We start from the raw sequence: 111,095 nt of genomic DNA, 5'->3' as shown, positions 1-111,095 counted from the left end.
CATTATATTAGGAGTAATGGTTCATAATAGACGGTTGGCACAGTGGCTCAGTAGTTAATGCTCTTGCCTAACAGCCAGAAGGTCTTGGATTTTAATCCAACAGCTCTTTGAGGCCTGTTCTGTTGTCTATTGTCTGCTGGCATAGGCTCCATCCCCCGTCACCCTAAGCAGGAATAGAAAATTGATGGATGTATAGATTCATACGGAGCACACGCATACTGTACGTAGAAAAAACTCAAGGCTCTACAGCTGGAACAGTTTTGTGCAGCACAGAATTTCCTCACCTTGATGCTGCATGCTGTTGAGTCTTATTGCACATTTATACGAGCCTGCTTTTGGTTTATGTGAGAGCTGTGTGTATTTGGTTATGGGAATTTAGGAGAGACAGACAGAGTGCAATGGAAAAAAAGAATAAGTGGAGGGGAGTCTGAGAGAAGCGGTTATATAACAGTTGGGTCAGGTTTGCAGGGCATTAACCCTCTTAAGCTGTAAATTGATCCTTGGCAAAGCTAAATATGTTCATTGTGACTGTGAAAGTGATTTTGCTAGTGCTTTTTAAAATAGCACTTTTTCTTACTAAAAAGATCTGTTCCTAAGTGCTAATTAGTCTAAAATTAATTAGTTTGAAATGCTGTTTCTTCTTTTTTTTTCAGTTTTTTTCAGATTTTTATTGAAACAAGCTGTCAAATATCACTTTTATCTTAAAGAAAAGCTGCAATTTGTTATGTATATGTGCATGTGGGTGTGTGTGCGATCAGTGATTTGTGCCTCTAAGCAGAGAGTTAAAATCTGTGTTAGTAGGTTACACTCTCAGCAAAGGCCAACCACTAGAGACCTGTCTGAAGTGTGTGTGTGCATCTACAGGCTAACATTCACACTGATGTGCTTGAGATCATATGAACCCGTGTTTAACCACATTTTACATAAACTCAGCGCGTGTGTGTGTGTGTGTGTGTTTGTGCGTGTTCAACATTTCGATTAATTTGTTCATGTATGTTGTACAGTTGTGTGTTTCTATGTCAGAGGAAGCGTGAGAACCGGGTCAGTTCTCCTTAGGAGAGGAGTGAGATGAAGAAGCAATGAATAAATGAGAGCAGGGGTGATGAGAAAAAGAAGAAGAAGAAGAAGAAGAAAGAGGTGAAGAAATGCTGATGCAGAGAGATCAGTGGTAGTGGCTCTCTAAGCTAATTACGGGGGGCTAAAACCAAACTTTAACATTATACTGTGTACAGTTGCAGCCAATTAAGAAGCATTGTAAAGTGGGGCAGATGGTTGGGGATGTGGGACAGTCTATGATACATTTTTGGGAGCATTGGGAAAAAAAAGGAAAATCACTTCTCTTGTTTGGAACTCTTCTTCTATGGTGGTTACACATGTGCTACTTCCTAATCTTTGTTGCATAATTTCAGGCCTAATGTACTTCTTAAATGTGTCGATTCATTATATGTACACACCCACACCCACACAAATACATATTCTCAAAAATTGCTCGCAATGTGTGTCATGTTCAATAGTAACCTAGTTATCCCAGAATGTCATAATCTTTGTTCCATCATTACTCTTGCTTTTTTAAGGTAAATTAGTTGAGTGGGCGACAAATTTCCTATTGTGATCTTCCAGCTAAACTCCGCCAGGCCCAGTGCTTTGGTTGTATGTGTTTTCATGGGTACGTGTTAATTAGGAGCAAAGCTTTCACGGCTCGATTAAATGAAGAGAATCTTTGATCCTTCATGCTTTGGCCTCTCATGGGCACAAACACCAGAACACCCCTGAGACAGAGAGAGTGAGACTGAATGTGAGAGAGAAGGCGCGGGAGAAAAGTAAAAAACTGAGGAAGAGTAGAAAGTGAGCGAGTGAGAGATGGATGGAAAGGACAAAACAAAGTTAAATAACGCTCAGGCTCATTATTTTTTGTTTTGAGTTTTGAAAAATGACTTTATAGGTTAGTTTTGAAGGTTAAAAACAGTGCTAATTGTCTGTAAAAACACAATTATAACAAAAATCTGTGTGAAAACCAGATGTTAAATATAAAATGCAACTCATTCATGTTTTTCCCACAATTTTTCTCTTTATTTTGTGCAGTATAACTAAGCGGGTAGTTCTGGTTCTGGAAAGTGAAGCCAATGTGGAAGTGACTTAAACCTGCATTCTCTCTAATGGCCAACAGGGGGCCACTCCATTGACTCTAAAAAGAGTTATTACCTCACCAAACAGTTTCCTAATGAATTTATGGTCTCAATCGCTAGTTTCAAGTCTTCTTCAATACAGCATGATGTTCATTTTGTAAGTTATGGCCCCGTTTAGCTTAAAATAGATGTTATAAAGCAGGGTATGCTTTAGGGAGTGGCTATGCTGTAATTGACAAGTCCCTACCGTGGCGACAACGTTGGTTAGGTAACATAACCATGGCAACCCCAGTTTGACAGAGTGGGCATAGCTGTTGCCGTCGCTATGTCAGTGTGTTTTCACTTCATGAAAGTTACTTGTAACATTATGGTCGCCTAAAAATGTCTTGTTGAGCAACATTACATAAAACATTTTGTTTTAATGGTTTTAACCCTGTATCTCGCTAGCAAAAATTAGCATTGGCATTATCACAGTTAATCATAGACTGTAAGTACACTGTGCTAACCAAGCTAACAGCTAGCATTAGGGTCAGCTCCACCCTTTCGTCCAAATATGGTCACTTCTGGCTCCAAAAGTCCAAGATAGCAACGGTCAAAATGCAAACTCGAGGCTTAAAAATGGGAGTTGACAAACCAATGGGTGATGTCACAGTGGCTACGTCCATTATTTTTTTTACAGTCTATGAGTATAACTGAGGGCGTGTTCCCACCGTCAACATTTCAGGACAAACTTGTTTACTGTAAACTACTGTAATGAGTGTCTTCCTGCAATACGCAATCAGTATGAAACAAAATAACATTCTTGGATGTGTGAAGATGTAAAATCCAGGAAAAAACCCAGTTAATCCTATCTTAATCTCTCTCCTTTTAGATAGTATTTTTCAGTCAAAAACTAGGTGAAAACTTAAAATGATGAACCTTTAATAAAGCCCCAAAAATGCTTTGGAGGTCTTTTAATGTACTGAGGGACTAATGGGGGTTGATTATTAGTAGTTAGTTCAGTTAATCATGACTCTGACTGATCACCTCAGACAAATACACACTCAAGATACAAACACCCACAACCAAATCACTTGTTATTTAGCCTTTATTAAATAATAATAATAACATTAAAAAAGAAATTCTTCTGTACAAAGTCTACAAACAACAGTTTGAGTTATCTGGCCAGTGCCGTAGGTGTGTGTGTGTGTATGTCTTAGTGTAATGTGCATATGTGTGTGTCTGTATCCATCGAGATAGAAGAGGTAATACTATCTGGACTTCCAGAAAGAAAGAGTTAGCAAAGTCAAGCAGAAGAGAGAGAGACATATATATGTGTGTGTGTGCGTGTTCTCACAATGTACATTTTCAGTCATCAGTGCTTACTGTTGTTATATGTGTGTGTGTGTGAGAGAGAGAGAAAGAGAGTCAGAGGAAAGTGGAAGTAAAGAGAGAGAAAAGAGTGAGAGAGAGAGAGATCAAGAGAAATAATAAGAGAGCTCCAAGGCACTTGGAAAACAGTCCAATGAAAACACAGTCAGATGGACAGAAAACCCTCCATCTCTCTCTCTCTCTCCGTTGTTCCCTCTTTCCATCTTTCAACACCTTTTCACAATCCCCTTATTTCCTTTGTTTACTTCATCAAAAAAGTCCTCCTGGCTATATGCCCTTTAAAGGGGAGAAATAAGAGAGAAAGACAAAAAAAGCAACTTTAAGTTCCAGACAAAGATGCAACAAGCGTGACATGTTTGACTCTTGTTTCCCTTTTCTTCCTCTTTTTTTTCTCTTTCAATTTACCCCCAGAGGACGACAACTTGACCTGGATATTTTTCACAGATTCAGAAAACCAAGAAAAAAACTTTCTGGGATTGACCTTCATCTGCTGCAGCAGAGCAGAGTGAAAAAGACAAATATAAAGAGGACAGGGAGAGGTCAGTGACTTGTTCTTCAATGTCATTTTTAAAAAAGATTTCTGTCTGGGTCACTGACCTCCCCTCACTGTATGTCTTTTGTTTTGTTGTCTCTTTGTTTGTCGTTGATTATGTGTCTCTCTCTCTCTCTCATCCTCCACCTGCCTGGCTGACGGTCTCGTTTAATTTTCTCGTTTTAATTTTTGTTGATCTTTTTGTCTGTCTGTCTTCATCTTATTGGATATGTTTACATGCACAGAATCACTTGGTTATTAGCCATACCCTAATTGTTTAGAGTCACTTTTACATATGAACCTTTAATAGACTTTGTTTGAAAAAGAAAGTAACTTTTTTTAACTGCAGTTTACTTACAATGCAGGGAAAATAAATATGCATTACTGCTTGCTGCCATGTTTTAATGTTATGCTATTAAATGTACCCATAATCCAACAAAAAAATGCAATAGTTATTATCTTCATCTTCTTGCAATCAGGTGGTAAAGTACTGTAGTGTATGGTGGTCAGACTGGATGCCAAGTGTACAAAGTACAAGAGGCACAATCTCAAACTTCAAGTCAGTGTTGACTTTTTCATTTTTTTTAACCAGGAAAATATGAAAAATGTGCCGATATGTTCAACATAAGCCTTTCATTGATATGTTAATTTAAAAAAGGTATTGTGGGAGGCATTAACGGTACCCTGTGGAGTTTTCTTGTAAACAAAGTTGTATTAACAGTCAGTGTTTCTCACCAAAACTCATCACATCGTTGATTGAATTTCCTTTAAAACATTTGCAAAGCCTTTTTTTTTTTTTTTATAAAACCAATTTTAAATTGCTCATTGTTTATATCTACATTTGTTTGCTTGCGGTCTTTGTCGCCCTTGCCTTTGCTGCAACATTACTATATTTCTTGGCCCGTTACTGCAGCTAAGTGTCGATCAATGGAGCGGCGTTAAACCATGTTTGCCACACGCTCATGCAAGTGCACGAGATACAAACAAAATGGGGACCCATTCTTAAAGAAACGTCTCAATACTGAAGGCTACTAGTGGCCAAGAACTCCACAGGGTACCTTTAATTTGCCACCAAAATGTATTTAGCTAAGGCCAAATAGTGTATAGCATATGAAATGTAATTCTTTGGAGAAATAGTTGCATAACGTTAGCCAAAAATGTTCATGCATAACCTGATAATTTGAGTAGGTCCAATATCCTCACCAGGGACCGAGTTACTTGAATAACTGGAGTCATAATGGGACTTCTCCTGCATGTAAACATAACCATCATCTCTCTCTCTCCTTCTCCCCTGTCTGTCTATCTTTCTTTATGTGTACAGTATATGTGTGTGTCCCCCTGTTCATCAGTCTCTTCAGCAGCACTGGCCCTCCTCGATGGCTGTCCTCCGATACGGCGTATACTGTAGTTAGCTTAAGGCTCGATTGTGTGTCCAAGAAAGTCGACGGTACGATTTCCATTCTCCTCTTTAGTCATTCCTTCTCCTTCCATTTCTGAGCGTCCTTCATTCAGGGGGGAGGGGGGCGAAGTTAAGAGTGGTGGATAAAAGGCAGGTTGATTCATCATTCTCAGTCTGTTTTCCACCCAAACTCTTTTAACACTTGTTCAGACCCCCCCTGTGCACAGACACAGCTCTTTGGCAATCCATAGGTTGCAATAAAACAATCATTGACATTTTGTTCACACAGTGTCTGTCCATCATTTGGGCATCATACAGTCTGAAAAGCAAAAATATATATATATATACCAAAGACAAACTCTAGAATACTGAATCTAAAGCACGACTCCATAACAGCATGTTAGATTTAGATAAACCTCTGATTTTCTGTCTTCCATCTTCCTTTACCTTTCTTCTACTCTTTTTAAAGACTGATAATCTGTAATGGAAAATGTGCCAAAATAGAAAAGGACTGAAGTAACAGTTAAGACCATGGAGTCCAACACAATGCTAAAGAAAGTCTAAAAATGGCGTTAAGAGCTCTACAGGGCGTCTACAAACTGAAGCTGGCTTTTCTTTACCTTTTTTTTTTTTCCCAACAGACACAAGTCTAAAACAGAACAAAAACAGTCACCGTTACTCTTCTATGCCACTGGTTTCACAAAGCGCAGACCGAGGGCGGACAAAGGAGCGCGCGAGCGCCATATGGCAGGCGTTGGACATTTGAAACTCACAGAACTCATATTGAAAACTCTCAGAAACAAACAAAAAAAGAAAATGTCCTTTTTCATCCTCTTTTCCTTCTTTGCCTTTAGAAATCTAGATTCATTTGAGTTGCGTGGTTTGATATCTTTTAAACTTCTTTAGGGGGGGGGGGGGGTAGGCATTCGCTTGATATGTGTTGATTTCAGTCAGAAGTACCCACTTTAAATGGTCCACTGGTGTTGAAGTCTTCACAACATGTCTGCATGCCGTCTCTATTGGCCACATTCAAATTCAAGCTGAGGTCAAATTTGACATTGTCCTTCTGCAAAGTACCAGTCATGGGTACGTGTTAATGAAATTCTCGTCTTCATGAAGAATCCCATCACCAACATTTTAACCAAACATCCCTGACAGCGCTGTCATTTGTGGTCCAAATGTCCAGATTGTCACGGGTGCTCTAGTCCATCTCCTTCCTAGCTTCATTCCAGTGGCTGGTGGGTTATATTCTATGGTAGATCTGTCATTCATATTCATTTATTCATTCCTTCATTCATTCACAGGCTTTTATAATCAAGCAGGTTCTCTCCTGCAGGCGGAGGAGATATGGTACTGTAGGTACAGGGGAGACTAGGATCAGGTGTTCCCCCAGTTTAGGCCTCATAGCATGTAGGGTAGATCAAGGTCACAAGTTCCCACTGGCACATGAATAGGCGGGGAACTCTGGGTTGAATGTTACCCCTTTAGACATCAGAGCAAGGGAGTAGCAGGATATTAGGTAGGGGATACTGGGCATTGAACAACAGATAGTGCTTCTTTTTCCTGTTTTCTTTGTCCAAAGGGAGAACAAAATTACTTTTGAAGGGGATCACAGGACATGTCTTTCCCCCACGGTTCTCCCTCTCCTCCTCTTCATGCCTCTGAGCAGCACCTCTGTTGGTTTATCTTCACTTTATGCTTGATCCCGTCGTACAACTCAAAGTTGTAGTTCTCCAGCGTCGTAGAGGAGCGCGAGGAGAGCCCGCTGTAAGAGCACGTGCAGTAGAGGAGCAGTCCGGCGCAAACCGCACCCAGCAGGACGCCGAGGGAGCTCATCACGATGATGGTGAGAAGGATGGGGTCCAGGGAGTACAGCCAGGCGTTGTCCTTGTCTTTCTCTGACACTAAGGTGACGGAGGGAGGGTCCACATCAGAGGAGGAGGGGGTGGAGAAGGAGGACGGCCACCCCGGGAAAACATACTCTGGAGAGAAAAGAGGATGATTAAAATAAAATCCAAATGCAATGTGCTGTCAATGAACATTTCACTCATGCTGTACATTCAGCATCACATTTTTTTCAACTTGCCAGATATAATAATTGCCAACATTTTCTCATTATGTTGACAGGAAATGTAACTTGGCCGGAATTTCTTTTTCCTGCAAAACGTGTTTACTGTCGCAAGTGAGTGGAATATAAACACAATTCCTAGGAAACAGGGTTGGTCTTGCCCCACATCATGGCTGACATACTCCAGAACAGCTAATTCTTTTACCCACAACCCCTGTTGTTACTGACATCAATAAACGGGGAAACATAATGAAATTAATTACTGTAGAGGTGTTCTGTTGTATGTCTTGTGTGTTGAAGGGTGCGCATCTACTCGGTATAAGCAGTCGTGCTAATCCACTTAATGAATGTATACACATGAACAAGCCGATCCGCAATTAAGTACTGCATTTAGAGTGTTTTATAGAGGAACACAGTGAAACAGATACGCAAACACACACACACACAGACACAGAGAAGCAGTAAACAGACTTGTTTAGTGAGGTAAGATGCTGAGTACTCTTCTTGTATCTGCCAAGGGGCTGGAAGAAACAAGGGATTGTAATAGTAACGCATGTGGGCACACACACACACACACACACACACACACATGGGGAAGTAAACCATGATTGTTACAGACAGATGTTGTTCTGGGTGCCCAGGAGGAAGCTGTCTGTCTCACTTTGCCTGCCACAGAACATGAAAGAGGAGGAGAGGAAATACACACCAACATGCCTGCATGTACACACAGAAACACACTTCTTAATGCTCTCTCACACTCTTACACGCTCACACGTACACCAGAGGTTGTCAGTCACTGTTGCCACAGGCTTTTTCCTTGAAATCACAAGTAAAAAGAAGAGCCATGGGCATGTCTGTGCTTGTAATTTCACCATTCTGTGACGGAAACTTGTAAAACAGCCAGTATTGCCTCAGGTGGGAGAGGAGGAAGAGAGGATGAGGAGAGGAGAGAAGAGGAGAGGAGAGAAGAGACGATTTAAACCTCACCTTCATTGAGAGAGGGTTTGTTGAAAACATGATCTTTTCCAAAATCCATAGGTCTGGGATCTGTTTAAAAGAAAGACAGAAAGAATAACAGTATTAATCTCAATCGTACAGTCAAACCAGAGCTGTTCTAGAGTCCACATCATGTTGTGATAACGTCCCTCCATCTCTTATGTTGTCAGCACGCAAGCTACATTTGCGGACAGGAATCTAACTACACAAACAGCTCAAACGATGAGTGATCTTGTTTAAACTTTCTGAAGAGATCAGGCAAGAGATCACCTATAAATCGTTCTGTTCTGTGCTCTGTCTGTCAAGGGAAAACAACATCCAGGGTTGCTTAACATTTCCCAGAGACTACCTGCATGAAGCCAGAAAGTTTCATAATGTGATAAACACCATTACTCTTTTTTTTTATTTGTTTAGAAATGAAAACAGGAGATTTAGAGAATGACCAGAACGATATAAAAGAGAGAGAGAGAGAGAGAGAGACTGGGAGGCTGAACTCTGAAAAAAAAAAGACACACAAAACTGTCTCATAGAAAAATATTACTTTTATTACCGTTACATTCCCCGCAATATATTTTCTTTTTATTCCAAGACCATGAAATTCAACAAGCTAAAATACCACTTCATATTTCTGAGGCAGACCGAAGTGCAAGGCTTTGAATGGTTTGGAAAGCTCAATTCTGCTTCAATTCAGTTTTATTCAAGGAAATTGATATTACAAATCCTAAGAAAAAAAAAAAAATAGAGCAATATCTGTGCAGCTGATAATCATTTATTGCTGGGGCAAGGGAACCAAAAAACACATTATGAAGTGAAACCGTAAAAGGTTTTCAAAAGATAAGAGGTGAAAACTTATGTTAGATATGAAAAAAAGATAGAGAGCCTCATTTCCTCAGTAAGATGAAGTCATTTTTCAATAAGACAATTTTAACATGAGACATCCCCAGATTAAACCTTGTATTTTACAAACTTCCAATACTCATTACTATATCAATCTCTAAATAACAGTAAGAATACCTTCAATTGAGACCTGCTATATGTTAAATAAACATAAAGATATTTGCTCAAGGATTAAATATGAGGTAATTTCCTTGAAATCAAAGAAGTGAAAAAAATCACATCTTTAATTGTTTGAATTGACCCAAAATTGACTTCCGAACCCAATTAGAGCATAAACAAAAGACTCAAAAGTTTCATTTCAATTCAAATATTACCACAAACAACAAATCCTATGCTAATTGAAGTGTATTCATTTTCAGGAGTTTTGGGTGTTGAGAATTTCTTCATTTAATTCTTTGTATTGTGAGCCTTTATCGGCTTAATCTTTCTTGGTATAGTTCAATATTTGATTTGCTTGAAGTGCAAAACAGTGACATCGAGCGCTGCTAAACAAGAATTCAAAAAGACAATCATAAAGTTCAGGTGTTTCCTTCACAGAGGCAGAGAAAGTGCACAAGAGTAAATGTAACAGTGCTGTGCCTAAAGCCAGGGATGATCCCGAGGTTGGTTTTATTCAGTCTGGGCGAGTCCAAAGCTAATTATAGTTTCAATGAGAGCTAATTTTATATTCATCCCTTGCTGAGGCCACGTTTCAGAATGATCAGTCTTTTCTGCTTCCAACAGTTCAAGAAAAACCTCTTTGATTAATAAAAAACTCTTATATTAAAACAATAAATCAAAGAACAATAACAACATCACCTATTTGATAAAAATGACATCATCAAGGTAGATTTTCTCAACATATATTTGTACTTTTACCCCTAAAATCTGTGATTTCACATCACGGAAATCGAAGGTGAAAACAACAAAAAAAGAAAGAAGGAGAACAAAGGAGTGAAATACAGGTGATCAAAAAATATCTGGCCAACCAAGACAGACATCTCCAAGTAGGGGTGTGCGATATGACGATAGTAGATCGTGAACAACTAAAATGTCTCCACAATCTGCCTTTACAGGGAGATCATTAGTATCATGCTACGGCGCACATGGTATCGGTTCAGCTCCGTGACGTCTGCTAGCAGGAGGCTAACGGGTAACAGCATTGACACGGCGAGCACCTCGTACCGCATCTCCAATCTGCTGGAGAAAATGACCCCCAGCAACAAGGACTTGGGGTAAAAACGAGATAACAGCAGAGCAAATTATCTGCACAGTTCACATCAGGAGCCCAAACTCGCATCGTCACGTTGCCAGCTCACCAGTTAGCTCACAGATTTGATGCTTGGTAGCGTGTTTGTGAAATCTACGGCAGTGTCGGTGTCCTGCGAAGAGGCTCACCTGCTGCACATCATGTTAAAGTAACAGCTGGGCTAACAGTTGGACTGGACTAACAGTTATCTGAAAACGACGCACTAATGCTTTTACACTGCAATATCCATTTTAAACAAGGCCAAATAGACTCTCACTACTTTTTTAATGTAGCTTTGCACAATTTTATGTGAGTCTTTCATGGGTGTATGTTTTTATGTTGTTTGTGAGCCCCTAACCTAACCCAGACAAAGACATCATGTGATAGACAATAAAGTTTTTGAATCTTAAAAACCAATGTGAAAAAGAATCGTGATAAGATCGTGTATCGAGATCCTGCTTGAAAAAAATCATGATATATTTTTGCCATATCACCCACCCCTATCTCCAAGCACACTCAGAAAACTCAAAGTGGCCTGGAGATTATGAACATGACTTCAAATAACGTTGGCAGTCGTCTTAACCATCCCACTAAATAAAATAATATGTTCATGTTATTCAGTGCAAAAAAAAAAGAAAAAAAAAAGAAATAAACATGATTATTCTGCATTTTGACAGTTTGCCCAGAGTAAACAGTTACCTCCTAGGCTAAACATGGTTGATTTCATCTCACTGAAATCTACTGTTAATGTAATACTCAACTTAGTACATGACCATGAAAGCATCCAATCAGTCTTCTGATAATGTAAATGAAGTTTCACAACAGACCCTCCAGGCTCTAAATTCTCCTTTCTCACAGTCAACTGAAATCACTGCAGGCCTTGACAAAACATTAAATCACTAACGGAGAGATACTAAAAGAAGCAGGATAAAAAAGAAAGATGCCCAGACACTCTTTTGACGACTGTTGAACACTTTCTAATGATCCTGGCTTAAAGCCCTTAGGCTAGGAGCCTGAGAAGAATCATCACGTGGATCTGAGGGGAGATTAAAACTCCCTGTAGCCCCATTTTATCTCTACTCTCCAATTAGTAAAGAGAAGAATAAAAAGGCAGCTTTTTTTATTCAGGCAAAGCCATGGATGGCTCTTTGGCACCATACACTGTTCCAGTGGGGGCCCGAGGACCTGTTAGAGTGCTTTCACCCGTAATATTTCTCCAGGAAACGGAGGAAGAGAAGGAGGAGGAGGAAGAGAGAGAGAAAAATAGAGATGGCCTGAGGGCTAGAAATGCTTACCGCATGGTTTTATGAATGCAATCAGCTCCATTAACTAATTAGAAATATTAAAGGGCTTCAAAGTAGTCTGTGATGGAGACAGGAGAGGAAAGTGAAGGAAGGTTGATTTAAAAGCACTGAAAAGACGCCAACACATTTTCCAAATCTTGCAGAAAGTTTGATAGAGAGAGGGAGAGAGAGAGAGATGTTGGAGAAAACTGCATGGGTAGCACAACATAAATACAATCATATATCATTTCTCTGTTTGATTTTTGAACCTACATTGATTGGGTTATGGCACAGGGCTGCTAGAATGAGTCATATAATGTGTAAATCATACACGAGTCGATTGAAACGGAAGGGAGAAAGGGGCTAGCAAGGTAGAAAATGGATATGCAAGCACAAAATAACTAAAATATGTGTTGACTACAGCACAAAACAGCATTTTATGAGACACAACATGATGAAATTGGTCAATATGGGGATCTGCAGAGTGAATAGACAATTTGAAAATGCATGAAACAGTGATTTAACTGACCGAATTTAATAGCTTAGTGGAAATCTGGATTATTTGCTAACACAGGTCTGTGTTTGTTAGATGGTGTGTGTGTGTATGTGTGCAGTACGAATAATGTGTGCCTCCATCATGCTGTCTATTCTGCCAAAAGACTTCTTTCATCTGCTTTTGTGTTTGAAACAACCTGCCCTCCTCCTTCAATTCTCTCCCTCTTTCAATCCAAACCCCAACCTGCCTCCCTGTTAGCCTTCCTCTCAGAGTAAAAGAAGAAATCTATCTTTAGAAAGTATAGAGAGCAGTTTTTTTTTCTTCTTTTACTTCTTTCATCTCCCTCCATCTCTGGGCGCATTCTTTGGAGGAAAAAGGGGCTCGCTTAATGGGCTCTTCTCCTCTGAGAGATTTTGCTCTCCTCCTTTTCTGCCTCTCATTTTCCTCTCCTGTGTTTTTTTTTTACTGGAAGGATTTGCGATGAAGGGAAGGAGTAGAATAGGAACAAGCCGGTTTTGATAAAAGGGCTGGGGGATTTGCGCATGAACAAAATGATGTAGGGGGCGCACACCACACAAGATGGTGAGCAGCTGAAAAGTTCAGAAAACAAGTACGCCCAATTTCACAGGTTGTAGATAAGAATAGAGATTAATAGTGGGCTTCTCGATCTAAAGTAAAGATGCCAGAATACTCATCAGTCTTTACACATAACATAAAGATTTGCCTCAGTTTTGCGTCACTATCTGGAAAAAAAACTGGATGCTTTCAATGAGGGACAAACATTCGCTATTTTCATGTCAAAGTCAAGAAAAGTTAAGTATTTTTTTTTTGTTAAGATCATCTCAGTGAGCACAATAAACATAACTGTTACTTTGAAACAAAACTCAGTCAGTATAAAAAATAAACATTGTATAACTATTATACAGCATAGGCACACTCTAACACGTAATTACAAAGAAAACAAAAAGGCATTTGATTATTATAAACAGTATTGATACCCAACCCAAAGTTTGATTTTCATTTCTATCTTAAGATTCACAGTAAAAGTAAGAAATTATCATAAATCATCAGAACCTTCAATAAAATGATTATTAATGAGCAAAAAAGTGCTGAGGTTACTATAACTTGTAACAGAAAGGATCAGAAATGCATCGTGTAACACTTGTCGAGTACTATACTCTGTCAACTCAGGGAAAAAATGTGATAATAAATGCCGACATATCCACTGTTTAACAGTTGATTCAATAAAAATACATCCAAAAAAAACCAAACTTGTGTGAGGTGTGTAACAGTAGTGCTGCACTGGAATCAGTCATACTTGATAGATTATGGTGAATGAAATGACTTAAAGAACTGACCACTGGTCCTGGATCAGTGCTTTACTTAAAGGCTTCATAAGTAAAAAAAGCTTCTTTTTGTTTTTTGTCACAGCATATGCTTGGTCTCACCTGATGAATGGAAGCAAAACAGACAATTTTTGTAGCCACATTTTCAGGTTACCAGGCCAATATGATATATAAGATTTTGAATCTCAACAATTCAGAATTTGTCATCTAGGATTACACACAAAGACGTAAAGATTTTGACTTGCACAGACGACGAAGAAAAATGTAAATGCAGGTTCAGATCCTTGATACATATATGATTTTGGTTTTTCTGTTTTGTTTCATTCACTCAGTCTAATGTGTGTAGAACATACAATGATGCTTAGTTTGAACATTAACAGACACAGGCATTAAGTTATCCATGAGATCCAGGCAAAAAAAAACTGTATAGAGTCCATTAATCTCTAATTTGACACTGAGGCACTGTACCTCGTTCAGGAGGTGATTAAAAAAAAAAAGGCATATCCAGAATGTATTTAGTCGTGTACTGTAAATGACAAGTGCACTCAGGGCAAATGCAAACATGAGACTCAATCACAAGCCGGTAAAAAGTCTTGATGTGTCCGTGCATATGTATGTGTTTGTGTATTTTGATGGCAAACATTTGTTTCTAGGTGTGCAGGATGAGACATAAGCTGTCTCATCCTATGTTTCCCTTGTGTAAACCAGGCAGAAAACAGCACAACAATGATTCCTCGTTCACAGACCAAAGGAGCAACACACACGGTGGATGTGTAGCTGTCTATCTTTCACGGCTGGACAGGCAGCACTAATTCCTCCTATACCTCTCCCTTTTCTTTATCTGTCTCTTTCACTCACTCTCAGTCTCTCAAAAGCTAGCGGACAAATAAATACCAGCTTCACTCAGTCCAAAAGAAATAGCCTTCTATCTTTCTGTAGTACATGAACACATGTGTGGGTTGCGTAAATTCCCTCTCTGTCGGAGGCAGGCAGTGTCCAAACTGCAGACCAGAGTAGGGAAGACAGACAGATCCTGCTCTGACATTTAGTGAAGAAGAAAATATGCTGTTACAACACAGGTGTCTCATTTGTTTGACAGTTGCAGTCTGTCTACCTGTGATCTTCTTGTTATTCTGATCATAATCCAATCCATCAAATTTTCAGGTTGTGGTGCAGCTGTTGAAGCCAGTATGCTCTTAAGAGCATCCAAAAAGTTGTTATCAGCCGTCTCATCGACTGTCAAAATTGGCAAACTGAAGTTCTGACATCTACTCTCATCAGAGAGGGATGTTGGTAAAGTTTAACACCAGGAATTGTATTTCTCTCATTAATCTGCCAGTTCCAGCCAACAAGGAAGTTGAGTGAAGGTGCATCCTGATCAGTCAATTAGATCATTCATCAGCAACAGGAACTGCAGTGTCTTGCTCATGTAGATTCTCATCAGTGAAGAGTGGTGATTATGCTGAATACTGCTCCTTCATTTCAAGGTGTTTTCACACCCTTTGATCACTGTATCTGAACAAAGTATTCAAATGAAATTGTATAATTCACATGTAGTCCAGGTTTCAACACTGGGAATCATAGTCATCTTTCTCCAGTCTGATGGTAAGCATGGGCTCAGGGCTTGGCCTGCTGCCTTGGCACAGGGGGTTTTGGTTGGGGCTGTGGATCAGATTATAGCTGGCGTTTTGGTTGTGGCAGGAGTTTTGGTGACCTTGCTGATTTGGTTGTTGGCTGTTGTGATACATCACTGAATGATGATGGCTAACGCTCGTCTTCTTGGTCGCGCCGTGGTAACGATGGCAGCACAGTATCACCACCACAGTTACAGTAACCAGCAGCAAGAGGGCACCTCCTCCTGCCAACAGATAGTACCAATAGGCAGGGACATCCTTCACTGCCACTGTGTCTACTGTGGGCTCGATCACAGGCATGGCGCTCCCTGGAGGGCAGGAGGACACATTACTGGTTGGCTCAGTGGACGAGGGAGGCAGGCATGCAGACTCCACTGGAGAGTTAAAAGCTATTAATTATCAAATTGACTGTTTGCTAAGCCCTTCTCAATTGTCATATCATAGTTTAGGAACCATAACTCGGCTGTCAAGCTTTGGATTTCTCAACATGTTGAAGCTGTGTGCATAGGGCTATAGTAAGAGCGATGATTGGCATTCAAAGTGTGGAGGGTAATGCTTTTTTTTGTTTTTCCAAAACTAAAAGAACAAAAGCAAAAGTGTAAGGAGTGTATTAAACTGTGCTTATCTGTGCTAACATTAGCTGTAATTGGTAGCATATCCGGCTTACTAACCTAGCATACTACCTACAGTAGTAACAAAAGTTATTTCCAAGGCTAAGGACACATCATTAACTATATACAATGTGAGGTCAGAGCTTAGCCTACATTAAGCTCATCCACAGTGTAGTAATCTTGCACTGTGTGGTATTCCATCTCGGATGCTATGATATGCAAATGTTACCCGAGATAGCATTACATTCACCAAACACATTGGTTTGTTCTCATCCTAAAAGCCTTTTCTCGTGTCACGTTAAAAGTGAAAACAAAGCCTGCTGTCTGAAAATATGAATTATGTAAAGTAAAAGCCTCATCTTAAATTTGGTCATATCATACTTATAATAGGCTACTAGCACTTCTGCATGGATCATCAGATGGTGAGGATCCTGACCTTTTGCCATGGGCGTGCTGCTTTAGCCTCAGTTTTTCAGCACAAAATCATGTACGTAGCCATCACATGTATATTTAAGTTTTAAATTGTGTCAGCAGGAAACATTAAAATGTCAGTGTTTTGAACCAACTCATCGAGTTAACATTAGCTTATCTAGCTAGCTCGCTAAAGCTGATAAAATCTGTCAGCTGGAAAAATCAACGGTAGCCAACTGAGAAGCCAGCCCATTATTTCACAAATTACTAAGATTTTTGAGTGGTAAATCGACCTGTTATTATTGGAAACTTCATGTTGCATGCTAAAGTGGAGAGCTTGACAGACGTAGCAACAGTAATTAAGGTAGGCGGGGCTTAGCAAACGGTCAATTACTGGAGCAGTGAGTTGAAATTATTGCGCATTGCTGGTATTCAACTAAACATAATATCAAAGATCCACAGCACGCAAGCTCACTGTCTCAATATATAAACAACCATATGCATGTGCATATGCCAAATCACTTAAAGTCTTCATTCCATAAAAAATTATGTTGATACATATATTGTTTTGATTATGCTGATTTTACTCATCAAAGTATTTTTGATTGATGCAAACATCACAAGCAGTAGCTGCACATTGACACGCGAAGGCTCATGCCATGCGTTCAGATTCGATCACAGAATGCAAAGCCTTGATTATGCAGTGATTCGCTGATTTGGACAAAAGGTGGGGAGTGTTAAGTGGTTGTATTTGAAAGGACGCAGCTTTTATCAGGGGCAAGATCACATTGAAGGGAGACGAGGAGGGAAAGAGAGAGAGAGAGAGAGAGAGAGAGATGGAGAGGGGAAAGAGGGAGGAATTACAGGAGTAGAGAGAGGATAAGAGAGAAGGCATTATTAGAAGAAAGAATGAAGTGAAATAGAGAGAGGTGGTAGAAAGTGAGAGGGGAGAGGGTGGGAGGGAGGGGAAGGGACGGGAGAGAGTTAATCCTGCCATGATATCTTTAATCCTGCATTAAAGGGTTTGTCTGAAACTTCAATACTCTGTCAACTCACTGTGAAAGAAGAGGTTGTAGAAGAGGGAGGGAGGGAGGGAGGGAGGGAGGGGGGGAAGAAAGGGAAAAAAAGAAAAGTAGAAAGAAAGACCGAACTTGAGCAAGAAAGAAAGAGGAAATAGAGCCAAATGCAGGCAAGAACTGGATGGACACGAGAGAGAAGAGAAAAAAATAATGAAAGGACACAGGAGGGGGAGATGTGCAGTGAGAGAGAGAGAAATACAGAACCTCAAGGAAACTAGTGAGCTTAATATTTTCTTTTTTTAAGTTCAGACGTACTCTTTAAGGGTTTAAAATTGGCTTTGATTGTAAAGCTGCTCTCTATGCAGCCTGCACAGAGAGCCTTCCCACCAGTGGATTAAGAGACAGATGATTTCCAGGGCTGCAAAAATTGACGTTACTTTGCTTTTTTTGGGGGGGATCTAAAGGGAAGAAAAACGAAAAAGTTTCTCAAGAGCACCATTCCTGAAATGAGCTAATGAGTATGGCTTTCAAGGAGCCGGTTACTAGTTTCTGAATTAGCTCAACTATCTTTCTCACTCTCATTCCCTCAAATCACACGTCAACCACCTTCTCTATAGTAAAATTAAAAGCAGAAGTTTGCCTGTGCGTGTGTGTGTGTGTGTGTGTGTGTGTGTGTGTGTAGCATGATCGGCCAGTGTGCAGCCAGTCATCTCTTGCCAAAAGCCAAATGCCTCCTTGGTTGCCATGGATACAAAAACCCAACAGTGTGGCACACTGGTTCACGTCACAATGAGTCTGCCCTTGTAATGTTTCCTAAGGATCAGATTATCAGGTTCTAATTAAGGAGAGACATTCTACATTTTATCTTCAACTGTCATCAAACCTATTCAGTATATTTTTTTATTAGTTTTTCTTCACCATGCTATGATAGAAGAAGGTATTAAGTAGGCTATAATTAAAATTAAAAATGGAAAGGGATCAGCTGAGACATTATTCACTCTGTCATGTCCAATTCAGCTACTGTACTTCCTCACACTTCCCTATTAGAGATGTCAGTTCCATTTATTATATCCAAATAGTATTTAGTTGATCTTTTAATTAATTTCAAGTTTACGTTGTTATCTCTGAAAATCCAGTTCAAAAATCCCTTTTCAGTTAAATAACCAGTGATGAAGTGCTAATTCTTCATTTCTTAATCATAGACCATGCTGGATTTTTAACATTTTCAAGAAAACTTGCTCTCCACAACCACAAATTATCTCAACACCCTCCCACACACACTCGTTCTCCAATTCTCTGCATCAAGACACTGACAAAACATTTAATAAAAAGCAGAGGAGCAACAACATCCACTTATCCTAAGAGAAAGACTTTGGTTCTTTTCCATTTTCATATCTAATCCTTTATCCCGGGGGCTCAGTCTCATGAAAACGAGCCGAATGTTAGAATTGACACTGTTGTCTTTCTGGGAGTCACATGATACCTGTTTAAGACCCTGAGCTGCAGTCAGATCAGCATTGGGTCAAATACTTGAAGTAATTTAGAGTGTGAGTCAGGTGACATGAGTTTTCTGAGTGAGTTTGGCTCCTGGCTTTTACTATTTTTGGGAATGGCATTTTATGCGAACAAAACTGAGCGCCGCTCAAGTATCTGACAGCATTCAAAGAATGTTTTTGATCTATTCACACACACACGTGCGCGCACACACACACACACACAGTTACATAGTAATCTCAGTTATACGGATAGAAGCTGAATAAAAGTGCAGTAATCATACTCATACAACAAGTATGTGCTGTAAAAAAGCCATTAAAGAAACAGCTGTGTGTTCCAGTTTCAACCTGGGGGCCTGACCCCCCATGAACTTTGATCTACATTCATGTGGACACAAATCACCAAAAGAAAACCCGACACTTTACAAGTCAATAAAGTCTTGACATAATTCTACGAGCGGTCAAATACGTTGGGGCCCCAAGTTTGACAAAATTCAACGTGTATATTCAAACTTTTTTAAAAATACCAGTATTCCCTAAATAAAAACAGTCCTACAGCCAGCGTTTTAGGTCACAACCAAGAGTTTGAAAACAAGAGATCCAGTAGCATAATCTCCCTAAGCCCTTTTATCTGCTTTCAGACTGGCCTATTTGAGGATGCAGGAGCAAAAAAAAGAAAGAAAGGGAAAGAGAGAAAAGGGAAGTTGGATGGTGATCAGCTCTGCATTTCATTCAGGTGGGATCAGCAGCTTGCTGAGCAGAGTAATGCGGTGAGGAATGGAGGAGATGAAGAAAAGAAGGAAGGAAGGAAAAGTTTAAAAGGAAAGACAAGACAAGAAGGAGAGAAGCGGCGAAAAGAGAGAGAGAGAGAGATGTTGAGATGAAAGTCGAGAGGCGGAGAGGAGGGTGGAGCAAAATATAGAAAAGGGCAGGAAAGGGAACAAGAAGAAGTGAAGGGAAGAAGGAGAAGAAGAGAGGCTCCTTGTATGGTGTTGAATGCAGAGAGAGAGCTTATAAGGTGACACCAAATCAGGATGGAGGAATGGATGATAAGCACTTTTTTTCTGCTTGCTACAGTAAGAAAGTAGCGAGGGATGAACTGATAGATAGAGTGAAGGTCAAGAAGAGACCTTTGTTTCATCATTTCAACCATGACCTCATGATTTCAACCTTTGCTCCTATGTCACCTTATATGCATTTTTCCATATTAAATAGCAATAAAATAATAAACATAATTTGAATTATTCACAGTGGGTCTGTGTGCACTACAGACATGGGATGTGTTGTGTGTATGTATACCAGTAACACACAGTATACACACCATTAAAAACCTGAAACCATACCAGTCTACAGACTCTGCAAACACAAGATGTCACCTTAATGCAGTTGCACTTTCTTGCTATTACAGTATTAATTTAAACAGTAAATTTTTTTTTGCCAGTGTTGCCGTTATAATGGATAATCTTGTATTACTCTTTGATTCTGAAGTGAAACATAGTAGTTTTCTCACTGAAGAATATACAAGATCAAACTACATAACCAAGAGTATCAGCCCAGCATGCAGGAATTCATGCTGGAACAATGCAGTGAATCTATTACATCAAATTTGCAATGTTGCAAAAAATATATATATCAAAATATATCATTGCAATATTGTATAAACCCTGACAAAGTCAAATTCTGAAACTCTTGTTACTGTAAATATACATGTAAGAAACTGTATTTAGATTTGTTTGGGAATCATGTAACACCTTAAAGTCAGAATAAGTTCTTATCAATTTGAGTGAGTACTGTATAGGATTGTATGGCAACGTATGTATGTTATACACAAACAAGGTTACTTAGGGCCGGTGCAGTGCTGTAAGCTCAGCTTAGCAACAAGCAGGAAGCACAGACATTTGGCACAGGAAATACAAAAGAAACAGGAAGTAGCACTTACTGGTTATGCCAGGAGTTAAGGCGGGGAAAGGCTCTGGAAAAGAGAAAAAAAAGGAATATCACTGGAGATAGTAAGTGACTGATATGTACAGTAGGAAGTGCAAGGGTTGTCTGTGCTTCTAGACTGAATATGAAGGGACTTTTCCCCCCTGGAGCACTGATAGAACCACTATAATATAAATCTCATTTAGTGATAAATGTTTGGGTGATTCTTGCTCAGTGTGAGTTCACAAATTCAATCTCATTTTCATTGGAGCTGCTCCAGGATGGGATTTTCATCATCAAATATAGTTTAGGTTCTCTGGGCTTAACACTCAGGTCAATACAATGAAGTAATATTATACTATTTTTCAATCACTTTCATCCTAAGTGTTTCAGTGTAAAAACGGCGGTTACATCATTATGTACAGTAGATGAAAGGATAGTAAACAATCACTAGCCTCTCTGGTGTCAGACTAATAGTTCTTAAATTGTTAACAGAAATGCATTTTAATACAGCCGAACTATAAAATTGCAACATGCTGCACTTTTTTGCTAAGGTACTTGTTAGACCTGTTTGAGAAAATCAATAAAGATTTGTTGCGTTCCAAGATGGCAGATAGTATCCAAAGGCCCATACATCTTCCAGGATGACAGTTATTTTTATAAAATGGAAAGAAAGCAAAGAAGGGAAGACAAAAGAGTGGGCTGACAGTCTAGAAAGAGAGGAAATGTGTCCTCCCTGAACGTGTTTCTCTCTCTCTCTCTCTCTCTCTGTGTGCCTGTCATTTCTAAATAACTCTCACTTTTGTCTTTTTGCTTTGTCATTCTGTCTCTCTTTCCTGCTGTTGCTCTTTATTTTGTTGTCTCTCTATCCTCATCATCTTTTTATCTTCTCCTAAGGTGAGACACAAGGTTTTAATGGCAGCAGACATGCTGGGACAGAAGAAGAAGAAGAAACAAGAGAACGGATGGAAAACGGAGGGTAGAAAGAGAAGTGGAAGTAACGGACGTGTAGAGAAGGGAAATGGAGGAATGGGAAGGAGGGGTGGAGGTAAGTTAAAGGGTCATGGGAACAGAGACTGAAATTTACTGCTGTTTATTATTTGCTGGGGGGATGTGACATCTATTATAAAAGTGAAAGGGAGAGAGATGAGGGGAACAAAAATAAAGAAAATAGATGGAGAGAAGAAAATGGCAGCACAAGAAAGACAGGATGCAGCAGTGTGAAAAAGTTAAGAGGAAAGATGATAAAAAGATAATAGACGGAAGGAGGGAGTGAGGAATGGAATAATAATAATTGAATAATAAGAAAAAACAATGAAAAGAGTGTAGTGGAAACAAATTGGTGGGAAAGACGGAAGAGGTAAGAGTAGGTCATCGCACATGAAAGATGCCACTGCGCTCATTAATAAATCATATGCACCTTCCTTGTTTTTACCCTAGATGTGGCAGTACACAGGGGTGTGAGTCTGATGAACAAAAACTTTGACATCTGAGATATCCCACTTGACCCTTGACAGAGATGACATGACAGGGAAAAAAACATGCTTGTGTGTGTGTGTGGCTGGGTGGGAATGATGCTTGTCAGACGAGGAAACGTGAAGGATTTAAAATGTAATTCTGTGTCTGTGTGTTTCGAGTGACCCTGCATTTTTTCTGGGGATGGTGACAGTTAGTAGGCCTAACAGTAGTTTTATTGGTAGGCATGTGAGTGGACAGACAGATGATCTCTCTAGCATTATAACCGCAGAATAACTACATGTTGCTCTCAGACTGAATGGAAAGAGTAAGTGAGAGACTGAGAGGAGAAATGCGAAGAATCAAGAAATGGTGAAGGGGTGGGGAGGCGGGGGGGCGTTGATATTGGAAAACACTGACGGAGATAGAGAGAGGGAGATACAATGAAAGATAGATTAGAATCCATGCCCAAAGGCCATTTGTGGCCTACTTTCTTTCATTTATATATATTTTTTCTTTTTTCTATGTGTGTATGTGTGTGTGTGTGTGTGTGTGTGTGTAAATGCAAAATATAATTTTTCTCCCTTCTCTCTCTCTCTCTTTCTCTCTCTCTCTCGTCCAGTATCTGGCGTAAACGATCTGGTACGAAGGTGTGAGAGAATCAGGCAGAAAAATAGACAGACTGGCATTGATAAATAGGCAGACAGGTAGACAGACAGGTTATGAGACTTACGTGTACACTGCTCCAGCTCGATGCTGTTGCTCATGTGGATGTTATCTATTCTGATGTGGCCTCTGGTCGGGTGATCAAAAAAACCTTCAAACACCACCTAGACAAAAGAAGGAGAGGCATAGAAACACAGAGAAAAGCTTCTTTCAGACAAATCAAACAAACAAACTAAGTGGGTAGGTAATGATAAGCTGTTGCAACCACCAATAGACATAAAACTGTAATAGTTTATCTGGACTCCAATTAAAATCGAGCAGTAAACTGACAGATTCCCTGCAGTCAATTTAAAAACTACCCTTACCTGATACTCCTTGGGGCTTTGGGGCAGAATGGTGCGTCCCTCCTTCCAATGAGGCCCCTGGTCTCCTTTTAGAGCCCATAACAGTGACTCCTCCTGGTCGCTGTCCCTCAGCAGGACCCTCAGGCTCCCTTGCGCCTCCCCCTGTAGCTGGTAATAGAAGACGAGGCAGAGCGGACCTCGCTCCGGCCCCACCTCGGGGCTCAGCAGCCGGGCTCGCTTGCGCTGGGTGTGGGCGCCTGCGTCAAGGTGGAGGTAGTTCCCTGAGAAGTCTGGAGGAAAGGACGAGACAGGCAGATGGTGTTATTGTATCGTCGTTGTTATTATGGATCAGTGATACATTTCAGATTAATGAGGTGTAACAAATGATAAATTACCGGCCTATAAACTGACACATCATCAACCGTTAATACAACATATATGTTTTTCTCTCTCTTGTTTGCATTTCATTCATTTAATGGATTCCATTTTAATGAATTTTATGATTTGTGAAAGTGCTGCTGCGGAAAGCAGATTCACGTATTGCCAGTGAAACAGGCCCGACGTACAGTGTGATGTAGTAATGCGGCAGGATGTGGTTGTTTAGGGCTTAAGGCATTACCACCATCATTCTGTGGTATGAGGCTTAACCGCGAATGAGACTGCCATTTTATCATGGCTGCTAATGGCTATGGAAACAAATGAATACACACACACACACACACAAACACACAAACACACACACACGTACACACAACACTGCCAAACAGCCCTAATCATTCTGAATGCTGACACCTCGTTCTGTTGCTCTCCCCATTTTTGCTACTTAGTCAGCACCGCCATCATACCAATAATGCTTGTGCACTTGAAGTGTATCCGTGTGTACGTGCTTTCTCTACGCACACTCACTCTATCAATTTTTTTTTTTTTTTTTTTTAATTTAATCAACTTCCTTTCTCTCCTCTCAGCTCAAGGAAGGAAGGGGTGACTGAGAGAAAGAGTGAGCAAACATGACATATGAGAGAGGGAGAGAGAGAGAGAGAGAGAGGGTACTGCTACAGGGTTTTCTCCAACCCAAACAGGACCATTATCATTAGCTTGCTGCTGTGTTTGGCTGTTTGTCTATTTTGTCTATTATGGCCGGAGTGTAAAAGCTTTGCTGGAGCAAATAAGTCTTTTTATTGACACACAGACACTGTGGTTGACACTTCATAAGGAGCGAGAGGGAGAGAAGAAAGGGGAGAGGAGACAAGACGAAAGAAACCGACAGCAAAATCTATCTATCCATCTATGTATCTATGTATCTATGTATCAATGTATCTATGTATCTATCTATCTATCTATCTATCTATCTATCTATCTATCTATCTATCTATCTATCTATCTATCTATCTATCTATCTATCTGTCTGTCTATCTATCTATCTATCTATCTATCCATCTATCTATCTATGTATCTATGTATCTATGTATCTATGTATCTATCTATCTATCTATCTGTCTGTCTATCTATCTATCTATCTATCCTCTTTTCATCTCTGTTCTCCCTCCCTCGGCTGAGACAGAAAAAGGAAAACATCCTACAGATTTTGCAGCACATCACGCTTAATGAATAATGGATTTGGGTTGAGGTAACTCTGTTTCTTCACTTGGAGGCAATGAAAAAAGGGGGACCTAAATTACCGTTGCTCATTAAGTACAGTTAGAGAAAGTTGCAGTGTTTTTCTGTCTCCCTGCGTTTGATCTTGGCGAACGTACAAAGGGAGGGAATTAATTAACAACTCTCCATGGGAGGGATAGGCAGGGATGTAGAATTGGCTCTGAGGGAGGGAGGGAAATGTGTGTATGTGTGTGTGTGTGTGTGTTAGTTCATTTGTAGGTATCTTGCTTATGTTTATATCTGTGTGTGTGTGTGTGAGTTCATCTGTCAGTCATCGTGTGTGTGTGTGTGTGTGTGAGTTCATCGTTTTGCATACATGTGTGCAGTATTTGTGTGTTTGGATCCTCTCTAGTTTTTTAGAGAATTTAACTTGAGTGGAGGAGTTTATTATGTGTCTGTATGTGTGTGTATGTATCCTCAGTTCTCACACGGGAGGTGAGCACATACAAAAAGAGGGCACTCATCAAAGTATGACTGTGAATATAATATGTGTCACATTGATTCCTAATATTCTTCATTCAAACCGCCACAAACAAGCAAATAGCATCTTGAGCTGAGTAGCCTTCATGTTCATGTTGCATTCATCTGAATGACATTATAAAAACTGCACCATGCCTGAAAACTGAGGATCAAACGTGTCTCCTAGAAACAATGTCTATATACTACTGATTTGTTTCCTCAAATATGTTTTGAAGGAAACATAAATGCTGCCTGGATTATGTATGTTGCACCAGACTTTGACACTGGAGACAGAGTTTTGCATTCTGAGTGCTGAATGTGGAAGGTTTAGGGGACTGAAACAGGTTGGGTTACAGGTTTAAGGTAAGGGAAAGATCATAGTACATATTACATATTGAAAAACCACGATCTTCCCCTCAACCAACTGCTTTGAGTTCCCTAAACATAGTGGATATTGTAGGGAACATAAATAAAAAACAAGTTGTCAGACAACGTTTTGCAGATATGTTAACAATCAAATACATTTTTAAAAAGTCACATATCTGTTATCACACCATAATGATTGGTCAGAATTTCCTGCACATCACAAAGTTAGCTTGGAAGAAGACTGAGACAAACCTCTCCAAGCACTCTGAGTAAACCAAATGGGCAAAGGTACCAGAAATACCAGTTAGGTATGAAAACACCCTTAAATTATGTCAGAATTAATATAGTTTACATACTTAAATGTCAGCTGTTGCATTCTGGTGTGAAAAGGCAAGAAAAGATTGTGAAAAAGGCTCATAGAGAAAGCTGATTGACACCTTTTTGCATCAAGACAATTCAAAGCAATAGCATCAGGTGTTAGAAACTATTATTATGAAGTCAATTTTAGTGTATTTTTACCTTCTTTCACCCCTTCTCTATCTTCCCTTCCCTTCCTTATCAATAACTAAACCACTTCCAACAACGTCTGGTGTGAGTTTCTTTCGATGAAAATCTCCACAGGGTAAAGAGTTTCAGTCTTGCCCTATCTGAGATCAAGAGAATAACTTATGAGCTCTGTTCGGGTCGGATTTTCTCTTTTAAAACCCTAAAAGTGCTTTCAATGACAAGGGCTGGGGATTTGATCTGCATATTGAGACAGCTTCCAGACAGGGTGCCGCGCTAATGTTGCTGTAGAACAAGACTTAATGTCATGTTGCTGTCTAACACTGAGACAGGGACGCTGCCAAGTCAGTTACACACACATGCACAGACACACACTCATAACGGCGCATACATATACTTTATTTTAGACTTGCATACACAGGAAAGGTTTGCAGGCACACACACACACACACACACACACACACACACACACACACACCCATCACATCCTAGTGTGATGTAGAGCCTCGCCTTATGTCACGGCCCTGTCTGTTTATGAAGGAGCTGCTCAGTCAACCATAAACTAGATGGCTTCAACAGATACAGAGAGAACCTTGGTATACAGTATGGCAAGGTCGTGTGTGTGTGTGTGTGTGTGCGTGTGTGCTTGTGTGTGTGTGTGTGTGTGTGTGTGTGTGTGTGAGAAACAAACCCACACACCTTGAGTGTTTAATACATGGACAGTCCCACCTTGAGTGGTTAAATGTGTGTGTTCGTTTGTGTGTGCGGAGCCTCGGGGAGAGCTGGAAAGCTAAGGCAGCACTTCTGTCAAACCCATCATCCGACTTATCTGACCGCTTTGGGCTATGTGTGTGTGTGTGTGTGCCTTATGAGTGTGTAAGTACAGTAAGTACGGATGTGATGGATAAAACAGTCTTGGTTTTCCTCTGGCTGTCTTATTAAAGATGGACAGATGTGGAAACAGGCAAGAAGTACCACTGAGGGAAACGGAAGGGAGGTCAGTGAGGAGAGATCACAGTGATGGAGCGAGAGGGTGGAAGTGGAAAGGGACATGAAGATAAATAAAGTACATACTGCACTATGAATTTAAAAGTTAATAAGAAGTGGATGACTTGTTTGAGGACTGGAAATAGAAAGACGATTTTAGTAACGTTACGGTATAACATAAAAGAAAGGAAGACAGAAAAAGCTAACAAGAAGGCTGAGGTAAAGTAATTATATTAAAGAAGTGAGCCAAAGATGCTACAAGACTGAACAAACTACTACTCCTACAGTACAGATAAAAAGATAAAAAATATGGGTAGAACTCTAAGAAGCTGTACATTAAAAAGGAGGAAAAACAAGAAAAGAATAGAGAAGAGACACTAAAGTAACAAACTGGGTTAGAGAAAGTCAAACTGTTAAACCTAACACTTTCTGAAAAACTCCAATTAAGTCGTCGTACACACTTTTAGCAGATCAGAGTGAAATCCTTGCATCATAGTTGCTGTCAGTAGTTCCTCCCAGCACTGGGAACAGTAATATTCCACCACAGGACAGCCACTTTGCTCTTAATTAGCTACAGAAGGCTTTGTTTTGAGGAAGGTCAAACATCTCCACATGATGATGTTTTTTTGTCTGTGTTTAAAAAATGAGAAACATCTTGAAATAAAAAATAAAAAAAAATTCCAAGAAAGACAAGAATAAGAACATTGTTGCACACAATGTTTTTACAAAGTTTGAATGAGACCTTTCTTTTGTCCCACTGGCATAACATTAAACTCAGGAAATTACCATATTGGCCTGAGTATAAGATACTATTTTTTGCTTGACATTATGTTATGAATTACGAAAAAGTGCTGGTTGTATTATTTTCATCAAAGTCGATAGTCAAAATCAGGTGTTGGAAAAAAAGGTTTTCTTATATTAGGACCAACATAAGACAAATATAAAGCCCTTTTCTCTTCCCCCCACTTCATACCTGCAGTCAATATGATCAGCCATGATGTAATGTGGTGTTTTTAAACGTACATGTGTTTGCACCGTATGAATAAACATGCACTCACTGTCTGATCCTAGCACCATATCCAGCCTCGTTCCGTGTGTGCCGTGTCCGCTTGAACCGCCGCTGGCGGTGTGAAGGGACCAGCTCACACCTGACTGGGGATCAGCCGACCAGCCGCACAAGCTCTGCTCAAAGTCACATACGGCCGACAGGGACGGAGTGGTGGCTGTGAGAGAGAGAGAGAGAGAGAGAGAGAGTGAAAAATGGTGAGTAAAGATGTTTGATAGTGAGTTTTGACTTAACTACCTTTTATTCCCCTTTCAGAATGCTTTTAACACCATATCAGATTTAGTTCTTTTTTTTTCTCAGTTTATTATCATCCTGTTTATGACACTCAATGAATAATCTGGCTGGCTCTGTTTAATTTTGATAGTGCTTTGAGAGAGATGCCCATTGTTTTTAGATGTTTTGGCAACAGCGTTCATGTAATATCACATCTCAATGAATCATGCTGAAAACAAGTATTTCAGTAAAAGAGAGTAATAGAGATACACACACAGAGAAAGAGTGAGACAGAATAAACAGTGGAGGGGAACAGCAAAGGGGAATATGAGAAAAAGAATAAAGAAAGTATTGCATGATAAAATGTGCTTGGTATTACTGGTCCGGTATTCAGTTTAAGTCATTGCATTCAGCTATGTAGCAACAAAATGGGTCAACTAACTACATCCCATTACATCAACTCCAATAAGACTACTTGCCTGACAGTCGCTGACATATAGCTGTGATATCATATTCCCAATATGTGTGTGAGGTGAGGTGTGATCCTTTGTCTGTGAGAGCTTATTTTCACTCAAGCAGAGCTTCCTGTGGGACTCTTGAATCTAACAGACTTCAAAGCCCAGAGGCCCCCGTGGTGCTCAATGACATCATGAGTTTGACCTTAAGAGTTTGTGTGGAAGTGTGTGTGTGTGTGTGGATGAGAGATGGAGAAAAAAATGTACTCGTGCTTGGAAGAAATCTGCATGTGTGTTAAAGCACTTGAACTAGATGTGTGTGTGTGTGTGTGTGTGTGTGTGTTTACCGGGTCTCATTGCTGCAGTGGTCTGTTCCACTCTGGGCAGCGTGGGGGTCGCTGTGTCAGGTAAAGTGGTGGTTTCTGTTAACAGAAAAAAATACAATAGGTGAATAAAATAGAATAGGATAGAATAGGTTTTTTACAAATATATTTCTGTAATGTTTTAAAAACCTGTTGCTTTTTTCAAGAGAATTACACAGTCAAAGAAAAGAGGGAATGTTTTTGGTTTTGAATAAAGAATTTTCCCAATAAAATAAAAAAGTTAACAACATTGTCTTCAGATTTGTTACTTACAGTGTATTGTCATAGTAACACATGATATCTTTAAGATTAAAATGGTGAGTCACGTTAGTGTTATTTAAAACATGAGAATTCAGAATGAGATGACATGTCAGCATAGAGTAGCACATACATTACATCACACTTTACTCTATATTTAGTGCGAGCACTGGCGTCAGTTAATCTGCTTTCATGATGTTTAAAGGTAGAGTCAGTGATTCTAATCCAATACACTCTTTGTCAAATTCAGTGAATATCTCCTTATGGTCTGCTGGCTGTTTGCTCTCCAGTGTTCATACATTTAAACACAGTAGCTCGGTGCGAGCCACACAACACTATGCAGGGGGCGTTCGTGCTCGTGCACGGGGCAGGGGGAAGTCATCAGAGCAGCTGTCTGTGTGATGACATGACAGTCTCTCGTCTCCAGCGCCAGTTGAATGGTGCGGTAGGGTTGGCGAATTGGAGCGAGAGGCCATAGGGACCATAGAAAGCTCACACAAATATCCCGCTGTCTTCTCAACTTATTAACCGTATCAATGAATCAATAAATACAAACACTGCTGATTTCTTCCCGTTGAGGCGACACGCAGACTATTTTGGTTCAGCTGTCAGTCAGCCTGATGAAGGCTGTTCAGCTGGCCGCTCCCCGGGAGCTGTAGCTGACGGACAGCTGCTTCCGTGGACAAAGACGCTGAATGCAGGTCGAGTGAGTATGGAGAGTGTGGATGGACTGGTGCGCCACTCACATGAGACTACATTTTTTTTCCCGCTTGTGATAATGTGTGAGAGGAACAGAAGTGACTCTACAGCAGCCATATTTCTCTTTTAGTTTTGGCAATGCGTGTCCATGAATTTGGGGGGGAACAACGCTTCCGAAGGAGCACAAAGGGAGGGGTGTATTTGTTTGGATGTTTAATTCAAATATGAACGCTCTTTCTCCAGAATAACTGACTCTACCTTTAATTTCCACACACTCAAACTGCCTTTTAAGTAGAGACAACACTTCTAACAACCAAATCTAAGCTCTACTTTTTAAACATTCACATTTTGTTTTAAACTGCTACATCACACACTAGAAAAAGGTAATGTTTTAACAGTGAAGCAGAGATATTTGAGAAAAAGCCAGATTTAGATGTTAAGGTAACTAATGCTGTTTGTACATAGTTCACTGCTGTTTTCCAGGACTGTGTATTACTCTGATGGTTGTCACGATCAGGGGCAGTGACAGAGTGAGCTGTGGCGGAGAGCTGGCACTCAGTTAAAGACTGTGCCACACAACTCATTTTACCCACTGCAGGTTGGCACACATACATAAACACACACACATACACACACAACGCTAAAATGATAGATGCTGCACTCAAGCTGACCTTGGTGCACAGCAGCATGCGACCAGTGTATGATAGATCAAACAGAGGCACACACACTCACTCACACACACACACACACACACACACACACACGTCAGCAGTGGGGTATGTCAGTGCAACCTCAAGACCTTCTGGTCTTAATAAGCAGTTTTCTACTGTTGGTTAAGATTCCTTAAACAGCCCTGAATGCTTTACCAGCCCTCTCTCTCTCTCTCTCACACACACACACACTGGTATAAGTGTGTCTATATGTTGACGTAAGGGAACAGAAGATTGTTTGGCTTTCGTGGCGCAGGGCCAACACCACAAACCGCTCACCAAATAATTTTCAGAAGCTACTTCTCTCTCTCTCTCTTATTTTCTGCCATTCATTTCACAGGCTTTCCTTCTTTCATTCCTTCCTTTGTCCATTTATCTTCCCCCCGCGTCATTGTATCTTCACTCTGTCATTTGTCACAATAAATCTGACCACTCTCGGTTCTGCTTTGGAAAACCACCATCAACACCACAAAAAGCCCTTTCTACACACACACATGCACACACACACACACACACACACACACACAAAGTCCATCTTTCTTTTTCTCTGCCTCTCCGGCATAGAAGTGAAACCCTATCTACTGTTGTTTCTGTTTTACCACAGCCACAATTTTCTTCTCCATAACTATCTCTCTCTCTCTCTTGCGCGCTCTTTTCTGTCATCTCTCCCTGAGGCATATTTTCATTTCCACTTGTCCTTTGCTTTTGTCTGCCCGCAGCTCTTTCTATCTATCTCTCTCTCTCTCTCTCTTTGTTAAGATTTCTTCTGCTCTTTTCCAACATTCTCTCTCGCTCTCCTTTCTTTCAGCACTTGTCTGGTGTTATTTTATGTCTGTTCTAACCACCGGCTCAGTAAATCTGAGACCACTGTTGATTTACTGCTTGTTTGGTTGTTCTAGATGTTTCCACGACTCACTTGGTGATTTGTGTATATGTGTGTGTGTGTGTGTGTGTATTGTTTACTCTGAACTTTTAACCTCTGCCAACCTTTGCTAATAGCCTTGGATTCACTGCAGCGTCCACGTTCAACCTTCCCTCTATTGTCTGTGTGCATAACTTTATTGAGTTGTTTACATAGTCGGCTCACAATGAAGGTATGTAGGGTTATTATGTAACCCCAAACATAGTAGCCTCATATTGTCATCCCAACACACACACACACGCACACACGCACGCATACACACGCACACATACAAACACATATTGGATAAGTAGCTCCCAGCTGCTGACATTAAGCTGTTTTAATTTGGTGCCCTTTAGCAGTGTAATTACAGTGCCCTTTAGCATTGTAATTAGAGAGGGAGGTATTGAGATGAGAGACACAGAGAGAGAGACAGACAGATATGGAGAAGGGAACATAACCCTTCCCACCTCTCAGCACCATTTTCCTAATTAGTGACCACACACAGCTCCTGTCTTCCTCCCATTTCTATCTCCACCCGTCTAATCCAATTTTGCTCCCTGCCTGTCCTCTCCTCTCTTGTTCTCTCTCAATTTCCTCATCCTCGTCATCGTCCTCCTTCCCCCTCGTCTTTCCGTCCATCAGGTTCCTCTCTGTAGCTACTGTAAAGGTCACTGAAATAATCTAAATTATTTTACTATCTAAAAATATATTTTTAAGGCAGAACGTGGTGGCGAAGAACCACCCAGACGTGAAGCGGAGATTAAATTGTTAAAGCGCACCCACAGGTTGATTATCCTGCTCATATTATGGTCATTTGCCAACAATATAAAATAAAAGCATTTGCAAATTTTTGGTGAAAGTTTTGCACTTAAAATCTAAAGGTTATGAAGCAAGAGCTTACCGTTGTCATGACAACTTGCCACACTGTACTCACCGCCAGCCTGAACCACAGAGTATGTCTCCAAATAAGTGTTATTTTGTTTTTTGGTAGAGAAAGTCTCCCAGTATATTATCTGCCCATTTTGTTTTCCTTTTTTGTATTAATCTCATCCTTCTCTTCCTGTATCATTTTAAACTCTTCAGGTGTCAGTTCCTCGTGTCGTTTTCCGCTTGGTTTCTTTCTTTTCTTCTCCATTTCTTTTTCCTCTGCTGCGTCCCATTCTTCAAAACTTCATAACGAGTGAGCTTTGACAGCTGTGCTCTTTAATGTTGCTATGGTTACAGGTCGGGTAGTGGATGAATTTAGAACAGTGATTAAACTTGAGCCGAACTATGTGTGCGATACATGGTTTTAACGCACACCTGCCTGCCAATCAGACAATTGGCAATGGTATAAATTACAATAAACAACATGCTTTTGCAATATGTTATCTTTTATTTGCTTAACTGAACTTGACTGAGAAACAGGTGCAAGACAGTGTTTAGTCACTTATGAGGGAATAGAGAGGAAGTCGGTCAGTCATGTTTTAAACATGAGGATTCAAAAATGGATGTTAAGTAAACACCAATCTTGACGTCTGTATCCTGCAGATGGTTCATCTTGAACACCACTGAGTTACAGCAACCTGCCATGACTGCCTCAAACTGAGAAACACAAGGTGTTCAGTTTGGTTAACCACATGTGCTCACACACACACGTGCGCACACACACACACACACACATGCACGCACACACACAACGTCTTAGGCCCCAGGACTCATTGTAAAGCTGCTGAGTGAGCAGGGCGAGGTGGAAACAGAGAGACGAAAACTGTTCAATTATGGAAAGAGCTCTGGGTATAAATCTACCTCTGTCAGCCTAAATAATGACTACTGACACAATATGTGAGTGTGTGTGTGTGTGTGTGTTTGAGAAACTAGGGAATGTCGCCACAACTCAAATTATTGGTGACATGGTGCATGTGTGTGGGGAGGAGATTTCCTTTACTTAATGACTATGTGATTGAGTGACAGACTAAGTGGTGGACTCTCTCTCTCTCTCTCTCTCTCTCTCTCTCTCTCTATCTCTCCCTGTGTGTTTGTTTATAGCTGGGCAAGTGTCTTCTTGATAATATCTACTAATTGTCAGTTAAAGTTAGTTAGCTATGTTACTACTGGCTAACCTGTCTACCATATGCAAAATGTCCTGTTAAAAAGACATTTTTTTTCCAATTTTTCCAACTTAAAAGCTCCTTACTTGTTGCTAAAACCATTCTTATATGTACTTTGCTAAATGATAAAGTACAGATGGAAAAAATAGTGGGAAAGAAATGTGTTTTTTATGAAAGGAAACTAGTAAGAAAAATGATTTAAGTTATGATACTACTGAGATTGGGGCTGTAAGTAAGTATTTAAGTATGATGTACTGAAGTATGCTGCATGAGTGTTTTTGTAGAAAAATCATTGCCAGTGCTCTGAATGGCAAATCAGACATCTGTACTTAAGAAGCAAAAATGCAGGTTTGATTTGTATGTAGCTTAAAGTGCTACACTAATTGTGACTCCCTTTTCTGAAGATGAGCGGGCGGGAAAATTAGTCCTTTACAGCAGGAAACTCTTTTGAGACTAAATGCCTAATTAGACTATTGTACAGCAAGCTAACAATAATATCTGGTTTTACACTAAGTGCTACACTGGACCACAAATTTGATCGTGTAGTACATGAGGAAGCTGGAGTTTCTGTAACCCAGGAAAAAAAAGTATTGGTGGTATATAAGCAGACAACTGCAGTTAAAAAGCCACCAATAATAGAGCTTAACATGTGGCTAAATGTGCTCAGCCAATTTAGATACTAAGAATGTTCTTTGTGTCAGGAAACTACTGACAGTGAATTACTCATTAGCCCAATGTGCAACAAAGCACCGCAAGGTATGTGATTGTAATTGTTGCCTTAAGTGTTACGTAAGCTAAGTGCAACAACAACTGAGATGATAAAAAGAAGCTTCTGGCAATGAATGGCTAACTACTTCAGTGAACCGCAGTCAGCTACAAAGGAAATGAGTTTAAGTGTGGCAAAAACCATTAAGCTAAATTATGCCATTTACTGCTCTGGAGAGGAGAAAGACCACTTTCAGGATCACCAAACAGTAATATGTTAACAAGGGTATAACTACCAATCAGTCCTTTTTTGCCATTTATATACAGGTACATACAAACTGTACACAATTGTCATATTGTGTGATTTTGTGGAGATATAGGCCTATTATTACCCTGTGGTTTCAAACAACATAGAGGTTAATGGATCAGAAAATAATGATAGATAGATAGACAGACAGACAGACACTCTGTCAGAGAGAGAGCGATAGAAAGGGAAACAGAAAAAGCAGAGAGAAAGTGTATCTGGGAGACACAGAAAAGTGAAGCGAGGAGCCAAACCTAAATATTTATATTGGAAAATCACAAGCTTCCTTGCACACAGACACACATGCACGTACACACAACGAACCTGTACCCATCCCTAAGTGTTTCCATGTGTGATATCTCAAGAAGAAGAAGAACATAGTTGTATATGGTTTAAAATAACTTGAGAGTGGTTTTTGGAAGTGTTTGATTTTCACGAAACATCTTTGTATTCCATCAGGCATTAAATAAATAAAACCTCACTGGTGTCCTACCTTCAAACATATTGTGTTGGCCTAAATGTACAACTAAGCCAGGAGCAGTGCTATCATGCCTTCTGATGTGGTGGCCAAGTGATTTTTTTTTTCAGCACTCAGGCGCCCCAGTGCTTTACTTTGTCAGACACTTGGGAGCATACTGTCAGGGTCCTGTAAAAATACCAAAATGTTATCCCTGCAAAATTTTAAAAACAGCTTGTGTTTGGAGATTGTACAATCCCTGATCTGTAGTTTGGCTTGCTTCTGGAATGACTAAGGTTAAAAACTATAAAAGTAAAAGTAAATCTGGCTGCAGGGTTGTTTTGACCCAAGTTTGAAAGGCTGAGAATTTTAAATGACTAAAAAAAAAAAAAAAAATCTAACAGAGAGATGGATCTGTAGAAACAGTATGAGTGTGAAGAAGAGAGGGCAAAGAGTCCATAAGGGTAATGAGGTCAGAAGGGAAGGGAAGGTGAGGAGTTAGCAATGATGTCTGCGAGGTGGTGGGTGGTGGGGGGGGCGTGTTACAGGAGCCTTGGCAGGAGACGGGAGTGATTACAGTCTCCTGATGGGGAGGGAGTCAAAGGGGTGGAGATGGAGCGAGTGCTGCTAGAAGCCATAAACATTTGCACACTCAACCTCCCTCGCTAACATTATTTTCCATCCCTTCTCATGTGCCTTTACCTATACCTGTTGGTATATAAGAGCAGGATCAGCAGGCAGCTTATTACATACTTAAGTCTACATATTTATTAAAGCAAGCTGCTCTGCTGCTACCCAGAAATTTATTATGATCTCTTTCATTTATTTTTTAAATGACTACATTTATCAAAATTGAAGTTAAACTATAATTAAAAATAATATTTTAATAACGTCTCTCTATGAATATCATTAGAATTACCTGACAGCTGAATTTTTCAGGATGTGTTACGCTTGGTTATACGGTATAATGCTTTCCATTTACAACATAACTCTGAGCAATGAAATAATCCGTATTCATTACTTTTTAAACGATCTACGAAAACATGTTTGTTGTCATTATCAGTAAATGTAGTACTTCCATAATCACATTACTACTGTGATCTGTGAGAAAAGACAGGAAAAGGAGGAGCAGAGGAGAGAGATGAGTGGGTGTAACTGAGGCCACATCCCACCAATCACATGACAGTATCTGGAGTGGAGCCACGGCTCACATGTGAAAGCTATCAACGATGGTGGACCTGGAACAGACACACAGACACACACACACGCACACACACACACACACACACACACACACACACACACACACACACACACACACAAACTTGGCTAAACCTGAATGATTGGCTTGAACACCAAAAATGTTCTAGAACAAGAACGCAAAACAACAGAAACTGCAACTACAGCGTGTGTGTGTGTGTGTGTGTGTGTGTGTGTGTGTGTGTGTGTGTGTGTGTGTGTGCATACATGCATGCATGCGTGCGTGTGTGTTTTCCTGGTCCAACATCATCAACATGAATTTGACAGACACAGTGAAGGCTCTTGGCTGCCATTGGCATATTACAACATAAGTCATAAACTTACTGTTATTTTAGCCTTTTTTTCCCGCTATCTACATTGAAATTTGACCCGTGATGCTTTTGCAACAACATCCTACTTCACATTCATAGAAATCTACATTCTCACTGGGATTTTTGCAGTACAACAATCTTTTTCCAAAATAGGCCACTGACTGTTTTGTTCAAAGACTCGCTGACATTAGTTATAGAGGTATTTTTCCCGACGGTGCCCTGCCAGCTACAGGACCAACCTCCATGCTTTCATCGCCCTCACTTCCCAAAACCAGGGCCATGTTTCCCAAAAGGCTGAGATGGTCGTAAAATGATGAAAAGAAAAGAATGATGTATGTGCAGAGTTTTACACTAGATGTCTGTTTTCACATTCATCCACTGAAAAGGGAAAGTTTCTCTGTGCTCATTGAGCCTATGAGCATGATTTGTGACATCACAACTACTGTAGCTTAGAAGTCAATTCTGGTGAAATATTCAATATACACAAGTGTGACGTGGAAACTTAAAGAATCCGCTGCACATACACTGAGAATGGACATTACAGTGAAGTAGTTGTAGTTTTTTTTTCAGCAAAAACCACGTCAGACACACATTATTGTTCCAAGCAATAATGTATCCTAATATATATGTGTGGAGGGGATTTTTAAGGTGTTTCCCAAAAGTATCGTCACTGAAGAAGATCCTAGAAATGATCATAGATTAACGAGTGTCTAAGAGTCTAAGAGCATCTTATGAAGCACCTGCAACTTGCAAGAGGAACCAAAAACTACATGTTTTTATATACAGTAAGATTTATTGATTTTACACATTTTTAATTTTTAACCAGCTTCCACCCAGTAACATGAATTATAAAGACTAAGCTTAAGCTTTGTTTTCATACTGAATACTGAATTTCAAGTATAAAACTTTTATTTATTGCATAGACTACAACATTTATGCTTTGTGATGTGTGTATTCTCAAGACATAATGTGACTTTGAGACATTTAAAAAGGTGTATCCAGCATCACCTTCAGCACCACAGACAGCCAACGTTAAGAGGCTCTTAACGGTGTGCACGTGCACTTGCTCTTAAATACCGCTTTGTGAAATGCGTGTAGAAATTTAAGAGCATTCATAGAAATGCTCCTAGGAAACACTTTTAACTTCTAAGATAGATCATTATCATCAAGCATCAGAAACAAGCCATCAGCTATGATGTTGTCAACCAGTTGAAATGCCCCTATCAGGCCAATCATGGGGGTTTTGTTGGAGCACAGATGTAAGAAGCGTAATTTGTCTTGGATTTGTCCAAATTTGGTTGGCGGTGTCTAATATTGCATGACAAGTGAGGATCCATGATACAAAGAGCAGCAGCAGCAGCAGCAGGTGAATGAAGACAAAGCTGTTATAGCCACTCAGAGACTCTGGACACGAAGCCACTTTCTCTCTCTGCCTGTGTTTTTTCAGCATCTCTCTGTTATTTTTCCTCAAGTACCCCACCCATAACACTGCAGTTTTCAATGGAAATGAGAAACTAAGCATGTATTTACACAACTAAGAACAAACCCTTGTCTTTATGCCAAACAGGTGGTGTGTCTGTGTGTGTGTGTGTGTATGTGTGTGTGTGTGTGTGTACATATGTGCCTGCCTGCCTGCCAACAGCTAGGTGTGGAGTGAAAGAGATGAGAGCATAGCAGATGTTTTGATAGCTCAGTCATTTAAAACATGAACAAAACTGGCAGCTTGGCAGCTCTCAGTTTACTTCCAATAGTCAGGGCTACAAGACCTAAATTACATGTTGCCTCCACAGCTAGCGTGAATGATTAGAATGAGTCCTGCAATAATATTCTGGCTTTTGTTTCTGTTTTCGCACTGAGGGTTTGGCACAGTAATGAGATGCTAAACTACATTATTGTTTGCCCCCTAAGAACCTGGTATCCATAATTTCAGATTTCTTCATTGTAATTGTGTGCTGAGATTGTCTCCCCCATGAGAGGAAATTGTTTTACAGCCCAAGTCCAGGTCAAAGTGCTTCATTGTAAAACATGAAAACAATGCAGGGGCAGTAATGGAAAAGCAATTTCTTTCTGAGTTTGTTAAAGCTGATGTTTAGTGGATATGAGGTTTGTGATTGACACCATATCATATTGTCTTTGTCTGTTTTGAACAATGAATAATCTTGTCTTTATTGCAATACAACATGCTGCTTCCATACATGTACACATACCACTTTTTTTTGGAAACGGTGGATAAGAGGACAAAGATGTTTGTGTTCCTATCCTCAGTAAATGATTTATGCTGGCAGATCAGTAGTTTGTAAGGCTGATGTCCAACGTTTGACGTGAGTCCAAGTCTGTTATTTATGTCAACAGCAGGAAGTAAACTTGGATACAAGCTGATTTTTTCCACATTTCTAATAGTTATACGCTCAATAAAATTCAACAGCTAAGCATGAATGTGGTTAGACCAGTAGAGGTCCATGTTCTTCAAGGGTCCACAGAAAGAGAGAGACAGAGAACATAGATCTGAAACAAACTACTGAATAATAGAAGGGCCACTCTGATTGCTGCATCCACTGCAGGCTGGCCATTGTATGTTTGTGTGTGCGTCAGCGAACATGTGATTGCCTTACATTGCTGATGTCTGTTGTTATTTATGCGTCACTCACTCATTATTCACTCTTTTACTTATCTCCTCCTGCTGAGGAGCATGAGATGGGCACGGTTGAGATTAGATTATACAAATTTCAAGACAGAGAAAGGGTGTTCCTTTTTTTTACAGTAAGGTAACCTCATGGATATCCTGCTTGGTGAGAAAAAAAATGGGCTCGATCTGTTTTTTAAGGCTGCCTGTTTAGAGGAATGGAAAGGATTTGAAAGCGGAACTAAGACAACCTCATAGGATTTAATCTGAATGGAGATGGAAAGGTGCTGTTAGGCCTTTTTTTTCTGTATGACTGACTGTATATCATCCTTCCTGTCTGCAGCCCTGTGTGTGTGTGTCTACAGTATGTGTGTATGCGTGTGTCTGGATTTATAGGAGAGCTCCACTAGAGTTGAACGTGTGTCAGTTTTTTGTGTGCTCGTGACTATGTGTAAACAGCTGTGTTCAGTGGACTGAAGTTGATGCACTCTGTTGAATATTTTATCTCCACACTCGCTAGCGCACAGACACACACACACACACACACACAACGACACACAAGAGCGAGGAGAGAAACACGGTCTCTTCTGTCTTCAGTCAGATGTCCTTTTTCTGTTTTGTTTTCATTCACTGTGTAACACGAGCGAAAACGATTGTTACTGCATGGCTGGTGAGACCATGTGTTTTTTTTCAGTGTTATTATCCTAACGTCATCTAGCATGGTGACAATTAAAAACCAGACAAATTTAATAATATAAACTTGCTCTAAGCCACTTGGATGTAGAATTATCTCAGTGTGTGGTTGTGTGTGGTTGTGTGTGGCATTTAGGGTGGTAGCAGGAGCAATTGTTGCCGTGGTGTTCATGTAAAGCGGGAATGAACTGTTATCTTGTCTAATGCACGGATTACATCCAGAAGGCAAACATCTGGCATGCAGACCTAGACAGCCCAACCAGCAGACAATCACTGCAACTGCAATAGCCACGAGGTTGATCCGTACCGCGGTCATGGAGATGATGGCTGCAGATATAATGTGCATGATGTCATTAGGTGAAATAACAAGCAGAGTGTATAGACAGAACGAAACATTGCCATTACAAAAATTACAAAAATGGCCATATTAAGTATCTGAGCCTCATGGTTATGGATAATTATCTTCTATGATACCGCTGTTTTATAAGGTTGTGCCGATCACACATGTTCAAATGGTAATGTCAGTTAGAATGGTTGGACGTAGTAGAAATATCTCCATTAGACAGAAATATTTTGCTGCCACTGTGCAAGCTAGACGATCAACACAGTAAAAAGTCCCAATTGTTTTTATGTCAAGGCCTATGTTTCACTGTTATATTATTGCGCCTGAAGGTTTTTATATCACATCGTGTTTTATATCAGATGGCATATTTTACACTCTGTTTACTGCCAGTCACCTGAAACTCAAAATGAAAAAAAAAAAAAAACTACATTTCCACCAGGACAAAGACTTCTGAACATGCCACCTTTCATGTCCTATCGGTAAGACGCCTTTCAACTGTGAGAGTCATTAAATTAGTTTGAAACCACAAAGTTTAATAGGAAAAACTGTAAATGTAGAGCAAAGTCATGCAATGTGCACTGTAATTGCAAACAATAGTAGTAATGCTATTCTCCTTTTAATCATGTAAAGCCATAATTTATAATGGGTGAAGCATGTTGCTAGTTTTTCTGCTGAGTCCTATACCTTTCTGTTTGATGGATTATAATTGATAATCCATGTTATATCAAAAATTACTCACAGTACTCACTTGTCATACAAACTAAAATCTTTTCCTGAAGTAAACCGTTGATTAAAATGAGTTTCATTCATCTTTTGCTGTAGATATACAACAGAGTTTTATTTTTAATACAGCCACGGTAACCTCTTAAAAAGTGTGTTAACAGGAGAGGATGTCCCTTCTCTCCCCATCACCACCAGCCTCCTGGCTAGTCCTGACACATCTAGGATATAGTGGGCTATCTCTCTCTCACAGATACACATACACACACGCACACACACACACACACACACACACACGTTCAGAAATACAAAATTCTAGTGGCAGGACATCAGTCGCAGTGAACAACCCACTTCATGCCCACTGGGAACAGGTACGTGTCATTTCCTGTTCTTTTCTTCACCTGTCACATGTCACAATCTGACTAAAGCAGTAAGATCTTATGACACATGGAAGAGAGGGAAGATTGGCCGTAACATAGTCGCATTTTTAACAGGCCATTCGCAACTATGTATAGAGCGGTATTGCACAGTTACTATTCTTAGGTGTAATTATGATGAATGAATTATTGAGCTTGTATTTGTGCTCTGATTATTTTATGATACAGGATAGACTTTTAAAAAAAAATATATCACAACCTCATTGACGAGGTGTCTGTTGTCTGTACTTCACATGCTGGTGAATTTATGCAGCACCATCATTGTTGCTCAAGTTAAGAAATAAATGTTGGGAAATGTGCACAATGGCCCGCCTTATTATTGAAATCATTGTGCAGCTGAGAGTAATTTGCTGGCCACATCTAACAAGCTGCATACACCAGTAATATATTGTAATAAATGGTACTAACACTGCTCAGTAAAGAAATATATAGACTAATGATCTACATTTGTCATTCTTTACACTAAATCATCATTCTTTATAAACATCTGTTTACACCAATCCTTAAGTAGAAAATTATATCAAATGTAATATATTTAAGAAAGCAATTATTTTTCCAGTTTTAACCGAATTATGAATAGATCAAAATTCAACAGACAATATACTGTACCTAATCCTTCACTACATGTTATTAACATAACAATATAGTACAACCACAGCTGGCCACTATTAGTAAAAGTCCCATGACCTAGACATGTTAATCCCTGTCCAGACATGTTGCAATACCTCCTATAGAGCAAGATGATTAACTTCAGCCATTATTACATCTGCATAAACATATACTCAAATACACATGTATTCTTTACATACAGAAGCAGATACTGTACGCAAAGCGGCAGATAAAAATACAAAAGACGCTCTGAATGCTCACAAACAAACATTCAAACATGCATACATACACACATTCATTACAGAATGTCAGAGAGATTAATGATGTGATATTCACAGCACATTTCAGTCACTAATGTCTTCTTAGTAATTATGTTATGTTGATGTTAATTATAGATCATGTCATATACATATATGCAGATAATAATTATGCTTTGATTGCTGGATAATTTGTGTTAATTGTACTTTTCAAGGCTGCGTGTTATTTTACTTGTTATGTGTCATAAACAAAGGAGGTTATTGACACCGTGAATAAGTGTGTTTATTTTTGTCTCATACTACGTACAGTATGTGTGTGCCAAGTGTGTATTCCTTTAAGCGTGTAAGTACATGATGGTGTGCGTATGTTTCTGTCCGGGAGTGTGTGTAACCTTCTGTTATCTTACATATGCACGTGTGTGTTCTTACCAGGCAGGTCACAGCCGAGGACCTCCATCCTCATGCCGATGCCAGCAGGCGACCACCTCTCCGGAAAGACTCTGATGTACTGGGTCACTATCTCTTCAAACCTCCGCACCTCCGGAGTGTCGTAGTGGCTGTTTCCCTCGAAAATCTGATAGGATGATGGAGGCAAAAATGTGAGCGAGAGGTGAACATTTGCAAACTAGATGTAATGTGATTAAACACCGAAAGATAACACATTATAAAAAGAAACTGTCCTCAAATAAATCAAATAAAAATATAGTGTCTGTAGTGATTACAAAATCTTGTTTTCCCTTTTAAAATTTCACAATAAGAACAAGAGTCAGAGTAAAACATTTCCTCTCCTTGTATAAGGGATGTTTTTCTGCCAATTATGAAATTCCGTTCAGTTCATGAACTTAACAGGAAAATCTTAATATGGCAAAGTTCTGTTGCCTGCTTCACTGCATGGCAGCTGCTTTTTTGACTATAGTCTCTTACAGTAAGATCCTGCTGCTTGAAAACATGTTACAGAAAATCATTGCTTGTCCCAGAGCTTGTCTTTAGATTCAAAGCTATTTTGAAAGGAGTTTACGATACGAAGCAGTGAGCGATAAGCTTTACTCCTTGTTCATTTGACTTATGTGACATCTGTCAGAGTGTTGCACTGGTAAATCATTTTGTAGTGAAAACAGCAATGATAAGAGTTTTCTGAGACAATGGAGAAAGATGCAGCAGAGGAAGTAAAATTTTTGTCATATCACCGCTCCACCATTCAAGTCGCATTGAAAAACAATAGCAAAATGTTCAGCCTGTCTTTCCAAAGTCATACAACACCGCTAATCAGCATTGTTTCCTAGCACAGTATGACATGTAAAAATAACAACAGAGAGCGTGTTTCCTTTGATTTTCAAATAATTTTTTTGAGGTGGCTTGCCAGCCTCTGGCAAAAACAAAAGATTTATTACAAGCTGAAAACTGACTAAACTGCACCAATCTTTTCAAAATGTGGGTTTGTGAAAGCTTTAATATTGGTTTCATTAATTGAATTGTATCTTCTATCTTCTCCATTTCTGGAATTTAAAAAACGTATGAGCAATTTCCCAGGATACTCATTTAAAAAGACAGGCAGATGAGAGAGGAACAGGATTTTACCATCAGGAGAAAAGCCAGGCACTCAGTACTATTAAAGCGTTTTAAGACATAGCCTCAGAAAGGAGACTAGAGTTTAAAGTGCCCTGTCTCACAGTGTGTTAGACTGCCAGCAGTGTTGAGTGCTGATGCAGGAAAGACATTTTAATTAACACCCATGAGAGACAAATAGGGGATGAGTGAACGAGAGGATGAGAGACGGAGAAAAGCAGAGAGCGAGAGTACACAGGACTTAGAGAGAGGCAAAGACAGGAGAGAAGAGAGAATGTGGAGTAAGGTGATTAAATTGAATTATTATCAGAGCTGAGACTGTAATAAAATGGCTTTTTTCCCTCTGAAAATGACAAAGCTGAGAGAGAGAGAGAGAGAGAGACACAGAGGCAAACAGGGAGAGAAAGAAAGGGAGACAGAGGAAGAGCGAAGAGGGATTGAGTTGAAAGACAGCTATAAATAAACAACAAATGAGAGAGAACTGACAGTGACAGTCAGAGAGCGGGGAGTTCATATGTATATGTCAGACAGAAAGAGATTGTGTGTGTGTGTGTGTGTGTGTGCCCTCCTTTTACCTTAGCAAACCCGGTCTTGCTGTCAGGGATGTAGGTCCAGTCTTTGCTGTTCAAGCTGTGCGCCAGTTTGTACTTCCTGACAAACGCTCTGTTCTCAGTGCTGGTGCTACCCTCCAGCCCTCTGGCACCCTGTGTTATTATGCCACGCACCATCTTGGGCACACCGAGGTCCACCTGTAACATAAACAAACATTATTATTACTGTCAGCTCCTTGTCACCACAGGGGCCTTTAACCTTTCAGATCCCCCGCCTGGACAAACTGTGAGTTTATCCAAGCTATAATCAATCAAATGCTGGTTTTCCATTACCACAACTTTTAAGAACTTGTCAAGCTTTGGAACTAGTTCTTCTTTGCATTTCTATTGTATGTCATAAACTGGGTCAGTTCAAATATACAGTACAAGCCAGTTTGTGGTTTAAACTGGTGTAGTTTTGCAGTTTGCTCTACTGGATGCATTGTGATCTGTGATTTGAGTATAATCCTGTTTCGTTTTCTTAATCATTGCTTTGTAGAGGTGTTCAGGATTTGTATAACTGACTACTCTGAATCACCATTGTCACCACTCGAATCAGTCGCTTTTAGCAGTAGAACTTCACTCACTGGTGACTGAGAGCACTTCTGTCATCTCAGCCTTGTTAACAGCTATTCAAAAGCTTACCGAAAGACTGTGAATAGGAACTAATTGTAAAACTTTTTTGCAAGGCCTATAGTACTGAACTGAAACAGTCTGAACCAGCAACAGACTGAACATACAACTGAACCGAAGACAGTCAGAATGAGCAACAAATGTCACAGAGTTATGAATGGTGGGGCTTTCACTCATACTGCTGTTGCGTACTGAAGTGCGTCAGAACAATGATGTGATCAGTTTACCTAGAAAATAAAGAACTAACTATTAATATTTGAACTGAACTGCATGAAGCAATTCAAATCATTAAAATGATTTGTAATTTCCACCTCAACTGTTTTTCCACATGGTTGATTTCAAATTCTTCTAAATGCTGCGATACCCTCTGGTACACCTTCCTGAGTTGATTCCAGCCCCCGTTTTCTCCACGAATGCTTATCAGGACTTGGATGTCCTCATTTCCCCAGCATGCACTTTCCAATGATTTTGTTGGTTTAATGATCGTTGTCATGCCAGAAGCTGTAATAAACGGTTAGATTTTGAGTTTGTTCTCTTTGTTTTGAAGTGTGATGCAATAACACATTCGCTTGATCGATCATGGCACTGGTAGGGGGTGAAATTTAGTTCCAGGAATAATAGAAATATAAAAGCAGAGGCAGCGACAATGGATTCTTGCCCCTGTTTTAAAAAGTTGACTGAGAAAATGAAGAGACTCCCTATTTTCTAACTATAGTCTGCTGTAATGGCAACCAAGCAACCAGTCACACTATAAATAACAAGCTCAGTCATACAGTGACATACCTGCAGCCACTCCTCTCCAGCTATGGGTTGTGTCGGGTTGGGAAACCAGCCTGACCGACTGGCCACCAGCCTGGCTGCACCCATGGAACCGTGGATGTCCCTCATCGAGGATGCAGAAATCTGGGAGTCGGGTAGCAGCCCAGACAGCATGCCTTGCAGCTCTGAGCAGGGAGCGTCTGAACAGGAGACAGAGAGAGAAAGTAATAAGAAGACTTTATGTTACAGCTGGGCATTTCCTTAAGAATGAAATAAACTTTTTGATTGATTTCTTAAGCCACAGGTTGGAAAGGTAATTTCGGTTCATTTCATACAGTGGCAACAGAAATGTTAATGCCTTTAGGTTTTTTGTTTATTTTTCACAGAGCTTTCGTTGCAGAGTTATCCTTGCATAGTGATTCACGTCCAAGCAGGGACTGTTTGGAAACTTTACTCTCCTCTCTGTTGGTGCTTTCGTGATCACTACAGTGTTTAAGATTTGACAGGCATTTGCCAAAAACTCCTGAGCCATGTTGTCAGAAAATCAAACACAGAGGAAAAACGATAAGAAAACTGGATTGCTGTGGAAAGAATAATATGAATTTGGTCATTTCCTTCATTAAAAAGGTGAAATGTTGAATGTGATGGATTTCCTTTCTCAAGTCTGAACAATGATTATGTAAAATGTAATTAGAGAGGCAGGAAGGTAGATATTCAATGTAAATGGTCAGGAATGATTTGAAGTTAAAACGGGCCAAAACATGTTATTGTTATTATATATTTAAAGGCTATTTAATTTTCACAACAAGAGAGGACACAGTCCAAAATGTTTTTGTTTCCTAAATCCAGTCTGGATATTGGGTAGATGCTGTGTTGTTAAAACATTGTATAATTGAAAAACTCCTCATGAATGAATGTGACTTTTAGGTCAGGAGTAATTTACTGTTTGAACTCATCTCGGAGTGAAACTCTTGTGTGATTGTGACATAAATCGTTAAAACAACTACTCTGCAGCCCTTCTGAACTGCTTTCCATCAAACCATTTCATTATTTTTCCCTTCTTGCTGCTGCAAAGTTGATGTATAACTTTAACCAAGCTACCGAAGGGGGATTCTTCATGGGGAATTGAGCCAAGGAACTCCCACGTGGGAGAACTAAATTAAATCATGTTGCAGATCAAAGGGATGCTGTTTATTAGACTGACAAACACGTCTTCGTCTAACAAGAATCAGAATATGTTATTGTCATGAATATTGAGGAAAAAACGAAGGGAATCAAACAAAGTGACCATTTGTATTTGGAAATGAATCCGGTGAAAATATGATAAAAAAAAGAAGACAGAAAACAAAAGATGTGAGGGAGGAAAAGAGGAGGAGTAATGAAGGGAAGAAGAGGCGAGAGGTGAGGAGCAGAGTAGAAGAGGAGTTAAAGGACAAGGGGAAGATAAAGAGATAGTCAAAAGGTCAAACAAAAAGATGAAGGGAAGGAAGAGAGGAAGGTAGAAGAGGAGAGGCAGGTGAATAGAAAGGGTGAGAAGGATAAAGAGAGATAGGGAAAGAAAAAAAGAAAGCGAGGGAGAGAAGGCTGACAGTGAAGGGTGACGATGATTGATGGTGACATTCCCCGGGTCTTTGTGGAGATGAATGTTTAATGTTGTGACGTTGGCAACCGCGCCTCACTACAGTAAATAATGAATCAACAATAAACAACAGCAGCTATACAGCCATGGTGGATGAGCTCTCTCAAGCTCTATAGCAGACATGAAAAGTGATTATCCAGAAGAAAATTCAATTATAGTATTGTTTATTCTATGTTTCTTATTTTTGCATCTATCTTTTTTAGCAGCTACTGCACTCCAGCGGGCTTTTTTAATACAGAAAGTTGGAGTCGATGAGAATATCATCTCTGGAGATCACAGTAACAGAAATAGCTAGATAATACACACCAGCATGAGAGCACTTAAAGCTCACACACACACACACACATACACACACACAAAAAGGGATACATGCACCAACAAACAGGATAGCTGAATAGTCAAGGTCTTTTTCACAGGTTGAAACACACTTCCACTCACACATGCTCTCATGTTAAGTCCACACATGGGTGCTCACACACTCCCACTGTGCTTTTCCTGATAACGGGGTCTTACAAAAGCTGTAAAGTACACCATTGTGGCTGTACCTGACCCATACACACATGCACACGGCTGCAGTCATACACATACACACATACAGATTTACAAACACGCACACAAGCCTGGTGAGAAAAATGATAAAAGTGCTAAATATAAATGATTGATAGGTGCAGCAGGGCTGAAATAAAATGAGATTAAGGAAGGAGTAGAAGGAGGGATAGGGGAACCAACACTTGTACGAGGCAGCGACAGGGAAGATTTAAGGGAAGGCCGAGGGGGAGAAAATGAGAGAGGGAGAAAGAAAAAGAGACAAGAGCAGGAAGAGCGGGTAATGGAAGCTGTCAGCAAAGGCAACAGAAGGACGGAGCAAAAGCAGAAGGAGAAGGAAGAAAAACAGAGCAGCACTGAGGAGGGATAGCTAGAAAGTGAGAAAAAAAAGTAGAGCCAGAGACATAAAAGTGTGATTTAAGTTAATGACATGTCACTGACTGACTGCTTTATGTCTGCCTTTATAGGCCTGTGTAGGGCATTATCGCATTCCCCCTGGCGGTGTGTTCATGTGCGCAATTGTCGATATGTCTATGCAGGGAGAGAATCAGACACAATACTGCATGGCTATTAGCAGGTATCTAAGGTTTTCTCTGCAGGTTATAGACATATTTTACTGCAGCTGCGACAGAGCGGTTTGTTTTTACCACTGCTTACCTCTAAAGTAACAAACTGTTGTCATCCTTCTCAACAAAAGGAAACTGTCAAGATTTTGCATATCACTGTTTATAGATTCGGCGTTTCTTTCAGGTTCACGATGGATTGCAGATATTACAAAGTAGCAGAGATGGGCAATACATAGGGAAACAGAAATGGCCAAAAGATATGTTGAATGGGTTCTCACTGCTGAGAGTAGTGAGAAAAGTAGGGTGATATATAATGCAATTGCAGGTGTTAAAATACGGTGAAAAATAGGTGATTTGAAGACAAGAACACGGGAAAAAACGTGATATATGCTATCTCTTTTGCCTGCTCTCTTTCTCTCTCTCTCTCTCTCTCTCTCTCTCTCTCTTTCTCTGCCACACACACACACACACACACATACAGGCATACACATGTAAGCAGTATCATATTGTTTTGGTGTGATTGTGATTTGTGTGGGTGCTGAAATAGCCCTCCTAGATAAGAGCATATCTATCCCTCTCAATGGCCACTACAATGGCAGCAGAGAGAGGCCCTAACCTAATAATGATACAGTGAAGCAGAGACACACACGCGCGCACACACACACACATTGAAATGGATTGAAACTCTCTCTTTTACCATTTCTATAACACACACACACACACACACACAAACACAGACAGTCTAATTAAGTTTTATCTATTTATAGTATTGAGCTGATTATGCTGGTTGAAATCGTGTTTGTTTGCCAGGGCTGCAGATGAAAGCTGAGAGCCTGTTACTCTCTGATGTTATCACCCACACATCACACTCTAGTATTATTCTATTAGGACTGAGTGTGTTTCATGTGTGTATGTGTCTGTGTGTGTGTGTGTGCATGTGTGCGTGTGTGCAATGTGTTTAGTGGGAGACAGAGAGGGAGGATATGTATATGAAAGAGCGAGGGCAAGAGTTTGAGAGCACATGAGAGTGGGTGTGTTGCGTGCAATAGATGATACGAAGGACAGGAAAGTATGAATAGAAGCTTTGGATGAATTGATGGATGGACAAATTACTGAATTATTTAGATTATATAAATGTAGAGAAAAGAACAAACTTTCCTTTCCACATTTGCCTGTTCTTTTTCCAGGAAATGAATTCCAAGGGAGTTATTTTTGTTCTGACCCTACCTTCTGACCCCCTGTAAAAGCTAGTATATCACTGGTATAAAACTTGGCAAGACTGCTACCATGTTTTTACAGGAGTGAGTCCCATGAGGAGGTTGGCCAAAAAAAAGTCAGGGAAGTTGCACAGTTAAAAGACGCTTCATCTGTCTTACCCGTAATCTGACAGCCGTAAAGCTCAAACCGCAGAGCAATGCCATTCTTCCACGTCTGAGGTCTGATTCGTACGAAGCGGGCCAGGACTGGCTGCGGGATCCGATTGAGAACCACCTCTGTGGGGTCAGTGTTGGCATGGAAAACCTACAGAGAGACAGGAAGAGAGGAAATTTAATAATATTATATTGATGGCTGTGGGGACTCTCTGTCTTTCCCTTGTTACCCTCTACAGGAAGGCAGAGGGCATGAGTGAGTAACACAGGAGCTCAGTGTCTGTTTAAGGATATTTCATGACAATACCAGAGCCTGGACACAAATCTTCTATGTCAACACAACAACAGAACAAACTTGATATCACTGAGTCTCAAATCACTGTTTTCTGGAAAGATATTTATCAAATGTAGGCCTAATTTGTGCTAGAATGAAATGCCATTTGCTTCTATTGTGTTGGGGTTGTGGTAGACTTTTTAGCAGCTCTTATCTCAAACAAACCTGAAATCATATATAGATACCACTAGGGCTAAGTGGAAATGTTATTATTGAACTGAGCAGTAGGAATACAATAGGTTAACATTTTAAGGAGTACCCTTATTTGCATTCTGAGAGTGAAATCAAATGATCTGTTGTCCTCAAGTTATATCTGTAATAACTGATTTTTTGTCCACTTGGGGGCAGCTGAATCAAGCAGTGAACATCGACGTTAGCATTCATTTGGAGTCATGTACTGGCCACCTGATGAATATAAGTTCAATATTCACTCTCCTTTTAGCCATGGTTTAGGTCTCTCGTAATTCCTGAGGGAAATATTTGGCTCTTCAGCTTCTAAAAGCTCCACTGTGTTCACCAGCTCATCGTTGACTTTGTCTTTCTGCCACTTGAAGCTGGGTGGTAGCTTCCAGTAAGGTTTTCAATGAAAACAACACTGATGAGAGTGAAGCAAAACAGTAAAGATGTGAGCCAGGAAACCAAAAAATAACAAGTAGAAAGATGATGAAACGGGGCTCTAGACTTAAGGGATAATTATTTCACGGCAAGTGACCTATACCATAAAAGTAGTCATGTGATCCATATTTAATATAAAGATATAGATGTTTGAAGTACAGAACTGGAGTTAAGATGTGATTAGCTTAGCTTAGTCAGGCTAGCATGGCTCTGTCCACAGTTAAACACCTTCCAATAACTCCAAAGCTCATTTATTTACACAATGTGTCTTGTTTATTTAACCGGTGCATAAATAAGTGTGAAAACTGTGTGATTTTAGTCACATTGACAACTCAAACATAACTTATCAGTCAACAGTTTAAACACTATTCTAAATCAATGCACACAAGATATAGGCCATTAAACAACAGGTAACCATAGCAACACAAGTTTATGATTCATGCTGCTCAGTTCAACATGAGTAAAACTGTGTATGTACATAACAGATATACTGAATGTAGTGTTTCTGTTCACAGAGGGTGGAATGAGTGCAAAGGTTTACTCAAACACACACACACACACACAGTCTGAGGGCATGCAGTGTGTAAATCAAGGGTGTAAGTATGTGGGAGAGCATCCTCTTCTCGCGTCCTCTTGACTTATCCACACACACACACACACACACACACACACACACACACACATAGGAACTACTTTGCACACAGAGAGCAAGGGAAAAACACACACGGTCACCCCTCAACGCACAGACATACTCGACATGATATTCACAAATACACTGCTTCCAGACACAACTATCTCACAGAGACACACTGCAGCGCAAACACACACACTGTCTTTCCACTGTGCCCTCCGAGCTCCCACACTTCCTACCATGTGCACACACACACACACACACAAAAAAATGATTTCCTCTTGAAACACGCACAAATACAGATAAAAAAGGAAATTGAATGCAAGAGCACATGGCCAGAGGCATTCTTTATGTCTCTTAACTCTGAGACTTTACATCTCTGTCTATCTGACAGTGTGTCATGTCTCTTTCTCTGTTTATGACTGTCATCTCTGTTGGGCTCACCACAGGAAAAACACAGCTATGCTTCTGTTCTCCCTATCAGTTCACTTCTTTCTTCTTCTTTCTGTATTTCTTTTTTGACATATTTCTCACTCTCTCTAATATATTTCTGTAAATTTAAGGGGGAAAAAAAAAAAATCCTCCGTGTTGTTTCATTACAGAACCTCAAAGACTCTTTTCCCTCTGTGCCTCTAACACTCTTTCTATTATGTTACATCAGTGCTGAACACACAACATAGTGTGTTTATTACAGAGAGCAGGCGACCTCATTCAGCAGAGTTAAAGGCCTTGCAATTACTTGGTTGGGTACAAATTTATAGACATTCGCTTTGTTTTTAGGTGTGTGTGTGTGTGTCTGCGTGTGTGTAAATTCACTATTTTACTCCTGTTCCAAATCCATTAAACAACAGGACCCTTCAGGGGTGGCAAAGTGTGGATGAAGGGGGTTTCTGACTTACAGGAAAAGGAGCAGGGTACTGGGCCAGCTGGGAATTGAATCCATGAACACTGGGTATACAATACAAAGTCAGACCCAGTGAACTCATGCCCTTTCACTGGCCTTAATACCAGAGACTGTGACCAGTTAAATGATGGAAAAATGCCAAAAGGCCCCCAAAGAGTTAATGGGATTGTGGTAGCTGACTGTAATTACAAGTGTATGTGTGTGTGTGTGTGTGTGTGTGTGTGTGCGTGCATGTGTGTAAGTGAGTGTGTCACTGTGTAAAAGTGTAATTATAAAGTCTCACTCTAAGGATTTGGGGCTGGCGGGTGCTTTCTGATTTCCCTTGGTGTGCAGTGAAACATTTCCTTAGCATGTGCACACACAAAAAAAAAAAACACACACACACACACACACACACACACACACACTGTCTTGTACATGTGTATGTAAGAGTACATTGACTTTGAATTTTCTGTGCATGTGTGTTTGTGTGAATGCATACTTTGTTACTGTCCTCTACCACCATAGTGTGTTTGTATATCTCTATACATGATGTCCATGTAAGCAATTACATTACATTACAGGAAAAGTACAATGTTTCGAACCCAAATTGGATCTTCATCACATGCGGAGATATCAAAGCAGTCTGTGGATATGAACCTGATGTCTGATCAGCTTTGTTCAGGGTCACCAAACAGGGCTGCAACTCTATTTCAACTGCTGCCAAAAGCAAACCTTCCGCTGTTAAAAATGTCGCACATTTACATTTACATTTCGTAATTTTGACAGATGCTTTTATCCGAAGCGACTTACAAGCGAGACGAGACAATCAAGTATTATTCCCCTTTATTATATCATGAATAGTAATAGTAGTAGAATAGTAGAATCAAATGATACCACAGCACCACCACAGACACAGAATATCTTTATAATGACTAATGAATAGTCTCTCAAAATATTCTGAATCAATGCTGAACAAACACCACTTTAAAAGCAATTAAAGGCTTTTCTGCCATGTGACTAAATATTGAGCCGTTAACACTCTGTTTGGTTTATAAATTCATGTTGATGTCATCACTTAAACAATGTGTAATGTGTGTAACTTATTTGTTTTTGCTTTATAAAGAGCCATATATCTAAACCCAGCTGTTTTTAGACTGTTAGGTCAGACTAAAACATTATGATGTAGGTCGATAATGTACATCATAGTAAGTGGTGTCACCCTGATGTCAACCTGTGACTTTGAATACATAATGAATTTGATTGATTAACTGACTAGAGGTGACAATAGACAAATGTTTAAACATAACTTGAGAACACTAGTGATCACAAAATGTTATCTGGGTATAAAATAAAGCCCCTCCCCCACAGGTTTTGGCTCTGCAGTGAGAATCCACAGTGAGGAGGTGTAAGAGGATACGTAGCATCCTGGAGGTCTTAAACTCCTAAATTCACTGTTAACAATGTCTAAAAGGCTTCAATAACAATCAGCTAATGGACTGTGTGTGTGTGTTTCGTGCAGGTTTGTTAATGGTCTGATGTTAAGAGACGAGGCAAGCTGACACCGGGAACGCTGTGGGGTGAACAGCCTTTACACCTCTTCTCTCTCTCTCTTTCTCACACACAAATAGGCCAACACGGACAAGCAGACATGTGGTTTAACACAACGCTACAAGAACAATCCCAATCAAAAGATCCCTATTCGAATAGTACTTTCATCCCTCGGCGAAGTTCAAAGGTGACAAATGTGGAATGAATACTGTTTTCTCTTTTATTTACACTCTCCTGCTCTTCTGAATAACAATCGTGTGCGAGGCAGAAGGACACAAAATTGTGTAGCTGCTTCTACGGTAGTTTGTAGTCAAAAGGCGACTAACTGGGGGCTAACCTAGCGCTACAGGATAGAAAAAGAGCATGACGAGGAATATGTTCACCTCATGGGAAAGGGAAGAACAGGTGTGTGTGTGTGTGTGTGTGTGTGGCCATGTCATGAGCCTGCAGGGCCACAGTCAGTCAGCCAGCGAGGACCAGCGTAGACACGCTGAATTATTCAAATGTCCGTGCTCTGTGTGTGTGTGTTTTGTGACTATGTGTGGATAGAGTTATAAAATAGTAAAACACCCCCCCATCTCCTCTCATTTCATCACACAAGGACATATACACATACACACACACACATAGACTTCAGGGAGGTAACCTGTGTTCGACAGCAGAATCCTATGTGATGGTGTGTGTGTGTATGTGACAGTACAATCCACAAATCTCACAAACCAAATGACACATGGCACCCCTATAATATGCCCCTTTGTCCCCTCCCTCTCTTTTTTTTCTCGGCTTTTCTTCCTTCATTTGTCACAAACTCTTTTCTGCCTCTCTCCTTTTGACCTCACTCTCCCTCCTGCCTTTCCCTCACCTCTCAGCCTTCCTCCCTCAACTCTGTCGTTTTATTTTCTTTCCCTTCTCCTGACATCCTCCCAGGCTGCGTTGCTGAGACCTCTGATCTATCCAGAGGGACTTGTGGTCAACACCCTTGTCTGCTATTCTCATTATTCCTCCTCTCCTCCTTGCCTCTGTTCATCTGTCCATCCCTCTTTCTTTTACTCCCTGGTTCCCTTGTGTACACTTCTTTCCCCCCCTTCTGCCTGTTTCCTTCACTCACTTGTTCCCCTATGAACCTCGCTTTTCTCCCTCTGGTTTACAACTCTCTTCCTCCCTCCGCATCGCTCAGTTTCTCCTCTCTCTCTCTCTCTCAGCGGTCCAGCAGTCACTAAACCGCTCGACCTTTTGCTTGTGTCTTTCTTTCTTTCTCTCTCTGCTAATTTCTTTTAACTTCACTACTCTTTCCATTCATCACAATCTCCTTCCCTGCTCTCCCTCCCTCTCATTCCACCTACATCTCCCTCCTCCACCTCTCTCTCTCTCTCTCTCTCTCTATCCATCCTCCCTCCCACACTCTAAGGTGGGAATAGGAAGTCTTGGCTAAGGTCCAGTGTTGTAATGGCCACAGACAGCACTGCCTGCAGCAATTCAGTAGGGCTATGTAATGACATTTGTACCACGTCGAGCTTAAATGCACCTCTACAGCAGAACGTCTCAAAGTCTTCCAGACAAAAAGTCAAACTGAGACAATGAGACATAATTTCTCAAATTGAGACCTCAGTCATGGAAAAATGCTGCTTTTTCTTTTGTCATGTACCTCCCATAACCAAGCCCACCGCCAGTTTTATTCACCGAATCATACGCTCGTTCAAGTTATACAGATAGTGTCATTATTTTTTTTCTCTTCCTATTTAATGCAAGTTTACATGAGCAGTCGAATGAACTGACATGACCTGATCATCAAAAAGGAGGAAGAGAGGAGATGATAAGAAAGACAAAACCAGGAAAAGTTAAAAAGTGAAAAATTGTCTTTTTTTTCCAATAGAAACACAATGCAACATATTGCTTCTGCAATAATGATTTGTAACATCATCCGGCTTGTGTGTCTCTCTGTGTCTTTTACTTTGCCCATCTGTCTGTTTCCTTCCCCTTCTTTCTCGGGTGCATGTCTGGAGTCAGTATCTGTCATTTTTGAACCTGTCAGTTGAATGTAGGAACAAATGCTGTAAGAATATTACTTTCTCCTTTTCTGAAAAAAAAAATCTGTAAGTTAACATGTATTCCATATGTCCCATCTGGTTCACAACAGGCCTTTAATGACATTATCAAATACATTACAGATCACACAAATCATCATGATGTTGTGTGACAGTTGCGCCGCCCCTATGGGCCGGCTCCCAGATGTTAGAAAGTAGAGTGTGTGTATCGAGTGTGTGTGTGTGTGTGTGTGTGTGTGTGTGTGTGTGCACTTTGTCTACGTTATTAAGAGTTACTGATCTGAGACAAATGTTAACACATGACAAAAAAAAAGAGTTGTAAACATACATCTGTCCACATGCATGCATGTTTTTGTGTATGTTCCTTTTATGCACATATATAAATAACTGTGTTGTGCTCAAGTGTGTGTTTGCATGAGAGCACACTTTGTGTTTCTTTCTGTCCATGTGGCTCCCATTAAATTTTGTCCTCCTTCAATGCCTCTTGCTCATAAAGCACTAATTCAACAATTCTTCTAGATTAACACACACACACACACACACACACACACACACACACACACACACACACACACACACACACACACACAGACAAACCCATCACTGTAGCAAACCAGAATGTCATTTGTTCAAGCAGCATAAACTATGTATTCCATGATGACTTTCTCAGAAACATATGGGGGGAGGGAATACGGAGAGAATGATGGACTGTCAAGGGAAGGAAAAGAGGAGAGATGGAAAAGAATGGAAGGATAAGGTGAATGAAGATGTGAAGAGAGTAAGAGAGTAGACAAGATGGGAGGGTTTGATGGATGAAGAGATTTTGAGAGAACTAGTGAAGGGGGTGAGTGAATGAAAATGTCAAGTGAGAGATGGATGGATAGATGGACAGTCCAGAGCAGGTTCAACAAGTTAAGCGGAAAGGAGTGTGGGGGGGGGGGGGGGCACTTTTTATGTTGCTGGTGTCTGTAGAAAATCTCAAAGGTATGCTATAAATAAATAATTCTTGTGTAACTTCAAGTTCAGACGAAGAAAAATATGACATGCTTACACTTGATCCCTGCATTAAGTGAGTCAGGCTCTGCTCTCAATTATAAAAACGATTTCCTTGAATTATCCTTTAAATGCAGACGCAGCATTTCACACACCCTAATGATAAAACAGTCTGCCAAAAGATCTTCTTGGCCACTGCTGTTGAGTGATTTATTCATCTTTCTTTAATAAAACACACACTCTCACTTACACCCCAAACGATAACATAGACAGTCAGGATAGCAAGGCCGCTGCTGACTCGCCGTCTGAGGTATGTCAGCTGAGAAGGGACATCAGACACCAGGTTGCTGACACCATCGTTTCATCATCAGATAAATGACCATCACCTTCTACATCTTTTTTTTTTTTTTTTTTTTTAGTTGTCTCCTCAAACTTTTCACTCTGCTTCTTCTTTCGTGTCCTCTTCTTCAGAATATGAAGCACCATAACATAAAGACCATATTGTAATACAGTATACATATATATCTAGTTAATGTCCATAATAAACCCATAAAACAGTGATATACAGTAGTGGATCAAATGACACGAGTGGCGACCCAGAGCTGAACCATGAGATTACTGCACAGACTGAACTCACCGGGGGGCCCAACGGCTCAAAAGACCCTTGGCAGTTGGTTAGAGGTTTTTAGCACGTGTGTTTATGTGTGTGTGTGTGTGTGTGTGTTTGCTAGACAAGGGAGGGTTATTCTACCAGAAGCTGCCGCTGATTTAATCTAAACCAATCCTCCTCTAAGACACAGACATGCATATGCACATGCACACACACTCCTCTGTGTCTCAGCCCTGAAGCGTCTTTCCAGGGTTATCAGGGAATCAAGGGGGGATTATGGGTAATGACACCAACAACTAACCTCAAAACATAATCATTAATCCATTTTACATATTGGATTTTTATTGTTTAGCCTGGTGACAAAAGAAAATTGCTATTTGACTGACAACACAACTGACTGAGTGGTGAACTGAATGACTAGTTGAGTCATTTCACCTTCTTTAAATCATAATTCTTTCTAATGACGGCAAAATGTGTTGATTTACTACTGCATAATGCACCATTTAAACAACCATTCAAAATATATTATTTCTCTATTCAACCTAACCTTAGAAAATGTACTGCAATATCTGTAAACTTAATTAAAAGACTTACTATTTCTCCTTCCTTTATCAAGACTTTTTTTTCCCCCTAACTGCCTTTCTCCACATCTCCCTATGTTTTATCCATCAATCACTTCTCTGGGAGTTAGCTGCAGCTATAAGCCTTATGGAATCTGCAGTTCACGGAGGAAACCCAGATGGTTAGACTAGATCTCCTGTTCCCTCTCAGAGTTTTGAGAAGCATTTGTATGTACGCATCTGTGAGTGAGCATACATGCATTATTGTTCATGAAGGAATAAGGGTTTATAGGCTAAAGCTAGACGTGGCGTTAGACCGCAGGACATGTGTGACCGCTAGCAGGGGGAAGAACGGCTGTGATGGAAAAACCAGCCGCAACCACTGGAACAACGCTGGAACGCTCCTCTGCTTTAATTGCAGTTGCAACCATTTTAAAGACCTTCATTACCATCTGCTATATTTCTACACAGAACCCCCAGACTGTAGCACACTAACTGATGACACATCATGCCTTAACACCTCTGAGAGAAACAGCTTAGAAACCAGTCCAATCAGGTCAACAATAGGCAGAACTTTGACCAGTAAATAACTGAAACCAGATGGGATGTGAAAAGCAGACTGCGCAGTGTAAATGTAGTTGCATGCAATGATGTAAGGTATCACTTGGAGCTTGGGGACGTGTGCTGATTCTGGCTTGGTCGTAAACCCTTAAATGAAGCCAACTGAACGGTGGTGGAACGGCTGTAATTGCAGACACGGGTTGAATTTTGGGCTTGTGGTCAACTCTTGCTGCATATATTCCATCTCAGATTTCCCGTTGCCTCGTCCATGTGTGTGCATGTCAAGGCATCTGTGTCACCTAAGAACATCCAGACTTTCTCTAGTTGCCCTAACGACTTTGTGGCCCTTCCCATGGCAGGAATATGTGCGCATGTGGAAGCACTCTATGTGTGTGTGTGTGTGTGTTTGTGAATGTGACTGAGCTTACCTTATGATTCTTGCCATGTCTGTAGACCATCCAGTCCTCTCCATTGGTGCTGACCTCCAGCTTGAACGTAGTGACATAGTAAGACTTTTGTGTTTCCTTGGAAATGGCGCCCTGTGTGGCGATGCCTGTAAGCACCTTCAAAGTGTGGAGGTCCACCTGTTGGCGGGGTAAGACAGAGAAAGCATTAAAATCACCTAGCACACATCCACAGACGATTGCATGTGCACACATAGTCTTTTCTGTCTTCATACAAACATTCATGGACCCACTCTACTAAAATGTTTGTTGTCAGGCAAAGAAAATTGGTTGACCAAAAAACAAAAATACAGTGAAACAATGGAAGTACAACTAAACTAACAATAAGTGTCAAGTTCAAAGAAAAATTTCGAAATCATCTAAATCTTACTGAACATAACTCCGCCAAAATGTCCTCACACTGAGGGTGAACTGTGTAAAAAAAGACATAAACACACAAATATACAGTTGAACTTATCAGCATCTCCCTCTCACCTTCACCCCTCTCCTCCTCTCTGCTCCTCCTCATCTCCTTTTTTCCCCCTCTATTCTTTCTCTCTCTCTCTCTCTCTTTGCTCTCTGTGCCTCTCTCCTGGCAGATCGATAGTAATGACCTGGGGCTCATTTTAATTTCCTCCCATACAATAGCTATAATCACCTCCCCATCCTGATTGTGGATGCTGCGCTACGTGTCTGGCATGCTGCTAGCTGTGTTGCATTATACGTGGACAGCATTGTGTGCTGGATGGAGGCTTCAAACTCCTTCATTCCAAGGTCCCTCAAGTAGATACGCATTTGTTTTGCTCCGCAGTTGCAAAAATGAAAGGATCAAGTGGAATAGAAAGTAAGAAAAAAGATACCTCAGTGGATTCTTTCAATTTGTGAGGGAATCTGTTTCGACACTGCTTCAGTGTCGGCTTCAATGGACCAAATGTTGTAGGTTTGAAAATACCGTTGAACGAAAGTATATAGCTACGTTGAGGATTATAATCAGCATTGTTGGCAACTAAAAGAAACCCAGCAAAACAGGATATCAATTTCCTGTAACTTTTTGCTGCTGTGAAACTAATTTTTAACATGACTAAGTGGGCTCTACATCGCTGAAAACCTGAAGTAGTTTGTCACTATATGTAGACTACTTTCTCCTCAAGTTTAACATGACTTTGTTGAGGCTTATTTTGCATTTTAAAGCTCTCAGTTCAAGTCAAAATGCTGGGACAGTGATTACAAATCCAAGCTTGTGCTTTACAAAACAAAAATTTCGATGGAAGAGAATAAGGAATGCAGACAAATAAAGAGCAGAAGATGAGAAAGGTTCTACTGTATATTATGACATTTACTCTCCTCCATTAGAGCTGTTGAAACCTGTAGATTAATCAGAACTGGTTGTGTGTGCACTGGTTTTGTGTGTGTGTGTGTGTGTGTGTGTGTGGTTGCGTGTGTGTGTGTGTGTGTGTCCTACAGGGGTATAGTACAAAACACTGGGGGAGGTAAAATGCTGCGTTTGTTATCTGTCAGAGAGACAGGTGTTTTAGATTACTTCCAACACACACACACACACACACAGACTCACACACACACACACACACATAGGCCTGTACGCTTAGGGCCAGACACAGATCCACCTAGACAACTAATCGATAGTCCGGAACCGAGGAGAGGAACAGATGAGAAGAAAAGAAGGGGTGAGGAGTAAGGGAGAAAGAGAAGGAAGAGAAGGAAGAGAAGGAGGTGAAGAACAAATGACAGAGAGAGAGAGAGAGAGAGAGAGAGAGAGAGAGAGAGAGATGCTAAGTGAGCCTTCCCCGGGAAGGTTCCTCATCAATCACAGAGCTGTTAGAATAATGGAGCCACCAGCATTCACATCATCAATCTGCACCACACCTCACTGGACCACGCCAGTATAGAATAGAATAAAATAGAATAGAATAGAATAGAATAGAATAGAATAGAATAGAATAGAATAGAATAGAATAGAATGGCATAACCCTAACTGGCGAAAGCACCCCTAGAGAGAGATTTAAACCACACACGTGGCCCTTGAACCAACATGGCAACACACACATGCCTGAGCCGCATGGGCACACATATGCACACCCACACACAAGCACACAAGCACACACACACACACACACAGCCAAACACAAATGCATGAACACACACGTACACCCTCAGATATAAGAGAGAGAGAGAGAGACCACAGGGTGCAAGATGCAAGAAGGAGAGGCACGTTGGCATTTATGACAGCTGCTTGTCAAGACAGGAGCTGTTTCACACACATGCGCACAAACACACACACACACACACACATGCGGGGGCCTCGCTCTCTGCTAGGTGTTAACGCAGGGGAACAGCTGAGAGCCTCTGTGGAACGCAGCGACCCAACCACAACACCGGTGACCAGAGAGAAACAGAGAGACAACATGAAAGAGGTACAGTAGAAGCTGCATTTCCAGCCAACTGTTAAGCCAATTTTATGCAAACATCTGATGTGTCACAAACAATAGAATCCAAATCAAGGGTCCTTCCATGGATTGAGAGGATTATACAGGCAATCTGAATGTAAAAATATATGTATATATATTGAAAATATGGAAGGAGTCCTTCAAGAATTTATCCATACTAAGCAAATTTTTTAATGTCAGCTAATTTTGCAAGTGGGCTGGAGAGAATTAGTTGTCAGCTGCAGGGGAGGAAGTGCAAGACCGATGGGACCTTGGCCTCGTGCTGCCTCATGGCTGCAGTCCCTTCCTGTGTTTGCTGGCCCAGAGTTTGGCCACAGTGGATCTCTAACAGTCAGAACTACTGCTTCTAATACACATCTGTCCCTAGCTATCTGCAATTGTGATATTGTTCCTACACATTTATGGAGGATGTGCTCTCCATACACAAATTATAATGAGAGAAGCTGTCCAAAAGTTGACAGTCAGGTGCAGATAGCAGCAAAAGTAATTTGTCTGGTTCTTGTTTCTCTGGGCAAAAGACAGATCCCATCAGTGTTAACTGAGCACTAGAACTGAAATTATATCTGGAGCTATCTAAATACAGCCTTTAAAGAGGATGGAAGACCTTAGCCTTGGTAGGCTAGCTTCAGCAAGCCTAAATTTTGCGAGCTCAGTTTTTTTTGTGGTGTGACTGTGCAGAGAGATTTGGTCAGGAAAACTGAGAATCAAGCACTTTGCAGCCAGACCAGTCAGCACTATAAGGAAAGTTAAGGTGATGAAGTTACTGGCTCTCTTCACTCTGTAAAATGATATCTGAATTGTGTATTTTGTCACACTTGATTCAGATTTATTCACTATTTTGGTCAAGTTTATACAACAGGCACCCCAGTGTTTGTCCAGTTAGGTGTGGGAAGGGTTAAAGTTAATGTCTAAATGAAGGAAAGCACTTCTTGATTGTTAGCAAAGTAAAAATTGTACTGTAGGCTGACTTTGCGATGCTACAAGACTGTGACACCCAAGAAGATAAGCTGTTGTTTACTGGTGTCTTACTGAGAAGTGCCTTGCTGGCTGCTTTGAATCCATTTCTGTCTGAGAGGTGAATGAACATCACACTCCCTTTCCCCCCCTTACCCAGACAACCTCATAACTCAGGCTTGGCAAGAGGATGGCATAAAGTTGGCACATTGATAGAATACAGGGGAAACAATGCCTTACCCAGGCATCTAGCTGCTAAACCTTGATATAACTACACAACCCACTCTCTCTCTCTCTCTCTCTCTCTCTCTCTCTCTCTCTCTCTCTCTCTCTGCATGTGCCACACATACACTGACACAAATATAGCTGTGGTAGAGTTATTATGTGCGACATGTCAACACAAGGAAAAAGATGCTGTTAAAATAACAGTGCAATCTGTTTTTAGTTTAGGTAGAGTTTGCTTCTTCAGTATGATTCTGTATTTCAGCATTATGGGCTTGCATTTGTAGAAAAACTTGAAAACAGACTAAAAATAAGCCCTTACAGTTGCACAGTGTGTACCTCACCTCTTGAGTAGTGGGTATTAGTTCGGTGAATTTGGGAAAGAATATTTCTACATGTATCCATTATTTGTCTTTTAGTTTACTGGTCGATTTTAATTTAGCAGCATTTTTCTCTTATATTTGTTCTTGCACAAAGCAATAAGAGGAAAATATTCAACAAACTCTTAACTGCCTGAACAGAGTAGAAGTGTGTGAGTGAGTAGATCTATTTAACTTAAAGTAAAGAGGAATCCCACTTTCACCTGTTTCTCAATCACATTTTGCAACAAACGCTTACCTGTATGTATTCCCTGTTGCTGTCTTCATTGGGCGTCCATCCGTTGTCATTGTAGTTGAGTCTGGCCTGGCGAGGCAGCCAGTGTCCATCGTAGAAACTCGATGAAGCTGTGATCTGGTCGTCTGTGATCTTTGCTGACTCCATACCGAATGCGTTACTACAATGGAAAGCTACGAGAAGAGAGGAGAGGAGATTCAGATTTAATATTCTAGCATATTTTGATGTAAAAGAAAATAGGCAGGTTTAACTTATACTTACTCTCACTGACTTCCTTGTGTGTCATGTTGTATCGAGCTGAGAAGCCGTCTTTAGCCACAGCCATGTCGGTGTGGAAAGACAGAGAGAGAATCCCGGTAGATGATTGGATTTCAGGAGGCACCCTGGTCCCACAGTATCGACCAATAAGAGGGCCCACTGTTAAAAAGACAAGACATGATAGACTAGCCGTCACTTACAATTCTACCAGAATGATACAGTATATGTCATCATTTGCTGTTTTTTTTTTGTTTTTTTTTTACCTCATTACACATTGCTTTATCTGTACACAAGAAGTTAGAGGTATCAAGAGGAATTTCTCATTCCTTTATCAATCCCTTCATCCCTTAATCCTCTCATTTGTTTGTCTATATCCTTTACTACTTGACTTGTTTTTTCCTCTCTTACTTTATCTCTATCATTTCCTCCTCTGCTGACATCTGCTCTTGACTCCACATTCTCATGTCATCACCATCATATATCAGTGCTATCTCTTGACTGGACATGGTTTTACATTGTGTACTATATATATATATATATATATATATATATATATATATATGTGTGTGTGTGTGTGTGTGTGTGTGTGTGTGTGTGTGTGTGTGTGTGTAAATCCAAGGATCTAAGTGATTCCTCTAATACAGCAACTTGTATGTGTCAACACAAACAGATGAGTGTGATCTAGAGCCTTGGGGTGTGTGTGTGTGTGTGTGTGTGTGTGTGTGTGTGTGTGTGTGTGTGTGTGTGTGTGTGTGTGTGTGTGTGTGTGTGAGAAGGGGTGGGAGCAAAAGATAGTAGATTCATCCTGCTACTCCCTGAATACTCACTTACACACACACACAGATATACACATGAGGAGGCCTGTGGAGGAGGACGAGGAGGTGGAAGATGAGAAAAAAGCCAGCGATCGATCAGTGCTATTGATTTTTTTTCCTTCCCTTTTGGAATGGGTGGATATTAGAAATAGGGCTCTTGAGCAAATAACAGTAATCACTTTTTTTCATGCTAGTGGTGGGGAAAGAGAAGAAGAGAAGAGAAGAGAAGAGAAGAGAAGAGAAGAGAAGAGAAGAGAAGAGAAGAGAAGAGAAGAGAAGAGAAGAGAAGAGAAGAGAAGAGAAGAGAAGAGAATATTTAAAGTCCACAGAAATGATTTCTATAAACAAATGACCCATGTTTGCATAAAATTCTGGTTAAACAAATTTAATCTTTTTGTCTAGGATTTAATATTAAATCTAGTTTACAGGCCAACATTGTCTCGTTTCTCTGTTTCCCTCTGTGTTTATGGATGTAATTTCAGCACCATATAAAACAGACAGAATACACGTTTGTCCCTTGTCTGACCCCTGCAAACCCATGTGTGGTAACACACAATGATACCAATGCCATTGCCTCCCTTAATAGTTTCATAATGTGGTATGTGGATCAGTGAACTCCCGTTTGGACGGGTGGGATTGAAAGCAAGCAATTAAGTTGTCCTTTTATCAGCAAGGGTAAAAATAGGCTGGGATACAACAATAGGATTTAACCCCTGCCTGGTGGGGAAACATATGCACTCACACGTGCAGGTTGCATGCAGACACAAACTCTTCCTATTGTAGTTTCTCTTTGCTTAATGGCTGTTACTCTCATGAAGTCAGAACTGAGATATCTGGCTGTTCTTTTTCCTTTTCCTGCTTGTCTTTTTTTGTCCTCTCTTCCTGCTTACGACCCTACACTCCTGCAAAAGGGTGAAACTAAACTAGAAGTCCTTCACCTCTGGATCTCATCCTGTATATTTCCTTCCCTTTAAACCTCCTCCCACTTCATTTCACTTTCCTTTCCTTTCATCCTGCTATCCTTCTTGTAGACTCTCCCCGTCACTCAGAGCAGAAGCCTTTCATCCTCTCTTTTCTCTTCCACCCCTATATTTTTCCCTTTCTGATCATCTTCATTTTCCACTTTCAACTTTGCTTAACCTCTCCTGTCTTATATTAAATCCCTTGAAAAAAAAAGAAGTGAAGATGTCCTGATCTGACTTTTCTTTCCCTTAGGGACTAAATTCCAATCTACAGTAAAGTTATTCATGGGGAGAAAAGGACCATTGTTTGCATTCTTCCTCTACTGATGCTATTCAGTATTTGCTGGGTAATTTTTAAGTACCTTACAAAATTTGAGAATTTAGCATGGACATCAGTTTGTAAGAGTGAAAATAATGAATGGTAATTTTATTGGTGGCAGAAAAAAGGAAGAACGAATGTATCATGCAGCAAAGTACAAAATAAAACGATCAAAAACTAAACTAAAATTATGTGAAATACTACAGCAAATATCTGTTTTCCAAAGACAAATACTGTAGCTTCTTCTTGAGGGAAGGTCTTCTGGTCCGCTCTCTCTTCTTCCAATCCCACTTGCTGAACTCCCTTAAAATCATCTTGTTTCTCTTCTTTCCCAACTCTCTTCTTGAAGGCTGACCAGAGGTCTTCTTGCCTTTATTTATTTATCTCCTTCCTTTGTTCAATCTTCCCAGCGGTGGAGGATTCTTCGTAGCCCTTCCACTGCACCCCTCTTTCTCTCTCTAGCTCTGCCATCTCTTGAAACTGGATCCAAGGTCTTTGTGTCTCAGATTTGTTCTTCTAAACTCTTCCAGTCCTTCTAGCAACTAGACCAGAAATATCCTACCGCTCTCACCTCCCCTTCTTTTCTCCCTCCTCTCAGCAATTCCTATTTTATTTTCCCCATGAAAAGTTATTCTCCACAGTAGGCACCAACATTCTGCCTGTAAGCTTAGCTTTCATCTACCAACGCATAGCTACTAAAATAGTTGCTACTCCACCTCAGTCAATAATGATGTAGGCAGGGCAGAGTATACACCATTTTCACTTTGCTCAGTGCATTGCCTCAAAATATGGCAGAGTTATTGTTCAACAACTCCATCAAGATCATCATCATTAGCACACTTTTACCGTAGCTATTGCCAACATCACTGCCATCTTTAGAAGATTACATGATCCAAAACCAAAACACAACAATCTGATCAGTGTCTTACCTCCTGGAAGCCCGTCCCACACCTCCAGCCAATCGTACTTGCAGTCCCCTTCTCCGCCCGGCAGGGGGTCGTTCTCCAGGTCAAACGTGAGGAAGGTAAGGCTTACATCCATGCTGGGGGGGACGATGATGATGAAGGAGCATTCCAGGTTGTGAGGGTACTTGTCGGGGAAGCCCGGGGACTCAATAAGACCTGAGGGACTTGTAAAGTTACGGGAACAGTCCGAACCTGGGATGAAGACACAGAGAGAGGATTGTATATTAAGAGACACGTTTTGCTGCAAATAGACATTAATAGCTGATTGTGTTGACCTCCTTTGGGTCAAATTTACTGAGGTCTGGAAAAATGTAAGACCTAAGAAATTTCTTGAGAAAACAGAGTAGACACTGTAGACAGTCATTATACTTAGAACTAATGAAATAATGCTGGGAAGACACCCAGAGGTGCTGTTGTCCAGAGAAGAGTGCTTTCAAACAAATAGCCAACACAATTTCATAATTCCCAGTCTTGTTATGCCTGGCTTTATACAATTAACTCTGAGTCCACATTATGTTCTTTAACTACAGTTAATGTTCTTGGTGAGAAACATCTAGAAGGTGAATATGCAGTATTAAGAGTACAGTTAGGTCTGCAAGTTTCGTGGAAAGACCCCCAACCCGAGAGTGATTTAAGTTGAAGATGACCATGAGGTTAATAAGAATAATTGATATTCATTTTTTAAAAAACATAACATATTTTAACCAGCAGACCTTGGAAGTGGTAAGTCAGTAAACTTTTCATACTGTGCCATCGATAAAAGCAAAGATACAACAGAGTAAGAGAGAGAGAACAAGACTGAGAAGCAGAAAGTCAGGGTTTGAGAACAGAAAATAGCATCCACTTGTGTGTCGAAAGTGCTATTGAGCAAGATAATGCATCCCTTCCTGTTCCTGGAAAAAATGTGGCAGCAACCTAAACCTCCCTCTAATCTTTAATCAGGGAGAAAAGTAAAGAAATGTAGGTGAGAGAGAGAGATATGACAGAAACTGAAAAATAATAAAGAGAAGAAAAGGTGTAGGTATTTGTTGACAGCACCATGGTTGGTTGGTCTATGAGGAGCTTTGGCTATCATCATACAAGCACGTACGCACACATGCACACACACAGTGATATGGAGGTAATCTGAGGCTCTGTGTTTCTGAATAACTGTAATACCCTCTCTAATAATACTCACACACATTATGGAGTGAATGTGGTTGCACCAACTGGACCATTATTCCAGTCCAGCCAGCCATGTATGACCAAACACCCAGACAGACACACACACACACACACATGCTGTCTAAGCCTCTTATGGTAACCCATTTCTCCTCAGTCTGTTTGGGTGTCTGCGATTGTGCTTGCATGCTTGCATTAGTAAATAAAGAGAAAGTAAGTGAGAACACATTAGATCGAGTGTATTCTGGCATGCAAAGTGCATTTAAATATGTTTGTGTGAGAGTGTGTGTGTGTGTGTCCATGTACAGTTATTTGTGTTTGTAACAACCTGTGCACCGGACCTGTTTTCCAGTCATCCGTCTTTAATCGATGTAACTGCCTACATTGACCGCTTAACAGCTTGTGCTTTATGTTTGTAACTGTGACCTGCACTGAACTGTAGTGTGTTTTTTTAGGCTTTAGGTCTATTTTCTTTTGACTTACACACAAAGCAACATTGATTGTGTATTGGGCTGTGAGCGTTATCAAGACACTTGCACAGCAGTAATTGTGGTTGATGGAAGGCTGCAGCTGCTGCTTATGTGCTGCTTTGGCTTTTGTAGACAAGGTATGACTCAGAGAGTCAGGTCCAAACTTTAATAACACAATTGGTCTAAAACTAAAACGGCTAGTTTCACTGGAAAGCTCCATGGAAACAAGGTTCTAACACCAGGGTCCAGTTGCATAAAAGTAGACATAGGTTTTGACTTAAATATAACTTTATTTCAGACTTGCTATAGACACTTAAATTTACCTGTTGCATAAAGTTTACCTATGATTGACTAATGTAAGACTAACTTAGAGTTAGGGTTAGACTTACGGGTGAAATAAGACACTTCACAGAGGACAAAATAATGGCGGATGCTAAGCGACATTTAGTGGCAGAAGATTGACACATTTTAACACCTGCTGAAAACCAGCTGGAGGAATACAACGCTGAAAAAAGTGTTATTTAGCAGTTTTAATTAACTTAACAGAAATAAATCCAATGGTCGCTGAACCCCCCCCAACCCCATCACCCCCCACCCGTCACTGATCCTGCACAGCAGCAGTTCTGCAGTATTGCAATCTGCCTGGTCATTTGACTGGCAGCTCCGGTGGCTCTATAGCAATAGACACATGGCAGCAATCGCATACAAATACACCAAATACTCCCCGTTCTAGTTTATTTGCTAATGTACATCAGTGTCTCCCACACATATGCCATCATCCATTTTCCACTACGGCATCTATTTTCAGTGTGATTAGAGATTGTCTGTCTGTCTTGATACGCGCCGGTTTGTCTGTTTTTCTGTCCCACTTTTCAATCTGATTTGCTTATTATTGTGACCTGCTCTCTCATGTAATGCATCAGACACAAGCAAACACACACACACACATACCCACACACACACACACAGGGACTCTCTCTCTCTGTTCCCCTTGCGTCTGGCCCCCCTGCAGAGTCCGTCGCTGGATAACGTGGGTCTGCGTGACTATGAGCATGTGTGTGTGTGTGTGTGTGTGTGTGTGTGTGTGTGTGAGTGAGTGGAGTGAACGCTTGACCAGTTCTGTTGCCAGCAGCGATTTTATTCCTTTCTCATTACTTCATGTTTATGAGCATTGCAAAAACACTTGTGCCCTCCTTTCTCCTTTGGTCTGACCCTTCTCCACACACTCCCCCCCCCCCCCCCGTGAACGTCTGTCTCCACCTTGTCCCTCGTCTTTGATGTATCTTAATTAATATTTAATGCAAGCTAGAAAGAATTTAAATCTTGTTCATCTTCTTAGTGCGCCGCACCTTCTAGAAATACTGAACTGTCTTTGTTGTCTTTCTTCCTGCTTTAACATATCTCTTCTGTCTTATTGTCTCTCCATTCTTTTCTCCTTTTCTTTTCTGATTTTTCATACTCTCCTCTCTCCTGCTGTTCTGTCTTTACCTTCTTCCACAGCTCCATCATTCCCTTCCCTTCCTCTGTCACACTTGTTATTCTTTTCTCCTCACTTCCCATCTGTTTGAATGAGTGTGAAAGAGACATGTGTTAGAAGCATGTCTTAACATAGGAGTAAAGTTAGGGGAAGTGTGTGTGTGTAGGTTGCTGGGTAGATCTGGCACTGGTGCTTATGGCTCACTGATCTCTGGGAGAGGGGACAACTTTCTCTCAGCGTGTTTGTTTGTAGACTTTAATTCGTTTAAATTGTGAGCGTATTTTTTTCTATATAAACGTGTGTGTGTGTTTGCTTGCTTGCGTGTGTCTGGTAAGCTGGCATGCAGACATCTACTTTTATTCAACCCGTCTTTCATGCCAATGGGCTATTAGTCGGATCAAACCCACAATTATTCTCCTCCCTCCTCCCCTCCTTCCCTCTCTCAGCCAATCTCTACACACACACACATTAGCACACATGCAGAGGAGACTTAACATACAGTGACAGACACACACCGCAGGCCCACACATGCACACACACACAGTTCCTGCAAAACCACAGCTTGGGTTTTCCAAATGTAAGGTTCAATACCACCTCAGTGTCATTTAACTTTTAGGCTCTGGCTGGAAAACTGACACTAAATTTCAGCCTCTGTCACTGATTCACAGCAGGGACTCCCCTCCATAATAAACTTGCTATTTAACCAAATTACAACTGACATATGAAATCAAACTGTCACAAGACAACCATTCCGTTAGCTAGTGCAATTTGCTAAAAGCTTCAACCGAGCAATACTTTGATGATGTAATTGAGGGAAATATGTTTTGATTTATTCTTAGGGTTTGACATGCAGAAGAAATGGAGGCATCTTGGAAAATTCTCAGTCTGTCACGACTCAAAAAAACACTGTCTGCTTTATTCTCATATTTACAAACAAACAAATATGAGCAATTTTTTTCCACCGGAAAAACATCTGAAAATTCTACATTCATACATTTATCTGTCAAGTTATGGTCATTATAAAAATCCTCATGGGTAGGTGGTAGAGTGCAAAACAGCTTTCAATCCTATAAGCAAAAGCACTATATGAGTGAATTCTTCACTGGGTCAGATCTGGATCCACTTTTCCTCAATGAAAGCCAGAGGAGGGAGGGGCGAGCGATGTGATTGGTTAGATGGTGTAATAAAGTGACTTGATGGGTAGTCAGACAGAGTAAGGGAGGAAGTGCCTAGAGGCATCGGATAGAATGTAAACAACAGCAGTTATTGGAAGGACTAGTGCAGAGCCCGTTCAAAACGTGCCTGTTTGGAACGGGCCGATCGCTTGGCCTCCAGTATTTGCTGCTTGCAGCTTTCTAGAGAATTGCTCATCCAAATAAGTTCACACTAAACACTGCACTTCTTCGGGTCCTCAGCAATACATCCGTCACGTGTGAGGTCGATCGGATGAATGGCTGTCAAGAAGATTTATTCTTTGCGCGTACTTACTGTATACAAATTTCTCATTGTTTATAAGTTGGATAGATTCCTCTTAATTTGTAAGACGTCGATTTGATCTAGATCATAACAACTGCTCACTTTGTGATGAACGCATTGCAACAACAGATCATTTATTTTATTTTATTCTTTTGGGAAGATTTGCATCACCGAATTTCTCTGAATTAACAAAAGAAAAGTGATTTTTGGTATATTTATGAAAGATGGAACACATGACTTAGCAATTAACACAAATATTATTCTTGGAAAATTCTTTTTACGGAACAATAGTTTCTCGAAAACACAACTGAATTTCTACATATTTCACAAGGAGCTGAAATTAATGGAGAAGAGGAAAGAAGAAACTCTGTGACTTAATAGAGGAACTTAAACTTGCAGAGTACCCACAGGACTCCTCTCCTTTTTATTTTATTTTATCTTATTTACTTTTATTTCCCCTCTTCTGTTTTATATATGATTGATATGCTTGTCTATTGTCTAGAAAATGTTTAATATTGTACCATGCCATTTATGCTTGTTCTATAAAAAAAAAAAAAAAAAAGCAGTGTCAGCATTTATGCCAGTATTTGTGGCCGCCATATTGGAGAGGTCAAGATCCACTAAATATTTTTCTTTTAATGATATCTTTAACAAACAACTTCACACTCAACATTGCACTTCCTTTGGTCCCCAGCAATACACCCACCATGTGTGAAGTAGATCGGCTGAACAGTTGTCGAGAAAAGCGAAGAGCAGGCGCACACAGAGACAAAGACTACTTCCTTTATGGTTAAATTGTCACGATAGCTTCTACATAACACCGCCTGGGGAGTGTGTGTGTTGACTTGTATTAGTCACAGAAATTTGTCCACACAGTCACACTATGGGGACTCACTTCCCATTTAGGTCAAAAGCTTGTCCCCACAAGGTAAACCCTTACATTTAAGACTTGGTTTTTTGGTTAAGGTTTAGGGCGTGGCATGTAGTGGTTTTGGTTAAGGTTAGGATACGTCTCCAGGGAAAGAATGTAGGTCAATGCAATGTCCTTCTAAGTGACAAAAAAAATGCCGTGTGTATGAGTTGACATTTCCGTGCAGACATGCAAGCTGTCCTGCATTTATGAGTAACTGTCCAACCGGCATCAGTGCATTCATATGTGTGTGTGTGTGTGTGTGTGTGCGTGTGTGTGTCTGGTGAGTTCTGGGTCACAATAACAGCTGGGGGCACTCTGCCTAGACAGTGAGATTTGATTGGCTGTCACGTTCTGGTGGTGTGCACGTTCAGCAGGTTTACTACAGTATCCCTAGTAACAGAGCTGTAAACAAAAACAAGTGTGGCATGTGTATTTGTTTTTGTGTTGTAGTAGCTTTTGTGTTTGTGCAAGCCCTAAAATCCTGATGTGTTACTAGCATGCATTCAGGAGTCTTTGTTTGCATGTATGTATCAATTCATTTCATATCCCTGTTTGAGCCCATGTTTACAACCTGTATATGTGCGCTAAATGTTCTCCAAATATGAGTGTAAAATGGAGACAAAACCATGCATGTGTAGCCACTAATGTCCCTGTGGGGCTACCGTAGAGCAAGACAGGCCTTAGCATCTCCTACTTCCATGTTTCCAATTTGTTTGGTTTAATATATACGTTGTACTGATGAGCCCTCGCTATGCTGCTTTTCCTCTCTGGTCCCTGGTGCAACAGGTTGTGACTGTTGCGCGCAATGCTCTGGCAGGTGTTAATTTTAGCTTTTAAGTTGAGGCACAGCTGCTTTGTGTTTTGCCCTCTGTTTGATATACTCTAGGTCCCGCTCCATATTGACCCCAGCTTCCATATGCTGAGCCTTCCATATGGGTATTGTGCAATAATCAGACAGGAGAGGTAAAAGTCAGCGTTATGTTTGTTTATATTACGCATTTGTTTGGCAGCGTGTTAATTCATTCGGTCTGTTTTCTTGTAGACACTGACTGCTACTGCTGTTTTGTTTGGTTTTGATACATTTGCTCTGTTTTTGCTTTATTTCTGTTCTATTCCCATCTGCATTATTTAGTCTTTAGTTCCATTAGGTGGTTCCTGTTAGGTCAGTTAGTTTCTTTTGTTATATTCTATGTCAGCCCTTCGTGGCGCTCACTACTTTTCCCCCCAAGAAGTAAATAACATAGATCATTGTAGTTGACACATGGCGCTAATGCTGTAGATTTAACACGTGTTCTCTGCTTTTGTACGAGCGCTATAGGACCGGACAGCCGGGGGTTTGGTGACAGAGTTCCTCACCTGTGCTTCACACCCCCATAATTGTGTGTTTGGTGGTAATTTTTGCACTTCCTTCACAATTTGCATTCTTCTCCCTTTTTTGCTTTGCTGTGTGTGTGTGTGTGTGTGTGTGTGTGTGTGTGTGGGGCATGAAAGTGTGGTGAGTAAATGTTTTTAATATCTTGTTTCATTATTAATTGTTGTTTAATTGTTTAATTAATGGTAGCACAGATACAGTAGATACAGTACCAGTCAAAAGTTTGGACACACTTTCTTATTCAAGTGAATGGAAGGTGTGTCCAAAATTTTGACATATGAATAATACACACACATACACCCTGACACACACACACACACACACACACACTCACACATACACACACACATACAAAATCCAACCACCCAGGCAACCAGACGTTCAGCTGCACCTTCCAGGATAACAAGATCTTGTTCGCAGTATGGCAACAGCTTGAATGTTCCAAACTGCTCCATCATTACTGCCAGGGAAGGCTGGACACAAATATACACACATACAGACACACAGTTACACAGGCAAACTGGAAGAAGTCCTGTATATGCTATTGTGTTGCTCATAAATTTCATAATGAGCAAGCAGTGGCACTAAAAAAAAAAAAACTGTGATCTTCTCTGTCATAGTTTGATGGTAACCTGATTGTAATATGATTTAAATAGTTTGCAAACTAACAAACATGTAGAAATGTATATAACATAATTTACAAATTTAAACAAAGAAAGCAAACTGCAGCACCGCACATGCACTTATGTGACCTTGTAAAGTGCGCACCGCTCAGCTCATACCTACATCCAAAATAGCAAGTTGGTAAGTAAGTAATACATGGCCTCATGAAGCCTTGATTAGCATATGAAATCATTATAACTCCAGCAGTGGCAATGATAATATCTTAATGTCATTTGAAGGACTGCATGCTTATCTTTGTGTAGAGAAAATTGTCTGTGGACTTTTTTTTAAAGTTATATAAATTCAAAATTGCATGATATTCCGGTGAAAAATTTTGAAAAAAAAGGTTAAAAGGGACTTAAAGGATAATTATGGTTTATTTAAACGTGATTCATGTCACCCCGGATGTATATCCTTAGCCATAATGCCCGTTCCAGACGGCTAGTTTCTGTATTTACATTCAGTCTGACTCTGCTGCTTATGCTCAGGTGCTTATGTTCCTCAAGTATGGAAGTCTGCCAGCTGATGTGCAGACTGCACTAACACTGTCCTGTTTGAAGAATAAACTGAAGACATCTTTGTTTTATTTAGCTTTTAACTAAGTCTGTGTTTGTGGGTGTGTGTATAATGTCTGCCTGTATCTATGTCCAAACCAAATTTTTACTGTTTTACTGACAGACAAGCAATTTAAATGATTCATTTTGCACCAGTTTCCCTGAATCTCTACAACAGAACTGGTGAGTACAAAGTTAGCATGACCTAGATCTATGACCTATGATGAGCCATCATTTATTATCCTCATCAATTATCCTTTAACTGATTAATTACCAAACAACAGTAATATACTGAATTGTAAATTGAATGCACTGTATGTTAACAATGAAATGTGAAAGACTGAACAAAATAGTGCAGCTTTAATAGTAACTATAAGCACAGTGCAAATAAAAAACAGAATTTCATCCAGACTGTGAATGTTTAAAGTTTCAAATCATCCTATCACAATCTCTCTCTCTCTCTCTCTCTCTCTCTCTCTCTCTCTCTCTCCCTCTCTCTCTCTCTCTCTCTCTCTCTCTCTCTCTCTCTCTCTCTCTATCTCTCTCTCTCTCTCTTTTGGGTGCTTGGGTGTGAACACTAACACCCTGTTGTTTTAAAGTCCATTGGGTGAACTCAAGCGCAAAAGGCACACACACTCAAGAAATCCCAACAGGCTGGTGCCAGAAAGTGAGAAACACCGACAACCACACGTGTTGTGTTAGTAACCTCAGCCCTCTGTGTATGTGTGTGTGTGTGTGTGTGTGTGTGTCTCAGGACCCAGGACTCAGGACTCAATTAAGCAAGCATGTGTGGAATGCTTTCAGGGGGAACGGAACAAGATGGCTGTGGGGCCGACACTATGTGCCCCTCTGTCTCACTCGCCCTTGATCTCAATTGGTCTCGCTTTGGCTGACCCATGGCAGCGTGAAGGGGAGCCATATCACGCATACACACACACACACACACACACACACCCGCAACTCACACACAAAGTGCCATGAGGGGGAGAGATGTCTCGCCTGGACAGTCTAAAGGGGTCTCAAGGGTCCCATGCTGTCTCTACTCTCTTTCTCCCTGTCTCCCATGACACCAGAGAGATAAACGAGGCTTGGTCACCTAATGAAGCATGTTGAGTCCTCTATGAGTAGCTTGTAATACAGCTACTAATAGCCTATTTGTATAGGTGCAGTCCTTATAAAGTCCTTTTTGGATTTTTGGATATTTTAACATGTTTGAAGGTCATTTACGTCCAAAAGAAGAAAACCTTTCCAAGCTGTACAACAATGCTGGTATCATATAGGGGGTTTAAAGTCCCCCTCCACTCAAGAAAGTGTTTCTCCTCTTGTACCTTCAGTTGGATGTTTGAGCTTCGCTGTGCAGAATGATGTATGTGCAGAGTTTGATACTATAAGGTGGTTTTCAAAATCATCCGTTGAATGTGGGAAGTTCCTTAAATCTGAGTTTAAGGCACGTATGTACGAGCGAGATTTGTGACATCACAACTAGCATGTAGCCAATCGTGGATTTCTCAATGAGGGAAAGGGATGAGATGTCATTTTAAGGATTTTATAAAAGGTTATTTAACCTCTCTTGTGAAATACATATATAATACATATCAGTATTTTTATATATCTTAAAACATGTTTGTAAATTTAAGTTTTCCACCCTGCTAATATCATCTCGTCTGGCTACCTAGATTGACAACTTAGCAACAGTAGCATCCACTTACCAGTTTTAAAGATTTCATAGCGCAGCGAGAAGCCCGCCCCCTGGTGAGCGTAGTCAGATACGAACTTGATGTGGAGCGAGGGGCCTGATGATATGATCGGTGCAGGGGCGATGTTGCTGCAGTGCTTTCCTAGTAGGTCGGCTGTCTCTGAGTTCCCGTCGTGGATTTCTACGTAGTCATACCTGCAGAGGACAAACAAATATATTATAAATACCTTCCCTCCTTCCTACATATACACATTCATTCAGCAATTTCAGTGACATGCAACACCACAGGGACAATAATGAATCTATCGACACATTTAATGAATATACTGATGAGGTGTTTTGTGAAAGAAGGGAAAGGATTTGAATGTGAATCCTTCCAAGCTGCTTTTACTGTTGTTATTAGGACTCTTTTTTTTTTATGTGGTTCTTTCATCTGGCAGGAATCACATTGGATTTGGCTACAAAAGGAACCCAATGAGCAAATTGTTTGCATCTATCAGTGGCTAGAGGGACTTCTGAAAGCATGAGCGTCATTACAATTCAAATGAATGCAGCAGAAGACATTGGTAGTTCACAGATGGTGGAGGAGGAAAAGAAACCCCCCTGTATGAGGCAAAATAGGAAGAAAAACCTTTTTAAAATTCTATAACTGCACTGTAATTGAGTGATTATATACTCCAACTGCTGCGAGTTTCATGGTCTAAAGAACACCATTTTATGGATTATAACTACATTATAATACAAACAAAAAGGAGACTGTGAATGTAAGATGATGTGCTCCCTCTCAGCTTGCATAGGGAAACAGTGGTGTCACATGTGTACGACAGACTTTAAAAATTCAAAAGGAAACTGATTCCCACTCTCACAAAACTAATTTACCTCATTTTCTACTTGTTATTCTCAAAGTAAATAACAAGTCTGATGACTATTTTTAAAGCAACGGAATCTGATGCTTTCAAAAGAAGTCGGAGCTGAAACAAGACTTCAATTGTGCAAGGAAATAGACATAAAACAAGAAAATGTACCTCACGTGTCTTCTGCTTCATCTTAGACTAGGGTCAAAGTCGAGAGTATATGTAATGCTCAAGCTCTTTGAACTATTGATGAACCCTACAGATCCTTTGATGCCAGGAAAGGTTTAATGTGTAACAAATGACTTTAGTTTACATCTTTGCCTAGCTCTAATTTAATAATGTTTGCAAGTCAGCCTGCTGGTCTTCAATCTGCAGAGAAATTCACATTTTCCACGTTTTACAACGGATTTAGGTCGCGTCAGCATTTTCCTGGTCGCTCTTTCCTTAGAAACATCTCACACTTTATGCTGACTATTATATAAAGAGTGCTGAACACAAATTTGACACAAAAACTGACATTAAAGTAAACATTTCCTGTCATATCATGTCAAGTGCATTGAATTATTTATAGTTTTTTGCATTTTTTTTCAAGTGCTCTTGTGTATAATTTTGTAATGCTATCACTTTATGGTGAAAGAGCTCTGTAATTATACAAAAAGCCATGAAATTGCACATTAAAATCTGAATTTACCCCAAAAATCACATTTATTTACTGTTGCTGTAAGCAGAAAGGCCACCTGGGACTCTTTTTTTTTTGCCATAAAGGGAAAGGTGGCTTTAAATCTATTTTTATTCCCATTTGTTTGATGTTTTCTGACCACAAATGTTTGGACCTATCTTCAGACCCACAGCAGGAGTGTTGCCTCTGTGTCTGGATACCAATGACACACCTGCCTGGCCTTTAAAATAGCTTCCTGGAGAGAAATTCCTTGAGCGACTTGTCATGACAGAAGACATTAAGTGTGATTCCTTATTAAGTGAATTCAATTTTCAATTAGAGACTTTCTAACAGAGAGGCATAAGTACAGCTGGACTCTATTTGCATGTCTTCATCCATTATATTGATCAGTTCTGACCACAGTCATGTTAATTGTTCTACTACTGAGCGTTTTACATCTCTCTAGTGGAATACAATGAACACTTTACAATCAATCTCAAAGGAAACTCTCAAAGCATCTCCATGGTTATGCCATTATCCAGTTATGAGGTTGAGGAAAATGTTGAAATTAGTTGATTTAATATGATGCTTTGAACACTTTTTTCCACATTCGGAGCTGGCAGGGTTTTTTCTGGTGGATGGCTGGATAGATAGACGCCAAAAAATGGACTTAGCTGCAGGACACCGCTGCTTGCTTCCCATTTCCAACCGCGAATATCATGTTTCCATGTTTTGGGGCAGTTTTTTAAAAACCGTAACTACAGTTGTCGTGGTGTTTATTGTTGCCATGACGACAAATACTGCCTAACTTTAAGGGAGTAGTAACTTTAACCCACACCATGTTTAAAGTGATCATTTGAACCCAAACCATGATCTTTTCCAAACCCCTAACCAAGTGGTTTTTGTGCCTAAGCCTTACCAGATCTTAACCACAGTGTTGTAATACCATAAAACATAATTATTTCTTTGACAGTGAACAGTAACGGTTTAGGAAAGCACCGATAGAGGAGGCTCCTATGGGTCGTTCTGGAGTGCATGTTACAATCAACCTATGTGGTCATTTAGTTACGAGGATGTGTTGCACAAGAGTGTGTGTTTTTTGCTCTGCAAGCGTCTCTGCGTGTTCACATTTGTGCGTGTGTGTGTGTGTGTGGTTGCTGACAGGTGAGCAAGCTCCTGACATAATGAGGGTCATGCACCTCCCACCCTCCCATCATGCTTTGTGTCTACTTTGCGTGGAACTTCACAATCATGATGCAAGCTGTCACTGTACCGTAGGCACGTGTGTGTGTGTGCGTTTATGTGCGTGCGTACGTGTCACAGGTCTTGTCATATTTTCCCAAGAAAACGCCTCATCACGGTGACAGTTTCCTCCTCCTCTTTTTTTATGCAGACAAGATGTCTCTTTCTTTCTCATCCTGGCTCACTCTTTCCATAATTATTTTTCAATGTTTCACCTTGCAACACTTTCCTTTTTTTTTCTGTCTTTCTTTGTGTTTTCCTATTCTCTGTCCCCTTTTCTTCTCTAGCTTTGTCTAATGTGCTGTCAGGCTTATAACCAGTGGCCAAGAGCCAATGTGGTAGAAAGACAAAAGGAGGCAGATATAGGGAAGCAAGAATATTAGAATATTTTAATATCTGAATTTAAAACTCCTCTTTAGCGGTGCTGATCGAGATAGATAAGACAGACAGAGAGAGCTCTCTTTCCACCGGCAGCAAACAAAAAAATTATTAACCATTAACTGGTAAAGTGTTGGACAGACACAGCCCAATTATGCTACTGAATCTCAGCTATTCTGTCCACACCTGCTCTCCATTTTTGCTCACATGTTGTTTTAATACAGCTACAATAATTAGTCGATTAGTCGTTTGACAAAATATTTAGTGGAAACTATTTTGATGATTAATTTTGTAGTCATTTTTTAAGCAAAAATTCATAAAATTTGCTGTTTTCAAGTTCTCAAGTAAAGATTTACTGCTTTTCTTTGTCATACATAATAGTAAACTGAATATCTAGATTTTGGACAAAATGTCACCTTTGACTCAGGGAAATTGTAACAGGCTTTTTCAATATTTCCTGACATTTATAGACCAAATGATTAATCGAGAGAATAATCAGCAGATTAATCAATAATAAAAAATAATCATTAGTTGCAGCTAAATACAGCCAAACTTATGTTTTTGTTGTTTTCATTTACATACTTTTCTGTATCTGTTGTCAGCCAACTGAACAAGTATAAAACTGTAATTTGATCGTGGTTAAATACTTTGTCTTGACCAGGCAACCTAAAACTCCTGTAGTGCTGCTGTGAGACATCAATCAAATAACTATTTTATGATCGCCATGTTTGACAAAACAAACATAAATACAGAGTAATGACAACTGTTGGACTGTGTATTGACATTTAAAATGAGTGATCACAGACCCGGGCTAGAGCTGCTTAACTTTACAGCTGCATAGCCAACCATGTCTGAGCAGGGATACACTTTCAAAAAGCTCTGTTTTCCTCATCCGCACCGAACACAAAGGCCAGCATTTTCAGAGTAATCTTCTCTGGAGAACATTTAGGGGGAAAAAAAGCTCTGTTTTCAGGTGTGGAGGAAGGGTCAAAACGGAGAGAAAAAAAGATTTCAAATTTAGCCGGCACCGTGTGGATGTAGTCGGAGAGAGAGAACATGACACTGCATTCACGCTGCCAACTCCTCCCATCAGACAGACAGAGACAGGTGTCCCTCCATCCCTTCCTCCCTCCCTTATCTCTCTGTGCCTTTAGTAGAGAGCAGAAAGACATACACAGCTACATCTAAGTCAGCACACACATACCTGCACATACACACTTTCTGTCTCACACATAAACACAGCGATACACACACACACGCACAGAGCCTTTGGCCACGCTCTCAGGTGGATCTATAGATGGGTTTGAGGTTTCCAACAATCTGTCTCTGTGTGGGAGGTACATAGCTTCGAACAAACTGTTTAATCCCATCATCTCTGCCCCCCTTCTCTCTTTCCTCTCCCCCAATATATTTCACTGCAGCCAATTGGTAAATTTGCTGAGACTTGCCATAGGGAAAGAAGTAGGAATTTGTTTCCTTGAATTTTGCTTGTTAACAACGGGTGTACAAGATTTTTTTTTTTACTTGCTTACATGAAGGAAACAGTGTTTGAGTTGTTGACTTGCAAGATTTATGTGTGCTTGTTTGTGTGTGTGTTTGTTTGGGGGAGGGGGGGAGGGGTGTTTCAAGGGGTGAGAAAGCTCTCCAAAGCCTGTCTGACGTGAACCCAAGAAAAGGTTTGGATACAGATGCACTCCCACCCCTCCATCCTCCTCCTCCTCCTCCTCCTCCTCCCCTCTGCCTTGGTTTTAATTGCCTTTCACACGTTTTTTTCTGTCTCTCTTTAGGTCAGGAGTTGTCTTCTTACACCTGCACATTTCTTTCATCTAACTTCAGGGGTGCCCTTAGCAGTAGACAGAGCGTCTGCACCACAGACACACAAACAGATGGACACACACACACTCTGAAAAGAGCTAAACGAGGGACAGAATTGCAGAAATTTCCAATTTCCTCTATGTGTTGTTTTTATTTTTTTATGTTTCATGTCGCCATAATTTTAACTTGATTAAATTAAACTGAATTGACAACATACCTAAGGACTTTGAGAATCATTTCACTAAGAACACATTATGAAGTTAATCATGAAATAAAATGTGGTTCAAACCATTTAGTGGAAAATTAAATTCATATTTTTACAGACTGTTATCGTGTGTTTTTTCCTACCAAGTATGGAAATTCCCACTGTTATGTTTTCATTTTGTTGCTGTTTACATTTACTGTTTTTTTCTCTAGATTTTGTCGTTTTCTCGTGCTCATTTTCTTCGAAAGGGAAGTGAAATAATTGGTGGAATCATATAAACATTTTTAGAGGAACCGAAACAGTCAACTATGAGTAGATTCAAACACACAAACACTTTCCGCCTCCAGTCATATGAATGACACGACATGATTTAAGCTGAATTCTTAAGAGGTGGTGTAAAGTAGTTCAAAGAAAGTAAAACTAAACCGTAAGGCTCTCTGTCAGGACAAATTACAAATAGAAATGGTGAATGTTTCCATTTTTTAACAAACCACAAACTGACTTTATTTGGAAGTGAGCAAAAAAAACCCGAAAGAAAACCCCAAACATTTAAACATTTCTTCTGACTGGTCAGAGATTCCCCTAGCAGCACTGATAACTTGCATAAAGCATGTCAGGCTGGAGTTCAGCAGCTGCTACTGATCTTTCTTTCTTTCTTGCTTCTTATTCTGATGTATGACCATCCTTGGAGATCCCAAAAAAGATACATTACACATTCAGCACATATATATCTCAAGCTTTGTTCATACTCCAATACGTACACACACAACCTCATACTTGTACGTGGACAGCAGACATGCACATGCTTCTATACCTACTACGATCAGGGGTCATCCACGTTCAACACGTGCACTACAAAACAAGCTGACAACCTCATGACAGTAAGAAGAAGAGCTCCTTTGTAGTAGTATTTGGCTAAACAACAAGAAAAGGTGGAAAAAAAACAAAATATGTGCTACAACTTAACAAGAACAGGACCAAGGATGAAGAGTAGAGTACATAAATACAATACACAAAACAAGCGTTCAGTTTGCTCTTCTAGTGCATGTGTAGTTGGCGTGCATGTTGTGCATACAGTACAGTCTTTGGGGTCACAAATTTTTTGGCAATGCACAAACATCCACACAGTGTCCCTGCAGACCTTCATGCATTTGGGCAGTTGACAAAATTTGCATGCAGACCCATGCAGCCATGTGGCAACCATGAAATGGCTTTTAATGTTCACATCACAGCGCTAAAACACCTGATCAAAGTGAAGGAAACATATTTCTTCTACTTTTTTTGCTGTTAAATGCTGATAAAACAGAGTTATTAGTTGTTGGACCAGCCAAATATGAGCATCAGTATGAGAATCTGAGTGTCAATATTGATGACTGTATTATCTCTGAAAACTCGACCATCAAAAACCTTGAGGTGATTTTTGATTCCTGTCTGACATTCCAGTCTCATATCAAGGCTATTTCCAAGACAGCATTTTTTCATCTTAGTAATTTTGCCAAAATCTGACCTATTCTATCAATGCATGATGCTGAAACCTTCATGCATGCATTTGTATCTTCCAGATTTGATTATTGTAATGTACTTTTTTTCTGGTCTTCCAAGCAGTTCTACTAGAACTCTGCAGCTTGTTCAGAAATCTGCAGCTAGGATCTTGACAAAAAACAGAAAAGTGGACCTTCTAACACCCGTTCTGGCCTCTCTTCACTAGCTCCCAGTGCAAGCTAGAGCTGATTTTAAGGTTCTTCTTTTAACTTGTAAGGCCTTGCATGTACTTGCACCACCTTATTTATCTGAGCTAATTACACCATATACACCAGCACGCCCTCTTCGCTCTCTAGATGCTGGTCTCCTGGCCATTCCTTCAGTTAACAAAAAAATCAGTTGGCTTCAGAGCATTTGCTTTTACCGTGCCCCCTTATCTCTAGAATAGCCTTTCATTACATGTCAAGACTGAAAACCTACCTTTATTCTCTTCATTACAGCCTCCCCTAAAACTTCACCTTTTAACATCCATTTAACATTGATGTTTTTAATGTGGTTGTTTCACTTTTCATTTTTATTATTGTAAATTGATTGCTGTATGTTTGTCCTATGTATTGTGTATTGGAGCCATGCTGCATGCTTCTCTTTGTATCATTTGGTTCCTGATGCAAAACCTGTTAAAGGAGTCTTTATGTATTATATCCATTACCTTAATCTATAAAATGGTTTCTTAAACTTTTAGCAATGACTCAAACAAATCACAAACTCTGTGAAAAGTTAAAAAAATTCCGTCCTTTCAGTCAGTCACAGTAAAATGTTATATACGCAGACCTGTGGATGAGACATTGGGTCCCATGCAGCACTAAAGTCGTGTGTTTTAATTTGGTGTGCGTTAGTTCAAGTCTATGAGCATGACCCACACACTCACCTTGTGTATATACAGCCTATCCATATACCTGAAGCGTTAAAGCAGCCTTAGTGAGTCTGTCACTGAAGCAGTTAATAGAGAGTGAGGAGGATGACTGACTTCACTGTTATCAAGTAATAGGCCTATTACTGCAGACAGATGGACAGAGTGTGTGGTTGTCTGTGTGTGCATGTGTGTGTGTGTGTGTGTGTGTGTGTGTGTGTGCATGTGTGTCCAGCACTAGTCTCCAGGACAACTAATCGATTCCTCATTATGGTTTTAACACACATTGATCAGGGTCAGTCCTTCAAAGATAGACAGACACACAACACACACACATACACACACACACACACACACACACACACACACACACAAACACACAGTCATTACAGTAACAAGACATCGATCAGGCAGACCTTCAGGGCCTCAGGGAGTGTCTGTATATCAGAGCACAGATATTATCATTATTACCTGCATTACCTGTGTGTGAGTGTATGTATGTGTGTGAGTGTGTGTGTGTGTGCGCGCGCTTAACACATCCTCTAATTTCAGACCTTTTTCTGTAAACATCAGGTCTCTTGATGAACAGGGTAAGGTGTCAATCACACTGGACTTTAGTGCAAGAAGTGGAGGGTGATTTATTCTAACTTCCAGTGGTGTTTTGGAGGGTCTGGAGTGTATGCACTCTGGGCGTGTCTCACATTCTCGGAGCAACAAACTGCACTTCAAGTTGGGTGAAAGCATGGTTAGGCATCTAGTACGATCACTGCCTTAAAGTTTTTGATTTATGAAATGCAGGTAAATAAACCTCCACCTGTGTTGTACCTCACGTCTGGGCTCCAAGGTGTTCTCTGATTACACCATCTACTCCTGACTTGTATCTCTGTAGCTTTCTAATAACATTGTCTTCCAGCTTTGTGCTGGGACGCTTGTCTGGATGCATGACTCTCCTGCTGCTAGAGTGACTGTGATGTTAATGCAAATATGCGGGCAGCAGCTAAATGCCCACAGCTGGTAACTCAACATCCTCTGTCACATCAAATGCTGTTCCTCTCGCTTCCTCTCGCTGTCATATAGTCTCTTCAACTCTCATTCCACCTTTCTCTCTCTTCCTTTTGCCCCGAGGACAGCGTCACATCAAATCATTCTCCTTTTGCACCTTGTGTCCCCAGGACTTTTGCCTGCCAGTCAGGAGAGATCAAACATTTCTAGATTTCCACCAAAGTCTAGTTTCAAAGTATAGCATGTTTTTTAACAGTTGTTTTCAGACACCTGTGCAAAGTAATGTTAATAAATTGGGTTGTTACTTATAGAGAAGAAGAGAAGAGAAGAGAAGAGAAGAGAAGAGAAGAGAAGAGAAGAGAAGAGAAGAGAAGAGGACAGGACAGGACAGAAAAGAGATCGAGCGTGAAGTTAAATGATTGATTGAGGCAGAGCACAATGACAAGGTCTAAATCATTAGTGAAACTATTAGCGTTGACTGCTGCTTCTCTCATATATAAATCACTTCTTAACTCACTCACTGCTTTACATCTGCCATACAAATGTGAAACTGCCTACGTGCCTGTCTGCTTATTGTGCTTACACTGTATACGAGACTATTTGAGAGGCCAAAAAATGCTTGCACCTCTGTGTGCCCATTTGTAATCTTGTTTATGCAGGCGTATTGCATGGGAGTCTTTGAGTGTGTGTTTGTCTGTATGTGTGTTTCTCTCAGATAGCATCTGTCTGGGGTGTGATCTGAGGTAAAAGAGGAACAGGGAGGATGGAGAATGAGGAGAGGATGAGAAAAAAGAGAGACATATAGAAAGGAGACTTAAGAGATGGATAGACATAATCTAAAGGATGAGAGAGGATGAAGACGGATATAGGCTGAGGAAAAGTCTATAGATGATGAAGACAGAGGAATAGATGCATTTTAAAGAGGGAGGCGAGTGAGGGAGAATGAGAAGGAAATGAGAAGATACGAGAGGAAGAGAGCGAGACAGAGAGAAAAGAAGAGGTGTGTGGCATTTGGCTTGCTGCCTGTGTTTTTTTCATATGCAATGCTGAATAATTATTTGGCCTATAAAAGGACTGGCCCACTACAGAAGGAAGAGGGTGAGAGAAGAGGAGAAGGAGGAAAGGGAAGGAAAGAGGAGTGGAAGGAGGAGATGCGATGAAGAAAGAGGTATGGACGGAAGGCGCAAGAGCAGATGAAAGATGATAGATGGGGTCCATTGGACAGCGGTGAGGGGGATGGAGGTAAGGGGGGTGAGGATGAATGGAGGGGAGAGAGGGAGAGAGAGAGCCAGGGGGAAAGAGGAGAGGAGGGAGAGAGAAGGGAAGCTGTCAGGATGATTTGAGCCTGCCCTCAACGGACCCTGACGCTGCATTTTTCCCTAAGCAGCTGTGTGTATCTGTGTGAGTATTTGTGTGTGTGTGTGTGTGTGTGAGTGTGTGAGCACACACACACACATTCTTTCCAAACACTCCAAATAGAGATCTTGCTTTCACAGATAAGAGTAGAGCAGTGAGCTAAGAGGAAAAATGTGAAGTAGGCAACCAACTGCCGTCTCGAAAAGCTACAATTTAGAGAAATATCATTTTGCAGTAGTTCTTTGACCTTAACTATCTTAGGGGATTACTTTCTGTCAAATACATTTACATCATAAATATTCATATCAGTGTAGAAAGAGTGAAAATACAAGTAAATTAAGTGGCTTTTCTCTGCAGTACATTTCTGAAAAACACATAAAACGAAAGGAATACATCTAGGAATACTGTCAAAGAGTTGGACTTGTTGCTTTGTAGAGACCTAGGTTTTAAATTTGGATGTCTGTCTGTCACTTGAAGAGGTTATGTTGCATATTAAACCTCATGTTTACGTAATGGCGTGAAAATGATGGTTGAAAATAGCTTCAGAAAGGAGAAGTGACCTTAAGTGAGAGACTGCGAGCACTACAAATATCTCTCTCTGATGTAGTTATCATTAGAGCGCACTGAAACTGAGGCTAAAAGCGACAGCGTCTAAAACAATTACACGCCATATGTAAAATAACTTTCATCAGCATCCAACTGCAAATGAAGGTGAATGCAAAAAGAATATTCTTGCAGACACAAGTACAGTATATACTCACACGCACATACAGTCTACTTTGTGCATGTACCAGTCCATCATGTGCTTTTGGCCTTTTCCACACACAAACCCTATCAGATACAGCTGTTGGAAGCTAACTGAAACCTGTCACCAGTGACGGACTGATGTGGCACTGTGATGCGTGTCATGTGACGGGGAAAAAAGGAAGTCACGCTGAGTCATGATAAGCTATGCTTATACTAATTTTAACAAGGGCACAGGCTTTTTTTTTTTTTTTTTTATCAGTGTTGCTGTTCGTGTCTCTCGCTCCCTCCAGCTGACTCCTTAATTTGCTACTGTATATGAATCTTAATGAAAACATTGCTCTCTCTCACTGACCACCTCTCCATCGATTTTGCCTGCAAAGCCAGTGAAGTGCTCAGCAAAATGTGATGCATTATGGATTACAGATTACCATCTTAAATTGCAATCAGGACCGTAATAGATTAGATTGCTTCAACATAGTGACATAATAAAACAACCCTTCTCTGACCAGGGCATACATATTAATAACAAAGCTGTTTGTGTGTGTGTGTGTCCGTGTGTGTGTGTGATGATACATGCTTTTGTGAGAGACAGATGTAACTGTATCATGCGTTTTTTTTATGGGATAAATAGAGACAGAGAGGAACCATATTCCCGGTTCACAATACAGTCTTTGTCCAGAAACACAGACGACTCCTTTGTCCCGACAACATGAGCGTGTGTATCCGTGTGTATTCTCCTCTCCATAAACTGAAGATTAACAGCAGTTTACTGTTTACCAATGCTGTTATCTACAAGCTTGAGAAGAGGAACATATGGACAACATTCTCATGGCGATATTAAACGAATCTGATGAGACGAGACAATTTTAAAATATGACTTTTAGAGGCAGAAAACAGAGAGGGACAGATTGTGTTCCAGAGAAAGACAACATTTGACAGACACGGAGACAGACGTTGGTATGTGTGTGTTGTTGCTGACAATCACCGGGCGACCACGTACGTCTGCCCCCCCCCCCCCCCCCCCCCCCCCCCACACAGACACACATACACACACACACACACACCCTCTGCTCCTTCTCCTTGGCCTCTTTGCCCTCTGAACCTAACAGATCAATTTCATCCTTCCCCTGCACACACACACACATACACAGACACACACACGACGGGCGTTGGGCGCCTGTAGACTTAAATAGCTCTGCGCTGTAGGACACTTGTAAATAACAGCCTATTAGGCTTGAAATGTTACCACCAACACTGCAAATATCTCACTCTTACTGGCATGGTTTGGACAATTACTATAATTTGTCATTACTGGAAGCAAACTGGAAGGAAAAATGTTGAGACACAGAACACTTACACTATTAGACAACCACACGTACACACATACTGTACTGTATGTACCATTATAAATAAATCAGTCTACTGTTTTTACAGTTCAACCAGAATGTATCTAAGAAATCCGAAGAAGGAAGAAGAAAGAAGGGCAAGGGGAGTGAATGAGAGGAAAAACCAAGGGGAAGAGGGAGTAGACAGAAAGGAAGAGAGCATGTAATGCATCAAAGTGATCCAAAGATAAGAACTGTAGAGTAAAACTGAAAAAACGACAGAGACAGAGAAGTGTGTTTCATTTCCACAGTGCAGCGTGAAAGTAGAGCAAAACAGCAAAGCATAACAGGCCTTTTCAACCTTTCAGCCTTTCAACAAACAGCCAGCCGGTGAAATATTGATGCTTCAATTCCAACAAAGAGATGTCTGAATGATTTTGGTACATCTGAGTGGGGGAAATTTGCCTATCTATAATTGATATGGCTGAAATGTTAATAACTCGATGGGAAAGAACCGGAACAGAGACATAACGGGAGAAAGGGGAAAAGTGTAAGTGTGTGTGTTCCTGAATTTGTCTGCCCTCTTGCGTGTGTCAGTGGGTTTATATTTGCGGCCCCCTTACACACATAGTACCCATTAAACTCCTGAGAGCCAGTGGTCTCTGCTCTACTGCAGTCCCACAGAAGTGAGGGAAGGCCAGTAGTTTCATTTAAGGCCCATGAATTTATTGTTAAAGAAAACAGGCGTTCATGTTTGTGTTTTCTGTCTATAGGTTTTTGCTCAGGTGACTAATAAGTAACTCTCTTGTTTCATAATCTTTCCTATTATAATCCTGATGTTACTTTTTTTGTAAAACTGCTGTTTTCCCAGCTGCAGCTCCAACTGCGTGATATGGTATGATTTTTGGAAGAGGTTTTTCCTGTTTTTTTGGGTTTTTTGCAGTGCTTGGACTGGCCCAGAAACCATTTGCTGATACTGGCCCATGAGGTTTAACTTAAATTACTTGAAAAATTACATTATTTGATTAAATGTTTTCATTTTTTTTCACATTCTCATCCCAGTCTTTGTTCTTTTATCTTTTTTTGTAGTGTGCAATGTTCCTTCATATTTCTCTTTGGAGCACTTTGTTTTGAAAAGTGCTGTACAAATCTAGTTCATTATCGTTAAAATGTATGTTTTCTAACCCGTGTGACTGCTTCACTATTACTCCCTCTGTATAGTAAGCTCAAATGTCTGTTTGCTTCTTAACCAGTCTCATACTCGTCTGTGATTTAGTTTCAATGCTCCGAACTGCCTGCGTTTCTTTCAGTCTCCACATGCGACAAAAGTAAACAGCCAAAAACGATCATGGACAACAAATCCTCTAATCTGTGTTCAGTATTCTGTATTATTTCGAAGTGTGAAAACCATCCTGGAACAGTAAATGTGTTGTAATTAGACTTTGATAATTAGAGATGAGGGACCAAGGGAGGTCCCAAAGTGATTATTATGGGCTAGCTAAAGCCAGACAAACAGGAGGAGAGTGGGCTGACCAAATACACCCAACAACTCTCACACAGAGACAGGCTGCTGGAGACAGAAACTACAACGAGAAAGTTTTTTTTTTTTTAACAATATTGTGGTCAAAAGTCAAACCTGTGATGCAACTTTAAATCACATTCTCAATCCATTCTTTTTCTCCAAATCCCTTTTTTTTTTTTTACCACCTATGCCTTTAATAATCCACCTACTCATCCTTACCTGCAGTCCAGTTTCTCTATCTCAAAGTGTGGGTTGAAGTTTAGGACGATACGTTGCGAAGGTTCGGGGGCTGTGATGACCCAGCGGCAGTTCTGATGAGGTGGGTACTCAAGTGGGTAGCCGGGGGTGGTGATGTAACCGGCGTCGCTGGCATCTAAATAGCCACCGCATGGTTCAGACGCTGGATGGGGAGAGACACGGGGGAGGAAGAAGAAGTATTAGAGGTGAAATAAAGTTAGAGGAAAGTCAAGTGGATGCAGTAACATGATGCTTTGCGGTGGCCTTTATCCACTTTATCGCCCTGCGTAATGAGCTATGGAAATCTTCCTATACGAGCGTTGAAAGGATCTGAACCGTGATGAAATTGTTGTGTAACGTTTAATATTTTTTTTCATAGGTTAATACATAGATTCACTGGAATGAGGTCATTGATAAGTGTTACAAAATGTGATTAAAAAAAACAACTCAGACAAAAGAAGGGCAGAAATTAGAGGGCAGGGGTTGAGGGAACCATCAGGAAAGGTGAGAAAACAAATTACTATTGAAAGACGGAGGAGAAAGAAAAAAGAAAAAAAGAAAATGCCAACTGATCAGATAAGCCTTTCACAACTATAGTACTTCCTTCAAAGCAGCATATTCAAGTCAAAAATACCATCAGAGTCAATGTTGTTTGCTTATCATGCCTGACCAGGACGATGTCAACACACTAATACATATTAATTTAATGTATATTTGTTTATTAAGCATGATTTCACAATAGGGAATCAGGGCAAACCAGATAAAAATGAAGATAAGAGTTGTGTGTTTGCAGAGACAGGATATGAAAAACAAAGAAGTGTGTGTACATGTGTCTGGGTGAATGCGGTGTCAAAGGTCAACGCAGCATCACGACGTACAAAGACGCCATTCTGACCCAGCACGACTGACACACACACTTAGACGGTGAATGAGCCATCCAGATGCCACAGTTACTGTCACAGAGCGGATCCACTTGTCAGCAGTCATACGTCTGTTTTGTGTCATAAACAATGCCATTCATTCACTGCGGCAGATGTACCCTGACATAGATGGGTAACTCATATATATCTGTGACACCCAACGGCATAACATGTCCGTTACACACAACTCTGCTGTATTAGATCTATGGAAACTATTGTGCACGATACTGGCGTCCCTGTTTGATGAACTGTACAGACTATCTAAGTGAGCTGAACTTCTTCATTGTTTAAGATCCAGAAAATGTAAGTTAAACATCAGAGTGGATACATTATGAGTACTTCTTTGTTAAGTCCAGTTTAACAGTTTAACACACTTTGAGCCACAATCTGCTAGAAGAGCCTCAACAACCAAGGTTGTTATCTTCTTTGTGCACCACCTCTAACTAACACTCTACCAGTCTAATATTCAATTATTAAACTTGACTTATTACTTATTTTGGCATTTGCCTATTTGCCTTATGTGTGTATTTTTGGTTGAAAGAGAAAATTGAAAACCTGTGTTTGTTAAATAGATGATTGCCTTGAAAGAACTATTCTTTCAGAACAAAAATTAGTACAATTGGACCAAAGCAAATTAATTTTGAGCTAATGTTTCGGGCTAAATGATGGACCAGGTCTAGATAATAGAGATGTAATCGGGCAATGAGCAGCCCCTTAAACAATTTCCTGTTTATGACAGAAAAAGGAAAAACAAACTCACAATCAACCTCCTGACAGTCTGCATTATTGTTTCAATCATGGCTAAATGTTCCTAAAGAAACCCGCTTCACAAACTCGTTGTGTATCTGTATGTTTAAGTTGTGTAACTTCTTGGTCTGGGTCACAGTCAAGCCGGCTCTGCTATGACGTTTTAGTTATTGCCAGCGTGCTGAGTGGGGTGACATAGCCAAGTCAAACTACTCAGCAGAATACGACATGTTTTAAAACTATTAATAGACTGGCTACTGTAAACCTACTCTGTGAGGAGGCACACATGCAAACATTAACACATGCACGCACGGCATAAACACTTTATCGGACACCGTCTTCAACATAAATTCACATGGAGCTAAACAGAAGAGGGGGGGGGGGGGGGGGGGATATGCAGCATTTAAAATCTCACTTTTTCATCATGGCTGAAAATATGCATGCACGTAGGCTGATGGTGTACGATATATATACTTGAAAGTAGAAGTCACATCTCAGCACGCAGCACGCTAAGTGATTGACGCTTTGGCATCTATATCTGGTGTCTACCTCACACTGTCTGTAAACAATTAGTGATCACCTCTCTGTGCCTCCCTCTATCTCTCTGTCTCCGTCTATCTCTCCCTCCTCTCCCGTGTTGCGAGCCAACTAATCTTGTCTATCTCCTCCTATCTGTTTCCAATCTCCCTGGTGACATACAGTAATACAGGAGTAGAGTTACAAGGCCTATGTAACCAAGCCAGACGTATTCATCTCAGCACCACCTGGATTAGTGTTTAACCAGTCAGGAATCTCACAGCAGCATCAGCCAAACACCACTTTTAGCACACCACTTGGCTAACTGTATCTTACGAAATATCTGGGATATGCAGAGGCGATGCAAAGGGGAGAAAATCTAGATTGTTAGAGAAATCTGATTCATTAATGAGCGATTGCTTGGGACTCATAACGCATACTTAGTAGCTCTTGGGCTGGGTCTTAAGGATTAGTCTTGTTCAGGCTTATTCTTGATTAGGCTTATCCTTTTTCATAGACGACTATACGACTCTTTTTTCAACTTTCAACTGACTTCAAGACACTTTTTCAACCAACCAATGGGTATACAGTAGAGGAGTGAACACAATAACATGAACACCTGTGCAATCTAAGTCAATCCAGTACAATAAACCTTTATGAAACGTGGTTTTTTTGGGACTGTGTCAGAGTTCTCGTATTTGCCATTCATGTAATGTGAGTTTCTGTAGGTAACATCTTTGTCTTTGTATCCATTTTTTGATATTCATTCTCAGTCTAACAACTCCCCTTCCCTCATTTTTCTCTCCTCACCTCTGGCGTGCAGCCGATAGAGACGGCACCTCCGAGTGTCTGATGAATAAGGCTGGTGTGATAGAGAGGCAGACGCTGTGTGCGCCCCAAGTATTGTGTCTGCTCTACTTCAAGGGTCTATCGATCTCCGGACACACACAAAGTCATTCAACGATTATCACATCCAAACAGGGCAGGACACGATTTGAGGTTACGAGTGCATGGATGACATCATATCCTCTCGCATGTGTTGTTATTGAACATAATTCAGGTGAATTTGATATTGTTTGCTTATTCAGTGTGCTAGATATACACACATTAAAGTTACACTGAGTGTGAGCTCATGTGTGTGAGTCCTTGCAGCAAGTATACCGATAAACAGGGGGAGTAAAACATTTTTTCTTTTTGAGAAGGACAACTAACTGCCATCTTAAGACGTTATGTAAATACAGCCTCCAACGGTAAATGTATAGCGATGCTAATTTGTATTCCCCCCTACAGCATTCTGACCTGCAATATCTGTGTGCATGCGTCTCAGAACAGAGGAGATGCTGAGTTGGGGGAAAAGCCTGACTTCACGTCAAGAATCATCAAACAGGTACACACAAGGAACTGAAGAGATCTAAGGCAAAAAGGGATGACTGGAGGTTGGGAAAAGAGGAAGAACGGGAGAAAAGAAGAAGAATGTTACAGGTTCTTTGACTCTTCAATGATAATTTGCCCCTTTGGACTTCACTCCAGCAATGTCACCGTGTTCCCAGGTCTCAGCAAACCTTCTGTGACTACAGATGTACTCAGAAAATGAGATCCGAGTTGTAATAAACCAGAATAATCCTTTAACGGCCCTGCGCAACATCATACCCCATTATGCAGCATCATACTGGACTCTTCCACTTTTGTGGTGAGTTTTAACAACATCAGCATAAGCTGAAACAGAAGTACCACATCAAAACATCAACAGCTCCGTCTCAGTTTGTCTGTCCCTCACAGAAAACACAACCACTTCCCTACTCTTGACCCCAGACTTCACACAAGACAGCTTTTCTCTCAACCACATCAGCATGTGTGATCTTCGGGGAGAGGCTGTATTTAGACCACATATTCACAACAAATGCACAAACACAAACCGCTGAACATCGCTTATCCCCCTCTGGCTAAGACATCACTGAATTCAGACCACACACACACACACACACATACACATGCATATACACAGGATAAGCAGCAGTAAACGGTGCTAAGCAGTCAAGCAGGAATATAAGACAGGTCACTGCATTATTTATGGTTCTCTGCCACGTTTAGTATTGCATCCTGATAACACCTATTCAGCAACTTTTCCCCACATGCGCATAACTCAACACACACACACACACATGCAACCATACAGAAATGTAATAAAAACTTGCGCAGAAATGCATGCACAGGGACGTGCACACAAACACAAACGCACACAAAATCTCAAACAATTACAAAGACACACACTTCCACATGGAGCTGCTTTGCAAAATTGAACTAGATCCTTGTTTGTTGGCCCCAAATGCAAATTTTGTGACCTTGTTTCTAAGACTCCTTACAGATTCATTTTCCCTCTGAGTACGGAGTCTGATTTGACTCTAAAGAGACACTTTTCAGCCTGTGTGTGTGTACGTGTGTGCATGCGTGTGTGTGAGAGAGAGAAACAGAGAGAGAGAGAGAGAAAGTGTGCCTGACCCTGCTAACCAGAAGGCTTGTTAAGAGCAAGGCTATCATTTGGCAGATCAACTTATTATCCACCATCACTGGCCCAAATACTCAAAGCAGTGCAGCGACTCTAGTATTCTCATTACTGTGACCTTGTTGGAAACAGGTCCCTGAATTTAACAATCAATAAAATCTGCATCAGAGCCTGAGGGGGGAAAAAATACAACTTTTCCCATTGATTTGTATGCATTTTTTTTTTTATTATTTACACTGTATTTCAGTAAACTGGCTCAGTTCCAGCCTCACAAAGCGCTCACAAAATGCTTCAGGCATTGTTACCTTAAACAGTAGAAATACAGATACGTTTGTTGTAAAAAGCTTTTGTGTGACTCTGGGAATATGAGCAAATAACAGGCTGAAATGTCTTCTTTGGATCAAACCCAAAGAGCTTTTAGTCAACGAAACCTGGGAAACCTCAGGAATGGACAGAAAGAGAAAGAGAGGAGAGAGAAAGAAAGGGAGAAGGAGGCAGAGCAGGACGAAAGAAAGAGAGAGAGAGCGATGCCAGAACATCTGTCTCTCATCATCTGAAAGGAGAAAGTCAGCAGCTCAGAAAAGCTCACTGGACAGAAAATACAACTTACACAGACACACACGCACACACACACACACACACACACACACACAAACACACACCCACACACACATATACACATATACACACAAACAGGTGGGGTTGTGCTTTTCTCCAGGTGCCCTGCATTAAGCCACAGTGGAAAACTACAGAGAGAGCAGAGTGTGTGCGTGTGCGTGTGTGTGTGTGTTTAAGAGAGAGAGAGAGAGAGAGTGGGGGGGGGGGGGGGGAGATAGCGGAGGACTACAAAGTATCTGAGATGAAAAAAGAGTGATGGGAAAATGGAGAGAAGAGAGACAAGGAGTTATGAACAAAGAAGGATGAGTGTGTGATAGAGAGAAAAAAAACTGACATAAGAACAAGCTTCTCAACTCAAGAGCAAAGACATCACCTGATCTGTGGGGCTTCAGAGAGAAGAGAGAGAGAAAGGACCGTGGACAAAGGAAGATAGATAGAGAGAAAGATTTAAGAGCAAAAGCAAGACAGAGTAGCAAAGACAAATTGAAAGACAGACTGAAGGAGAACAATATGAGGAAGAGGAAGACTAGCGGAAAAAACCACATTGTAAGGCAGAGAGGTAGATATAATGTTCAAGAATGACTTGAGAAAAGAGTTTGAGGTTAAATTAATTTGTTTGGGACAAATCACGCTCCAATGGAGCCCAGCCAAAGTCCACTTTAAACAGCCAAGGTACACAAGTTGCTGCGTGTCCAATGGTTTGGGCTAATCAGGATAAATAGAAATGTGCGTACATTACGCAGCATTTATGTACAATAACAGCTAAAATAATAAAGCCTTTTGAAGGCCCATTGCATCAGTGTCTGGATTTGATGTTCTGTAGAGCAAAAGGGCCCCATGATTTTATCTGGTTCCTTTAACTTTAGCTGACATTGTGTTTGCATGGTGCATTCCTATGCAAGTTTACATTTAATCATATAACTGAACATAAGGTCAAGAACTACACTCAAACCTATATAGGATAATACAGATGAGAAAGCCAGGACAACTCTACTTACTGTTACTACGCAGTGTGCTCAGCCAATCTACTCTGTCTAAATAAAGATTTAATAACTTACTGGTAGGATCCTGAAATCCACCCAAAAAGTAATTTGGACCATATTAAGTTATGGCAACAAGGTTGTTCACATAGTTAAAAAAAGATATGCTCAATGAGAAAACAATATGACAAACTGTTTAACAACTGCATACAAAAGAAATCTGCATACAGGTGTTAGGAGGTCAGTTATACATCCTCTTTCCCAGGATTTTCCCATGGTTTTCACTTCCTTGTGTTTCATGTCTGTCCCCAGTCTGTCTCTCTCTCTGCGTTTGTGTGTGGGCGTATACTGGGCATAGCCTACTGGTTTCCCTCTCCCATTCAACCTGAGCTCCTGCAGCTGATCTGCTAATCAACTCTACAAACCACAGCAGTAAAAAGTCCCCAGTTCATCTCTCCAGACTCTGCCAGCTGGTTCAGTCACCAATGCAGTTCACCACACCAGCTCCCTGTACACCTGCCACGTCAGCCTTGTCCTCATCCGCTGTTTGCCAGTTTGGATTGTGAATCCCCTGTTTACTCTGCCCTGCCTTGAGCCCCTCTTCCTGCTTCAGTCCTGCTTTTGCCCTGTACCGCTGCCTGCTCCGCTCTGCGATTCCCAGCCCCTTTACCACGTCCAAAACCAAAGAACACTCAGCTAAGCCATCACATCCATCTTCGACTCAAGCTACAATAAACTGCCCTTAACCATTCCTGAGTCTCCTGGTCTGTGTGTACATTTGGGTCTTAAATCGAACTGTTAAAACAACAGGCTTTTCATTAGTCTTCTCTGGATAATTTATGACGCAATCATCCTAAATTACTAAAGAGTTGATTATTAAAATGATATGTGTATCCCTTTAAGTGATGGTAAAAAAAAAAGAGTAAAAACAGCCTACTTGATGCTATTTATCAACCTATTTGTCAAGATGTGTATCAATGGAGTCTCTCTAACAAGCCATATGAATGGATTCCCAACCGTTAAGGTTCATTATTTTCCAGGCAGAGAGAACAAAGATGAGAAAACATAAGATTGACAGAGTTAGAGAGAAAAGACAGTGAGTGGATGAAACAGTAAAGAGATTTCCCACCGTAGCAGAGAGGGGCAAAAAGAAGGTGAGGGAGGTTTCTTAATCGGAGCGAGGGAAAACACTGACAGAGGGAGGTGTGGAGAAAGAGACAGGGTGTGCAATTAAAGAAGAGGTGAAGTGCCATGAAAAGTGGAAAACAACAAGATGATTCAGCGTGAAGGGAGAGAGAAAAAGGAAAACAACCTCTGGCCTTGCACGGCACTGCTCTGGAGGGACTACTGAGGACACAGAAGGCTTAGCTCGTACACAAACGCACACACACACATTTTTCTTTGTGTGTGTGTAAAGCTTTACTAAAAGAAGCGAGGAGAGGCAAATGTCCTCATTTGAAGCATTTCCATGATCTCCCCATCCCTCTGAGGACATTTGTTCTTCACAAGTATACAAAAAACAAGAAAGCACACACACACACACACATACACACACACATCTCCCCATCCTCTCTAATTACTCCAGTCATTACCAATAGCCAGTGAAGACACTAGAATACTAACAGTTTACTAATGACATGATAACTGTAATTAGAACATCCTGCTGGACCCAGTAATTGTCCTTTCCCTTTTACTGACGAAAGAGAGGGAGAGAGAGACAAAGAGAGAAAATAATGTGCTGAAGGTTAATTGGCTTAATGCTTATTCGCTCACTGCAGACTCGGCTGTTGATGTCAGTGGACCAGGACCTCTGTTGTTAAGTCACTGTCACTCCAGTGATTGAAAGATTTATGTCCAAATTTTCTTTGTACGGCTAATCCATATGTAATTTATTGGGATTTATTACGACTTAGATGTGCCTCAAAAAGAAAAAAAAATGAAAAAAACACCAGCAGTTTGAATCACTTGAAGAATAAGGATAACCCTTTAACTTAAAAACCTGGTGGAAAACACCTGCTACCTGAAAATGAAATCAGTTTTGAAGAGAGTCTCCACCACGGTGACACCTGCTACAGATTAGCATCAGATGTTAGATCGTCACATACAATCAATCATTTAAACCTAACCATCACCTTAAAAGAGCTGATTGAAATGTTTTCGTCTGAGTTGTACTTCATGGCCTCTTTGTGAAGAAAAAACTGTCCAATGATGTCACTACGAAGGCCTTCAGCCACATTAAAATGGGTGAAAAACACTTTATTTAACCAGTGGAAACTAAAAAAATGGTCCGAAATACTCTACATATAAATTAATTCAATCAAATACAGAAAAACTAAGTCTTTTGCCTACATTATAACCAGAATATATATATGAATAATATGCTTTACCTCCTGTGCTCCACAGAGAGGAGAGGAATAAATCTGGGTTGGTTTACTGCAGGTGGCTCCACTCAACTACTGCTTCACACTCTGCTGCTTTCCTCTTATTCCACTAATGCCACTCTCATGCTTGCTCATTCCCTCTTGCTCCCTTTCTCTCACTCTCTTTTTTTTTTTTTTTTGGACTCTCAGGATCCCTTGCTCTCTCCGTTTCTTTCTCTTGCTCTCCATCTCTGCTCACTCTTTCCTCATCTCTCTCTTTTTTATTGCTTCATTTTTTTTCGGTATGCTTTGCTAACATGAAACTTCGCAAGCCATCAAATAGCAGCAAATAGATTTTACATTATCATTTCCTTCCCTCAGTATCAGTGAATCATTTACCATATCTGACAGTGTGGTGGTAATAAAGGATGACTAACATAGGGGGAGAAAACAATCATGGAAAATTACAAGAAAATTATGGGAATTGCATAGACAAACATAGATAGATGAGCTAATTGCCCCTTCTTTTTATAGCCAGCAGCAATATATTTTGCTGCTAATATTGAGCATTATTCATTCAATCACTTTTTTTTTTTTTTTTTACTCTGTTATTTGTCTCACCATAATACGCTGGTGTATTTCTAGCCTTTTGGAAGTATTCTTGTCAGTCTTCATATGCACTGAGTAATTATCCACAGAAACACAAAATTACAAAGAAGGGAACAAATACAGTTTAATTCATATTTATAGAATATAATATCTGTAATATTTCAGGCTAATAACTGATCTTCTCTAAAGCAAAGTAATTACATAGAATGACTGTGTCAGTGGCAGTGAATCAATTAATTTTGTAGAGAGCAAAAACAGGGTATAACCCCATTGTGTGAATGAATGACATGGTTGGTTTGTTTTATAGATGGCCAGTTGAAGCTTACAAAGCATTTCGACCCAGACCAATGTAACATTTAAGTATTACAAGGGGGCCCCACAGGGCAACACAACACCTGGTTATGTTAGGCATGGGGCTACAGTAAAGCTCGAGGCTGGTAAATAACAAATGCATTAGGGAGCCCAGTCACACTCATATAAGGTCTGCATTAAGTTATAGAGCAAAACATCTTTTGGTTCAGCAATACAATGACCTAACATTTTCTATTCAACTTCTAAAAGCATGAAAAGCTCAGCCAAAGCATGTAATACACTCACCGATCCACTAGGGGATACCATGTCAGTATCAGGTTTTGCCTCACCTAAGTGTGAAAGTGTACAGGTGGGTTCCAATACCCACAATCCTCTGTGCAGCAAAAGATACCTAACATCGACTGAGCCGCCAAGACCGCAAATTGACAGAGGCATGATGGATGGTGAGTGTCGGGACAGTTTTTTAAAAAACGTAACTTACGTTACTTTGCCTGACAACAAAGGTTGCCTAACTTTGAGGAAGTAATAACCTTAAACCACACCAGGTTTTAAGTGATCATTTAAACCCAAACCATGATCTTTCCCTTATGCTAACCAAGTGGTTTTTGTGACTAAACTGAACCAGACATTAGCCACAGTGTTGCCCCCTGCTGGTACTGCACCTTCATACACGTGTACACTTTTCACGCTTATTACACACTTTGGCTGTAACTGGGTTGAACCATACTGCTGCCCTTTTATTTATACAGTCACATAAAAACCTGCATGTCCAAAATGCATAATTTGCAGAATTAGTGACCCAAACTACACCTGACTCATTTATTTAGTTATATGCGGGCAAGATTGTTGACTTTTTCCCAAAAGGTGCAGAAAAAAATGTTTCCCCCTCATAAAATCACATTGAGCCACCAAAAAAACAGTTAGTGCATACCTGTGGGCAAGTCCCCCCTGCCCCCCCACTGCTAGCATACTCCTCACACTCTGTATCATAGTGAGCCAGTTTCATCATCAAGCATATTTCAGCAGAGACACTATAGAGGCAGACAGCTAGTCTTGAGTGGCCAATTATGTCCGTTTATCTCCCTTCCAGGCACAGCTGTGATCAAACGGAATGAAGAAACAGGATAAAACAGCAAGGCTAAAAAATCATTCTTCCGCTTCGTTCACTTCTTTTTCGCAGCTTCCCCCTGCCTGTTTCTGTCTCTCTTACTTCCTCCCCCCTGTACTTCCATCCCTCCCTCCCTCCTGTCTCTCTCTATATACTGTATATACACTTCTTTGTCACACTATGCTCTCCTTGCTCATATCTCTGGAGACAACAGAGCAGAAGCATCTGTAAAAGTTTACTGCTGAGGGAACGTCCCCCTCACACAGTGTGAGTGCGTGTGATCCAGTGGTTCTCGATGTACCAGCAGAAAGATTTCCAGTGGAGTTTGAGGGAGTTCCCAGAAAAATTAAGGTTGATATATTGTCAAAGGATGCCCTGTTATCAGGAAAATAACAGATTATCAACAAGTCCTCATATCATCAGAACAAAATTAGCTGTTGGTCGGTTATAGTGGTGACATGTTTTGTATTTTTAGGAAACTGATTGTGGTCATGCAAAAAAAAGAACTTCTTGGTTATGTTCGGGAAAGATTTGGTCATTGTTTAAAAAAAATGATGACTACCACAGTAGACAGAACAGAAACCCAGTAAAGTCAAAGGCGGTGCCCATCCACCCTGAGCTGCACAACTTCCCTGTGAGTTTTTGCTGTGTTATAAGAATCTTGCTCAAAACTTCCTGCTTTCACACTGAATGTAAAGAAGTCATTTTTAACGGTTTAATTTAAATCACGTAAATCTTGGCATAAAAAGGTCTCTGGAGTGAAATCACTCCAACCAGGGAGTTCACAGTGGCCTAGAATTAGTTTGAAATGTTAGTCAACAAGCAAAGCTCCACATACAGCACTTTGTTTCATGGCACATATCTTCTCACATCAGAGGTGCAATGTGATGTAAAGAATGCCTCCACTGTGTTCTCTGTACACTGTTTCTCCAAAACAACATTTGGCAGACAGGCCACTCAATCCAAGTCATGAGATCTGCAAAAGCCCCGGCTAGCCTCCTGAATAAGCCCTTAATCAATTCAGCCAACTTCTCCACAGCTACCTCTTAAATTCCCTCTTTTTTTGCCTCATTTCAAATAACGTATTTCAAAGCAGTCTGAACAGTGAGGTGATATTTAAAAAAAAAAAAAAACAGCCAAGTTCATAGTCACTTTTGCAGAAACCATTAAAGACGGTGAATGTGTCTGACTGTTTGTGGTAAAAAAATTAAAAAAAGAAAAAAAAGAAATCAGTCTATTTTGAACTTTTTTGCTTCTAAAATCATAAAAGGGAGTGGAGCACCACAATAAAATATGATGTAAACGGTCTTTTTATCTTTTCTAAAAGTTTGGTTTATAAAACAACAAGTCACGGTTCTCCGTTTTCATTGGCTGACATTTCAATTAACTCATAAACACAACCCGTAGCCACATAAAAGAGAATTTAAGTATTGATGCATTTACTCTGAATCGCCACAGGTAGGCTTGTTTTATTCAAATACACTTAAAGAGTGCGTAAAAGTGGTTTGTTTAGATACGCGCACGAAGACCTGCGTTAAACGCATTAGACCTTGCCATCAGAGTGTAAAGCGCACGGCTTGTACTGTTTCTCACTCCAGAGCCAGTGCGTACAACATTTGAGGTAAACCGTTGATGAGTGTAAATGCAGTTGCAAACACCATCACGCACAGCACACGGACTGGGGGGGACTGGTGACAGATCTCCGCACCCTCGGTCGTTGTAAGCGGAACGAAATCGGACCCCCGTGCGTCTGCAGCGTCGGTGCTGGCCTCCGGTAGACGGAGACAGTAGCCCGGTCAGATTCGCCGCCACCTCTCCGCACAAACCGCTGTAACATTTAGAAGGGCAGACCTATGCAGTCAAAGCTATAAAAGGCATGTAGCTGCCAGCCTTTAAGTTAAAAAAACGTATTCCAAGCAAGACTATATTATAATGACACATTATGGGATAAAACAAGTGCGTTAAGGTCGCAATTAATACTATTGCGCAGCTGATACGGATATTAGTCCCGATAGGAATATTGTGGGAACATTATAGTGATTTTTCATTACTGAACAGCCCTCATGAGATCAGTGGTTGATGAAGCTGCAGATAGAAATCTACAGCATGTGGTTAAAATGTTCTCCAAGACGACAAAAATCTATATTGATACCAAGCCAACATCCTCCAGTCATTATAGGACGGAGTGAAACCAGCAGTGGACTGGGGTGATGAAAATGTTGTTGTTGGTAGTCTTACTTTATCTGTAACATCGCCTAGTTTGAGTTCCCCGCGTCCATAAACAGGTGATTTTGAAAATCGCCACAAAATCACAGACGCCAAACACGAACCTTTACGCAAATAGGGAACGAATTTAGACTTTTGTTAAATGAAAAAAAAAACAGAACTGATTTGTGTTCATTTTTGTGGCCGTTTACTTTCACGTTGACCACTCATTACAGGTTGTCTAGCCTTACTGAGTGTGTACTGAGTGTTTACCTGTCTGGTGTAAACGCTGACAAGAGTGAAATGGGTCGACGCTGCTGCAAAGTTAAAAGAAGACAGGACATCCTGTAGCAGGTATCTCCCTCCCAATTGTGCTGAAACTGATATAATCAATGCCACTCAGTACAGTATTAATTAATGATTTATTTGAAAAGGGGAATGAGGCTGGAGTAGCTCCTGTAGCCACAAAATGCGTAATGGTTTAGGTTTCGATAAAATGTTTTACATTTTTTACGCGTTTTTTTTTAACGATATGCCCCATATAATTTTATAGACTCTGTTTTCGTTATGAGTGTGAAAAAGTTTTCTCAATTCCATTTTAACACCTACGTGTGATACTGGGATTTTAGCGGGCAGCAAATGTGTCAAACTTACCTCCTTCCTCTGCTTTGACTGATGAAGGCAAAAGAAAAGCCAGTAAACATCCACAAAGCCACATGAATAAATCCATCTTTTTTCCCTTGGGTGTGGAGAAAAATCAGCTCCTCTCCTCCTTTTTATTATGTTTATCTTAGACAAAGCTGCAGTCCAAAGTCCCCTTTCCCCTCTTCTTTGCCACAGTTTCTTTCAAGCGCAACACGAGTAGTGTCCAAAAATCCACTACAAACGCCGGGTTGCAGTATGAGTTATGTCCGTGTGTGCCACTGCTTCTCTCGGGGACACTGAAAGCGGCAATCTGTGAAAGGAGATCTGAAATCAGCGCAGTTTCTACTCGAAACACATTTTTAAAGCCTCAAAATCCATTTCGGTGCGCACAGACAGCAGCACTGTGTCCCTCTGTCAGTCACAGAGCGCGTGGGAATATAGACCCCGTCAACACCGATGACAGACACAATCAGAAAACAAATAAGAAATCACTGATTGAAACCATCAGCAACCAACAGAAACATCTGCCAAGAACCATTAAGTTTGACAAAACCTGAAAAAGTCTCAAGGGACTGGTCTCCTCGTTTCGATAAAATATCCCCAAATCTTTTTGCCCTGTCTCTCTTTCCCTCTGGCGCATTCACTTAGCAAAAGGACAAGTGATTTACAGAATATACATATACACATATATATATATTCCCATCGATTTTCCTCTTAATACACTGTCCCGATAACAGTCTGTTCTTGCGCAAAAGAAAACAGTGGATCTTCTGGAAGAGGCAGCTTCGGCGTGCGTGCGTAAAACTGATCGGGAGAAAATAAACGTGCAGCCTCTGCGCTCTCCTCCTACAAACTGTGCGTTTCTTCACTTCGCTCTTCTATGCCCTCTCGCTCTCTCTCTCTCTCTCGCTCTCTCTGTCTGTCTCTCTCCCTCTCCCTCCCTCTCTCTCTCTCTCTCTCTCTCTCTCTCTCTCTCCCGGCAGCTCCGGCAGTGCGCTCCTTCCCTTCCGATCTCTGCCGGGTTTATGGCAGCGAGCAGGGCTGCTCACTCAGTCCCCTGCCTCGCTGTGCGTGCACGCCGTACGCGTGCGCGTGTATCGGATTACAGTAGGCACCTCGGCCCGCCTCCATATAGCCCCTCACTGATTAAAGAGCAGTTTCATCTCTCTCTCCTTCTCTCTCTCCCTCTTTGCCTCACCCTCTCCTACCGTCTATATTTCCCACCATCTCCCTCTCTTTCATTTATACCACATTTCTCCCTTGCCTCTCTATCTAGATACACCCTCATTTACTCTTTCTATTCCCTCCCCATCTCTCTCCTTTCTTCCCCCATCTCTCTCTGCTATTAAAGAGAATAGAGGGAGAAGAAAGGCAGAAAACAGAGGGAGAGAAAGGAGGCCCACAGCACAGTTTTATGAGCTTTGCAGTATTCTGCTGGTTTACAGCATTACAGGGAAAACACATACAATTTGCATGTGTAAAGTAATCAGAAGGGAAATAAATCTGATGAGTAACTCAGTAAGATGTTAACAAGAAGACACTAGTGTTCCAGTAATAAATTATGAGTTCTATCAAAATGAGTAGCATGTAGTTTTCTATGCAAGAGTCAGATTGACTTGTCATGCAGAGCAGTGTATTTAGTAATAATGGTTGAGCTCCTGGATGCAAAACACACTAACACACACACACACACACACACACACACACACACACACACACACACATGCATACACAATTGTCTGCAGGCCAGGGCAAAAAGCTGTTTACCAAGGGCACATGGGTCAGTGGCGAACAGAATCTAAACAAGGGGAGGAGGACAGACAGCAGTATCATGCTGACACACACACACACACACACACATACGAATAAACATGTTCATAGGCACGGACATGCACACAGGAAGGGGGTTGAATGGCAAACATCCAGAGGATATATCATGGGAAAATATATATGGTGATAGAAGTACTGCACATTTAGTGAATAGACATTTGCAGTTTAAAAGCGTGCTGCTGTTTCGTTTTCTTTCTTTTCTGGCATTCGCTCTCTCACAGTAGTATCATACAGGGAAGATGTCAGTGGGAGATGTGTTTTAGGGCCAGTAGCAACACCAAACCTTGTGGTCTGAAAAACTAACTAAATCTGGCTCTTGCACTTGCTTCCCAGGACACACCCTGCACACATTCACACAGAGATGCACACATTCACACACACAGATGCACACACACACACACATACACACGGACCATAATGACACAGCTGAATTCACCATTGGTCGCTCAGTTAAAATCACGTTGTGCATTGAGTTATCTCGTGGGAAGAAAACCCCTTTTCAACTTCTTTTTTTCCTACTTTCTACTTTCCTCTTTTTCTATGCGACAATTATTCATAGGTCTTTGAACTTTTCTGACACGAGGCTCTCCGAGGAAATCTTAAATAGTGATATATAATTATTTATTTCACCAATTACAGTCATTGAGCAAAATAGATAAAAGATGACTCAACTATTTTCTCATTTCCTGATTAGCTGTACTTCTTTGACCGTAATAGGCCAACGATTAACAGTAGACAGGTGAATCACGGTCTCAGGATGGGACAGTGACATGTCACACATAGACACACACGCAGGCTCACATACACACCATCAAACTGTCAGTCAGACATTTGCTAACTTCACTGGAGGTCTGAAAGTATTAAGTTCTTTTTCCATGACAGTTCTGGGTGTGTGTGTGTAAGAGAGAGAGAGAGACAAAAATTACTGTCACTCTATTCATTCCTTAGGGTCCCTCTAGTCGTATGACCTCTGTAACCTGTCCCTCTCTCCCCTTTTGCTCCTCTCCTCCTTTAGTTTCGTTCCACTGAAACTAAAGCCACTGGAATCTGTCAAGCGATGAGAGCACAGAGCAATCACATGCTAATATCAACGTAACATTCCAATAAGCTGTCAGAGCCGAAGTTTGTGGAAATTTCTTATCCTGACAAATGGAGAACAGGTAGATACGCCGCCCTGTATCTTCCTGACATGATGAACAGCAGATAGTTGCTGTCGCTGTTACAATCCCTTTAATCTTGACATTGTAAACTTTTCAGGAATGAAAAGTAGCTGTTTTTTTTTAACTTAAGCTTTCGCAGTGGTGCTTCAACATTCTTACTTTTTTTTTTCAATCTGAAGAGAAACAGCCCCTAAATTGAATTTGAATGATGAAAATAGTGAAAAATTGGTGTTACAGTACATAATGAATGTATCTTAAATCTTAATATCCATAAGTTGGCAGGGACAATCTGAACATGAAAAGAAAGCAATAACCGCTCTGAATCATTCTGAATTCACGTCCAAGCTGTCTGGACTTTCCCTTCACACATTCTTCTGTATAACTTACAACAGTATGTTGTGAAACTAGGATATGCTAATATCTTCACACCTTTTCTGCTTGCCAAGCAGTGGACTGGGTTTTCCAGAAAGTCACCACTGACATCACTAATAATCCATTTAAGGGGAACAGACTAGAGTGATTACCGGTTAATCTATTCGCCATTCAACAGAAAATAAATTGCCGACTATTTTGATAATCGAGTTGTTTTGAGTAATTAAAAAAAATATTAAAATTCTCTCCTTCCAGCTTCTTAAATGTGAATATGTTCAGTTTTTTTTATTCTTCTATGATAGTAAACTGAATATATTTCATTTGTGGACTGTTGGTTGGACCAAACAAGACATTTTAGGTTGCATCTTGGACTTTGGGAAACGGTGATCAACATTTTTCACAATTTTCTGAGATTTTATAGATCAAACAACTAATTGATTAATCGAGAAAATAATTGAGTGATTAATGGATATTAAAAAGAATAATTAGTTGCAGCCCTAGAATAGACAGAGACGCTGCAGCACAGACAGTCCTGATGTTTCTACCTCTCTGAAAACTTGGCATTGTGATATCATGTGATCAAGGAGGGAGCTACAAACAACATGGCAGCCTGGTACACGGGACTTGATCTCGTGTGCAAAAATGCTAAAATTGCTTATAGATGTATTTGCGATAAATACTTACACCCTCACTTGTTTGTATTCCATCTTGATTACCAACAAGAGTGATATTAAAAACATATTTTTACCTGTAACTTTTTCTAATCTACTGCAACTGGTCAGGTGAGCTTGAAATGTCCTTGGTTGGTCCTTGACAGAGCAAATTCACCATCAACTGGGTGAATTTGTTGAAATGTTTAGTGTGTAATATCATTATTACTGAAGGAAATTCATTTTTCTGACTACTGTCATTGTTTTAATGCCTCCCACTTCCTCTTCTTGTAGCAACCCTGCTGCTATCATATTTACCTTACAAACAAGGGAGGCAGTGGATATAACATTTGCTGTCTGAAAGCACCTTAATGTTTAGTTGTCACAAGCTGACATTTCGCTCATACGTGATACTCATCTCTAGATCTCTGTGGTCTTGTTGGCTAATGTCACAAAAAGCAAATCTTTTGTTTTGTTTAAATGACAATATTTAGTGTCTGTTTTCATTTTTGTTATAAGAAAGCTCATTTCAACAGCGCAGTCAGTCTTTTTCCTCTACACTTACTCATTTCTAACTGCTAGGTTCTTGACACGTTGCCTGCTGTGTTACAAAGTGGATTTTATTTCATCAGTTAAGCCTTACTTGACTCCATAGGGTTCAATCAGCAGTAGTGGATAGTAAAACATAAATGCATTTGTATAAAATCATTCTCATGTGTGTATGTGTGTGAGTGTGTGTGTTTCAAGAGAGCTGTAAAAATCAGTAGAAGGTAAGGTGATCCTCGTTTTGCGTCAGGGGAAGAACTTGTCTGCTGGCCTGTCGACAAGCACTACTGGCCCTGTCCACACCCTGCCAACACACTGCATCCTCTATCACTCTCCTATTCAGTCAGTGTGTTTGTATGCGTTGATTTCTTTCTATTTCTGTTTTTATTCCCCACTTTTTTCTTTTTTTTCTTTTCCCACTTCTTCCATTTTCTTAATTTTACTTCCTTATTCACTCATACTCTTCTAACTCTCTTCTCTTCTCTTCTCTTCTCTTCTCTTCACCTTTGCTTTCCTTTCCTGTTCTTTCATCTCCCCAAACATGACCACTCTCTTGCCCCCCTCTCTGTCCTCCAGGGGTTAAGTGAGATTCAACTTCAGCCTGGGAGTTAAGCAATGTAGACCAACTTTGGACCCCCCACACATACAAAGTCATTTTTTAATCAGCATTATCAGTGATTTCGTAAAGGGGAAAAGCAAAAACTTGCTCAAAGTGCCTCCTGAAACAAGCTGGCTGTGGCATATTCAAGAAAACCACAAACCACTAACTTAAAAATCAACCTTAAAAAAGTTACTGTAAAAAAATACTTCAAATCAAGGGTAGATATAAAGTAACCTCAAAATCAAATCTTGGCAAATAGAAACAGTGCTATTTGAAGTATGTGGAGCCTGTGCAGTAAGTTACTGGTCTCCTCCACCATGTTTATAACCATATCAGTTTCTAAGGATTCTTGGAATTTGATATGGAACAATGGCTCAACAGCCAGCCAGGGATAAAATGAAAATGACAGAAAACCTTTATTTGAAATGTGACTTGCAACTCTCACTGCCCTCTGCAAAACTTGGGTTCTGTTTTTGTTCACCGCTTTTAGCTGAGGAATACTTACTCTTGGGACATCAGGTGAGGTTGTGCTGCTTTGGAAAGAGGCAGCTCATTTACTCCCTGCACACTTTCTTCTGACGTAAACAGACATGTGTGCATGTGTGTGTGTGTGTCTGTATGTGCACACATGTCTTTATCAGTTCAGGCTGCAATGAGCTGCAGTAATGTTAGAGCATTCGGAGTAATCAGACCAAAATGTTGCCGGCACGCTGAGATTTCTCCCGATCTTCCTGATTGCCACTCTGCCACTGCTTCCCTCCCTCCATCCATCTTTGAGGTTTAATGGCACATGGAGAATGTTGTGATCTCAGAGGGGCCAGCAGCTCTGGGTCCATCAAGCTCTCCTCACTTCTGTGCATATGTGCCTATGAGTAAATGTTTGTGCATGTGTCTGAATGTTGGACAGTTAAAAGATGTCTGAGTGCATAGTTGGAAGCTCTGTTCGGTGTATTGGAATTTTTCTACGTTGGTGTGAGTGTGTAGTGTCAACCGATTGGCACCTTCAGACTCAAGGGACTCTGCAGTAGCTGTATTTTGTCCAGGTTTTCACCAGTGTCCGTGATGAAATGTCTTGTTCAAGATCTCTCCCAGCTCACAGATCATGTCTCCTCTCCTGATTGGAAACATCTAATTATTGGGGAAAAAATAAAATAAGTATATTATATACTGTGTCTATAATAAAATGTATAAATTAAAGAAAAATCATTCATTTCACCCCTCATCTGTCCCACTGTGACACATTCACACACAGAGAGTAAATACTGCATTCATGTGTGCATACATCACCTATGGACTGACCACATTTATCTGTAGCGAGGAAGGTATTTCATCTCCGGTGTGGATGCACAAGCATCGAAAACACTCACTAATGCAAATATACACAACACACATACACGCACACACTCCCTGTGGCCTCATCAATAAGCCATATTACTGAGCTGGTCTTACGGGAAGCCACAGTAAATTAGTATGTCAACACTTAACATGGGCTGCACTGACATACTCATTTACTGCCGGAGCAGAGCTGAGACATGCTAACACATGCATACACACATACACACACACACATACACACACAGGGGAGTACAGATATGGACACACAGATCTGTGGAGATTTACACTCATCCGAGGATGCACACTTGAATAGACATGAAAGGCAATTACACACATAGAGCTGATAA

At 40.5% G+C, this 111,095-nt stretch overlaps 1 protein-coding gene across 3 annotated transcripts; it reads right to left on the bottom strand.

The window, feature by feature from the left end:
* Positions 1 to 6,318: 6,318 nt before the first annotated feature.
* LOC122992104 (neuropilin-2-like) lies at positions 6,319 to 105,269 on the bottom strand. Of its 3 annotated transcripts, XM_044365702.1 has the most exons (18): positions 104,264 to 105,269; positions 90,714 to 90,894; positions 77,012 to 77,193; positions 67,181 to 67,408; positions 64,159 to 64,314; positions 63,901 to 64,070; positions 59,627 to 59,782; positions 50,422 to 50,566; positions 46,319 to 46,494; positions 44,888 to 45,061; positions 43,176 to 43,320; positions 29,352 to 29,426; positions 28,329 to 28,493; positions 23,320 to 23,588; positions 23,022 to 23,118; positions 20,850 to 20,882; positions 8,484 to 8,543; positions 6,319 to 7,410 (listed from the first exon to the last, which is right to left on the bottom strand). In XM_044365702.1, exons 1-18 carry the CDS (start codon positions 104,337 to 104,339, stop codon positions 7,082 to 7,084), a joined length of 2,817 nt encoding a protein of 938 aa, XP_044221637.1. In that variant the 5' UTR covers positions 104,340 to 105,269; the 3' UTR covers positions 6,319 to 7,081. The 3 variants fall into 3 exon arrangements, with proteins under 3 accessions (XP_044221637.1, XP_044221639.1, XP_044221638.1); XM_044365704.1 differs by lacking the exon at positions 20,850 to 20,882; XM_044365703.1 differs by lacking the exons at positions 6,319 to 7,410; positions 8,484 to 8,543 and adding an exon at positions 9,017 to 15,684.
* Positions 105,270 to 111,095: the final 5,826 nt, after the last annotated feature.

This window comes from Thunnus albacares, chromosome 11 (assembly GCF_914725855.1).
Source record: "Thunnus albacares chromosome 11, fThuAlb1.1, whole genome shotgun sequence".
NCBI lineage: Eukaryota > Metazoa > Chordata > Actinopteri > Scombriformes > Scombridae > Thunnus > Thunnus albacares.
This window is presented reverse-complemented; position numbering and strand designations above follow the sequence as displayed.

Coding starts and splice junctions, on each gene's coding strand:
- LOC122992104 (XM_044365702.1), bottom strand. CDS start 104,339: ATGGATTTATTCATGTGGCTTTGTGGATGTTTACTGGCTTTTCTTTTG. Junction 50,567..59,626: donor GACATGGCAAGAATCATAAG/GTAAGCTCAGTC, acceptor GTCTCTCTGTAG/GTTTTCCATGCCAACACTGA. Junction 7,411..8,483: donor CAAACCCTCTCTCAATGAAG/GTGAGGTTTAAA, acceptor TTTTCTCTCCAG/AGTATGTTTTCCCGGGGTGG.